Raw genomic sequence first — 144,179 nt, forward strand, 5'->3', positions numbered from 1 at the left:
AATTCCTGAGCACAGGCAAGGAAAATTTTTGCTTTGACATCTTTTTCTGCTCCCTGCATTGGCTCTATTTCTTTTCTTTTTTCTTCTTTCCTTTTTCCTCTGCCTCTCTCTGCCTTTTTCTATCTTTCTTTCTTTCTCCTGTTTGTTCATTTCAGGTTGTTTCATGTAAAGAGGTGTCTTCAAATATCTGGAGACCCTTGACTCCACCCATGTTTAAGAATGAGATGATTAAAAGTTGAAGAGAGTCTCTGCGGGTGGGACTAGGACTTGTCTACTGTCGGGCTTCACTGTAAAGAGGTGAAAAGCCACATTCTCCATTCTCCTCAATTATCAGTATTTGTGTGCCTTTTCTTGTGTACCAATTGGTTTTCCACCCAGAGGAAGCTTCTAATTCCCTGACAGGATCACAGCACAAATCTGAATTTGGAAAAGAAACTGGTGGGGGTGGGGTGATGGGAATATTTCTCCTAATTCAATATGCACAACTTCATTTAATTCTGCTTTTCTAAGGAGTGAGTCACCCCTGCCCTCAGCTCTGCCTGGTATCCAGAGGAGCTCTGAGTCAAACCCTCCAGAAAACAAACTTCCTGAATGCAGAGTTAAGGCAGCAGGGAGTGGAGATAGGGGCTGGGGGTAAGAAGGACCCCACTGTTCTTCACAATAATACATAATACAAAACTTTTATCATACATTCTCATTTTCAGGCCCACTCTACTGCTTTCAGAGGTGGGGGCAGCTCCAGTTTCAGAGCCTTTCCAGGGTCTGGGATATGAAAAGGTTCACCCTGGCTGGCTCAACCGCCTCCTGAAAGCTTAGGTACTAAATTTCTCAGTTTGGGTAAACTAGTTATCACTCATCCATCTCCTTCCATGTTCCTAAGTTTGTTGACATCCTTCTTCAGCAGGGATGTCTTTTCCTGTTTGCTTTGTCTTCATGGGTTTATACCTTTTTAAAAAAAAAAAATCCCTTCTCTTTCATTTTAATGAGGTATCTGTAGTGAGAAAAGAAAAATGTGTGATAATGAACCACGTTTAACCAGAAGTCTCCTTACCATTAACATCATAGATGTAGTGAACATCTTTTCTAAGTAGGAAAAGTCCAGGTGTGACTATAGGCAGTTCTGTAAGACGTAGATATAAGTACAATAATACACCTAAATTTTATTGAGTGCTTAATATGTGCTAAATGGTCCTTGAAAAAAAACATTTTGGCTGTGCTGTACAGTATGCAGGATCCTAGTTCCCTAACCAGGGGTCACATCTGTGCCCCCTGCATTGGAAGCATGGAGTCTTAACCACTGGACCACCAGGGAAGTCCCTAAACCATCTTTTAAATGCTTATTTTATTATATATATATATATATATATATATACATATTAATATTTTATCTTCACAATAACCCTGAGATGAATTCTGTGATTCAACACCTAGCAGTCTGACTCCAGAGCACCTATGCTATATAATGCGGTACATCATTCCTAAACTACAGGAAATCTTATTTTCTTTCTTTCTTTTTTATATTTATTTATTTATTTGGCTGCACCAGGTCTTAGCTGCAGCATGTGGGATCTAGTTCCCTGACCAGGGATCGAACCTGGGGCCCCTGCATTGGGAGCTCAGAGTCTTAACCACTGGGCCAGCAGGGAAGTCCCAGGAAATCTTATTTTCAACTTGTCAGGTCTCTAGTCAATCTGTACTTATTGGTAACTTAAGCTATAGCTGAGGTTTTTCCTCATAGATGTTGAGTATTTACAGCACATTATTTGTTGTGGCAAGGCTAGCATCACTTTTGAAGTGTCTATTTGAAGATACATGTTGGAGGTAGAAGAGAGTAATTTATGACAAATTCTAAAGCAGAGTCATTTAAACTGGGAATCCTGGCATGTGTTTGTTTTATAATACAGACAGATGGGCCTTTCCTGTTAAAGAAAGCAGTTACCGTCTGTAATCTGAGGGGTCAAAGAGAAGCAATTACAAATCCCACGTTAGTAACACAACACTAAAACGCTTGGGTAAACGAAACATAACTGCCAGAGTTTAGTATCTAAAAGCACTGATGGCCTTGAACACCCTTACTCAGAGAATTCAGCTCTTCATTCTCTGTAGATTTTAGGACAAGGTTCACTATCATTCTCTCCAAGGCCACTCATACTCCAACTCCACTGTTACTTCGCAGATAATTCTTTGCAAGACACAGATAAATCTTTCAATCCTTCTGCCTCTCAAGTCCTCGACCTCTCTTGGAATGATCTTTGCCCTCTCCTATCTTAGGTACCCACTCTTATGGTCATTCCCTATGCCTTGTCATTACTTCTAATTTTAATTTCAAGCCAACTACTCTCCAACCCATCTCTTCTTTTTTCAGGTCATTCTCTACAGTACCTAAACTCCAGCAATTCTTCAACCTGATGAGAAACACATTCCACACACTCTCCCACCTTTTCACAGTTCCCCACTGCTCTCAGTTCTCCACCTTTACCTCTCAAAGCCTTACTTCTTACCATGTCTGAAATTGGAATGCCTCCTTTGCATCTACCTTCAACCACCCTTTGCCCATTTCTCCCCATCATACTTGCCTGACCAAATCTCAGGCCTGGGTAATCGGACTGCCTACTCAGTACCTGCACATGAGCAACCAAATCTGGCTGGAGAAAAATGTGTGATCATACTGACTTATTTCATGACTGTAGCCCACCAGGCTCCTCTGTCCATGGAATTCTCCAGGCAAGAATACTGGATTGGTAGCCATTCCCTTCTCCGGGGTATCTTCCGGACCCAGGGATCAACCCTGGGTCTCCTGCACTATAGGCAGATTCTTTACTGTCTAAGTTACCAGGAGAGCCTTCACTATACTGGCTGATCTCATTATAAATTCATGTGGGCCCTTAGTAGTGCCTGGAAACCTTACCATGTTTCTCTCAATTCCCTCTCCCACACTCACAAACTAGTATTTCACCTCTCTTCCTCCCCCCTCCCCCACTAACCCCCCTCACTACTTTCAGTTAATAACTACACGAACCAAAGTAAGCTAAACTGCTGTAACAAAAATGTTATAGCTCCCACTCAACAGAAATTTGTATCTTGCTCACATAATAATCCAGAGTGGGTATTCCAGGTCAGTGGGCAACTCTCCTTCATCTCTACACCTTCTTTCTTACTGTCTGCCAATCCCAAGGTCTTGTAGTTATCTGCATAATCTAGCTGGCAGGAAGGAAAAAATGAATGAAGGAGGCATAGTGGCCTGGAAGTAGCCCACATCATCTCTGCTCACATTCCAGTAGCAATAACTTCACATTTGACCATACCCAACTGAAAGAAAGCCTGAGAAAAATATTCTCTGTGCCCAGGAAGAATGAGAGAATAATACACTGTGATGGACAAATAGCAGTCCCCTAAAATGATGTTGTTTCTTATTTCACTGAGAAAATAGAAGCAACTAGAAAAGAACGTCTACTTTGTCCTGCTATCAGATCCACAAGCCTACTTCAGGATGTCCCATACATATGGAGACTGGAGGGATTATATTTCCAGGCTGTTCCCTAAGGGGCAGTGTCCAAGCTTTCAGTTAGAACAACATGGTCATAATGACCACATCACCTAATTACAAGTTCAAACATACCTTCTTTCCTGGTGCTTTTTTGACCTCTGTGGTTTTGGATATTGCGATCAACTCTCCTTCCTGCCCCTGTCTTTGTGAAACTCCAATGTATCTTGGTTTGGTGATTCTGTGTAACTCTGGTTCTCCTCCCACTTCCTCCTCTCCTTTGTTGACTTCTCTATCTAGATGAAATCCCTTCTTTATTTGTTGGCTTTTCTTGTCTAGGTCTGAGCTTCTTAAACTTCAAGGTGATACAATCACTTGGGGTTCCTGTTAAAGACCCGATTCAGCAGATCTGAGATTCCACCTTTCCAACAAACCTCCTGGTGATGCCAGTGCTGCTGGGCCATTGACCACAAGGTTCTAAAGATGATGTTCTCCAAGATTCTGTCCTTTGTTTTCTTCTCTTCTCTCACATGTTATCACTGCTAGGCTGAACTTCCCAAACTATCTTCTAGTTCAACCCTCTTTCCCTTACTTCAAAACCTTTACATCTAACTTCTTAGTTGTCCACCTCTATTTGACTGACTCAACAACCTTTCAGACCTTTAAATGTCCAAGTCTAAACTAATCTCTCGAATTCCCTTGTGGTTCAGACAGTAAAGTGTCTGCCTACAATGTGGGAGACCTGGGTTCAATCCCTGGGTTGGGAAGATCCCCTGGAGAAGGAAATGGCAACCCACTCCAGTATTCTTGCCTGGAAAACCCCATGGACAGAGGAGCCTGGTAGGCTACAGTCCATAGGATCACAAAGAGTCAGACACGACTGAGCGACTTCACTTTCAAACTGATCTCTCAAAAAGTAGTTCCTGTTCCTACTGATAACTGTCTTTTTTCTATCTTCTATAATTATCTCCAAACTCAAACTCTCCAATACCTTTTACTTTTCTCTTCCTCCTTCATGTGTGTTATGCTATCCCCTCTTACTGGAAAACCAATGACTCAGTTGCCAAATTCTGTAGATTCTGCTTCCACATTACCTTTCAGCCAAACTCTTTAAAATTTCTCCTGCCTTTACCTTTTAGTCCAGATTTATCAATACCTTTTATCTGGCCTATTGCAAGTTTATCTGACCATTTTCCCACCTCTAATTTCTGTATCCAGTTACAAAGAGGTGAAATAAAAGCAAAGCTTTTAAACCTCCAATTTTTTATTTTTTATCTTTAACTTATTTTGTATTGGGGTATAGCCAATTAACAATGTTGTGATACTTTCAGGTAAAGAAGGAAGGGATTCAGCCATACATATACATGGATCCACTCTTTCCCAAACCCAGCACCCCTCCAGGCTGTCAGGTGACATCAAGTAGTTTCATGTGCTACACAGTAGGTCCCTGTTGTAAACCTCCAATCTTTTAAACCACGAAAAATAATGTTTTAAATACAAATTCTTCCACTTAGCATTCCAGGCCCCATTCTCCTCGCTGTCTGCCACTTCTCAACATGCCCTAGAGTGTTACCATTTGCTTTTCCTTAGCACGACTTTCACTGATTCGCCTTCATACCTGTTCTCATGTTATCTCATCCCTATCTCCTTCAAGGTCAATCCCAAACGCCTTCTCCTCCTTACTGCCTTTCTTTCCTCATTCCCCGGACTGGTCTGAGAAGTTTCCTGATATTCTGCAGTACTCTATTTTTCACGTGGCACCTCTCATGATTTATCTTTTATTATAAGTGTTTTATCCCTTATTCTGAAGGCAAGGTAACATCTTCAACTTCCCTCAGTAACCCTGCAGCGTCTTACCTATGGGGGCGTCTACTATTAGTTGAAATCAAAGTGATTTAGGAAGATAACGTGATGCAACGGTAAGCAGCAGAGAATCCGAAGTCAGGACAGTTGGGTTCCTGCCCTGCCATTTATTAGACGTGAGGCTTTGGCTAAGTCGCTTAACTTGGCTTGGGCAACGGGAATCCTACTACTTGATGGAACACTAAGGGAGAGAACTCTACAGAGAACTAACTAATCGATGTTCGTTATTTTCCTTGCAGAGAGCTGGTGCAGCCTTTCTATTCAAATCTCGTTTGCAGGACCATCGCTACTTAACCGACCGGAGGTCGGGCCCCCAAACGGCTGGGAATTCGGGCCCCCACGTTCCCCGGGCCTCTTTCCACGGCAGGGCTCTCTGTTCTCCGCGAAGCAGGTGAAGCCGCCGACCTGCGGGGGAATGGCCTGGATTCCTATTCTCTCGGGAGACCTCCCTCCTCCCACTCACTCCGGGAAAGCTCTCCCCTTCCCGGTAACCCAGAAGACCGCGGCGCCGCCGCCTACGTGAGACGTTTGGACCCTGCCCGGCCCCCGTAGCTCCCCTTCTCCAGCAGGTGGTTCTGGTCCTTTCCCCCAACTCTGGGCGCTCACGTCACCGGCGAACCTCTACCCACGCGCCAGCGCCGCAACCAACCGAGAAAATAAACAAACCCCAGCGCGCGGCGGCGGGCGCGCCAGGCCCCTCCCCCGCCCCGCCCCGCGGCTCTCACGCCGCCCCCTCAGCCGGGACTTCCCTCCCGCCCTCGGCTCACGGCCGCGCTCTCTCCGCCCCTCAGCGCGGCCCGCAGCCGCGCTCCCCGCCGCGGTCCGCCCGGCCCGACGCCCCGGGGCCCGTTAGTGCCCGGCGCCCGCTCGCGGGGCCGCCGCGCGACCCCTGCCCGGTGCGAGCCCGCCCTGCCCCCCGACACTTGACCCAGCGCAGTCCCAACGCCCAGTGCGGCCGCCCCGGGAGCCGCGGAGCGGCGGCGGCGGCGGCGGGGGGGAGGAGGGAGAGGAGGGCCGAGCCGGCGGCCGGGGAGGCCCGGTGAGTACGCGGAGGGCGGGCCGCCTCGCGGGGGGTCAGCTCCGGCGCCCCTGAGGCAGTGGTGGCGGCCCGGCCGCGCCACTCAGGGCGCCCCGGGCTCGGCAGTTGGGGACTCGGCCTGAGGCGACGGGCCCCGCTGGCCGGAGCCACTGGGCAGAGTGCGCGGGAGGGCCGCTCCTCAGGAAGGCCCTCGGCGCCCAGCTCGGGGGCGGCGGAGAGGGACCCGCGCCGACCCCAGGCCCGGGCGCACCGGCGGTGCCTGCGCCTCCCGAGATCCCGCGGGGGCCGGGCCAGGGGGCGACCGCGGTCGCCGGGCCGCCGAGTGACAGGTGCCGCCGCCCCCTCCCCGCCGCGGGCATCGCTCTCTCTCCCGGGAAGCCAGGCGCTCGGAAATTTCTGGAGCAACTAACCCGACTCGCTGTTTTTCTCCTTTGCAGGTTTTGAAACCGCTTCTTTGCCAGAGTTCGGTCTCTCCCAGCCCTGTTTCTTTCTCGTGTGTACTTTGCGCGAGTAAGTTTGGGAGCATCGGTTAACAGCCTATGGGTGATATTTGGCTTTCGTTCGTGCATGAGGTATAGTGAATTACTTCTTGAATAAAGTGCTCCTCCTCCTCCCGCTGGCTATTGAAAAAAGAGAAGGGTTTTGAATTTTTTTTTTTTTTTTGGCAGTTATTGTTTGTAATAAGCAGTCTTCCAGAAATTTTGTCATCTCTAACACTTAGGGATCTTGGTCGATATTGAACAGTAAAGTAAAATGGCTTATTAAAAAAGTAAAAATGGCATTTATTAAGTTGTATTTTCTCTCCACCTTCTTTTAGATTTTTCATTTTTAACTTTAGCTAGAGTCTCCAATTGAGTAAGTGCTATGGCTTTCATTAGACGCACTAATGAGAAAAATCGTCTTTCCTCTTCTGGACAGCCACTGAAATATTCGCTACACTTTTCATTATTGCCTGCTTCTTTACATAGTAAACGTGCTTGTAAGTGTAACCTGAATCGTCAATTTGGTAAATTTGACTTGCTAGCTATAAGAATATTAAACTTCGTGGCAATTAAAAACAAAAAATCTGTAGAAATAACAGATTTTTTCTCAACAAGTTCATAACACATAAGTTTGCATTAGTCAGATCCTGATGAACGGAAGATGATGTCATACTTGTTAACAACACACTTAGCTAGAAGATATCAATAAGGTGGCTTCACTCTTTATAAAGAGTGAAGAATTCAGAAGTTAAACAGGAAGAGATCATTGGGACTAATGAAGATACGTGTGCTTTATTCATGGGAGAATCCCTTAGTTCCTCACTCAGTACCTGCTTGTACTGTTTGCTTAGGTTTTTCAATCCACACAAATTTAGATGCTGCAGGTTAGAGATGGGAGACAGTATTGAACTATGAAGGAAAAAAATGTTTGTATGTATTAAGTTCGTTGATAGCAAAGTTTGGGTATGTTCCTGGCACTTACTGGTTGTGAACCTTAGTTTATAAGACGCCAAAGTGAAAGATATTGTGTAGTTGTGTAATTTGAGGAACAACATGAAAGAAATACAATGAAATTTTCACCAGATATTAAGTCACTCATACGCAGTGCCATTTCATTTTATGGCTTTTGTTTTTTAAAATCTAAGCTACTTTTCAGTGAGACCACACTGTATTCATTTCTTTTTTCACCAGGCTTACTGGTTGATTATGTTAGTGGAAGATCACTATTGTTTTTATAAAAAGGGATATATTTGGTGGTTCTTGATTGAGGAGCTTATATATATGTCAGTTGTCAAGTGCCCTAATTATGGTTCCCTGGACTGAGGGATGGCTACTGCTACCATCTTTCTTGACCCTAGGATGATCATAGTCGAGAAGAATGATATCATAGTGGCACTTTTTCTCAGAACTTCGGTAGAGGAACCCAAGAGGCTCAGGCATTTATAAAACCTGCTTCTTGCAGTTTAGGCTATTCATTTAGTAAACGTATTTACTTAACCTCCTGATGTATTCTAGTTCTTTTAAATTAATGTTTTAAAACCAGTTCTGTTTCCTAAACAAATATACCTTCTAAATGATATTAGTTGTGGTGATGATGAGTTAGTAGAATGGCACTTAACAATGAAGCAACTTTGAACTGCTAATAACCACTATTAACTCACATCTGCATTTTGGGAATTGAGGATTATCTCTAGTGCACTTTGCATTTTGCTACATTCTCTTTTAGAGCAGGTCTTTGAATGAGTAGATAGTTGTGTACTTGGGAAATATAAATATTTTTTAAAAAACCAAATTCAATAAATGTATATTTTGTGTGCCAGGTCCTGTGATTTTGTTGGGGGTGGAAAGAAGAGGCCCTTGCCTTTCAGGATGTTGAAATCAGGATTATAAAGAGCTGGGCACAATAGTAAACATAATTTTAATTAAATCTGTCCAGTAATAAAAGTAAATATAAAGTACAGAAATATTGCAGAGGAGGAAATGATTAAACAGGCAGGTTAGAAGAAGCATTTTAGAGATGCTAGCACCTGATCAAGATTTTGAGGAACAATTACTGGGTAGGCCAAAAAGTTCCTTTAGCTTTTTCTGTAAGATCTTATGGAAAAACCACAAAAAAAAAAAACACTTTGTGGCCAACCCAATACAGGTTGTAAGTGGAAGAGATATAGGGCATTTTAGGCAAAAGGCATAGTAAAAGCTATAAACAAGTAAAAGTAAATGTGTGGTCAGGAAGTTTTAAGTAGTTTTTTTGTTTGTTTATTTGTGGCTATGCTGGGCCTTCACTGTTGTGCACAGGCTTTCTCTGGTTGTGGTGAGCGCCGGCTACTCCCTAGTTGCAGTGCAGAGGCTTCCCATTGTGGTGGCTTGTTTTGTCATGGCGCACGGGCTCTAGGTGCTCCGGCTTAGCAGTTGTGGTGCACGGGCTTAGCTGCTGTGTGGCATGCGGAATCTTCCCAGGCCAGGGATTGAACCTGTGTGTCCTGCGTTGGCAGATTCTTACCTACTGTGCCACCAAGGAAGTCCTAAGTAATTGTTTTGGTGGAGTACAATGTCTGAGGAAGGACAGTTGCTTTTGAAAATCCTAACATATGTTCTGATATTAAGTAATTTCTATTCTAGTACTGAGTATAAAGTGGAGACTTTCCTGTAATTTGATATTACTTACTAATGGTGTTCGTTAAGAAAGTATAAAATATTGCACTTCATATGATGAGTTGCCTGCATATTTATATTTGTAAACTTATTGTGCATTTGTTTTTAAGTTATCTTGTGAACTTTTGTCTTCCTTCAACTACTTAAATTAACCTTTAAATTATTTTTTAAAAAAAGACTTAGCAGGAAGAGGGATAAACAGAAAATGATATTACATTTCTGGACCAAAAAAACTGATTTGTGTAGTATTTTAGTAATGTGTATCTGTTTAACATAGAACACTAGCCATTACAGTCATAGACTGACCAATGTAAGTAACTTAGTGGATGTCTACTATATTTTTGTGTACCTTAATTATCTCCATGTTGTTTAAGTGTATGTATATAAATGTCTGAGCATTTGAGTACCTGGATTTTAAAGACCATATGATAAAGAAAGAACGGGAAAATGGGGGAGGGAGAAGAGCTCCATTTGCATCTGTTTACCTAAGTATCTCTTTGATATGACTATAGGTGGAGATGCAGAAGTGTAGGACACAAGATCTCTAACCCTACCCTTACAAGAATATTGACCCTAGCCCTTTCCCTGAAATAGTATCTTTAAAAGTCTAATGTTAAAAAAAAAAAAAAAAAAAAGTCTAATGTTTTTGTGGTCTGCTTATTTGTCTCTTTTTCTCTTTAAGATTTTTTTAGAAGTTTAGAAGTTTCAAATGAATTCCTGGATTATATGACTTTTTTTTTTGTAAATTCAGAAAAATTTGTTAATGAAGGCAGTGTTCTCTTAAAAACATGCAACACAATCAGTCTTTAACAATTGCTTTCTGTCATTTGTCTTCTCAGTCACTAACATAAGGGACCTGAGTCATGTCATTGTTAATTCTGACCTGTAGTTGCCCTTTCTAAGTTTTGACACAGGGCAGAAAAATCAATATTGCATTGATTATATTATGTTTTCTTTTTTGATTTTGGGTATAGATAGCCATTTTCGCTTTTCAAGATGAGATTTTTTTTTTTCTTTAGAAGGTCATTATAGACTATTTGGAGAAATAATGAAAACTATAGAAGGGAAGATAGGCATCATGGGTAGCCCCATACATCTCATTCTTTTTGGTATGTAAACAAATAGCATGTTTACAAACTGGGGATTATTTTTATTCCCTTCTTTCATTTAAAGTTTACATTTCACTCCGCTTCCCACTTGTGAAGTGTTGGTTAGTGTATGGTATATACATTTTTGATATATAGATTCCTCTCATGACTAATGAGGGAGTTGATGTGTTGTCTATCACTTTTTTTTAAAAGATACAGTGTTATCTTAAAAAAAAAAAAAAAAAAAAAATAAAAGTAGAACATATGATATAGTTGATGAGCCCTTCCAGTTGTCCCATCTCTTTACTCCCTCAGCTGCTAAGTAGAGCTAATTTTTGCCTTTAATTTTACTATTATATAAAGTCTAGTACAGGTGGCTACCACTCTTCTATTCTTCTGACTAGACAAGGGATCATTGCCGGTGAACATTTCCCCCTTTCCATCTACCTTTCATTAGTTAAGCACATGGATTGCTAAGGTGTAGCATAGCTAGCTGCCTCATCAGAAAAAATTATTTTGAGTGTTTATCACTAATTCTTTTCTCAGTTAACACAATGTATTCTATTGCTTTCTTTTCACTTTTATTATTCTCATTCATTCAGGAAACATTGGTTGCTTGTCACGTGTGTCCACTATTTAAGACATAGTCACTACTGTGATTCTTGGGTTTCAGGTAGATTGGTGTTTTCCTCATGCAGTATGTTAGATAAAATCTTTAGGTCTTTGACTCTTTCCAGTGGCTCAACCGCAGATTCTCAAGGCCAAAAACTTTTTTTCTTTTCATTTCAAAGAAAAAAAATTTCTGTGAGCTTTTAAGAGATGTTTAGAATGTCTGTGAACATTTCACTCATGCAGGACAATCCAGATATGAAATTCAGTTTTGGTATCAGTCCTAAATTGGAGAGGAAGTATATTTGTGTAAGCTGTTAGTGATGATAAGGTTAGATAATACTGCAGTGACAACCTGAAAAGCTCAGCAGCTTAATGCAGCAAAGTTGCTTTCCTTCTCAAGCTACATATCCATTACAGGTTAGTAAGGAGATTTTTTTCATTGTAGTTTCAGACTCCATCAGACTTGACTGATGGAGACTTCTTCTCAGTATATGCTTCTGCAATAACAGAAGCAGAGGAAAAACATGGCTCACCATGCTCTGGCTTTTAAAGCTTACATTTCACTGGTAAGTCACACTGGCCATGTCTGCATTCAACATGAGAGTGATACATAATTCTTTTTCAGGGAGGGGCAGTGAATATTTTTGAATAGCTATCATATGCAATTTATAGTTGCAACAGTTAAAATTAAATACAGTAGTTGTAGAACAACTGTGTAGGATTAGTGTGCCTAAAGTGGTCAGAACTACTAAAACTTAACAGGATTTTAACATGGCATGTTGAAATGGAAGCAGAATTAATGTTTTCCATAATATTTTTGAGTCTGAAAATTTCTTTTCATTTTGTAGTATTTTCTCCCTTTCAATAACTTACAAAGCCTTAATTCTCATGTTTGTGGTAAAGAGTTAAGCCTCAAAATATGTCTTAATTTTATTGGTGTAATGTCATCTCTGTATGTTGTGGTATTTTATCTTAATTCATTTATTTCTCGGCATAGGAACAATAGGTATTAATATGATATTATAATAAAAATACTTTGATTTTGTAACTATTAGATGGCATCTTCAAATATCAGCTCTTCTTTTGGTTTTCCCTCATTGTTGAGCAAAAAACTGAAAAATTTCTAAATAATTTTCTGGATTGTTAGGTTAAGATAGAACATTGAATATATGCTTCTCATTTTTGTTTCCTCCTGGGGGGTAAAAACATGATAACCATAGTGTGTGGTTAGCTTTCAAAATGTACCTTAATGATCCTTACCTCCTGGTAGTCACACTTTTAAACAGTCTCCTTCTGCAGTGTATAAATAGGGTGTCCTGGGTAAGCAGTAGGATATTGTGGAAATAATAGTAGCTTGTTTAGGTGTGAGCACTGTGGCTCAAGGCAGACATGATAAAACTATAAAGAAAAACAAAGGAATAAGTAACACACAAATCAGGATAATAAATTATCTTTGAACAGGTTGGGTGTTAGGGGGATGCTATTTGGGAGAACCATAGGTTGGGTTAACATTTCATTAATCTCAGTGCTGGGTACTTGGAGTGTTCCTTTAGTTTTTTAAACTTAATATTTTATTCAGTTTTGTATTCAATACATTTCAAAGTAAAACATTTATGAATTTCACAATTAAGAAGATCTGTTTCTTTTGAACTGAGAATACTTAAGTCTTCTAGTAGTTACAAGGCTTCTTAGAACCTGCAGAGTGTAAGCAAATCTAATTTCTGGTCCCGACGTTGACAGTCACTTGCAGAATGGCTTAACCAGTCTAAGTACCAGTTGTCTCATCTGTAAAGCCAAAGGATTTGGGTTAGATATTACTAGAGGACCTTTTTAAAAACAATTTTTATTGTATAGTTGATTTACAGTGTTGTGTTAATTTCTAGTGTAAATAAAATGATTCAACTTTATATACTTTTATTAGAGGACCTTTGATATCATGAGTTTAAAAATTTCTTTAAAAGCTGAAAGATACCAATAAGGGATTAATTTCTAAAATATATAAAGAGCTCATACAGTTTGATATCAAAAAGACAACCCAATCAGAAAATAGGCAGAAGACCTAAATGGACATTTCTTCAAAGACAACATACAGATGGCCTACAGGCACATGAAAAGATGTTCATTATGCCCAGTTATTAGGGAAATGCAGATCAAAACTGCAATGAGGTATCATCTCACACCAGTCAGAATGACTGTCATTTTAAAAAAATCTACACATAAATGCTGAAGAAGGTGTGGAGAAAAAGAACCCTTTTATACTGTTGGTGGGAATATGAATTGGTGCAACCACTGTGGAGAACAGTACGGAGGCTCCTTAAAAAACTAAAAACAGAGTTACTACTATATGATTCAGCAATCCCACTCCTGGGCGTTTACCCAGAGAAAACTTTAATTCAAAAAGATATGTGTACCCGTGTTAATTTGTTGTTGTGTTCAGTTGCTGAGTCATGTCTGATTCTTTGCAACCTCATGGACTGCAGCAAGCCAGGCTCCTTTGTCTTCCACTGTCTTGCAGAGTTTGCTCAAACGCATGTCCATTGAGTCAGTGATGCTGTCTAACCATATCATCCTCTGCCACCCCCTTCCCCTTTTGCCTTCAGTCTTTCCCAGCATCAGGGTTTTTCCAGAGTCAGCTCTTCACATTGGGTGGCCACAGTATTGGAGTTTCAGCTTCAGCAGGAGTCTTTCAAAGGAATATTCAGGGTTGGTATCCTTTAGGATTGACTAATTTGATCTCCTTGCTGTCCAAGGGACTCTCAAGAGTCTTCTCCAGCACCACAATTCAAACGTATCAATTCTTTGGCACTCAACCTTCTTTATGATCCAGTCTCACATCCATACGTGACTATTGGAAAAACCATATCTTTGATGAGACAGTCTTTTGTCAGCAAAGTGGTGTCTGTTTTTTTAATACACTGTGTAGATTTGTCATAGCTTTCCTTCCAAGTAGCAAGCGTCTTTTAATTTCATGGCTGCAGTCACTGTCCACAGTGATTTGGGAGCCCAAGAAAATAAAATCTGTCACTACTCCCAGTTTTTCTGCTTCTGTTTGCCATGAAGTTATGAGACTGGATTTCATGATCTTAGTTTTTTGAATGTAGAGTTTCAAGTCACCTTTTTCACTCTCCTCTTTCACTCTCATAAGGAGGCTCTTTAATTCCTCTTCATTTTCTTCCATTAGAGTGGTATCATCTGCATATGTGAGTTTGTTGATATTTCTCCCGGCAATCTTGATTCCAGCTTCTGATTCATCCAGCCTGTCATATCACATGATGTGCTTCACATATAAGTTAAATAAGCAGGATGACAACATACAGCCTTGTACTCCTTTCCCAATTTGGAACCAGTCAGCTTTTTCCATGGCTGGTTCTAACTGTTTCTTCTTGATGTGTATATAGGTTTCTCAGGAGTCAAGTAAGTAGTCTTGTATTCTCGTCTCTTAAAGAATTTTCCAGTTTGTTGTGATCCACACAGTTAAAGGCTTTAGTGTAGTTAGTGAAGCAAAGGCAGATGTTTTCCTGGAATTCTCTTACATTTTCTATGATCCATCAGATCTTGGCAATTTGATCTCTGGTTCCTCAGCCTTTTTTAAATCCAGCTTGAACATCTGGAAGTTCTCGGTTCATGTACTGTTGAAGCCTGGCTTGGAGAATTTTGAGCATTACTTTGCTACCATGTGAAATGAGTGCAACTGTGTGGTAGTTTGAACATTCTTTGGCACTGCCTTTCTTTGGGATTGGAATGAAAACTGACCTTTTCCAGTCCTGTGGCCACTGCTGAGTTTTCCAAATTTGCTGGCATATTGAGTGTAGCACTTGCATAGCATCATCTTTTAGGATTTGAAAAGGTTCAGGTGGAATTCCATCACCTCCACTAGCTTTGTTGGTTGTGATGCTTTCTAATGCCCACTTGACTTCACACTCCAAAATGTCTAGCTCTGGGTGAGTGATCACACCGTTGTGGTTATCTGGCTCATGAAGATCTTTTTTGTATAGTTCTTCTGTGTATTGTTGCCACTTCTTAATATCTTCTGCTTCTGTTAGGTCCATACCATTTCTGTCCTTTATTGTGCCTATCTTGGCATGAAATGTTCCCTTGATATATTCAATTTTCTTGAAGAGAAAGAAGGGATTTTCTTGATATCTCTTTCCCTTCTATTGTTTTCCTCTGTTTCTTTGCATTGTTCACTTAGGAAGGTCTTCTTACCTTTCCTTGTTGTTCTCTATAACTCTGCATTCATTTGGATATCTTCCCCTTCCTCCCTTGCTTTTTGCTTCTCCTCTTTCCTCAGTCATTTGTAAGGCCTCCTGAGACAACCACCCTAGCTTCGTGCATTTCATTTTGTTTGGGATGGTTTTGGTCACTGCTTCCTGAACCTCTGTCCATTGTTCTTCAGTCACTTTACCAAATCTAATTCCTTGAGTCTGTTCATCACCTCCATTGTATCATTATAAGGGATTTGATTTAGGTCATACTTGAATGGTCTGGTGGTTTTCCCTACTTTCTTCATTTTAAGCCTGAAATTTGATCTGAGCCACAGCCAGCTCCAGGTCTTGTTTTCACTGACTGTATAGAGCTTTTCCATCTTTGGCTGCAAAGAAAACATAATCAGTCTGTTTTTCATTATTTACTATCTGGTGATGTCCATGTGAAGAGACATCCCTTGGGTTGGAAAAGGGGGGTTGCTGTGACCAGCATCTTCTCTTAACAAAACTGTTAGCCTTTGCCCTGCTTCATTTTGTACTCCAAGACCAAACTTGACTGTTACTCTGGCTATCTGTTGACTTCCTACTTTGCCTTCTGATCCCAATGATGAAAAGGACATCTTTCATCTTTTTTGGTGTTAATTCTAGAAGATCTTGTAGGTCTTCATAGAACTGGTCAACTTCAACTTCTTTGGCATCAGTGATTGGGGCATAGACTTGGATTACTGTGATGTTGAATGGTTTGCCTTGGAAATGATTTGAGATCGCTCTGTCATTTTTAAGGTTGCACCCAAGTACTGCATTTCAGATTCTTTTGTTGATGATGAGAAATACTCCTTTTCTTCTAAGGGATTCTTGCCCACAGTAGTAGATGTAGTGGTTATCTGAATTAAATTTGCCCATTCCCATCCATTTTAGTTCACTGATTTCCTAAGATGTCGATGCTCACTCTTGCCATCTCCTGCTTGACCATGTCCAGTTTACCTTTCTTCATGGCCCTAACATTCCAGGTTCCTGTGCAGTGGCGTTCTTTACAGTGTCAGACTTTACTTTCATCACCAGATTCGTCCACAGCTGAGCATTGTTTCCACTTGGACCCAGCTGCTTCATTCTTTCTGGAGCTGTTAGTAATTGCCCTCCGCTCTTCCCCAGGAGTGTATTGGACACTTTCTGGCCTAGGGGGCTCATCTTCTGGTGTCACATATTTTTGCCTTTTCATACTGTTAATGGGCTTCTTGAGTCAGTAATGATTTGCCATATCCTCCTCCAGTGGACCGCATTTGTCAGAAATCTTCACTATGACCCTTCTGTCTCGGGCAGCCCCGCACAGCATGGCTCGTAGCTTCATTGAGTTATGCGAGCCCCTGTGCCACAACAGAGCTGTGATCCATGAAGGCACTCGGTTTTCATAGCAGCCTTGTTTACAGATTGAATATAGTTCCCTCTGCTATACAGTAGGTGCTTTTATATATCATAGTGTGAATATGTTAATCCCAAACTAATTTAATCTTCCCCTCACCCCTTCTATCACCTGTGGTAAGTATGAGTTCATTTTCTATGTCTATGAGGCTATTTCTGTTTTGTAAATAAATTCATTTGTATTATTTTTTTTTTAGATTCCACATATAAGTGATATTATATGATATTTGTCTTTCTCATGTTTACTTCACTTAATATGATCATATGTAGGTCCATGTTGTTACAAGTGTCATTATTTCATTCTTTTTTATGGATGAGTATTATTCCATTGTGTTTGTATATCACAAACAGATGACTTGGATTACACAAGTCACACATGCATCCTCTTTATCCATTCATCTCTTGATGGTCATTTAGGTTGTTTCCATGTCTTGGCTATTGTTAATAGCGCTGCTGTGAACATTGGGCACTGTTTACAATATTTCCCAGGCAAGAAAACTGGAGTGGGTTGCCATTTCCTTCTCCAGGGGATCTTCCTGACATGGGGATTGGACCAGCATCTCCTGCATTGGCAGGTGGATTCTTTAGCACTGAGCCACCAGGAAGCCCCATAAATAATATGTATATATATATTTAAATAATTGAGTAAAAATATATACATGTATATAAATAACTGAGTCATTTCCCTGTACACTTGAAATTAACACAGCATTGTAAATTAGCTACAATAAAATAAAAAAAAACTGAAAGACATAGGGTGCACTGAGATTAGTTAACTAAAAGATAACGGTAGAAGGTGATTTTGAAAAGTTTCCTTTGGTTGAGAGAATTTAAGTTCTCTTTTTTTAACTATTGAGGTAACACATGTATATTATTTTTACATAAATAAAAATATTTTTACATGTATATTATAAAAACATATGCTATTATTTTTGTTATAGAATGTTTTTATATTATATATAATTTCTATATTATATAGTTTTTCTTAGATATAAGTTATATATATAATAATTTTTGTTATAATAGTCATGCTTTAGGGACATTTATATAGAAGAAAATTTTATGAACTTAATCAATGTAGTTTCTGTTTCCAGTATTCTTCTGTCTATTGTGAAGAGCCACATTTCTATCTGGGATGATTTTCCCTGTAACGTAAAGAACCTCCTTCAGTAATTCTTGATGTGTGGTTCTGCTGGTCATGAATATTTTCAGGTTTTGCATGTGTGGTGGTGGCATTGGTTTAATCGCTAAGTTGTGTCTGACTGATTTCTTGCGACCCCATGGACTGTAGCCTGCCAGGCTCCTCTGCCCATGGGATTTCCCAGGCAAGATACTGGAGTGGGTTGCCATTTCCTTCTCCAGGGTAAGTTCTCTATTTTGCCGTCACTCTAGAATCAAACTTAAGGCAGAATTTGTATATAAGAATGTTCTTCCTTTCCTACTCCTTTTTCCCTGTCTTCAAAGTTAAGGATAAGCAGGTAGTAGGACCAGTGGTGGGAGAAGGAAATGGCAGCCCACTCTAGTACTCTTGCCTGGAGAATCCCATGGATGGAGGAGCCTGGTGGGCTGCAGTCCATGGGATCACTCAGGATTGGATACGACTGAGCGACTTCACTTTCGCTTTTCACTTTCATGCATTGGAGAGGAAAATGGCAACCCACTCCAGTGTTCTTGCCTGGAGAATCTCAGGGACGGGGGAGCCTGGTGGGCTGCCGTCTATGGGGTTGCACAGAGTCAGACACAACTGAAGCGACTTAGCAGCAGCAGGACCAGTGGTCTCTAGTGCAGTGAAATGATATACATATTTTTTAATTTTATTAATAAACTATTGATTTAGGATGTTTTCCATAAATATATGTCTGTATTATGGCAGACTTGGGATGTTCTTCATAGATATATGGTGGCATATTTATTTATTTATTTATTTTTGATAGGTAAGAAGTGATGTTTTAGACTAGGACCTTTGTGAGGTTGACAAGTGGTCAGGTGAGAAATGTCACACCCCTGAGAACTTACTGGGCTTCTGTTTTATGTGTGTGTTAGTTGTTCAGTTGTGTCCTACTCTTTGGGATCCCATGGAGTGTAGCTATGGTGGCGTATTTAAAAGAAAGAGGAAAGTCACTAATTTTTGGAAACTGAATGGAAAAATAATTATATTGGTGGTAGCCTAGTAATAATTGTGAAATCTCACTATATAATTTTTTGTTTTATATTATGCAATTTTATGTTGTTTACTTAAGTTTAAAAAGTATGTCATTGCCAGTAGGACTGTGGGTATGAATCCAAATGTTACTAAATCCAGTGTCAGGAGAAGTGTGTGTGTGTTTCTGTTTGTTCTGAAATATAAAACAGTAAAATCTAGAAACAGATTTTACTGTGTTTACTTATCTGCCTCCTTTCTCCCTTCCCACAGGAATTCTTGACAGAAGTATTTTGAAAGAAAAATCTTTACAATGGCCTCAGCAGTACTTAGTTCTGTTCCCACTACTGCCTCTCGTTTTGCCTTGTTGCAAGTGGATAGTGGCAGTGGTTCTGATTCTGAGCCTGGAAAAGGCAAAGGTCGAAATACTGGAAAGTCTCAAACAAATAAATCGACTACAAATGAGAAAAAAAGAGAGAAAAGAAGAAAAAAGAAGGAACAGCAGCAGAGTGAAGCAAATGAGGTAGCAATTATATTTCATGTCTGCTTTCTCAGTAGATTGTAAGCATGAAGAGGACAGTTACTATCTTGTTGATCCATGTATCCACAGTTCCTGGTCCATAGGTACTTGGTAATTATGACTATAATACATATAAATATATGAATTTGTGTGTATTTGAAGTCAAATGTAATGAACATATGGAATGCCTTTCTTTTCCTTGTCTATGGAAGCTTATGTGCTTCTTCCAGAAAGTTCCTGAAAAACATAGGCAGTCTTAAAATGAAACAAAGATCATTTGTGAATATAAAATAAAAAATATAGAAAAAGAAACAGATCAATTGTGAATATAAAATAAAAATATTTATTCTCTAGTGACTATAACTAGAGATATAACAAATTAATATTTTGGTATGTGTGTTCTGTACACATATATATGTTTTTTGAATATATAGACATGTGCACACACATATATCTACATTCATATTTAACTTAAATGAAAATTAGATTATATAATAGACTTTTATAACTGGTTTTTTAAAAATTAGCATGAGCAGTTTTCCATGTGAGTAAATAAAAATCAACATTATTTTAAATGACTCCACATTATTTAAAAGTATGTGGCTTTGTCATAGTTTACTTAATCAGACTATTGTGATAAACATTTAGGTTTCCCATTTTTTTAATGATAGATAATAATCCTATGACTAGCCTTGAAATGTATACATTTTTATGCATTTGTTTGTCAAATGTTTCTTAAGGGTAGTAAGTACATGGCAGATCCTTCTCACCTAAATACTCCTCAGTTCAGTTCAGTTGCTCAGTCTTGTCCGACTCTTCGCTACCCCATCAATTGCAGCACGCCAGGCCTCCCTGTCCATCACCAACTCCCAGAGTTTACTCAAACTCATGTCCATCGAGTCGGGGATGCCATCCAGCCATCTCATCCTCTGTCGTCCCCTTCTCCTCCTGCCCCCAACCCCTCCCAGCATCAGGGTCTTTTCCAATGAGTCAGCTCTTTGCATCAGGTGGCCAAAGTATTGGAGTTTTCAGCTTCAGCATCAGTCCTTCCAATGAACACCCAGGGCTGATCTCCTTTAGGATGGACTGGTTGGATCTCCTTGCAGTCCAAGGGACTCTCCAGAGTCTTCTCCAACACCACAGTTCAAAAGCATCAATTTTTCTGTGCTCAGCTTTCTTCACAGGTCAACTCTGACATCCATACATGACCACTGGAATAACCATAGCCTTGACTAGACAGACCTTTGTTGGCAAAGTAATGTCTCTGCTTTTTAATATGCTATCTAGGTTGGTCATAACTTTCCTTCCAAGGAGTAAGCGTCTTTTAATTTCATGGCTGCAGTCACCATCTGCAGTGATTTTGGAGCCCCCAAAAATGAAGTCTGACACTGCTTCCACTGTTTCCCCATCTATTTGCCATGAAGTGATGGGACCGGATGCCATGATCTTAGTTTTCTGAATGTTGAGCTTTAAGCCAACTTTTTCACTCTTCTCTTTCACTTTCATCAAGAGGGTTTTTAGTTCCTCTTCACTTTCTGCCGTAAGGATGGTGTTATCTGCATATCTGAGGTTATTGATATTTCTCCCGACAATCTTGATTCCAGCTTGTGCTTCTTCCAGCCCAGCGTTTCTCATGATGTACTCTGCATAGAAGTTAAATAAGCAGGCTGACAATATACAGCCTTGTCATACTCCTTTTCCTGTTTGGAACCAGTCTGTTGGTAAATACTCCTAGCTTGAGTTATATGACCAACATGTAATGTGCCCATTTATTTTTAAAAGAAATACTGAAAAACATCTCTAGGCTGTGTTTGTCTTTTAATAGAGCAGTAGGTATATAAGGACCTTTCTCTATCACTGAATAAGAGAAGTAGTAAAAGTGTTTTTTTCTCCCTATATTCATTTTATAATATCCCAAGACTGCGGAAAAGCCTTTTCAATTTGTTAATTTCCATCACCATTGCTTTCTGAGTATCTCTTTAAAATTTTGCCACACAGGGTCACTTTTTTAAAAGACATTTTTCTCACTATATAACCTTTCAGAAGTCCAGTCTTTTGATTGCCTACCATTTCTTTTGGGAATTAAAGATGATTTGGGGTAACAGAAAATAAGGTAATAGTGGGGTTTACATTTGCATTACTGAGAATGAGCCTGAGGATCCTCCCTTCCCACTTGCGCAGGTATAGTTCTGTCAGTCTATTTTCTGTAATAAATAAGCACTGAACCTGCCATGGCTTCATCTCTAGCAGCATCTCCTCTTCTGGCTTTCCCACAGCAGAAACCACTTACTTAAAGCAGTGTTTGTATCTCATCACTCCCTCCTGCAGAATGGTCTGTTGATTATCAGTTAAATTGTTGATCCTTGATTTAAAGCCTCTTTATTGGTTTTTTAGGACTTTGTAACAAAATACCACAAGCTGGGTGACTTAAAACAACAGAAATGTATTCTCTTAACAGTTCTAGAGGCTGGAAGCTCTAACCAGGGTGTTAATAGGACCAGGCTCTTTCTGAGTAGAATCCTCCTTTTCCTCTCCTCTTCCTAGCTTCTTATGGTAGCTGTCAGTCCTCAGTGTTCCTTGGCTTCATATATCTTTGTCTATACCTTTCATTCACTAAGGCCCAGCCTAGTTCACTTTAACCTTAACTTGATTATATTTGCAAAGATCCTTTTTCTAAATGAGGTTATATTCACAGACAGCAAGAGTTAGGCCTACAACATATTTTTTGAGGGAATACAATTTAATCCATAATAGCCTCTCAGTGCCTTTCTCCCTGTTTCAACCTCTGTGTCTCAGGTTATTCTTACTGTTAGGAGTGGCTTGGCCAGTACAGTTTTAATTCATTATGTTACTTTGTGGGCTAGGCCCTGTATTTTTTAAAAAACTTATCCATTGCTTTTATTGGAAAAATCTTTAAAGCTATTAGATTACAAGTTTTGTTTTTTTCCCTTTTAGAGATACAGAGGAAACTGCTACAGTCTTTACAATATAAGAGGAACAAAATTAGCATCTGTTCTCACTGGAACTTTTTACCTTGCTAACATTGTTAGGGTAGACGCTAATGTCTGCTGCATTAGAAACTCATTATTCTACATTAAATGTAAACAGCAGACATCTATAATGAAATAATCATGGGGCATGAATGTTTGAACTGCTCTGTCTCTTGTCATCATATTTTAAAGTTCCTCAAACTTACTAATGCCTGTAGAGCAATCTGTATTACCTAAGACAGACTGATTTGATTTGTCCTCTTTCCCCACTGGACTGTTGTAACCATTTAAAGTATTTTCCTAACCATATATTGCTAGTTGTAGGCTCTGTATTTTTCAGGACTAGCAAAGTAGTTGCTAGAGTTCCTTAAGCTATCTGCTCCCACTATTTAAACTTTTAAATTTATAAGCCATTAAAATTTAATCTTATTGAACCTTATTCTTTTGGATTTTAAAAGCACACTTGTTAAATCCATGGCTGATTCATGTCAATGTATGACAAAAACCACTACAATATTGTAAAGTAACTAGCCTCCAACTAATAAAAATAAATGAAAAAAAAAATAAAAAGCACACTTGTTATCCTGTTCTCTATTCCTATAAACCCTTTAGTAAACCAGGATCATTAAATTGGTTCAGATGGTGGTATAATAGAGTATAATCCATTTTTACTTATTAATCATTTCATCTAGAAATCCACCAAAATTTTCTTCAATGCTGGTGAAATTCTACAAAGATTACAAAAGTTCACATAGTGACTTTGTGAGTTAGCATAATGAGTATTTAGAAGTATGAAAATATTGATTTCTTAACTTCCAAAAAATCATTAGTATCCCAGTATTGGTAAACGGAATTTAATTTTTTTTGTTGTTTTTTTCCATAGCTCAGGAATCTTGCTTTTAAGAAAATTCCACAGAAATCCTCCCATGCCATTTGTAATGCTCAACATGAGCTTTCGTTATCAAACCCAGTACAGAAGGATTCACGAGAAGAAAATTGGCAAGAGTGGAGACAAAGAGATGAGCAGGTACAGCTAAGTAAATCAAGTTGTTTTGCTTTAGTTTTCAGTGAATTTTTGCATTTTTTAGATAGCATTGCATCCAACTATGATGCTGCTGTTCTGAGGAGCATTTTATATTGGATTAACTCACATGTGTATGCTACTTTTAATAAGAGGTTCTGGTTTTTATCTAACTAGGAAAGCAGATAGACACATTTATTATTTTTGTTAGTTTGTTAGTTTCAAACAGTTATTTTCTGAGTTTTTACTTCATCTGCCTTTTTACAAATGAGGTAGAGATAGGGAAGGTAGAAAAACAGGATTAAATTATTTAAAGTAAAGAAAATCATATTTATAAGAACAATACTAACTGGAAATACTCAGTGACAGTTTTGTTTAAAGAAGAAAGACTTTGCGGGGAAACTTTTCCTTTTCAGTCTTGTTGTAAAATAGTTTGTGACATTTGTTTTTTTAAACCTATTTATGCAGTGTTTTCTTCTTTTATGCCTCTATTAAATAACTGTCATTAATAACCAAATCAAAGAGATAATTTAATAAAACCAATCAGCTTTTTGTGTTTGTGGTATTCAGGAAAATAAACTAAATTTGGAATGTACTCTAGGAGATGCTGTATGTATGAAAAATGAATAGTTATTTTCTTATCTATTAAACTGTCATTTGATCTATTGAAATATTATTTTAGCAGATGTTTGGCTTAATGGAGTGGCTATACCTATTGTGCTTGAGTTTCAGTTTTAAAAGAATTTAACTGTACTAAACCATGCTCTTAACATAAGCTATGTTAATTATAACATTTTCTACAGAAATTTGTAATGCCTCAGGCTCATCATTACAAGCATTTGTTATTACACTAGAGCTGTGCAAAAAGGATATTTCCAGGTACTGGTAAACTGAATAAATTGTCTTATTTTAGGGGGATTATTTGACTCTTTTTTTCCTTTTACAGCATTCATTATGACAGATTTTATTCTGGTTTACAAGTATTATTAGTGATACACTTGTTTAGACAGTAATAGAATTTTCCAGTGTCTTCACCAGAGAGAATTTCTCCCAGTGGCCCAAGGGACACTGGAAAATTAATAAAGGAAAACTGCTCAATTCTGCATCAAAATAAATTCCATGTAATATGGGAACTTAAGAACAGATATTTATTGCCTTTGTTCCTGCCCCCATTGATTATTGCTAAAATGACCAGGTAATTAGGAGGAAGAAATAGTTAACTTGGCCCTAACACTATATAAAAATGTCATCCAAGGCTGAGGAACTTTGAGGAATTTCTACTAGATATACTATTGATGGGTCACTTAGGAAAACCTGTTACCTTATTTGGAAGTCTGACTTGTAGGAAAATAATCAAGGTCCTGGGAAGTAGTTCCTGGGATAATTACACTGATAAGTAAAGAAGAGATAAGGCAAGCTCTGGAGCTGATAGACAGTATACCACTTGGAATCTATTTTACTGTGTGGAATAATAGATTTTAAAAGGGACCAGACTGACTATAGTAGGCAGAAGGCATTCAGTTGTGGTGGGTATTCTTCACACAGGGCAACAGCACTGTAAGAAACTCCACCTATGTCTTTACAACAAATGGTTTTGGGGAAACTGGATATCCACTGCCAAAAGAATGACATTCAAACTGAGCCGATTGAAAAGCTGGATATAGAAATCTTGTCTGTTGTATGACTATTTTAAATACAGAAGAGTAATACCAAGACAAAGTTTCCTACTCCTAAATCGTCAAAGTGATAACATAAATTTACATCAACTAAGCCTCAACATAAAATCTGATAGCTGCATTAAACAGCAACAAGAAAGACAGTAAAGAAGCATCCATTACATATACTTAGGAGCAAGCACTGGATCTTAGTTAATCTCATGTCAACGGAAGAAAAGTTTCTGCCACATAAAAGGAGAACATTGTACTTAATGTCTAAAATGAAAGTATACTTTGAAAGAAATTTGTTATGGGAACAGAAATTTTAGACAGCACCTATTTTTTGTTTTATTAAAAACCAAGGAGCTAGAACATTTTATAAAAGTCGAGGTGGCAATTAACGTTATATGGAATACAGTCCATAGAGCCTCCCAGTCTGTCATGACTGAAGTGACTTAGCATACACAGTACTGATTCCAGTGTTACCTTTTTAAAATTTTACATCATGGCCCCAAAATAATAGAAAAGTCTCTTCTAGTGGATGTTGAATGAAAAATAGATCAGATTCTGTGTATTTCTTTCTCCTGTTGTATTGATTCAGACCCCACATATCACTGGTTTTATCCAACTCTGAAGTGGAATGTCTCCTAGCATGTGCATAGTTAATTGTTTTCTCACATTGTATCCTCTAGTTCATGTGATAAAGGCATTTTGCCAATAGCTTGTTCTGTTTTTTGTTTGTGAAAGTGATATTTCTCATTAACCTTGTGGCTGGTGTAATAAGTCTCTTGGTGATAGTTTGACTTGCATTTGATTTCACTATAAAGAGTGCTCTTTGTGTTTTTTTTTTTAACTTTTTCTTTAGCAACAAAATTCATCACTTTTGTTCTCCAAAGCATTACTTGGTACTTGTTTTGGAAAAACTCATACAGGTCACTGCACTTTAAAGTGAAACAAAAACTATGTCTTTAGGTCTGACCATATTTCATAGCAGAAAACTAGGAACAAATAGACTGATGATTCAGTAAATTGAAATTTCAAGTAGTTGGTGTCTTTGTTGTCATTCAGTTGCTAAGCCGTGTCTGACTCTTTGCAGCCCCATGGACTTCAACATGCCAGGCTTCCCTGTCCTTCAGTGTCTCCCAGAGTTTGCACAAACTCATGTTCATTGAGTTGGTGATACCATCCAACCATCTCATCCTCTGTTGCCGTCTTCTTCTGCTGTCAGCCTTTCTCAGCATCAGGGTCTTTTCCAGTGAGTTAGCCCTTCTCATCAGTGGCCAAAGTATTGGAGCTTCAGCTTCAGCATCTGTCCTTCCAGTGAATATTCAGGGTTGATTTCCTTTAGGATTGACTGGTTTGATCTCTGTGCTGTCCAAGGGACTCTCAAGAGGCTTCTCCAACACCACAGTTCAAAAGCATCAATTCTTTGGTGCTCAGCCTTCTTTATGATCCAACTCTCACATCCATACATGACTACTAGAAAAACCATAGCTTTGACTATACGGACCTTTGTTGGCAAAGTGATGTCTCTGCTTTTTAATATGCTGTCTAGGTTGGTTATAGCATTTCTTCCAAGGAGCAAATGTCTTTTCGTTTCGTGGCTGCAGTCACCATCTGCAGTGATTGTGGCAGTCAAGAAAATAAAATCTGTCACTGTTTCCATGTTTTCTCTGTTTGCCTTGAAGTGATGGGACTGGATGCCATGGTCTCAGTTTTTTGAATGTTGAGTTTCAAGCCAGCTTTTTCACTCTCCTCTTTCACCTTCATCAAGAGGCTCTTAATTTTGGTATTTTAATTTTCTATTATTTTCCTTTTTAGCTGCTTATATGATATCACTTTTGTCCTGAAACAAATTTACATTCTGTATTCACTGTATTAGAGTCCTGTTCATTTTTTAAATTAATGCTATTTTTATAAGTTGTATTATTTACTACTTTCATTGCTACTTTTAATCCTTCCATGAATCAGTGAACTATTTTTATTACTTTGATATATAATTAAAGCATTCAACTTAGTAAATGTCAACAGCACTCAAAAGATATGAAGATGTGTTAGCTGACTTGAATGGAACATGATCATTAGTATGAACACATTTGTAGAATATTGACAGCTTTTAAAATGTTAGTTCAATAAGATTATTTAAAGTTTTCTGGGAAATGATTCTGCTTTCTACACTTTGAAAATCATTGAGTTAAAGGAGCAGAGGGCACTGCTGCTACTGTGGCTAAACATTTGGTTGCAGGTGTTAAATGGTATCAGAATTATGTCCTGTGCTCTGCAGTAACCCTGTTCCCACGATGCCTATGAGAACTGGAAATTAACTCTTCCCTTGGAATTGTTTTGCTTGGATTTAAAGTAGGTAAAATATTTATGGTACTTTGATTTGCAAATTATTTAAAATGTAGTCCTAAAATATTTACTGCCCTCATTTTTCATCAGTTTTTCATACTCTTTAACTGATAATAAACCCTTGAGCCCATAGATTTATTTAAATACAAAAAAAATGTTTTACTACTGGATGGGGATAGGAGACATGAAGGAAGCCAAGAAGAAGGGAGTCTGAAGTACTCCATCTTGGACACATGTAAGTATCTTCTCCAATCCTGTAGGCATTTTAGGGTCATTTCCTCTTTTTCTTCCTTTCCTCCTCTTTCCATCGGTACAAAGAAAATGATGAGCAGCTCTCAACTTGCAAACTTACATATAAGGTACTTTTTAAGAATCATGGTTTTATTTGCATTTTCTTATCCAGTACCTGTCTTTCAGGCCCAAACTTTTTCCCCTCTCAGTTCTACCTCTACGTGTACTGATAATTAATTACATTGAAAACTACATTTATAGAAGTCTTAGGATTAATTCTCTAATTTAGACAACTTTAGGGAATTTGGAATCATGTTTTCTTTCTTTTTCCTGGTATTGTAGCTTTGTGCTACCTTTCTCCCTGTTATATGGAATCAAAAGTCTTATTTTTGATTCATCCTTCTTTCATTCTTCATATTTAATCAGTGTTCTAAAACTTGGTCATTCTTTGCTGAGAAATAGTGTTCTCTGTTTCCCGCATTGCTATGGTCAGGTCCAGCTTTCTGTATGCTGGGACTGCAGTAGTTTAGCCAGACCTGTTGATTCTAAGTTCTCATTCTCCTAATATGCCAGTTTATGTCTTTAAAATCACTTTTACCAGTGCCCCTCTTTCATCTATCCTGAATCCCTAGTTTTTAGGGAGTTTCTGGAACCCAATTTTACCTACCTAAGCAATCTAATTTTCTACTATTCTCCAAAATAGAGAAGTGAAATTCTAATTTACTGTGTGCAACTCTTGGGCAAGGTAGGCACTGTACTAGGTACTTTACGTATATTATAGCTTTAAATTTTTAAAAATACCCTGCAAGGTAGGTATTTCAATTATCTTTTTATGTATAAAGAAACTTGAGATTCACAGAAGTACATAACTTGCTGCGTGTCACAGCTAGCATGGGTAGAAGAGAAATTTAAATCATCCACCTGTGTGATCTCCCAAAGCCTGTGTTTTTTCACATTCCTCTTGTATTTCATAGAATTCATCTTTTATCATGTATCCCATAATGTGTCTGTTCTTAATATCATACTTTTGTTCATATGACTCTTTCCTCCTAAAATACTTTCATTCCTTTTCTACCTATCCAAATGATATCTATCCTTTAAGGACCAACTTAATAGTTTCTTTGTGTATGCTTCTTTGTTCTTGTTTACCTTTTTTCCGTCAACTTTTGTAGCACTTTTAATATCTTATTCTGTTTTCTGTGTGTCATGTGTTTAAGTTTTCTGTTCCCAACTGGGATAGAAATGCTTTGAGGGCAAAAGCCAAATTTATGCTTCTTCTTTAAGGTCTACAGGCAAAGCACATAGAAGGTTCTCTATGAATCCTTATAAACTGATTGACCATATAGTGACATTTTATAGAAGTTTTTTGTAGTTTTCATAAAGCTAAACTGAAATTTAAATCATTTTATCCTAATTGTATTTCCTTGTATACAAGTTTTTGTTAATAATTAGAAGGTAAGTGTAAGCTCTAAACTGCTATATTTAGAATCAAATGTTGGGGAGAGCCATATTTTTTACTTTTAGAAGTTCCATTTCATTCATTTTTATCACGCTCTTAGAATCAGCTACCTATATACTTAAGTTATATGAGATAATATGAAAAAGAATAATGACATCTTGCAAGACTTCCAACTTCATCACCTCCTCTCTTGCCCAGGGATTTATTTTTGGAATATTAGTCAGGATATGTGACAAATTGGAAATAATCCTAAATGCCTTTTCTGTAAATTTTAAATGTCATTAATATGGATTAATAGCGTGGTGGTAAATGGAAACAACTTTGCTCAGAATAAATTTAAGTAGTTTTGTTATTTTCTATGGGGTTACTTTTGCTATGCTCTATATTGAAATATTTTGTGCTGTTTGCTTTGTGTTTTGGTGGAAAGATTGATATAAATTTCCTTTTTTTGTGTGATATTAACATGAATCCATGTCATTAACATGGAAGTAAGATTGCTGGGAGAAATAGCAACAACTTCAGATATGCAGATGATACCACTCTAATGGCAGAAAGTGAAGAGGAACTAAAGAGCCTCTTGATGAAGGTGAAAGAGGAGAGTGAAAAATCTGGCTTGAAACTCAGCATTCAAAAAACTAAGATCATAGCATCCAGTCCCATCACTTCATGACAAATAGAAGGGGAAAAAATGGAAACAGTGACAGGTTTTATTTTCTTGAGCTCCAAAATCACTGCAGACGGTGACTGCAGCCTTGAAATGAAACGACACTTGCTCCGTGGAAGAAAAGCTATGACAAACCTAGACAGCGTATTAAAAAGCAGAGACATCACTTTGCCAACAAAGGTCTGCATAGTCAAAGCTATGGTTTTTCCAATAGTCACGTTAAGAGTGTGAGAGTTGGATCATAAAGATGGCTGAGTGCCTAAGATTTGATGCTTTCGAACTGTAGTGCTGGAGAAGACTCTCGAGAGTCCCTTGGACAGCACAGGGATCAAACCAGTCAATCTTAAAGGTAATCAACCCTGAATATTCACCGAAGGACTGATACTGAAGCTGATGAAACTCCAATAGTTTGGCCACTGATGTGAAGAGCCAACTGCATTGGAAAAGACCCTGATGCTGGGAAAGACTGAAGGCAGGAGAAGAGGGCAACTGAATGAGATAGTTGGATGGCATCACCGACTCAATGAATATGAGTTTGAACAAACTCTGGGAGATAGTGAAGAACAGGGAAGCCTGGCATGCTGCTATTCATGGGTTGGACACGGCTTAGTGACTGGACAACTACAACAACAACATGAATCCAATTTCTTTTTACCTTTTAAAGATATTGTTCTTAACAATACCTTTAAAGGTATTGTATTGTTCTTTAAATACACATTTATATAATAAAGTATAAAAAATTAACCTTTGAGAAAGATTACTTTTTTCTGATTATTATTCATTTGGATTGAAGTAATTCTTCAGTTCTTTTCAGTTACTCCTTACCTTAGAAAAAGTATGTACAATTCACTTGGGAATTAACGACAATTTCTGTATGCCCTTATTTACGATTATAGTTGTAATTGTATTTTTCTCTGAGTTAGATCAATTTTTTGTGAAAACATAGTTTTCCCCCTCTTTTTGTTATCTTAGTATAGGGTTGGATGAGATACTTTCAAAGGGATAACATTGATTAGAAATAAATGATTTATCAGTTCCTGATGTCCAGTGTTAACAGTTTTCTAATTTTCAAGGTATTCCTTTGAAACAGATTACTCCTTTTAGGAACTGATTTCTGTTTTAGTTCAGTTTTTTAAAATCATTAAACAGCAGAAACAATTCTGAGTAACTTTGGCAAAAAATAATTTGGTAAATGATACTAATTAACAGATTTAAATTAAAAACTAAACAATGAGACCTTGGGAAAGATGAAAACTAAGGAATTCTGGGTGCTCTTAGGCATGAACTAGTAGAGCTGGTATACTCACTTTTAGAGGCTATAATCAGCTGATTGAACTCTTCTTACTTTGTGTTTGTTCTCAAAATTTAATTCCCAAGAGAACAAAAAATAGCTCCGTCCTTTGGTCCCATCCTGTTGGTGGTTGCAATGGCAGCTGAGATGTTTGTGTGGGTATGCTAGCAAGTGGTATAAAGAATCAGGTGGTGACTGTCTTGCCAGAATCCTAGGACACTGGATTGAAGTGTTGTTATTCAGAGGAATAAAGGAAGGTATTGTGGGCAGATTAAAAGCAGTGCCCCCTGAAGTTATATTTTTATTATATGGTATGCATAAGTTGACACATACATGTAAACAAATCCAGGATAGTTTACTCTTATCCTATTGCAACTGTCCTATATTTAGCTGCAGACATACCTTACCCCCAAAGGTAGACAACCCAAAGTCTCCTTCAGCTACAGTACCAATTCTGTTGGACAGTTAGGAAAAGTAAGTCTTAGAGACTAATTTGATTGGAGGTGGCAGAAGCTGGATTGTCAGAGCTTAAGGTGAGACTGAGTGGTGAGAGAGAGGAACCAAAAGAGACAGATCACAAAGAATCATTTTATTATAGTAGTATTAGATGACTTTAAAGGTAGACCAGTCATACAAAAGGAATAAAAAGAAAACAGTAAAAAGATGCACTGTAATTTTTCTGTAACATCAGGCATATGCCAAAACAATTGGTCACCTTATTTAAAAGTTCTGTACCTGCAAATTAGTCTATATTAACGATATGGTATGTTTTATAATGCTTATTGAGTTTTTAGTATTCTTATTTGTTTTTAGTAACATTATATTTTCTGTGTCCAAAACTAGATACCATCTTTGACATCTGTTACAGTGTCAATTTCCTTGTAAGATTTTTTTATTAGAGTAAAAACATTGTGTTACACAACAGATAATTGACAATGAGGAAGTAAAAATATCAAAATTGTAAGTTTTTGCTTTGGTATCATCTATAAAACATGGAGTTCTCTACTTTGGTATGGATAGATAACTTTGGAGAACCCAGGTTTTAAAAGTATTTGTTTTCTTATTCTGTATATATTATCATGGTTATTTTGCTGGTGTCATATAATGCTATATCTGTTTATTGTGAAACTGTTTTTACTTTTAGCTGACATCTGAAATGTTTGAAGCAGATCTTGAGAAGGCATTGTTGCTGAGTAAATTAGAATATGAAGAACACAAAAAGGTATTTACACATTTATTGATTTAGATATTTTAAGACTTCAAAAGTTTGAACCAGCCTTCCCGAATTTTGTATAAAAGTTCTCCTTTAAAGTCTGTCGTAAAAATCCATCCTTGTATCAAAGTATTAACATAAAGTTTTTATGAGATTCTCCTCAAGTTTTGAGAGATACCACAAACACGTGGACTGAGCTTTGTCTGGTGATTTGGAATGTTTAGTTAAGAAATCTCTCCACCCACAATGAAAGGGAGAGAGGAAATGAATAGCAGATGATTTATTTTAACTTATTTTAAATGAACATAGAAAATAGTTAAGATTTAAAAATTTGAGTAACTCTGTGAACAGGGGCATCCATTAAAAGACCCTCTACTGAAGATACACTGTAGTTAATTAAAGTAAATGAGAGGACATTTCTGATAATTTGACCTTGTGAATTTAGCATTTATCACTAAGCTTTGATATTGGGTTATGTGTTGAAATGCATTATATAGCTTGTAACTGTAGGGATATTTAAGCAAAAAGTAGCGTTTGTTTCTATTTTCTGTATTTAAATTGAGCATTTATATTATCTCCATATTGGTTAACGTTTTAGTCTTTTGCACACATTGGTAATTTTTTTTTTTGGTCTGTAAAATTTATTCAACTTGTGGTTACTCAGTGGTTGATCATAAATGGCCTTTGGGCTTAAGGGCCTTTAGACTATATCACTGTACACTAACTCCTTCATTCAACATGAAGGGTGTAGAGGAGTGAACATTTACAGTAGATGATTTTGCTATTTATTTGTAGCTCAAGGGAAGAGGATGAAAGTTGCCATTAGACTGGACTTGGTACACTGTATGTGTTAGTTTCATTTTCCATGTCCCTATTTGTATTATCTGGAATAATCAAGAATAACTGTAATCATTACTGTTATTTGTTCATTTAGACACAAAGCTAGCAATTACAGCTAACTTTACTATCGTTTAATCATTTAAATGAACTTTTAGATTACACTGGAAAAATCCTCCTGACTTGCTCAGTTCAAAGATAAAATTTATCAAATAGAATATTATCATACAGTGATGATTTGTTGTAAAATATCTATCTACATTCTAAAGCTAAAAGGATTAGCTATACCTATAGAGGAGGAGTAGAGTAGATGGTATTGGTAAAATATGCTCCCAGTCAGTTTTTTTGCGGCAGTCATAGGCCGGCACCGAAAAGCGCAGGCTTTATCGGACTGTAGTGATTCTCAGGGAACGGTCAGACTCCTTCCCTGTGCGGTGGCGGCTGCCACTTAGTTGCTTCTGCTGCTGCTGCTAAGTCGCTTCAGTTGTGTCCGACCCTGTGCGACCCCATAGACGGCAGCCCACCAGGCTCCCCCGTCCCTGGGATTCTCCAGGCAAGAACACTGGAGTGGGTTGCCATTTCCTTCTCCAATGCATGAAAGTGAAAAGTGAAAGTGAAGTCGCTCAGTCGTGTCCGACTCTTAGCGACCCCATGGACTGCAGCCTACCAGGCTCCTCCATCCATGGGATTTTCCAGGCAAGAGTACTGGAGTGGGGTGCCACTGCCTTCTCCAATGCAATGGCTAGTTTGATGTAATTACACTGATGTAGATATTAAGTCAGTATTCCAATAAAATAACTGATTATTTTAGCCTAAAGGTTTTCATAATAGCTAAAGTGTGAGATGGCATTTTCTATCCTGTCACTTGTTCACCATATATTTTTTGAATAGTCAAAAGTTGCTAGGCATGCAGTACAAAGATAGAGACATGGCCCAAGCTATTGAATTTAGTAGAGGGAGTGAAGTAAGAGACACACATATACTCGTAGTGTATAGTATTGAGAGATTTTATGTTTTCATTGCAGTGGGAATTCAGTAAGATAGAATTTTCTGTGCTTTTGATGGGGGTGGATTTTAGGAAAGGATTCTTTTTTTATTTGATAAATCTGAAGTGTTACAGTATGTAAATATAAGATGTATAGTGTGTTAGTTTGATCTGTTTGTGTATTGTAGTATGATTGCCAGTGAAGCGATATTTATCATATGATAGTGTTGTAGTATATAGTATTATTGATTTTTATTCATTATACTGTGCATTGGATCTCTGTGGTTTATTTATTACTCATTATAAGTTTGTATACTTAAACACCGTTGGTCTCATTTTACCATCCCCTGGTAACTAATTTTACTCTTTTTTAATAGGTTTGCCTTTATTTTTTTAAAAAAGATTCCTCATATAAGTGAAATCATTCAGTACTTCTCTTTCTCTGTCTAACTTACTTCACTGAGCATAATGTTATCAAGGTCTATCCATGTTGTGACAGGATATCTTAGGATGGCAGGATATCTTAGGAAAAGGTTCTTAAAGAGGAGTCTTACTTGATATATTAAAGGTTCATCAGTAGGCAAGAGAAAGGCATTCTCAAGGAAGGAGAGGAGAGGATGTATCTTGTATGTATACATGTGAAAGAGTAGCATTTTGAAAAACTGTAATTAGTACCTAGAGTTGCTGGAGATACTGCCACCAGAATAGACTATAAACATTGTGTGCAGACTTAGGAGATTGACTTCTATACATTTGTTGGGAGAGAGCTGTTGAATATTTTTAACTTTTTAGATTTCAGGTTTTCATTTTAGAAACTCATGCTATAACAGTGTAGAAGATGAGTGGTGGGGCTAAAATTAGAGAATATTGTAATACCAAGTTAAAGAAGGCAAGGGAAATGACAAAATACGAAGTCCATGGGGTTGCAACGAGTCGGACATGACTGAGCGACTGAACTGAACTTCCCTGCTGGGGATGAATAAAAGAGAATAGATTTAAGAGCTCTTTAGGAGATAAACTCAACAAGACCTAATGACTAATTTGCACATAAAATATAAAAGAAGAATAGGCAAGGGTCACTGAGGTTTCTAGCCTAGACAGTGTGTAATGATGGTGACATTAAATAAGGTGCTCATTAGGAGTTCAACATGCTTAGTTTGCAGATATTTACTGAATATTCCATGTGAGTTGTCTGTACATACACAAGTCATCAGGTAGAACTTTAAATTTTGAGTTTGAGGAACAACAGGTATAAAGGATATGAAGATAGGTTAAGAATGGAATAATGGTGAACAGCAGCTGCATTTTAAAGAATATAGTTGGGAAAAGAGAAAGCAGTGAAGGAGAAATAAGCATAGTCAGAAGTGTGTTGAGAAAACTAAGAGATGCTTAAAAGTCTTTGGATTTAGCTTTGAAAAAGAAAACTTAAAGTGTGAGTTGGTCATTTGTGTTTGACTCTGCGACCCCATGGACTGTAGCCTCTGTCCATAGAATTCTCCAGGCAGGAATACTGGAGTGGATTGCTATTCCCTTCTCCAGGGAATCTTCCTGACCCAGAGATCAAACCTGAGTCTCCTGCATTGTAGGCAGATTCTTTACCGTCTGAGCCACCAGGAGGTTGACTTCTTTTTAGTGTCAGAAACTAGCAGAAGCCAGATTTCAGTTTGTTTGAGAAAGGAAATTGACCCTAGATTATTGTGTTAAGTTTGGTCCTGAAATGAAGAAGAGGATGAGCAACTCTTCTATAACTCTCAAGAGTTATAGATAAAGGTATAGCTTTTAATTTTTATTTTAGTGTTTAATAGGCAAAAGATTAAGTATATCTGTAAACAGGTTACTTTTTATACAGTTTGGCTAGCCTCTGTTTTGATTTTTTTATTTGCCTCTTATCTTTAAAAATATAACTTTAAGAAACATATTGCATATTGGTGAATTGATTTTACTGGTGTAAACCAAGCTTAATTATTGTTGGTAATTTTTTTTAGGAATATGAAAATGCTGAAAATGCATCGACTCAGTCAAAGGTTGTGAATAAAAAAGACAAAAGAAAGACTCATCAGGGAAAAGACAAACCTCTCACAATATCACTAAAAGAGTTTCAATCTGAAGGTAATATATGTACAAAATCTATTAAGCCAGAGAAACTATTCTGAGTCTTTGTATACTTAAGTTTAAGTACCTTTCTAATTTTTAAAATAAGATTGTTTTATTTATTTATTTTTTTTAAATTAATAATCATCAGCTTTCAAGTCTGCCTGTGGATTGATGCAGAATTGTCATCTTTTTTTTTTTTTTAATTTTTTTATTAGTTGGAGGCTAATTACTTCACAACATTTCAGTGGGTTTTGTCATACATTGATATGAATCAGCCATAGATTTACACGTATTCCCCATCCTGATCCCCCCTCCCACCTCCCTCTCCACCCGATTCCTCTGGGTCTTCCCAGTGCACCAGGCCCGAGCACTTGTCTCATGCATCCCACCTGGGCTAATAAGATTGTTTTATTAATATGTTACTTACAATGTAAAACATGTAAACCTGCTTGGAAATAAACTATTTGGGGGTTAAAGTGATTTAAACACAGTCATTAAAACCTCATAAAATTTCAGTAAGAATTTATCTTTCTGTATTTCTGAATTTGCCCCTTTTCTAAAATTCACTGAAAATAAGAATTGATATTTGTAGTTTTGAGTCATCTTGAAACATATTATTGTCCTTACACATAAAGTAATTTGACTTACACTAGACTAGAAATAGGGGGCTTCCCAGGTGGCACAGTGGAAAAGAATCTGCCTGACAGTGCAGGAGACATAGGAGACCTGGGTTCGATCCCTGGGTTGGAAAGATCCCCTGGAGAAGGAAATGGCACCCCACTCCTGTATTCTTGCCTGGAGAATCCCATGGACAGAAGAGTCTGGTGAGCTATAGTCCATGGGGTTGCAAAAGAGTTAGACATGACTTAGCAACTAAATAACAACAAGCCATGCTTACACCAGTCAAAACAGTTGCTGACCAGATAAACAGCAAGGTCCAACTGTATTGCAGGGAATTATATTCAAAGGAAAATAAGAGTAGTTGCTGACCAAATGAACAGCCATTTGTTCATTGATATTGAAGTCAGTTTGACTCGTATGAATTTAAACTTAATACATTGGTCACCTCGTGGACTATAGCCCACCAGGCTCCTCTGCCCATGGAATTCTGCAGGCAGAGAATACTGGCATGGGTTACCATTCTCTTCTCCAAGGGATCTTCCCAACCTGGGGATCGAACCCAGGTCTTCTGCATTGGAGGCAGATTCTTTACCATCTAAGCCATCAGGGAAGCCGTCCATGAGGATTAGTAAGACCATAACAGTAATATAAAAAAAAAATAATTCACTGGTTTTAGAAACAAGCCTGTCTGTGCATTCAGTTCAGTTCAGTCGCTCAGTTGTGTCCGACTTCTTGCAACCCCATGAACCACAGCACGTCAGGCCTCCCTGTCCATCACCAACTCCCGGAGTCCAACCAAACCCATGTCCATCGAGTCGGTGATGCCATCCAATCATCTCATCCTCTGTCGTCCCCTTCTCCTCTTGCTCTCAATCTTTCCCAGCATCAAGGTCTTTTCAGATGAGTCAGCTCTTCGCATGAGGTGGCCAAAGTATTGGAGTTTCAGCTTCAATATCAGTCCCTCCAATGAACATCCAGGGCTGATCTCCTTTAGGATGGCCTGGTTGGATCTCCTTGCAGTCCGTGAAGCTAGGAATAAATTTAGAGGATTGCATTGTTTACATTTAAGGATGAGGAAAGTTTTTCCTATAGCCGACTTTTCTGACTAAGTCATTTTGTTTTGGGGTTAAAAGAACAGATACATGTTAAATTTCCAATTTTAGTAGGAATGATTTTATATAAGAGTTATGTCATTATAAACTAGGCAAAGCTATGAAAAGAATGTTTTTTAAAACTTTATTTTTTGTATGTTTAAATACTATATAAATTTATTAGATGAGTTGAGAATGATATTAGTCTGATATTGTTAAAGGCAGGCTGCACAACTATTTCAAAACATGACAAACACAATTATGGTTCTTCCCTGGCTTCACATTGAATAATAAGTAGAAAATGCAAGAAGAATGACTGAGTAGCCTATCAGGATTTGGTAGTTTGACCTGAAATTTATGATTTTGAGATTTACTGGGTTTATGGACTCTATTGTGATCAGTGAATGCTTTAGAGAATTGGACCCAGGTTTTAGATTTGCAAATAGATTTCTCATAAGAAATTATGCTGTTAAATTACTTTTAGTCCTTGAGAGTGGAAAGTTTCTACTGTGCCTGAGAAGCATTGTTAAATATTAGATAACTTGATCATCTCCAAGTTAAATAAGAACACTTGCTACCTGTTAGTTTCAACCTTTTGTCTGTGTGGATTCCCTGTGTCTTCCTTGTAATCATTTCCCAGAAATACTGTGTTGTCACTAAGTCAATGGTTTGTTTAAGTTCGATATAGTTGTGTCAACATAAATATACATTAATTTTTAGGATTTTTTTCACAGTATTATCACATCACTATAATATGTAGTTTTAAAATTTAAAAAACCTAGCTAATAGTTAGGACACAAATCACTGTTCTACCTTTTATTCCACAAAGGCAGTGGTCTGTACAATCTTTACGCTAAGAGTACCTTGTGATTTTAGACATGTTTACTTCCCTTCAAGTGCTCCCGCCCAAAAAAAATGTATGTGAAACAACAAATTTAAACTATATGAAATTCAAATGTTTAGAATTTAATAGTACCCCTTGGTATGGGTGGCATTTAGTGAGATATGAGTCCTTAAGCTGAGCAAATTAGTAATTATATGGTAAATTTTAACATCTTATCCCTAGAAAAGTAAATCTGATGTGAGTCCGAGACAACCCCCAAATGACTTCTGTAACTCTTACTGTTGTTGTTCAGTCGCTAAGTTACATTCAGCTCTTTTGTGACTCCATGGACTGCAGCCCACCAGGCTTCTCTGTCCATGGAATTTCCCAGGCAAGAATACTGGAGTGAGTTGCCATTTCCTTCCCAAGGGGATCTTCTTGATTCAGGGATGCAGGCGGATTCTTTACTGCTGAGCCACCAGGGAAGCCTGGTGTAACTCTTATAATTTTGAAATTCTTTTCAATAACTTAGTTTAAATATTTTGTACATATTGAAATATTTTATATGTTAATATCCTTCAATGAAGTCTCACCATTTTTTTTTTTTCGTTTACAGATCACATTAGTAAAAAGACTGAGGTAAGTGTTACTGTAACCATCTTTATTCTAGAAAACATTTGTTGGTTTTAAGAGTAGTACTTTAGTGTTTGTCTATAAGTTTTTTTGAGATATAGCCATTTAAAGGATAGCCCATGTTTGTCATGAATAATTAAACTCAATCCTTTGTCTTGCAATTAATATAAAGTACAATACAGTAGAATAAAAATACTATTTGCATGAAATATAGTATCATTTGACTTTAGCATTCTAATTATTGTGTGTCTAAAGGTTACCACATGTAAGCTTAAAATTTTAGGGAAAAGTGGTATAATACTTCAAACTTTATTTAAAAAAAAAATCCTGAAACCATGGCTCAGGATATTTTGGAATTATAGAAATTGTGAGGTAAGCTGTGATTTTATTGTTTATACCTGTGGATAACCTGGTCATATATTTCTCTTATCATTTGCCATTAGAGGGTAGAGCAGCCTAAACATACTTTTCTAGTGTTATTGGTCACTTTTTTCTGTTAAGACTAATACAGTCTCTATAAACCTTTTAGCATTGGCAGATATTTCTGTAAAATACTTTCTAATATTGAGGAAGGTACTAATAAAATGTTCTTTTGACTTCTTTAGGTAATAATCTAAGGTTTCATTATTTTTGTGTCATGTGTGTTTTCTTGTTAGTAATTCCATTAATTGATTTTTTCAATAGTCAGATGTTCCTTGATTTCACCGTAGAATACATACATAGTTTTGACTATTTTTGTTGTTTCAGATGTCTTCTTGACAGGTCAGGGAAATGAAATCCGTTTCTAAGAATACCACATCTATATAACTCTGTAACTATATTAGTAATATAGTCCTCAGCTGTGCACACAAACACAAAACTCATTTATTGTTAAAACAGATGATTGAAATTCTTTTAACATTATTTACAAACCACTATCACTGTTTTTAGATTAAAATTTAGATGACTGCAAATACAGACTGAGTATTATATATATTAGAAGATCCCGTGAAGAAGGGAATGGCTACCTACTCCAGTATTCTTGCTTGGAGAATTCCATGAACAGAGGTGCCTGGTGGGCTACAGTCCATGGGATCACAAAGGGTCGGACACGACTGAGTGATAACACACACACACACACACACATTAATTATGTGTTTTAAAGTGGAAAATGTGCACTTTTGGACTGATGTCATTTTTTTTTTGTCCATTGATTTATTGGGAGGGTAGTTTTATGCAAATGATAAAGCAGATAACACGTATTCTTCAGATAGTACTGGCAACTGTTAGTGGAGGGAAAGATAATTTTTATGAACTATTTATGCTTGCTCTTTTTCTTCACTGACATGAAAGGAAAAAAAAAAGCAGACTGACAGGATCTATTTAATATATTTAACCCAAGTGGTATTTAAACAAACATGTGACATAACATATGTTTTGTATTTCATATATAACATATGTTATAGTTTTAGGGCTGTATTGATCTATTTTTTTTATCTATTTTTAAATAATTTGATATGTAATAAAATTCACTGTGAGTAATCTTGATGATTAAGATGTAAACATCTGTAAATGCAGTCTAATTATAATTTATTTCCTACATAAATATTTTAAGAAATTGGTCACAAAAATATGTATCTCACATTATTCTATGATATGTAGTAAAAATGTATGAAAGTTATGTTCTGCTGCTATTGGATGTATTACTAATTTTCTGGGGACTTGGATATTTAAACTGAAGAAATTGAAGAAAGTATGGAAATTGAAGAAATTAGGGAAATTCTTAAATTGAAGAAAGTAGGGAAAACCACTAGACCATTCAGGGATGACCCAAATCAAATCTGTTACGATTATACAGTGGAAGTGACAAATAGATTCAAGGGATTAGATTTCAGTGCCTGAAGAACTATGGATGGAGGTTCGTGACATTGAACAGGAGGCAGTGATCAAGACCATCCCTAAGAAAAAGAAATGCAAAAAGGCAAAATTGTTGTCTAAGGAGGCCTTTCAAATAGCTGAGAAAAGAAGAGAAGCTAAAGGCAAAAGAGAAAAGGAAAGATATACCCATTTGAATGCAGAGTTCCAAAGAAGAGCAAGGAGAGATAAGAAAGCCTTCCTCAGTGATCATTGCAAAGAAATAGAGGACAACAAAAGAATGGGAAAAACCAGAGATCTCTTCAAGAAAATTAGAGATACCAAGGGAACATTTGTGCAACGATGGGCACAATAAAGGACAGAAATGGCATGGACCTAACAGAAACAGAAGATATTAAGAAGAGGTGGCAAGAATACACAGAAGAACTATACAAAAAAATCTTCATGACCCATGTAAAACCATGATGGAGTGATCACTCACCTAGAGCCAGACATCCTGGAATGCAAAGTCAAGTGGGCCTTAGGAAGCATCACAACGAACAAAGTTAGTGGAGGTGAATTCCAGCTGAACTATCTCAAATCCTCGAAGATGATGCTGTGAAAGTGCTGCATTCAATATGCCAGCAAATTTGGAAAACTCAGCAGTGGCCACAGGACTGGAAAAGGTCAGTGTTCATTCCAATCCCAAAGAAAGGCAGTGCCAAAAAATGTTCAAACTACTGCACAATCACACTCATCTCACACACTAGCAAAATAATGCTCAAAATTCTCCACGCCAGGTTTCAACAGTACATGAACCGAGAACTTCCAGATGTTCAAGCTGGATTTAGAAAAGGCAGAGGAACCAGAGATCAAATTGCCAACATCCATTGGATCATAGAAAATGCAAGAGTATTACAGAAAAACATCTGCTTTTGCTTAACTCTCTCCACTTCCCTTGAGTGTGGGATGTATTTAATAACTTGCTTCCAAAGGTAGACTGCAGAAAATGAGGGAAAGTAACTACACTGGAGAAACCTGGCAAACACAGCCTTGACCAGGTGATAAATGTTAATATTAGTGTTAAATCATGTTGGTAGTATGTGTCCTTGATGTGATGAGAACGGCCTAATCCTCTGTGGTTTTTTCCCCTAAAACACATGTCTAGTTTTGAGAAAAACATAAATGCATATCCAGGACCATTCTACAAAATAACTGACCATTGTACCTGTATGACTTGAAAATATAAAGGTCATAAAAAACAAAGTCTGAGAAAATGTCATGGCTCAGAGAAGGCTAAGGAGACAGGATAACTAAATGTAATATATCCTGGATGGGATCTTGGAACAGAAAAAGAACATTAGAGAAAACTAGTTCTAGGGAAATCCAGATAAAGTGTGGAGTCTAATTATAGTAATATGGCAATAATGGTTCCTTAGTTGTAAGAAGTGTACCACAATAATGTAAGAAGTTATCAACAAGGGACACTGGGTGAGAGATGTGTATGGAAATTTTCTATTTTCTGAAACTTCACTGTAAATCGAAGACTTTTCTGCATTTAAAGGTTTATTTTCAAAATTGATCAGTAGGTTCAAGTGTTGTGAGTCAATATAAAGTTAGGGTTAAGGCTAGTAGCTATTAAAAATTATTTCTTTGATTCATTATTTCTTTAGAGCTGTTATTTAACTTTTTGTTTCAGGAATACATGCATATAGTAATAATTGTAGAATTTATAAAATCAGTGGTATCTCAACTATTGTCATTCTCTTACTACATATTAAAATCCTCCTCATGTTTCAAGATTGACTCTGGGTCAAGCTGTGCAAGCGTGCTTAGAGTTTTTCGGAACATGCTATACTTTCTCATCTTGCCTCCCATGTATTCTTTCCTTCCATCTTTCTCAGTGGTGTTTTGTCTATGAGTAGTTGTTCTTATAAGAGAGTGTGAAATCAGGAACAACGTATGTCACCATCTTGATGATGTCACACGCCTCCATCTTTCTTTATTTGGCTAACTATGCTTTAGAACTTGGCCAAAGAGTCACTTTCTTTTTCTGGAAAAGTTACCTCATCATGGTCTGTCTTAGATGCTCAAACATCCTGTGTATACTTGATAGCACTCAACATCCTGTTTTATCACTGTTTTGCTTCTTCACTAAAATTTGGTTTTTTGGAAGTCTGAGACCATATCTTACTGCCTTAATTTCTCTGGTAGTCCTCACTCCTTTCATAGTGTGTGTTTGTGCACATATGTGCACTAACTCCTTTCATACTGTGTGTGTGTGCGCTCGTGCACTCCTTTCATTGTGTGTGTGTGTGCGCGCGCATGTGCACTAACTCCTTTCATACTGTGTGTGTGTGTGTGTGTGCTTGCCTACATGTGCATATGCTAAGTCGTGTCTTGACTCTTGGTGACCCCATGGGCACATGAATGTTGATTGATGAATGAATGTTCTACCTTCTTACTAAAACTTTCTCTAGCCTTTTTGGACTGCTTCTCCTGTGTATTTTTATCACACTGTAACAGTGAACAATTGCCCTGCCAGTTCAAGCACATTGTTAGGGTCTTCATGGAGCTCAATATTAAGAAGAATTCTGAGACTGCATCCTTGCTCAGCAAGAAAAAGTGCCACTATCAGTTAATTATGTTTGCCATTAATGAAAGAGGAAGAAGTGGCTTCATGCTTTACTGGTATTTTTCATCTCTGACATGTTCAGAACAGTGCTTAATTATTATGTTTATTATTATATCGTGTGATAATTTCTGTCTTTCTCAGTAAATTGTGAGTTCCAAAAGAGTAGCTAATATGTAGCATAGTGCTAATTGCATAGTAAAGGTTTAACAAATAATTATCTCAAGTTATATTCAAAACTTGAGTCTGTCAGGGTCTGTTCTAGGGGAGAGAAGATAGACTTATCCCATTAATTTTTAATATTATGCTTATAGATAGAACACCATTATTTAGATTTTTTAATTGGAATAAATTCAGAGCACCCAAGTGTGGAAAAGAGAAATAACATGCAGATGGAGCATTTTGAGGTTTGCATGTTACTGTATATTAAGGTATCTTAAAACTTTAAAGCTAGGAGGCTGTTCTAAAATTTGGCTTGGAGCGCTTAGAAATATGAAACAAATTGACAACAAGTGCATTTGTATTTGTCAGTTTATAAATGACACCTTCTTCAGATAGGAAACAGGTACTCAGTGGGAAACTAGATTTGTTTTTAATTGAAGTATAATTTGCACACAGTAGAATGCACCAGTCTTAAGTATGCAGCTTTGACACATATGTAAAGTTATATGACCTACATTTCTATTAAGATAAAGAACATTTTCATTACATCAAAAGATTCCCTTCTGTATCATCCCTGTCATTCCGCGTGCCCTACCCTGCTTCCTACAGGCAAGGTTTTTTTGTGGTTTCTACTGTCATAGATTAGCCTTGCCTCTTTATTTAAAATAAAGCATACAGTATGTTATTCTGTGGTCTCAGCAAAATGTTTGAAGATTCATCCATGTTGTTGTGGGTCACTAGTTCTTTTCCTTTCCATTGTTAAATTATGTTCTGTGGTGTAAACATGTCACAGTGAGTTTATTCATTCCCCTGTTGGTGAACATTTGGTTTGTTTCCATTTTTTGCCAGTTATGAATGAGGCTGCTGTGATATTTTAAAGAACAGCTTTATCAAGGTATAATTTACAGGTTCTATAAACATTATCCATTTTAAATGTAACTTTTTTTTTAAGTGTACTGTTTTGTGAGTTTAATGTGACTGTTTACAGAGTCGTACAGTCATTACCATGATCTAAATTTGGTATATTACTGAAGAGTTTTCCAAAGTGGCTGTACCATTTTATACTTGTGGAAGTATAGGTAGGAATTTGTGAAATAAGGAAAGTTATTGTTGCATTGCTGGCAGGAAGGCTAATAAAAGGTTTTTTAATGATGCTAACTAACTTTAGTACTTGCACTCTTGTTCAGTTCAATTCAGTCGTTAAGTCGTGTCCGACTCTTTCCGACCACATGGACCGCAGAATGCCAGGCTTCCCCGTCCAGCACCAACTCCTGGAGCTTACGCAAACTCATGTCTATCAAGTCTGTGATGCCATCCAACCATCACATCCTCTGTCATCCCCTTCTTCTCCCTCCTTCAGTCTTTCCCAGGATCAGGGTCTTTTCCAGTGAGTCAGTTCTTCTTATCAGGTTGCCAGAGTATTGGAGTTTCAGTGTCAACATCAGTCCTTCCAATGAATATTCAGGACTGATTTCCTTTAGGATGGACTGGTCGGATCTCTTTGCAGTCTAAGGGACTCTCAAAGAGTCTTCTCCCAACAACACAGTTCAAAAGCATCAATTCTTCAGTGCTCAGTTTTCTTTATGGTCCAACACTCACATCCATACATGACTATTGGAAAAACCATAGCTTTGACTAGACAGACCTTTGTTGGCAAAGTAATGTCTCTGCTTTTTAATGTGCTGTCTAGGTTGGTCATAACCTTTCTTCCAAGGAGCAGGTATCTTTTAATTTCCTGGCTGCAGTCACCATCTGTAGTGATTTTGGAGCCCCCAAAAATAAAGTCTGTCACTGTTTCCATTGTTTCCCCATCTATTTGCCATGAAGTGATGGGACCAGATGTCATGATCTTAGTTTTCTGAATGTTGAGTTTTAAGCCAACTTTTTCACTCTCCTCTTTCACTTTCATCAAGGGGCTTTTTAGTTCTTCTTTGCTTTCTGCCGTAAGGGTGGTGTCATCTGCATATCTGAGGTTATTGATATTTCTCCTGGCAGTCTTGCTTCCAGCTTGTGCTTCATCCAGCCTGGCATTTCACATGATGTCCTGTGCATATAAGTTAAATAAGCAGGGTGACAGTATACAGCCTTGACTTACTCCTTTCCTATTTAGAACCAGTCTGTTGTTCCATGTCCAGTTCTAACTGTTGCTTCTTGACCTGCATACAGATTTCTCAGGAGGAAGGTCAGATGGTCTCGTATTCCCAATCTCTTTCAGAATTTTTCCAGTTTGTTGTGATCCACAGTGTCAAAGGCTTTGGTGTAGTCAATAAAACAGAAGTAGATGTTTTTCTGGAACTCTCTTGCTTTTTTGATGATCCAGAGGATGTTGGCAATTTGACCTCTGGTTCCTCTGCCTTTCCTTTTTTTTTTTTTGGTTTGGATTTTATTTATTTATTTTTTTTTATTTTATGATTTTTTTCATTTATTTTTATTAGTTGGAGGCTAATTACTTTACAATATTGTAGTGGTTTTTGACATACATTGACATGAATCAGCCATTGATTTACATGTGTTCCCCATCCTGAACCCCCCTCCCACCTCCCTCCCCATCCCATCCCTCTGGGTCATCCCAGTGCACCAGCCCTGAACACTTGTCTCATGCATCCAACCTGGAATGGCGATCTGTTTCACACTTGACAATATACATGTTTCGATGCTGTTCTCTCAGATCATCCCACCCTCGCCTTCTCCCATAGAGTCCAAAAGTCTGTTCTATACATCTGTGTCTCTTTTTCTGTCTTGCATATAGGGTTATCGTTACCATCTTTCTAAATTCCATATATATGTGTTAGTATACTGTATTGGTGTTTATCTTTCTGGCTTACTTCACTCTATATCATGGGCTCTGGTTTCATCCATCTCATTAGAACTGATTCAAATGTATTCTTTTTAATGGCTGAGTAATATTCCATTGTGTATATGTTCCACAGCTTTCTTATCCATTCGTCTGCTGATGGACATCTAGATTGCTTCCATGTCCTGGCTATTATAAACAGTGCTGCGATGAACCTTGGGGGTACACATGTCTCTTTCAGTTCTGGTTTCCTCGGTGTGTATGCCCAGGAGTGGGATTGCTGGGTCATATGGCAGTTCTATTTCCAGTTTTTTAAGGAATCTCCACACGGTTCTCCATAGTGGCTGTACTAGTTTGCATTCCCACCAACAGTGTAAGAGGGTTCCCTTTTCTCCACACCCTCTCCAGCATTTATTGCTTGTAGACTTTTGGATAGCAACCATCCTGACTGGTGTGTAATGGTACCTCATTGTGGTTTTGATTTGCATTTCTCTGATAATGAGTGATGTTGAGCATCTTTTCATGTGTTTGTTAGCCATCTGTATGTCTTCTTTGGAGAAATGTCTGTTTAGTTCTTTGGCCCATTTTTTGATTGGGTCATTTATTTTTCTGGAATTGAGCTGCAGGAGTTGCTTGTATATTTTTGAGGTTAATCCTTTGTCTGTTTCTTTGTTTGCTATTGTTTTCTCCCATTCTGAACGCTGTCTTTTTACCTTGCTTATAATTTCCTTTGTTGTGCAAAAGCTTTAAAGTTCAATTAGCTCCCATTTGTTTATTTTTGCTTTTATTTCCAATATTCTGGGAGGTGTGTCATAGAGGATCTTGCTGTGATTTATGTCGGAGAGTGTTTTGCCTATGTTCTCCTCTAGGAGTTTTATAGTTTCTGGTGTTACATTTAGATCTTTAGTCCATTTTGAGTTTATTTTTGTGTATGGTGTTAGAAAATGTTCTGGTTTCATTCTTTTACAAGTGGTTGACCAGTTTTCCCAGCACCACTTGTTAAAGAGGTTGTCTCTTTTCCATTGTATATTCTTGCCTCTTTTGGCAAAGATAAGGTGTCCATAGGTATGTGGATTTATCTCTGGACTTTCTGTTTTGTTCCATTGATCTATATTTCTGTCTTTGTGCCAGTACCATACTGTCTTGATGACTGTGGCTTTATAGTAGAGCCTGAAGTCAGGCAGGTTGATTCCTCCAGTTCCATTCTTCTTTCTCAAGATTGCTTTGGCTATTCGAGGTTTTTTGTATTTCCATACAAATTGTGAAATTATTTGTTCTCGTTCTGTGAAGAATACCGTTGGTAGCTTGATAGGGATTGCATTGACTCTATAGGTTGCTTTGGGTAGTATACTCATTTTCACAGTATTGATTCTTCCAATCCATGAACACGGTATATTTCTCCATCAATTTGTGTCCTCTTTGATTTCTTTCATCAGTGTTTTATAGTTTTCTATGTATAGGTCTTTTGTTTCTTTAGGTAGATATACTCCTAAGTATTTTATTCTTTTTGTTGCAGTGGTGAATGGTATTGTTTCCTTAATTTCTCTTTCTGTTTTTTCATTGTTAGTGTATAGGAATGCAAGGGATTTCTGTGTGTTAATTTTATATCCTGCAACTTTACTATATTCATTGATTAGCTCTAGTCATTTTCTGGAAGAGTCTTCAGGGTTTTCTATGTAGAGGATCATGTCATCTGCAAACAGTGAGAGTTTCACTTCTTTTCCTATCTGGATTCCTTTTACTTCTTTTCCTGCTCTGATTGCTGTGGCCAAAACTTCCAAAACTATGTTGAATAGTAGTGGTGAAAGTGGGCACCCTTGTCTTCTTCCTGATTTTAGGGGAAACGCTTTCAATTTTTCACCATTGAGGATCATGTTTGCTGTGGGTTTGTCATATATAGCTTTTGTTATGTTCAGGTATGTTCCTTCTGTTCCTGCTTTCTGGAGAGTTTTTGTCATAAATGGATGTTGAATTTTGTCAAAGGCTTTTTCTGCATCTATTGAGATAATCATATGGTTTTTGTCTTTCAATTTGTTAATGTGGTGTATTACATTGATTGATTTGTGGATATTAAGGAATCCTTGCATTCCTGGGATAAAGCCCACTTGGTCATGATGTATGATCTTTTTAATATGTTGTTGGATTCTGTTTGCTAGAATTTTGTTAAGGATTTTTGCATCTATGTTCGTCAGTGATATTGGCCTGTAGTTTTCTTTTTTTGTGGCATCTTTGTCTGGTTTTGGAATTAGGGTTATGGTGGCCTCATAGAATGAATTTGGAAGTTTATCTTCTTCTGCAATTTTCTGGAAGAGTTTGAGTAGGATAGGTGTTAGCTCTTCTCTAAATGTTTGGTAGAATTCAGCTGTGAAGCCATCTGGTCCTGGGCTTTTGTTTGCTGGAAGATATCTGATTACAGTTTCAATTTCCTTGCTTGTGATGGGTCTGTTAAGATCTTCTGTTTCTTCTTGGTTCAGTTTTGGAAAGTTATACTTTTCTAAGAATTTGTCCATTTCTTCCAAGTTGTCCATTTTATTGGCATAGAGCTGCTGGTGGTAGTCTCTTATGATCCTTTGTATTTCAGTGTTGTCTGTTGTGATCTGTCCATTTTCATTTCTAATTTTGTTGATTTGGTTCTCCTCCCTTTGTTTCTTAATGAGTCTGGCTAATGGTTTGTCAATTTTGTTTATCTTTTCAAAAAACCAGCTTTTAGCTTTGTTGATTTTTGCTATGGTCTCTTTTGTTTCTTTTGCATTTATTTCTGCCCTAATTTTTAAGATTTCTTTCCTTCTACTAACCATGAGGTTCTTCATTTCTTCCTTCTCTAGTTCCTTTAGGTGTAGAGTTAGGTTATTTATTTGACTTTTTTCTTGTTTCTTGAGGTAAGCCTGTATTGCTATGAACCTTCCCCTTAGCACTGCTTTTACAGTGTCCTGCTTTTACAGGTTTTGGGTTGTTGTGTTTTCATTTTCATTCGTTTCTATGCATATTTTGATTTCTTTTTTGATTTCTTCTATGATTTTTTCGTTATTCAGAAGCGTGTTATTTAGCCTCCATATGTTGTAATTTTTAATAGTTTTTTTTTCCTGTAATTGAGATCTAATCTTACTGCATTGTGGTCAGAAAAGATGACTGGAATGATTTCAATTTTTTTGAATTTACCAAGGTTAGATTTATGGCCCAGGATGTGATCTGTTCTGGAGAAGGTTCCGTGTGCACTTGAGAAAAAGGTGAAATTGATTGTTTTGGGGTGAAATGTCCTATAGATATCAATTAGGTCTAGCTGGTCCATTGTGTCATTTAAAGTTTGTGTTTCCTTGTTAATTTTCTGTTTAGTTGATCTATCCATAGGTGTGAGTGGGACCTCTGTCATATGTATACATGTAATACACCACATTATGTAATGTAATACACCACATTAACAAATTGAAAGACAAAAACCATATGATTATCTCAATAGATGCAGGAAAAGCCTTTGACAAAATTCAACATCCATTTATGATAAAAACTCTCCAGAAAGCAGGAACAGAAGGAACATACCTGAACATAACAAAATAACACACTATTATTGTGTTATTGTTAATTTCCCCTTTCATACTCGTTAGCATTTGCCTTACATATTGCGGTGCTCCTATGTTGGGTGCATATATATTTATAATTGTTATATCTTCTTCTTGGATTGATCCTTTGATCATTATGTAGTGTCCTTCTTTGTCTCTTTTCATAGCCTTTATTTTAAAGTCTATTTTATCTGATATGAGTATTGCGACTCCTGCTTTCTTTTGGTCTGTTTGCGTGAAATATCTTTTTCCAGCCCTTCATTTTCAGTCTGTATGTGTCCCTTGTTTTGAGGTGGGTCTCTTGTAGACAGCATAGATAGGGGTCTTGTTTTTGTATCCATTCAGCTAGTCTTTGTCTTTTGGTTGAGGCATTCAACCCATTTACATTTAAGGTAATTATTGATAGGTATGGTTCTGTTGCCATTTACTTTGTTGTTTTGGGTTTGCGTTTATACAACCTTTCTGTGTTTCCTGTCTAGAGAAGATCCTTTAGTATTTGTTGAAGAGCTGGTTTGGTGGTGCTGAATTCTGTCAGCCTTTGCTTGTCTGTAAAGCTTTTGAATTCTCCTTCATATTTGAATGAGATCCTTGCTGGGTACAGTAATCTGGATTGTAGGTTATTCTCTTTCATTACTTTAGGTATGTCCTGCCATTCCCTTCTGGCCTGAAGAGTTTCTATTGATAGATCAGCTGTTATCCTTATGGGAATCCCTCTGTGTGTGATTTGCTGTTTCTCCCTTGCTGCTTTTAATATTTGTTCTTTGTGTTTGATCTTTGTTAATTTGATTAATATGTGTCTTGGAGTGTTTTGCCTTGGGTCTGTCCTGTTTGGGACTCTCTGGGTTCCTTGGACTTGTGTGACTATTTCCTTCCCCGTTTTAGGGAAGTGTTCAGCTATTATCTCCTCGAGTATTTTCTCATGGCCTTTCTTTTTGTCTTCTTCTGGGACTCCTATGATTCTAATGTTGGGGCATTTCACATTGTCCCAGAGGTCCCTGAGGTTGTCCTCATTTCTTTTGATTCTTTTTTCTTCTCTGTTTCATTTATTTCCACCATTTTATCTTATACCTCACTTATCCTGTCTTCTGCTTCCGTTATTCTACTGTTGGTTCCCTCCAGTGTGTTTTGATCTCATTTATTGCATTATTCATTTTTAATTGACTTTTTTATTTCTTATAGGTCCTTGTTAAACATTTCTTGCATCTTCTCAATCCTTGTCTCCAGGCTGTTTATCTGTAACTCCATTTTGTTTTTGAGATTTTGGATCATTTTTATTATCATTATTCTAAATTCTTTTTCAAGTAGATTCCCTATCTCCTCCTCTTTTGTTTGGCTTGGTGGGCATTTTTCATGTTCCTTTACCTGCTGGGTATTTCTCTGCTTTTTCATCTTGTTTAGATTGCTGTGTTTGGGGTGGCCTTTCTCTATTCTGGTGTTCTGTGGTTCCTTTTTGTTGTGGAGGTTTCTCCCAGTGGGTGGGGTTGGCTTGTCAAGGTTTCCTGGTTAGGGAAGCTTGCATCAGTGTTCTGGTGCGTGGAGCTGGATTTCTTCTCTCTGGAGTGCAATGGAGTGTCCATTCGTGAGTTTTGAGATGGGTCTATGTGTTTGGTGTGACTTTGGGCAGCCTGTATGTTGACGTTCAGGGCTATGTTCCTGCGTTGCTGGAGAATTTGTATGGCATGTCTTGCTCTGGAACTTACTGGCTCTTGGGTGGTGGTTGGTTTCAGTGTAGGTATGGAGGCTTTTGGATGATCTCTTATCAATGTTCCCTGTAGTCAGGAGTTCTCTGGTGTTCTCAGGTTTGGGGCTTAAGTCTCCTGCCTCTGGATTTCAGTCTTATTCTTCCAGTAGCCTCAAGACTTCTCCAACTATACAGCACTGATAATAAAACTTCTAGGTTAATGGTGAAAAGATGCTCCACAGTGAGAGACACCCAGAGAGGTTCACAGAGTTACATGAAGAAGAGGAGAGGGAGGAAGGAGATAGAGATGAGCAGGAGGAGCAAAAGGGGGACTCAAGAGGAGAGAGACAGATGTACACATTACTCTGTTCCCTAAGTGTTCTCTGTAGCCCAGAACACCCACAGAGATTCACAGAATTGGATTGAGAAGAGAAGGGGGAGGGAGGAAATAGAGGTGATCTGGGGGAGAAAAAGGTGAGTCAAAAGGGGGAGAGAGTAATCATCACACTCCTGAGTAAAAATGGGTACTGAATATTGGATTCTTAAATGTCTAAAATTGATATCAAATACTGATAAACAAAGATTAAAAATCTAGACTAGAGGTTAGACTCTTAAAAATACAGTATTGAAAACAAAAAGACAAAAAATTTAAGAAATATATATGAAGTTTGCTTTAAAAATAGGGTCTTTTTTTTTTTACAAGGTTTTAGTGGGTTATTAAAATGAAAATTAAGGAGTTATAGAGGAGTAATAGCGGACTTTAAAAAAAATTTAAAGAAAAAAAGAAAAAAAAATTTTTAATTAAAAAAATAATAATAGTAAAAATATATCTAGGAATTTCTCTGGAGCTGTTGTGCACAGTGTGGGTTCGGTTCAGTTTCAGATAGCTCCTTGTTCCAGCTTACACTTCTCAGTATCTACACCTTCTGGTGTAGTTGGTGTTAACTACAGGGATTTTAATCTGTTGCACTGGTCACTTCTGAAGTGGTTCTCTTTGTTTATTTGGCTTCTGTTTGCAGGTCTCTTCAGTGTCTAAGTTCCGCCCTGACACAAGCGGGTGGAGGTGGTCTCTTGTTTAGGTTGCCTTGTTCAGTTGTGCTGTGGGGAGGGAGGGCACTGCAGACAAATATCACTGGCATGTGTGGGGAGTGCTCACAGTGCTCCGGCCCCACTGGGTTTGCCCCCACTCACTGCGTGTGTGCTTTCCCCGTCTACACTGCACAGGTTGCTCCACAGGGAGCGGGCCCTGAGTTGCCTGCACTTCCCAGGCCTAAGCCACTCAGGTTCCAGTTTTCGGGTACGCCACAAAAGCGCAGACTCGGTTGGGCCTGCGTTTTGTGCCTTCCCCGCCCCAGCAGCTCAGGCAGCCAGGAGCTTGACGAGCGCCTTATCCCCTCCGTGGTCCCAGCCTCAGTTTCTGCTCGCGCTGGTTCAGTGCACCTTGTGTCTGTTCTGGGGAGCTGGTCTCTAGCTGCAACCTTCCCGGTGGATGTCAACCATCCAGAATCTCAGGAAGTCTTTGGTTAGAAACTGGAAGCCTGTTTGCAGTTTGGTAGGGGATGCCGTCTCTGGGGCCGAGTTTGCCCCTTTCCCCTCCCCCCTGCCTCCTACCTCCGGCGGGGGATGGACCTGTCCGCAGTCGGCTAGCTCTTCTCCAGAATTGCTCAATCCTTTCTTTGTTTTGTGAACGGGCTGGCAGTGTCTTCGGTTAGGGCTTTTCGCAGGTTAATTTTCTCTCTCTCTCTTGCTATCCCACAGTTTAAGTTGCTCTCTCAGGTTAGCTCCCTCCGATTGCCCTCAGGGCATTCAGGCCCGGTCCTTGCCCTAAGCAATGCTGCCAGCTCCTCTCCGTTTAGAGGAGAGGAGCTTGCTGGTGGCGGATGTGAGCGTCTGGGGTACTTTTCTGCTGGGAGTTGCTTTTAGGCATGTAATCTGTGGGTTTTATTTATTTTTCCTCCTGGTTAGGTTACCCTCCGAGATTAGAAAACTTCCCCCAGACCCGCCAGTGAGAGGGTTTCCTGGTGTTTGGAAACTTCCTCTATTATGACTCCCTTCCTGGAAGGGTCTCCGTCTCTAACTCTTTTGTCTTTTTATCTTTTATATTTTGTCCTACCTCCTTTCAAAGACAATGGGCTGCTTTCCTGGGCACCTGATGTCCTCTGCTAGTGATCAGAAGTTGTTTTGTGGAGTTTGCTCAGCGTTCAAATGTTCTTTTGATGAATTTGTAAGGGAGAAAGTGGTCTCCCCGTCCTATTCTTCTGCCATCATAGCTCCTCCCCTCTGCCTTTTCTAAATCCAGCTTGAACATCTGGAAGTTCTTGGTTCACTTACTGTTGAAGCCTGGCTTGGAGAATTTTGAGCATTACTTTGCTAGTGTGTGGGATGAGTGCAGTTGTGCAGTAGTTTGAACATTCTTTGGCATTGCCTTTCTTTGGGTTTGGAATGAACACTGACCTGTTCCAATCCCGTACCCACTGCTGAGTTTTCCAAATTTGCTAGCATATTGAATGCAGCACTTCCATAGCATCATCTTTGAGGATTTGAAATAGCTCAACTGGAATTCCATCACATCCACTAACTTTGTTCATTGTGATGCTTCCTAAGGCCCACTTGGCTTCACATTCCAGGATGTCTGGCTCTAGGTGAATGATCACACCATCGTGGTTTTCTGGGTTGTGAAGATCTTTTTTGTATAGTTCTTCTGTGTATTCTTACTACCTCTTCTTAATATCTTCTGTTTCTGTTAGGTCCATGCTATTTCTGTCCTTTATTGTGCCCATCATTGCATGAACTGTTCCCTTGGTATCTCTAATTTTCTTGAAGAGATCTCTAGTCTTTCCCATTCTATTGTTTTCCTCTACTTCTTTCCACTGATCACTGAGGAAGGCTTTTTTATCTCTCCTTGCTCTTTTGGAACTATACATTCAAATGGGTGTATCTTTCCTTTTCTCCTTGCTTTTAGCTTCTCTTCTTTTCTCAGCTGTTTGAAAGGCCTCCTCAGACAACATTTTGCCTTTTGCATTTCTTTTCCTTGGAGATGGTCTTGTATTACTGCATCTTGATCACTGCCTTTAGTACAATACACTCTTGAACTAAACTTTAAATGAAGAAAGATTTTCAATTTTTATTTGTATTCCTTTATGCCAACAACAGCAGGAAGCGTAATTAAAAGCAAAATGCTTTTTAAAATAATAAGTTGTAATAATTCTTAGAAATCTAATAAATGATGTGTAAAACCTATATTGGGAAAATTATAAAACTATTGAAAGATAGTTAAGACTTAAATGGAGACAGTGTGTTCATGGATTGGCAGACTTACTATAAAGGGGTCATTTTTCCTCAAATTCATCTGTAAAATCAATGTAATCTCAATCAAAATCATAGTTTAGTTTTTAAACTAAAAATGAAATCACTTCTAAAATTAATGTGCAAGTGCAAAGAACCAAAAATAGCCAAAATATTCTTGAGGAAGAAAAAGATAGGTGGATTTGAACAATCAGAGATCCAAGATTTTTTTTGAGACTAATACAGTAAGGATTTGGCATAGTGATAGACAAATAGACCTTTAGAACAAAATGGCCCATAAACAAAACAGCCATGTATGTACCTTGATTCTAGTAAAGTGATGTGAATATTACTGGAAAAAGGATTTACTTTTTAGAGTAAGTGGTGGTTTGAAGACCAACTGAATATATGGAGGAAGAAAAGATGGGATTATTACTTTACATCAGTTCAGTTCAATCACTCAGTCGTGTTGGACTTTTTGTGACCCCATGGTCTGCAGGATGCCAGGCTTCCCTGTCCATCACCAACTCCCAGAGTATACTCAAACTCATGTCCATTTAGTTGGTGATGCCATCCAATCATCTCATCCTCTATCATTCCCTTCTCCTCCTGCCGTCAATATTTCCCAGCATCAGGCTCTTTTCAAATCAGTCAGTTCTTTGCATCAGGTGGCCAAAGTACTGGAATTTCAACTTCAGCATCAGTCCTTCCAATGGATAGTCAGGACTGATTTCCTTCAGGATGGACTGGTTGGATCTCCTTGCAGTCCAAGGGATTCTCAAGTCTTCTCCAACACCACAGTTCAAAAGCATTAATTCATCAGCGCTTAGCTTTCTTTATAGTCCAATTCTCACATCCATACATGACTACTTGAGAAACCATAGCTCTTTTGGCTTAAAACTCAACATTACTTCACCTCATAAACAAAAATTCATCCACAGTGGATCAAAGGCCTAAAAGTCAAAGGCAATGTTCCAAATAATTCAGGTGCAAATGCAGGAATAATATGTTCATGATTTTAGGATAAGAAAAACACATAACCCACTAACTTTAAATGTATACATTGAATCAAGGACTTTTTCCCATTGAAGTATGTTAGAAGAATGAAATAATGGTCTTCAGAGTAGGAAAAGATTTTTTCCAAAGAACTCAATTGAAAAATGGGTGGAAAAACAAGTACTTACGAAAGAGCATATTTACATGTGCTTAAAACATACAAAAAGATGTCCAGCCTCTTTCCTAATCAGGGACACATGCAAATTAAGACCACAGTGAGAATACTGTTTACCTTCTGTGTTGGCAGAAATCAGAATCTGATGATTTGAAGTGTTGCTGAGGATGTAGAATATGAATGTGTGTGCTAAGTCACTTCAGTTATGTCTGGTTCTGTGATCCTATGGACTGTAACCCCCCAGGCTCTTCTGTCCATGGGATTCTCTAAGCAAGAATACTGGAGTGGGTTGCCATGCCCTCCTCAGGGGATCTTCCTGACCTAGGAATCGAACCTATGTCTTTTGGCAGGCAGGTTCTTTACCACTGGTGCCACCTGGAAAGCCCCCAGGAATAAGGAATGCTTATGAAGAGGTAATCTGTTACAAATAGTTTGGTCCAACATAATATTGGAAATCCTGGTCAGGGCATTTAATTAGTCAAGAAGAAATAAAAGACATCCAAATCGGAAAGCAATTAGTAAAACTATCACTATTTGCAGATGACTATTTTCAGTTAACCCTTGACTAGTGCAGGGGTCAGGGGTGCCAACTCTCCATGTAGTCAAAAATCCATGTGTGATTTATAGTTGACTATCTGTATAGCCAGTTCCTCTGTATTAGAGGTTCCTCTGTGTTTGAAGTTTTGCATTCAAGGATTCAGCCAACCATAGACAGTGCAGTACTATAGTATCTACTATTGAAAAAATCCATATATAAGTGGACCCATGTGGTTCAGACTCTTGATTGTTCAAAGGTCAGTTCTAACATAGAAAACTATAAAGACTTTGCAAAAAACTATTATAACTAATGAGTGAACTTTGCAGGATACAAAACCAGTATATAGAAACCTCTGTCATTTCTATGTACTAATAGTGAACTATCAGAAAGAAAAATTAGGAAAACAATCCCATTTGCAATTGTATCAGAAAAATAAAATACCTAGGAATAAATTTAACCAAGGAGGTGAACACTGAAAACTGGTGTACTCTGAAAACTACAGGAATATCCTAGGAGATATTTCAGATACCCTAGGTTCAGTTCCAGACCACCACAATAAAGCAAATACAGCAGTAGAATGAGTCGCACAAATTTTTAGTTTCCCAGTTCCTATGTTTATAATATAATGTAGTCTATTAAGTGTACAATAGCATTATGTCCTTTAAAATGTTCATATAGTAGTTAAAATACTTTATTGATAGAAAATGCTAATCATATGACAACACAGGATTGCTGTAAACCCTCAGTTTGTAAAAAACTCAATAACTGTGAATCACAGTAAAGCAGAGCATAATAAAACAGGGTATACCTGTATTCTCATCCACTGGGCCATTTATTCCTGTGCTAATACTGCAATGTGGTCATCACATCATAATGTCTTATATATGAAAGAGTGAGGGGCAGTTGTTAGTCATATTAAGAAAATCAAATTGGATCTCTAACTTCCATCATACATTAAAATCTATTCCACATAGATTAAACAGTTACATATGAAAGAAATTATACCACCCTTCAGTTCAGTCGCTTAGTCATGTCCGACTCTTTGCAACCCCATGAATCGCAGCACGCCAGGCCTCCCTGTCCATCACCAACTCCGGGAGTTTACTCAAACTCATGTCCATCGAGTCAGTGATGCCATCCAGCCATCTCATCCTCTGTCGTCCCCTTCTCCTCCTGCCCCCAATCCCTCCCAGCAGCAGGGTCTTTTCCAATGAGTCAACTCTTCGCATGAGGTGGCCAAAGTATTGGAGTTTCAGCTTCAGCATCAGTCCTTCCAATGAACATCCAGGACTGATCTCCTTTAGGATGGACTGGTTAGATCTCCTTGCAGTCCAGGGGACTCTCAAGAGTCTTCTCCAACACCACAGTTCAAAAGCATCAATTTTTTGGCACTCAGCTTTCTTCACAGTCCAACTCTCACATCCATACATGACCACTGGAAAAACCATAGCCTTGACTAGATGGACCTTTGTTGGCAAAGTAATGTCTCTGCTTTTTAATATGCTCTCTAGGTTGGTGATAACCACCCTTAGAACTATAAAATATAGGAGAATATATTTCTCACAGGAGATAGGGAAAAACTTATCAAAAACATTATAAAATGAAAAGTTGATAAGTTGGATGCTGTTCAAAACAAGTAACCTGTTTTCCACAAAAATACTAAACAGAATTTTAAAGGACAAGGCACAAACTGAGAGAAGCTATTTTCAATATATAGAACTGATAGACAATTAGTGTCCAGATACGTAAAGAACTATCACATTGTTAAAAAAGAGATTGCTGTCTTATTTTCTTACTGGCTCATAGGATAAAAAATTTTAAAAATAGATAAGAGACATCAAGCATTTTACAAAACAGGGAAATATTAATAGCAAAAAAACATGAAAAAATGTTCAGCTTTGCTACTGTTGGGAGAAATGCAAATGATGACCTTACTGAGAGCTTTTTTTCCCCACTCAATACATAGGCAAAAATTATGAAGTTTGGAAATACCAAGGTTCAGAGGTTATAAGTCAAAGGAGTTATGGATTGGTTTACATTGGTGGAAATATAAATTAGTACAAATATTTTGCATAAGTTTGGTGTTCTTGGAAATTTGGACATACTTTATAACCTAGGAGTCAATAAACTTCGGTAAAGGAATAGGCAGCAAATATTTTAGGCTTTGGGACGTATCAGAATCTCTTTCACAAGTACTGAACTGTGCCACTGTGACATAAAAGCAGCCATAGGCACACATACATGAGCATGGATGTGTTCCAATAAAATTTTATTTACAGAAAACTGCGATAGGCCCCTTTTGGGCCGTATTTTGCTGATCCCTGATAAGACCTATCAGTTCTCATACAGATGTACGTGCCCTAGAGAAACTTCCCCATGTATCCTGTAAACTGTGTGCTTGAACGTTTATAAGTGTGTAACAGCCCAGCCAAAACAGAAAAAATCCAAATGTTAATCTTCAGTGGAATGGATAAATTTTAATTATAATCACACAATGGTTTATGCAGTAGTGAAAATTAATGTATAAATCTAGGCAACAAAATAGATGAATCCAAAAGGGAATGTTAGGCAACAAAATGGATGAATACAAAAGAGAATGTTAAGTGAAAAATTCTTAGAACCATATCAAAGTGATACCAATTTTTTAAAACATAAAATCAAGCAAAACTGAATACTCTTGCCAAAAATGTTTAAGCTACATATAAATCAAGGCCTAAGGTCTGATGGGCTTCCCTGATAGCTCAGTTGGTAAAGAATCCACCTGCAATGCAGGAGACCCTGATTCGATTCCTGTGTTGGGAAGATCCGCTGGAGAAGGACTTTCATGAAAGGACAGTCCATAGACTGTATAGTTTATGGGGTTGCAAAGAGTTGGACACGACTGAGCAACTTTCACTAAGGTCTGACTTCCATTTTACAGGATAAATAGGGATTAGAAGCACAAGTTAAATGATACCTAATAGAATCAATGAGGCATCTAGAAGATGGACACTTTGTCGGACAGTTGGCCTGGTCTCTTCAGTAAAGTGTTATGGAGAAGGAAAGGTGGAGTGTGGGGAGGGGATGTTCTGGATTAAAGGAGATGTGAGAAATGATCAGTAAAAGACAGTTTTATACAATTGAGGAGATTTAAATATGAGTAGGTATTATAATGTTTTTGTTAGGTGTGATGATGTTATAGTTAAATTATAAAATTTATTTTTTTGTAGTTCACTCCATGTGAAGTTTGAGATGAAATATCAATACTATAAAATAGCTAAGCGAAAAAGGGGATGCGATAAAGACCCAGAGGAATCAGGTGGAGAGGGAGGTGGGAGGGGGGATCGGGATGGGGAATACGTGTAAATCTATGGCTGATTCATATCAATGTATGACAAAACCCACTGAAATGTTGTGAAGTAATTAGCCTCCAACTAATAAAAAAGAAAAAAGAAAGAAAGAAAGTATAATGACTGTTAAAAGTAGTTGTAGAGTATACAGGTGAAAATCTTCATAATAAAAAGTAAAACAAGCAAAATGAAAATATATTGTTTTCTGATGCATCTATAAAATAATAGTAAAAGATGAAAATGATAAACTCTGAATTTGATACTCTTGTGGAGGGCACATAGTATAGGTAGTAGTCTAGTTTTTAAGTAAAATAGTGGAATCATGGGTGTCCTTTTAAAAAAAGCTTTACTCAGTTACAATTTAAATAGTGTAACATTCACCTATTTTAAGGATATAAGCCAATAATTTATAATTTAAAGAACTGTGCAGCCATAGCCATAGTTTAGATCTAAGACATTTCTGTCATCCCCCGAAGTTCCCTTATATCCATTTGTAGTGAGTCTCAACTCCGTCTTCAGCCCCTGGCAAGTTCTGATCTACTTTGTGTTCCTATAGATTTGCGTTTTCTGGTAATCTAATGTGAAGAACTGTACAAAAAGATCTTCACGACCCAGATAATCACAGTGGTGTGATCACTCACCTAGAGCCAGACATCCTGGAATGTGAAGTCACGTGAGCCTTAGAAAGCATCACTTCGAACAAAGCCAGTGGATGTGATGGAATTCCATTTGAGCTATTTCAAATTCTAAAAGATGATGCTGTGAAAGTGCTGCACTCAATATGCCAGCAAATTTGGAAAACTCAGCAGTGGTCACAGGACTGGAAAAGGTCAGTTTTCATTCCAATCCCAAAGAAAGGCAATCCCAAAGAATGCTCAAACTACCACATAGTTGCACTCATCTCACACGCTAGTAAAGGTAATGCTCAAAATTCTCCAAGCCAGGCTTCAGCAATAAGTGAATCGAGAACTTCCAGATGTTCAAGCTGGTTTTAGAAAAGGCAGAGGAACCAGAGATCAAATTGCCAGTATCCGCTGGATCATCGAAAAACAAGAGAGTTCCAGAAAAACATCTATTTCTGCTTTATTGACTACACCAAAGCCTTCTACTGTGTGGATCACAATAAACTGTGGAAAATTCTGAAGGAGATGGGAATACCAGACTACCTGACCTGCCTCCTGAGAAACCTGTATGCAGTTCAGGAAGCTACAGTTAGAACTGGACATGGAACAATAGACTGGTTCTAAATGGGAAAAGGAGTATGTCAAGACTGTATATTGTCACCCTGCTTATTTAACTTATATGCAGAGTACATCATGAGAAACGCTGGGCCGGAAGAAGCACAAGCTGGAATCAAGATTGTCAGGAGAAATATCAATAACCTCAGATATGCAGATGACACCATCCTTATGGCAGAAAGTAAAGATGAACTAAAAAGCCTCTTGATGAAAGTGAAAGAGGAGAGTGAAAAAGTTGGCTTAAAGCTTAACATTCAGAAAACTAAGATCATGGCATCTGGTCCCATCACCTCATGGGAAATAGATGGGGAGACAGTGGAAACAGTGTCAGACTATTTTTTTGGGCTCCAAAATCACTGCAGATGGTGACTGCAGCCAAGAAATTAAAAGACGCTTATTCTTTGGAAGGAAAGTTATGACCAACCTAGATAGCATATTAAAAAGCAGAGACATTACTTTGCCACCAAAGGTCCGTCTGGTCAAGGTTGTGGTTTTTCCAGTGGTCATGTATGGACGTGAGAGTTGGACTGTGAAGAAAGCTGAGCACCGAAAAATTGATGCTTTTGAACTGTGGTGTTGGAGAAGACTCTTGAGAGTCCCTTGGACTGCAAGGAGATCCAGCCAGTCCATCCTAAAGGAGATCAGTCCTGGGTGTTCATTGGAAGGACTGATGCTGAAGCTGAAACTCCAATACTTTGGCCACCTCATGCGAAGAGTTGACTCATTGGAAAAGACCCTGATGTTGGGAGGGATTGAGGGCAGGAGGAGAAGGGGACGACAGAGGATGAGGTGGTTGGATGGCATCACCGACTCAATGGACATGAGTTTGAGTAAACTCCGGGAGTTTGGATGGACAGGGAGGCCTGGCATGCTGTGATTCATGGGGTCGCAAAGAGTCAGACACGACTGAGCAACTGAACTGAACTCAATGTGATTGGCTTCCCAGGTGGCGCTAGTGGTAAATAATCTGCCAGCCAATGCAAGAGACACAAGAGACGTGGGTTCGATGCCTGGGTTGGGACTATTCCCTGGAGAAGGAAGTGGCAGCCCCTCCAGTATTCTTGCCTGGGAAATCCCATGTACAGAGGAGCCTGCTACAGTCCATGGGGTCACAAAAAGAGTCAGACACAGTTGAGCACATGCGTGCGTGCCGCACACACACAATGTGAATGGACTCATAATGTGTATTCTTTCATATCTGACTTCTTTCACTTAGCATAATGTTTATTTTTTTGTTTGCTTGGCTATGCCACATGGCATGTGGGATCTTAATTCCCCAGTTAGGGATTCATCCCACATCCTCTGCATTGGAAACCTAAATTCTTAAAACACTGGACTGTCGGGGAAGTCCCTAGCATAATGTTTTTGAGGTTTATCTATGTTATAGCATGTGTCAATAATTCATCTTACTTTATTGTTGAGTAGCATTCCATTGCATACATGTTGTTTATTCCCTAGTTGATGGACATTTGCTACCAACATCTGATGCTTGTCTTTGTGTGGAGGTGTTTTCATTTCTCTTAGGTGGATACTTAGGAGTGAAATGGCTGGATTATATGAAAATTTATGTTTGACTTTTATTTAAGTGTCTTGTCAAGCTGTTTCCCAAAGTGACTGTACTGTTTATCATTCCCACCAGCAATGTATGAGGGTCCCAGTTTCTCCACATCCCTGCTAACACTTGATATTGTCTCTTGTTTTGATTATAGCCAGTGGTTATATGAGTGGTTGTCTCATTTTAACTTGCATTTCCCTAATAATTAGTGATTTTTAACATCTTTTTATTTACTCATCGGCTATTGCATCTTATTTGGGGAAATATTTATTCATATCTTCTGCCCATTTTAAAGTGTGTTGTCTTATTATTGTTTTCTAAAGTTCCTTTAGATATTCTTGATACAGAACCTTTATTAAATATATGACTTGCAAATGTTCTCTCCTAGGCCATGACTTGCCTTCTTACGTTCTTAATGTTCTTTTGAAAAACAAAGAATGTTGCAGTCTAGTTTATCAATTTTTTCTTTTATAAGTCATGCTTTTGGTGTTCATTTAGTAACTCTTTACCTAACCCAAGGCCACAATAATTTATTTTATGGTTTTAATTCTTCCTTGAAAGTCTATAATCCATTTTTTTTCATTGTAGTAAAATACACATAAAACTTACCACTTTAGCCATTTTAAATTATACAGTTTAGTGGTATTAAGTATGTTCATGTTGTGTGCCCATCACCACCATTCGTCCCCATAGCTCTATTCATCTTATAAAATCTGTACCTATTAAACAATAACTCCTCATTCTCCCTGGCCAACACTGGCAGCCACCATTCTACTTTCTGATTTTGACGGCTCAATGTAGCCAATAGAAGTGGAATCATAAATAAATACTTGTCTTATTGTGACTGACTTATTTAACTTACTGTAATATCCTCAGGTTTTCATCTGTGTCATAGCATATTGCAGAATTTCCTTTGTTTTTAAGGTTAATAGTCCAGTTTATGTATATACCACATTTTGTTTATCCATTTGGTGCCCGTCACTTGGGTTGCTTCCATGTTTTAGCTGTTGGGAATAATGCTGCTGTGGACATAGGTGTACAAATACCTCTTTGATACTCTGCCTTCAGTTCCTTTGGGAATATGCCCTGAAGTAGAATTTCTGGATCATATGGTAATTCTCTTTTTAATTTTTTGAGGTATTTACTGCTTTTATACAGCAGCTATACCACCAACAGTGTGCAAGGGTTACAGTTTCTCCACTTCATTGCAAACTCTTGTCTTATTTTTTTCTGGCAATACCCATCCTAATGGGTGTGAGGTAGTATCTCATTGTAATTTTGATTAGCACTTCCCTAATGAAGTGATGTTGAAGATCTTTTCATGTGCTTATTGGCTATTCATTTATCTTCTTTGGGGACCTGTCTGTTGTAGTCGTTTGTCCATTTTTTTAATTTAGTTTCTCTTGATCCTCCCTCCTCTCCCCCCATCCCACCCCTGATTTAGTTCTTTAAATGGTATAATTCACCAGTGACACCATCTTGTCCAGGGCTTTTCTTTGCTGGGAGATTTTTGATTACTGATTCAGGCTCTTTACTGTAATAGTTACAGGTCTATTCCAATTTTCTACTACTTGTGATTTAGTCTTGAAAGGTTTTGTGTGTCTAGGAATTTTCCACTTCATCCAGGTTATCCAGTTTATTTCACATATATATGTTCATAATAACTCTCTTATAATCATTTCTGTGTAATGAGTAGTAATGTCCCTATTTTCATTTCTGATTTTAGTAATTTGAGTCTTCTCTCTTTTCTTTCTAAGCCCATCTAGCTGAAGATTTGTCAATTTTTAAAAATTTTTTGAAGAACCAACTCTTGGTTTCATTAATTTTTTTCCCCTCTATTTTTCTTTTCTCTACTTTGTACTAATCTTCATCGTTTCCTTCTGTTGACGAAAAAAGATGCACAATGTGAGAGTTGTGAGTTAAGTTTTCTTCCAGGGAAAAGGAGGACTGTAGTCTGGGAGACAGCACCTCAGATAGCTCTGAGAAACTGCTCCAAAGAGGAAGTAGAGGAAGGTCAACATATAAAATTGTGGTGAAGAGGGAGTTCAATGCAATCAGGTACTTATTTTACAAAAGATTTTCTGCTGATGTCATCTTGAAGGAATTTAGTGCTTTTCTAGATAGATGCAAGGATTAGGATCATGAAATCAGTTCCTGAAAATATCTGTCTAAAAACCTGCTCCACCAGTTTCCCTGGAGCACAGGGTGCCTCAGTCTCCACCCTGAATTCTTCTCAGGGCATGTCAGAGGTCAACAGCTACAGCAGCACAGGGCTCAAACTCTGCAGAGGCAGATGGCAAATGCCTTTTTTTTTTTTTTCCCATTTATTTTTATTAGTTGGAGGCTAATTACTTTACAATATTGTAGTGGTTTTTGCCATACATTGACATGAATCAGCCTTGGATTTACATGTGTTCCCCATCCTGATTCCCCCTCCCACCTCCCTCCCCATCCCATCCCTCTGGGTCTTCCCAGTGCACCAGCCCCGAGCACTTGTCTCATGCATACAACCTGGGCTGGTGATCTGTTTCACCCTTGATAGTATACTTGTTTCAATGCTATTCTCTCAAAACATCCCACCCTCGCCTTCTCCCACAGAGTCCCAAAGTCTGTTCTGTACATCTGTGTCTCTTTTTCTGTTTTGCATGTAGGGTTATCGTTACCATCTTTTTAAATTCCATATATATGCATTAGTATACTGTATTGGTCTTTATCTTTTTTTTTTTTTTTTTTTGGTCTTTATCTTTCTGGCTTACTTCACTCTGTATAATGGGCTCCAGTTTCATCCATCTCATTAGAACTGATTCAAATGTATTCTTTTTAATGGCTGAGTAATACTCCATTGTGTATATGTACCATAGCTTCCTTATCCATTCGTCTGCTGATGGGCATCTAGGTTGCTTCCATGTCCTGGCAATTATAAACAGTGCTGCGATGAACATTGGGGTGCCTGTGTCTCTTTCAGATCTAGTTTCCTCGGTGTGTATGCGCAAATGCTTTTGACAAGTGCCAATTTGTAGTTGACAGGGCCTCGTCATGGTTATAAATTTGACCATATTGGGAGCTGTGAGGGAAGCCCCAAGAAACTTAGTGTCCTTAAAATTCAGTTAAATTTTACATTAACATAGCATAACAGCAAAGAACTATTCAGGAAATGAGTCTTAGTAGATATAGACCTCCATTAACAAGGTCTTCCCTGATAGCTCATTTGATGAAGAGTCATCTGCCTGCAGTGCAGAAGACCCCGATTCGATTCCTGGGTAAGAAAGATCCGCTGAAGAAGGGATCGGCTACACACTCCAGTATTCTTGGGCTTCCCTTGTGGCTCTGCTGATAAAAATCTGTCTGCCGTGTGGGAGACCTGGGATCAGTCCCTGGGTTGGGAAGATCCCCTGGAGAAGGGAAAGGTCACCCACTCCAGTGTTCTGGCCTGGAGAATTCCATGGACTGTATAGTCCATGGGTCACAAAGAGTTGGACACAACTAAGCGACTTTCACTTTTCGACTAACAAACCAGCATTTAACATTCATCGAAACATCTTTTCTTCCCAAAATTACCCTCATTTTTACCAAATATAACCAAATTAAGACTAGTTTCTTTGCAGAATAAGTCTGGTTACAATAAACTTGGCCTGACAATCTGTATAACCATAATTGATCTTAGACATTTTAGCTTTGCTGAAAATTTTATGAGGAATCTTGGACTGAACTTCAGGGCTAGGAGAGTCATGCCAAAAGCTTATCACAGATTTCACCTAACAGATCTATGTGAATTCCTCCCTTGTTAAGGTCTCCAAAATTTCTTGAGATATCTGTATCTGTTAGTGAGATACTTCCTAAATTATCTGATAAAGCTACTGGAAACCTGAGAGTTTCCAATCTATGGAGGGATCAGATAGAAAAAGTAAATGTTTCAACTTTGCTTACAAAAGTATAATTTACCAAATTACTGTAAGTAATTAGTTTGAGGGAAAGGTTTTCCTTACACCTGGAAAACAGAGGCTCAAACCAGTAGTTTTTCAGATAGAAACCATGTAAGTTATAAACACATTCACCAGTTCTTTCAGTCCTTTTGTTAATCTTGGTAAAGCCATCAGGCTTCTCATTGGAATCTTTTCATTTCTTATCTAGTTCAGCATTATGGTCTGAAAATAAGAAACTTGTATTTATCCAAAAGTCCTTTCTATAAATCTTCTTGAAAAGGAAGTATTTTTGCAAAAGCATCAGAATAAAACGATAACTGCCTATAATGGTAAAAGACTTAAAAAGGCACTTTTAAAATCTGATTACAGTGCAGTTGACAAAGGAACTTGGTTATGGCTGTGACAACACTTTAAGAGAACTGATAACATTTATCAGAATTTTAGGCACTCCATTTAATTTCAGGATATCTATATTAGTAACATTTACCATACTGTATAACCTAAGGGGATTTATTATTTATTCAACAATACCACCCATGCAATTCAACATACCAAATGAACCTTATTAGTTCAATATCTGTCTCTAAGATGTTTGAGAAGCCTTCTAAAGCATCCCAAAGTTAGCTAGTGGTCAAAAGTGCTTCATTAGAATTTGATTTAGGAAGTTTTGTCAATAAATATCAAAGGGATTTAGGACACTCAGATAGGACCATAAGTCACTGTGAAATAGTAGTTACTTAGCCAAAGTAACAATTAAATACTTGAAGGGAAAATGTAGAACAGATCATTTAAGAGGTAAAGAAACTTGAAAACCAGTTATCAAAGGCAATTTAACATCTTCAGAAAACTTGTCTCTTTTTTAACAGAAAAGCCAAATTTAAGTTCTACACCAGCTTACTTTTAATTTACTCAACTAAACTTACCACCTAATTTATTTTAGCACAGTTTTAACTTTAAAGTTGTTGAATATCTGGAGAGATCCTAAAATATAATCATTTCTGAAAGTTCACCTAAAGCTCTTTATCTCATTTGTATTTTGTTTCCTTAAAATTTTTTCCACATTGAGTTAGTTTTCTTGTCAGCAGATTTGTAACAGATAGAATAAGGTCTTATTTGACCTCTAATAAACCTAGGTACAGGGCTTCCCTGGTGGCTCAGATGGTAAAGAATCTGCCTGCAATGCAGGAGACCCGGGTTTGACCCCTGGGTTGGGAAGATCCCCTGGAGAAGGGAAGGGCAAGCCACTCCAGTATTAAAGCCTGGAGAATTTCATGCACAGAGGAGCCTGGTGGGCTACAGTCCATGGAGTCATAAAGAGTCTGACATGACTGAACAGCTGTTACACACACAAACCTAGGTATAACAGAAATATTATACTTAACATTGATAAGCCTAGACATATCTATATTAATTAAACAAACAAGCTTAAGCCACCTTCAGTAACAGATATCAGTTCAGTACTGAGTATTTCTTAGATCATGGATCCTAAAATTTATCTTGGCCAGTTTTTTATATATTTAGATTTAATTTATAAGCTCTGTCTTTTTTTTTTTTAAGCTCTTACTTTCAAGTCAACTAAAGCAATTCATTTACAAGTTAACTTTTACACAGAGATTGAACCAGAAATCTCAGTTTTTTTCCACTTGAGTTCAAAAGGCTTTTTCCCCACTCCCCACTTTTTTTTTCCTGAGTTCCTGGGTACCGGGGACTGTGTCCCCACTCAGTTGTTTGTCATGAAGCATCCCAACCCTGTAGCCTACAGGCCAGGTCTTGGAGCTTGTGAGCTCAGATGTCAGCTTCAGCAATATTCACATCACTGAATTTTCCCCAGTATGTCTGTCACCAGTGTGTGTCCCCAGGGTGAACCGCATCCACCCCTCACCTTTGCAGGAAACCCTCTGAGACGAGCAGATAGATATAGTTCAGGTTTCTATCAAATTACTGCTTTTTCCCTTGCCCTGGTATATGTGAGATTTTGTGTTCAGCCTTTAAGAGTGAGATCGCTATTTCCCGCAGTCCTGTGGGGCTCCTGCAATTAAGTAAGCCCCACTAACCTTCAAAGCCAAATGCTCTGGTGGCTCATCTGCACCTGTGGGTTAGGGGGCCTGACTTGGGACTCAGAACTCTCATTCCTCTGGGAGAACCTCTGAAATATAATTACTCTCCAATTTGTGGGTCATGCACCTGGGGAGTTTGGGATTTGGGATTTGACTATATCATAAGTCCACCCCTTCCACTCATGTCTTTAGTTGTAGAAGATCTTTTCTGATAGGATCTAGTCTTCTTCATCGTTTTTTGTTTTTGTGTTTGTTTTTTTAAACATATTAGTCTCTTAAATCATGTAGAAAACAAAAAGTATAGTCACATGCCATAGTTACAATAGTACAGGCTTTTATAATTACCCATTTATTGTAATGTTTGTTTCCCCACGTGGCTTTGAGTTACTGTCTGATGTTCTTTTTACCTTCCCAGCACTATCTTAAGCATTTCTGGCAGGTCTGCTCCTGCTGCTGCTAAGTCACTTCAGTCGTGTCCGACTCTGTGTGACCCCATAGACTGCAGCCCCCATCCCTGGGATTCTCCAGGCAAGAACACTGGAGTGGGTTGCCATTTCCTTCTCCATCTGGCAGGTCTGGTGCTCACTAACTCCTTCAGATTTTGTTTTTCTGGGAATGTCTTGAGTTTTCACTCACTTTTGAAGGAGAGTTTTGCCGCTTACAAGATTCTTGGTTGAAAGTTTTTTTTATTCTTTTAGTATTTTTAGTATTTCAGCCGACCATCTTCTGGCCTTCCAAGTTTCTGCTCATGATCTTATTGAGGATCCTTGTATATGATGACTTGCTTCCTCTTGCTGCTTTTATGATTTTCCCTTTTGATAATTTATTATAATTGCTGTAAGTCTTTCTTGAATCCATCTTACTTGGAGTTCTTTAAGCTTCTTAGATGTTTATAGTCATATCTTTCATCAGATTTGGGAAGTTTTTAGTTATTATTTCTTCATACAGTCTGTCACTTTCTCTTTCTTTTCTCCCCCTAAGACTCCTACAATGTGTCTGTTGTCCTGCTTGATGGTGTCCCACAGGTCCCTTAGGCTCTGTTTGTATTTCTTTAATCTCTTTCTTTCTGTTTCTTAGCCTAGATAATTTCTGTTTCCGTGTCTTTAAGTTTATTGATTCTTTCTTCTGCATGCACAGCTCTGCCTTTCAGTCTCTCTAATGAATGTGGTGTTTCAGTTATTGTACTTTTTAGCTCCAGAATTTCTTTTTGGTATCTTTTAGGTTTTTTAATCTCTACTTATATCTCCATTTTGTTTACACATTATTTTAAAGTCTTTGTCTAATGTAACTGCCATAAATAAATCTTTTCCAGGAACAGTTTCTGTTGATTTTTTTTCCTTTCAATGGTTTATACTTTCCTATTTCTTTTATGCCTTGTAATTTTTTTTTGGTGGAATATGAATCTAGTGCTGAGTCTAACATTTGAGTGTAGTAATGTGGTAACTCTGGAAATCAGATTCTCCACCTTCTGGGGATTGGTATTTTCTTATTACTATTTTGGGGTTTTTTTAATTGTTATCAGCTGTCTGTTTCACAGACCAACATAACATGTAAGCTTAGTGTCTTAGATGTTTAATGAGCCTTTCCTTAGGCATTTGTAGTCACTTTCTAAATTTCCCCCTATAGGCAATTGTTTTTTAGTGGCCTGTTTTTTAATGTCTGGTTCTTAAAAATGGAAAAGCAAAAAATGAAGTGGGTGTGGGGAGAGGACTAGCCTTTTAAATCCACTGGAAGTCACTTCAGCTGGAGCGGGGGGGGGGGGGGGGGGGGGGGAGGGGGGGGGCGGGGCGGGGGGGCTTACAACAATGAGGGGGAAGTGCAGCAACAGTGGCTGCCTGTCTGTCTGTCTCTTGGTCTGCATCTCTGTGAAGAGAAACAATAATTAGTGACCAGAGCACAGGTCCCCACTATTTGGAGGAGAAGTTCCTTTCTGCCCACCCTGGCTCCCATATGTTGTGTCCAGGCTACTCCAGGAACATGCACACAGCTCTCTACCACATCACTAAGGGTGGTGGATGGGTAGTTGCTACTGTACTGAGATATAAAATTGACCAAACTTTACTGCAGTTTACCACCCAAGTGTTCCCTTGAAATTCGCAAGCCTTCAACAGACTTCAGAGTTCCAAAATAGTTGTTTCAAAATCAGATTCTGAAAAAAAAAAAAAAAAAATCAGATTCTGCCAGTGCAGTTATTGTCTATGTGAGGACTTGGGTTGCTGGTGCTTCCTACTCTGCCATCTTCACAGAATCTTCTCCATGATCTAATTTTAAGTTAATTTTTATGTGTAATGTAAAGAGTTCACATTCAGTTTTTGCATGTTTATATCCAGTTTTCCCAGAACGATTTGTTTAAAACAGTTTTATTTTAATGAAGTACCTTGACACTTTCATAAAAAATTAACCATAAATGTGAAGGTTTATGTCCTATCTCTCAATTTTGTTCCAATGATCTATACAGCTATACTTGCACAAATACCATACTGTCTTTTTAACTATATTCTTGAGACATAATAGGTGCTCAAAATTTTAGTTAAATTGAAATTGACTCTGCCAGGAAAATGTTGCAGGGAAGAGAACACTTACTCTGCTGCAGTGGGTGAATCACTGGAGTTACCTGGTAGCACTGAGGGTCCTCGGGGGTTGTGCGGCAGTCAAAAGTGTGGATGACAGAAGATTTATGTATATATACATATGCATATAGATGCAGGGATGTGTCCTGTGTGTATATACACATTAAAGGTTCTGACGTCCCTTTACATTTTTTATTCCATCTAAAACTTCTTTTAACCAAAAGAATTAAATTTCAGCTGATTCCTCAAGAGAAAGAGAAGGACTCCAAAGGGAAGAAACTACTCTACCTTATGTATATCACAAACAAACCAAAATATGACACTCTCATTTTCTTCTAAATCCTTGGATCATATCACTCTGAAACTATTGTAAACATTTAGTGGAAATTACCAGTGTTTATGCTTTTAACCTTAATTTCTGGATTCCAGCCTGTATATAAGTCTTTGTGAAGGAGGGGTAACTTTGACAATACAACTTTTAAATTTGCATATTCTGAGGTAAATCATGCAGTTTCTACTCAAAAATAACTTTTCCAGAGGTTTTGAACTTAAGTTATTCTCTTATTTTTTCTGTTTCTCATACATACATAACTCAGTTAACTGTCTTTTGTGGCTGGAATAGCTGTTTTCGTATTTTCTCTTCTGACTTACTGTTAGTGTTTAATAATTGGGGGCTTATAAAATTAAATGAAAAGTTCTAATTTTGATTATTTGGACAGAAAATTGACATTGAATTGCCTAGACTTATTAAAGAATATGTGTTCTTACACATGCTGCATTTTTGTCTTTTTTCTTTTGAGGTGTGCATGTTGTGAGAGGTGGGGTGGTATGTGGTTTATTTATTTTTGTTTCATTTCTCTAGTTTCCTATCAAGGTGTCTTTTGAGAACTTCTGTCCTTAGGCTGAAAAGAAAGTTTATGCCTCACTAAAGAAAAAACATCAAAGACAAAATTTAGGATAGGCATGCTGGTAAATGGTAGTAGCCATCAAAAAATAGAAGACAAAAAGACTGGAGTTGCAGTCTTTAAAGTAGTGAAATCCAGAGGCTGATTAGTTGCCATCATTATGCTATACCTGACTTTCCCAGTAGCTCAGCAGTAAAGAATCTGCCTGCAGTGTGGGAGAGGCAGGTTTGATCCTGGGTCAGGAGAAGATCCCGTGGAGTAGGAAATGGCAACTCACTCCAGTATTCTTGCCTGAAAATCCCATGGACAGAGGAGCCTGGTATGCTAAAGTCCATGGGGTCACAAAAAAGTTAGACATAACTTAGCAACTAAACAACAACAAATGCTGTACCTTCCATAGAAGCTCAGCGGTATTTTAAGCATTTTTGTATTCATTGCTTTGAAATGAAATGTTATCAGAATATACTGGAAGTATTTTATGAAGCAGATTTAGAGTTCTATCTATACCACTTAGCAGAAGAATCACTCATGGGTAAGTTAAACTTCTTGTGACCATGATTATTTTCTGGGGAAATTATTCTTGCTCTATCAGTTTCTTAATGATGTTAATGAGATTCAAATAAATGGATGTTTCTGTAAGTGTTTTGAAATATAAAGTGCTCTACAAGCATTTTAAATATCATTTGTGTATATTAAGCACTGATACATAAGTTTTTTTTCTTTCAAACTCTTTCTAAGATAATGTAAAAGGAAGTGGATGGACAGTCATAGAACTGTTGGGTCATTTGCTCACAAATACAATTGAAATGGGTAAAATAGGGAATATTAAAGCTCAAGAATGTGGGACATAGGGAAAACCTATAAGAGAGAAAGGAGCATTTTCTTCAGTCTGTCTTATGACAGGAAAGGAAATGATACTTTTCTTGGAGAACATATAAAATCTGTAATTTTACATAGTTGAGTAGATTGTGATAAAAGTATCTCTTTATCATTCATGTGTAAAATATGTGTAAAAATTATTTTCAAATATACTGTAAAACTTTGAGTAATACAAGGCTAGAGTAGTTAGGGCAGTGTAGTATGGCATAAGGGTAGATATGTAGGTGACAAAGTAAAGTTGAGTCTATAGAAAGAAGCTTTAATATTTATGTTGAATTAATTTTGAACAAGAATGTCAAGATAAGTTCAATGGGAAAATAATAATCTTCTTAACAAATAATGCTAGGTAGCCACATGCAAAAGAAAGAATTTGGACCCCTTCTACATATCATACACAAAAAATAACTCAGATTAGAAACTTAAATGTAAGAGCTAAAGTTATAAAATTCTTAGAAGAAAATATAGAAGTAAATCTTGGTGACCCTGAGTTAGGCAGTGATTTCTTGGATAAATTGGACTTTGTCAAAAGTAAAACTTTTATGATACCAAGGATACTTTTCACATCAAGAATGTGAAAAGACAAGCCACAGAATGGGAGAAAATATGTGCAAGTCATGTTGTTTTTAGAATATATAAAGAACTCCTACAACTCAGAAATAAAAAGTAACCCAATTAAAACTTGGGCAAAATATCTGAATAAACATTTTTCCAAAAAGTTATACAAATGTCCAGTAAGCACATGAAAAGATACATAGCACAATTAGCCATCAGAGAAATACAGTTCAGAACAACAATGAATCTCATTCACACACATTTCACAGTCACGGTAGTATTTATAATTTAAAGAGATGCATAATAACAGGTGTTGGTGAGAATGTGGTGAAATTAGAACCCTCATACATTAGTACATTGATAGGCTGTAAAATAGTACAGTCACTTTGGAAAACTATTTGGCAGTTTTTCAGATGGTTACACAGAGTTACCATATGTCCCAGAAAATCTACTTCTAGATATATACCTGGATATGTAAGAGATCTGAAAACATGTCCACACAAAAACTTGTTGCATGAATGTTTATAGCAGCAATATTCACAGTAGCCAAAAGAAGGAACAGTTCAAATGCCCATCAACTGATGAATGGAGAAATAAAATATGGTGTATCAATTAATGGGATATTATTTGGCAGTAAGGAATGAAGTGCTGATAGATGCTATCATATGGATGAACCTTAAAAACATTTTGCTAAGTGAAAGAAGTCAGTCACAAAAGACCTTATTCTATATGATTCCATTTATATCAGATATCCAGAATAGTCAAATATATACAGACAGAAAGTAGATCAGTGTTGCCTAGAGAACAACTGAAGAGGGCAGAGATTAGGAGAGAATGGGAGATGATGCTAGGAAATTGTGGGTTTCTTTTTGGGCTGATGAAACTTTTTGAATGAGTTATGGCTATACAACTCTATGAGTATATTTAAAAAAATGTGCTAATTAAATGAATAAATTGTATGGTACATGGATAAAAATAATTGAAAAATAAAGCAATACCCAACTCAAAAATGTAAAGAAAAGGACATTTGCATACGTGTTTCTGCTGATTATCACCTGAAGATAGAGAAGAATCAGATGGTTGATTGTCTCTTGATTATAATTTTTCTTTCATTCTCTATCCTTCTAGTGGCCAATTAGGTTTATTAAATGTGTGCACTTTTGTGTTGATTGATAGTGAATCTTAATTCATTTTTGACAGGAATTGAGTTCTTCTCAGACTTTGTCACATGATGGAGGATTCTTCAATAGACTGGAAGATGATGTTCATAAAATTCTTACTAGAGAAAAAAGAAGAGAACAGCTAACAGAATATAATGGAACAGATAATTACACAGCTCATGAGCACAACCAGGCATGTAAAATAGAAAATTCTCTTTAAATCACAGTGAATTTTTTTTTCATTTTTTAAAAATGTAAACAGTGGAATTCAATTATGATTGTATAGAACTATAGTTTTAGTGTATTATCTTAGTCATTATTACACATAGATATTTATATTAAAAAGTGTGAGGTACTTTATTAATTGGTTAATATTTATTGAGCATGTACTATAATGCTTGGTATTGTTCGGCATCAATATCGGGGAGTGGGAATATCAAGATGGTTAAGACCATCCTTGACTTGGACACTCAGGGTAGTTGGGGATAGGAGGAAGTAGACTGTAAAGAGAATGTCACTCAGCATGATGAAGGATTTAAGAGAGAGATGAACAATTTAAAAAAAAAGTTTTTAAATAGAAAAGGTAATAGACCACTCCTTGGGTAATTGGGAAAGGTATATAAAGAAGTAACATTTGCAATGGATTTTGAATGCAAATAACTGTATAAACTGAGAAATAGAGAAAAACCTAAGGGAACTGCAAGAGCAATGGCCCAGAGCTATGAAAAGCCTTTAGACTGAATATTCAGGAAATTGAAATATTATGCATCTAAGAAGTAAAGACTTAAGTGAGTGTGAGATAACATGATTAGAGAAATAGATTGGAATTAGGTTATAAGGGTCTTTTAATGTGAAAATAAGAAGTTAGAATTTTGTCCTGCAGACCAGGGGTTGCAAACTATATAGTTGGTCTGCAGGCTCACAAGCTAAGAATGGTACTCAATTTTAAAATACTGTTTGGAAAAATACAGAAAAAACCCAAAAGATATTATCACATAGAGACCTCTGAGTTTGCATTTATTTTTCCTACCATAAACCACGAGTCTTCTGTTTTACTTCCTCTTAAACTATGAATCTGTTTTTTACCTTCTGTTGACCTCTAGTCTATCAATAACTGTCCTCTCAGCCGGGAGCGTGTGATAAGTAATTTCAGTCATGTCCCCATGAGCGCTCCCCTGACTTCCTTGACTTTCTGGCATTCCCGTCATGTCAGTATGCAGCATTTGCTCTCACAGTACTGTCTGCCTGCGCTATTACAATTTAATTTTTGTTTAACCAGGTATTGCTGGACAATACTCCTTCCTGTTTATATTCTCTTCTGAAAATCAGTGCTGTGTAACTTCTGCCATATCCTCATTTCTACTTAATGGTGGTTTGATTCATTTTTTTTTTAACTTTAATAAATTCCTTCCAGTGGCTATTTCAAATTGAAAAGCCCATTTTCCATCCTTTTACTGTCTTCAATGGATGTTAGTTTTTTGTTTCCTCTGATAAATTCAGTCATTCAACAAATTAAACACTTAAACTGTGTTGTTATATAGGACACACAAACGGAGCCAGACTCTTAAGAATTTTTTATTCCAATGCAGCAATAATATCGCCTTATAAAAACACTATCACATGAAAATTTATTTTTGGCTTAGTATGGGACATCCTTGCCTGCCCTCAGATACTTGTGAGCTTCTTCCTTTCTAGCACTGAATTAAATTTGGTGTTTTCCTGAGTTGCCTTGACTGTCAAATTTTGTGTACAATGCAAGCAGACATGTTAACATTTATAGGTAGTGTATTTGTTTCCTCTTTTTACGTTGATTTTTATTTTCCCTTTTGTGGTTTATATCTTATTCTTTAAGCCATCTCAGATCATTGTAAGAATCATATTAATATACTCAAGCAAGTGATTAGGTGTTTCAGATCTTTTGTAGAGCAAAGCTGGGTACACATAAGTTAAATTATTAATTAATGTTAATGATATTTTAAAGTCAAAGTGATAATGCAGTGTAGTAGAAAGAGAATAATCTCAAATCAAACAAGCCTAATAACACAAAATATAGCACTGCAGTTTATCAGCTCTGTTATGTTGGAATGAAATTACCTGCCTTTCATGCACTGTTATTATGAAAGTTAGCAATTATGGTGTAAAATATTAGAGCATTTATACACAGCATATGCTTAATAGATCATTGTTTTTGTACACAGTAGGAGAAGTGGAAAGTCAAAAAAAAGGTAATTCATAGGAATGGAGATAAGAGATGGCTTTCTTAAGAGAAAATAATTTTTGAATTGGAATTTAAGAGAGTAGAATTTGAACATACGGAGGTGAGGGAGGAGAAGCTGGAATGCCATGAATAAAAGGATGGAAGCAGTAAAGTATAAACCAGTTTAATACAATATTCATTGAGGAGTATAGTGTAAGTTTGGCACAGTGGGTTTGGAAGGATTGTGGAGGACTTAAAAGCCTGATTTATGATTTTGTCAGGAGATAGAAAAGAATAATTTTTTAAAGTTTTTGAGCAGAAGACAAAGTTCTACATGGTAATATTAATTTCACTGCAGTGCCTAGGAATAACTGAAGGAAGGTGAAAACTAGAGATGGGAATCAGACAGTGGGCAGTATGGGGAGGATGTAGAAGAGCAGGAACAGGTGACTGGTAGTAATGTCACTTGGTGTAGCTGTTTTGGAGAACAATGTGGCATTAACTTCTACAGTTGAAGATGATGGGTAGACTGTGTTCTAGAAATTCTGCCTTAGAGTAAACCCTGGAGACATCTTCAAGAGGAATGATTCAAGCTCAGTTGTTTGTGACAACAAAGTCAGTAGAAGAAATGAATGAATTATAGCAATACATAACAGCATGGATGAATAACAAAAACATAATCTTTAATGAAATAAGCAAGTCACCAAATAGTAATAGTTTGATGCAGTTTATATAAATTCCAAAAAATAGAAAGTTTAACTGATTACTCAGGGATACATCTGTATGTTGTAAAAGACTATTAGTAAGGAAGAGAGTGACAAACACAAATTCATAATAGTGGATATTCTCAGGAATGGGGGGAAAGGATACGATTGGGGAGAGAAATGTGGGGGATGCCAAAATATTGGTAATGTTCACATAATTTGCATATTGGTTTATTTTTCTTTTTACTTGCCATGTCAATTTATATATTTTGCACATGTAAAATTTTCATAAGTAAAAAAGTTGAGTATTTTGTCATGTCATTGAGTGTAGTTGGGGAGAAAGGAATATTGAGGCCATTAAAAAATATTTTCTTTTTGTCTACCTCCTTCCTCTCCTCCTCACACTCCTTTTTCAGGGAAAACTTTTTTGCAAGTGTTAAAATCATTTTAAACTGTGTATTAGTGTACCAGAAATTTTTAAAGGTGAAAAATACATCCACACTAATTCATTCAGTCAGTCTTTAACATTTGGTTTCATTTTTGTATAGTACTTTTCCAGGAAAACATGCATAGGTATTTTTAAAATAACTAAGAATAAGAAATATAGTTTCTGTAGCCCCTTTTCTAAACTGTAGTTACATTCTGTCAAGTCAACATTCTGTAATTGTTCATTACTCAGTATTTTTTAAACTATTTTCTTAAAAAAAAAACTATTTTCTGTAAGTTTTTTTTAAGGTTTATTGTTTTATTTATTTTGGCTCTGCTGGGTCTTTGTTACTGCACATATGGGCTTTCTCTAGTTGCAATGAGCAGGGTTTATTTTTGTAACCCGTGATGCTCGGGGTTCTCATTGTGGTTTTCTTCTGCAGGGCACAGGCTCTAGGTACTTGGGCTTGGTAGTTGTGACTCCCGGGCCCTAGGGCACAGGCTCAATAGTTGTGGCACACTGGTTTGGTTGTTCCAAGGCATATGAGATCTTCCCGGACCAGAGATCAAACCCATGTCCCCTGCATTGGCAGGCAGATTCTTAATCACTGGACCAGCAGGGAAGCCCTATTACCCTATTATTGAACATCTAGGTTGTTTAGAATTGGTCACCTGGTATTCATTGAATATATTCATCTATTTACTTTTTTGATGAATTTGTCCTTTGAATAAATACATTCTTAAAAATAGTAATTGCATCAAAGCATGTAAACACCTGTATTGTTCTTGATATGTATCAACATTGTCTTCTGGCAGCAGGATATGAAGTTACTAACTTCTCCACAGCTTCACTGTGTGTGTGTGTGTGTGTGTGTGTGTGTGTGTCTGCGTGTGCGTGCGTGTGCGCACGTGCTCGAGCACGCATGCGTGCTGAGTCACTTCAGTCGTGTCTGACTTTGCTACCCCATGGACTGTAGCCCATCAGGCTCCTCTGTCCATGGGATTCTCCAGGCAAGAATACTGAGGTGGGTAGCCAATCCCTTCTCCAGGGGATCTCCCCGACCCAGGGGTTGAACCCAGGTCTCCTGCATTGCAGGCGGACTCTACCATCTGAGCCACCAGGGAAGCCCGCAGCTTCACTGGCATTCCCTCTAATGGTCTTTAGGGCTCTGTTTTATCAACTGCCTGTGTAGTGTATTTCACTCTCTTGTTCTATGAATACCTTAGGCTCACTATGCTGAAACTTGAGGTCATCATTGACTTTCCGAACCAAGCATTCAACTTGACTTCATCATTTCTGTTTGGGGTTTTGTCATTTTATCCAGATGTTCCGACTGTGAATCTCCCTTTTCACTTTTCTGTTTCTCAAAGTTTGGGAATTTTTAATCTCTGAAATAGTTCTCAGATATATCTTCTCTTCCACTTTAACATTTCTCTAATTTGGAATCTCATTATCTCTTACTGGTATTATTTCAGTAACCTAATAAGACTTCCTGCCTCCTGACTTCTAATTCTAGATAATTTATCTTATACACTGTTAATAGAGTACTTTTTAAAGAGTGAGACTTCCATCCTGCCACACTATGTCCTTAAGGTTCAGTGTCTGTTGAATCATTTACTAAAGCCCTCAAGCTTTTCAAATGAAGAGTCCCAATCCATTGAACCAGTCCTAAAATAAATTTAGTAGATTGCAACCAGCACTCTCAAAAAAAAGTTATCAGCATATATGACATCTTTTCATATTTTATGAAATTTGTTTCAGTGTATATATGTTTATATACATATATACATAAATGCAAATATATATACATATACTGACATGTTTATGTATTGAGTCATGATGCAAAACATTCCTTAATGTGGGTCACTGTCAAATAAGTTTGAAAGCATTGTTCTACAGTGTAGCTTCAGCCTAAATAACTTTAGTCATACTCTTTCCAGTTTTTTCTTCTAGCCAGACCAGAGCACTCCTTGTCACTATGCTGAATCATTCCCAGCTTTGCTCAGGGTTCATTTCACATGTCATATCTATCCTGATGCTTTCTCTCATTGCCCTGTTCCAGTCCCAAACATAGAAAACCTGGATATGATCTTTCCTTTTTTCTCTATACCCTGTAGCATTTTGGTTTTCTTATGGCACATTTCACACAGCACATTTTTATTTGTTGTTTGTAGATGACAAATCCCTTGTGGACATAGATTTATACACCTTTTTATTTTCATTTTAGTATAATATACTTAGAAGATAATTTTAAATTTTATTTAATGAAATGTAACACTTAATAAAAAATGAGTGTACCTTATAACAGTAAGGTTTTCTGTTTTAAAAAGTGCCATTTGTTGTAAAAATACTAGAAATAACTGCTAAGTGAAGAACTTATAATGCAAAAATAAATATTTGAGGGCTTAATATATATTTTCTAGATATTATATTAAGTACTTAAATTTATTATTTCATCTAATTCTCACAGTTAACTGTGAAGATAACAGGTATCTTTATGATCCCCAGTTTACAGAAAACAGTGGGAGAAAAATTGACCCTAATCTCATTCACCTGAAGAAAACTATCATTGATACTTTCTTGTGCTTCCACTTTTCTGTATGGGTTTATACTTTTTCCCCAATAATGTAGAAACTTAACATGAACCACTTTTCAGTTACATACAGAGGTGGTGAACATTTCAGATCATTAAGTAATACACTGACCCTTGAACAGTGTAGCTTTGAACTGCTTGTGTTTATTTACACATTGATTTTTTTTTCTGTTGAGGTTGGTTAAATCTGTGGATGCAGAGGGACCACATATACAGAGGGCCCGATGCTAAATGACTATATATGTGGACTTCTGATTTCACAGAGGGTTTGCGTCCCTAACCCCAGTGTTGTCCGAGGGTCAGCTGTAATATTTTTAGATGAAATAATTATGTTTACAGCTAAATTGTTTTCAGTTACCCACACTGAGAAAAAAAATTTAAATGTACCAGTTTTATGTAATATTGCTTACTACTGAAATTGTACACTTTTTCATTTTTAATTGGTCGTATGCCTGCCATGTGACTGTGACCATTTTTTCTAGTTTTTCATTTACCTTTTGATTTTCTTTCAGTTTTTTGGAGATTTTTCATCAAATTAAATATCAGTCTTTTCCTTTTTGTTTTCTCTCTTTTATATTATGTTTGGAAGGACTTTCTTTTTTTAATTAATTAATTTTTTAATTAATTTTAATTGTGGCTAATTACAATATTGTAGTGGTTTTTGCCATACATTGACACGAATCACCCATGGATGTACATGCCTCCCCCATCCTGAAGCCCCCTCCTACCTCCCTCCCATTTTATCCCTCAGGGTTGTCCCAGTGCACCGGCCCTGAGCGCCCTGCATCGAACCTGGACTGGCAATCTATTTTGCATACGGTAATATACATGGTTCACTGATACTCTGTCAAATCATCCCACCCTTGCCTTCTCCCACAGAGTCCAAAAGTATGTTCTTTACATCTGTGTCTCTTTTGCTGTCTTGCATATAGGATCATCGTTATCATCTTTCTAAATTCCATATATATGTGTTACTATACTGTATTGGCATTTTTCTTTCTGACTTACTTAACTCTGTATATTAGGCTCCAGTTTCATCCACCTCATTAGAACTGATTCAAATGCATTTTTTTAAATAGCTGAGTAATATTCCATTGTGTATATGTACCACAGCTTTCTTATCCATTCGTCTGCTGATGGACATCTAGGTTGCTTCCATGTCCTAGCTATTATAAACAGTGCTGTAATGAACACTGGGGTACACGTGTCTCTTTCAGTTCTGGTTTCCTCGGTGTGTATGCCCAGCAGTGGGATTGCTGGGTCATATGGCAGTTCTATGTCCAGTTTTTTAAGGAATCTCCACACTGTTCTTCATAGTGGCTGTACTAGTTTGCATTCCCACCATCAGTGTAAGAGTGTTCCCTTTTCTCCACACCCTCTCCGGCAGTTATTGTTTGTAATCTTTTTGATGGCAGCCATTCTGACCAGCGTGGGATGGTACCTCATTGTGGTTTTGATTTGCATTTCTCTGATAATGAGTGATGTTGAGCATGTTTTCATGTGCCTGTTAGCTATCTGCATGTCTTCTTTGGAGAAATGTCTGTTCAGTTCTTTGGCCAATTTTTTGATTGGATCATTTATTTTTCTGGAATTGAGCTGCATGAGCTGCTTGTATGTTTTTGAGATTGTCAGTTGCTTCATTTGCTATTATTTTCTCCCATTCTGAACGCTGTCTATTCACCTTGCTTATAGTTTCCTTTGTTGTGCAAAAGCTTTTGAGTTTAATTAGGTCCCATTTGTTTAGTTTTGCTTTTCTTTCCATTACTCTGGGAGGTGGGTCATAGAGAATCCATCTGTCATTTATGTCAGAGAGTGTTTTGCCCATGTTTTCCTCTAGGACTTTTATAGTTTCTGGTCTTACATTTAGATCTTTAATCTGTCTTGAGTTTATTTTTGTGTATGGTGTTGGAAAATGTTCTAGTTTCATTCTTTCACAAGTGGTTGAACAGTTTTCCCAACACTACTCGTTAAAGAGATTGTCTTTTCCCCATTGTATATTCTTGCCTCCTTTGTCAAAGATAAGGTATCCATAGGTGTGTGGATTTATCTGTGGGCTTTCTTATTTCTGGGCTTTGTTCCATTGATCTATATTTCTGTCTTTGTGCCAGTACATACTGTCTTAATGACAGTAGATTTGTAGTATAGTCTGAAGTCAGGCAGGTTGATTCCTCTGTTTCCATTGTTCTTTCTCAAGATTACTTTGACTATTTGAAGTATTTTGTATTTCCATACCAATTGTGGAATTAGTTGCTATAGTTCTCTGAAAAATACCCTTGGTAGCTTGATAGGGGTTGTATTGACTCTATAGATTGCTTTCGGTAGTATACTCATTTTCACTATATTGATTCTTCCGACCATGAACATGGTGTATTTCTCTGTCTATTTGTGTCATCTTTGATTTCTTTCATCAGTGTTTTATAGTTTTCTATATACAGGTCTTTTGTTTCTTTCACTTTAGTTCAGTTCAGTCAATAGTCGTGTCCGACTCTTCATGACCCCATGGACCGCAGCATGCCAGGCCTCCCTGTCTATCACCAACTCCCAGAGTTTACCCAAACTCATGTCCATTGAGTCAGTGATGCCATCCAACCGTCTCATCCTGTGTCGTCCCTTCTCCTCCTGCCTTCAATCTTTCCCAGCATTGGGGTCTTTTCAAACGAATCAGCTCTTTGCATCGGGTGACCAAAGTATTGGAGTTTCAGCATCAACATCAGTCCTTTCAGTGAACACTCAGGACTGATCTCCTTTAGGATGGACTGGTTGGATCTCCTTGCAGTCCAAGGGACCTCTCAAGAGTCTTCTCCAACACCACAATTCAAAAGCATCAATTCTTTGGCGCTCAGCTTTCTTCACAGTCCGACTCTCACATCCAACATGACTACTGGAAAAACCATAGCCTTGACTAGATGGATCTTTGTTCGCAAAGTAATGTTTCTACTTTTTAATATGCTGTCTAGGTTGGTCATAACTTTTCTTCCAAGGAGTAAGTGTCTTTTAATTTCATGGCTGCAGTCACCATCTGCAGTGATTTTGGAGCCCAAAAAAAAAAATAAAGTCTGACACTGTTTCCACTGTTTCCCCATCTATTTGCCATGAAGTGATGGGATTGGATGCCATGATCTTAGTTTTCTGCATGTTGAGCTTTAAGCCAACTCACTCTCCTCTTTTACTTTCATCAAGAGGCTCTTTAGTTCTTCTTCTCTTTCTGCCATAAGGGTGGTGTCATCTACATATCTGAGGTTATTGATATTTCTCCTGGCAATCTTGATTCCAGCTTGTGCTTCATCCAGCCCAGCATTTCTCATGATCTTCTCTGCATATAAGTTAAATAATCAGGGTGACAATATATAGCCTTGATGTACTACTTTTCCTATTTGGACCAGTCTGTTGTTTGATGACCAGTTCTAACTGTTGCTTCTGGACCTGCTTATAGATTTCTTAAGAGGCAGATCAGGTGGTCTGGTATTCCCATCTCTTTCAGAATTTTTCACAGTTATATTGTGATCCACACATTCAAAGGTTTTGGCATAGTCAATAAAGCAGAAGTAGATGTTTTTCTGGAACTCACTTCCTTTCTTGATGATCCAGCAGATATTGCCAATTTGATCTCTGGTTCCTCTGCCTTTTCTAAATCCAGCTTGAACATGTGGAAGTTCATGGTTTATGTACTGTTGAAACCTGGCTTGGAGAATTTTGAGCATTACTTTGCTAGCGTGTGAGATGAGTGCAATTGTGTAGTAGTTTGAACATTCTTTGGCATTGCCTTTCTTTGGGATTGGAATGAAAACGGACCGTTTCCAGTCCTGTGGCCACTGCTGAGTTTTCCAAATTTGCTGGCTTATTGAGTGCGGCACTTTCACAGCATCATCTTTTAGGATTTGAAATAGCTCAACTGGAATTCCATCACCTCCACTAGCTTTCTAAGGCCCACTTGACTTCGCATTCCAGGATGTCTGGCTCTAGGTAAGTGATCACACCATCGTGGTTATCTGGGTTGTGAAGATCTTTTTTGTATAGTTCTTCTGTGTATTCTTGCCACCTCTTCTTAATATCTTCTGCTTCTGTTAGGTCCATACCATTTCTGTCCTTCATTGAGCCCATCTTTGCGTGAAATGTTCCCTTAGTATCTCTAATTTTCTTGAAGACATCTCTAGTCTTTCCCATTCTATTGTTTTCCTCTGTTTCTTTGCACTGATCACTGAGGAAGGCTTTCTTATCTCTCCTTGCAACTCTTTGGAAGTCTGCATTCAAATGGGTATATCTTTCCTTTTTTCCTTTGCTTTTTGCCTCTCTTCTTTTCACAGCTATTTGTAAGACCTCCTCAGACAGCCATTTTGCTTTTTTGCATTTTTTTTCTTGGGGATGGTCTTGATCCCTGTCTCCTGTACAGTGTCATGAACTTCCGTCCATAGTTCATCAGGCACTCTATCAGATCTAGACCCTTAAATCTATTTCTCACTTCCATTGTATAATCATAAGGGATTTGATTTAGTTCATACCTGAATGGTCTAGTGGTTTTCCCTACTTTGTTCAATTTAAGTCTGAATTTGGCAATAAGGAGTTCATGATCTGAGCCATAGTCAGCTCCCATTCTTGTTTTTGCTGACTGTATAGAGCTTCTCCATCTTTGGCTACAAAGAATCACTCTGATTCAGTTGTGGCCAGCTGGTGATGTACATGTATAAGAGTCTTCTCTTGTGTTGTTGCAAGAGGGTGTTTGTTATGACCAGTGCATTCTCTTGGCAAAACTCTAGCCTTTGCCCTGCTTCATTCTGTACTCCAAGGTCAAATTGGCCTGTTACTTCAGGTGTTTCTTTTTCACATTCCAGTCCCCTATAATGAAAAGGGCATCTTTTGGGGGTGTTAGTTCTAAAAGGTCTTGCAGATCTTCATAGAACAGTTCAACTTCAGCTTCTTCAGTATTACTGTTTGTGGCATAGACTTGGATTACCGTGATATTGTATGGTTTGCCTTGGAAGTGAACAGAGATCATTCTGTCTTTTTTGAGATTGCATCCAACTACTGCCTTTCAGACTCTTTTGTTGACTATGATGGCTACTCCATTTCTTCTAAGGGGTTCTTGCTGACAGTAGTAGATATAATGGTCATCTGAGTTAAATTCACCCATTCCAGTCCATTTTAGTTCGCTGATTCCTAAAATGTCAGCGTTCACTCTTGCCATCTCCTGTTTGACCACTTCCAATTTGCCTTGATTCATGGACCTAACATTCCAGGTTCCTCTGATATTGCTCTTTACAGCATTGGACCTTCTATCACCAGTCACATCCACAACTGGGTGTTGCTTTTGCTTTGGCTCCATCTCTTCATTCTTTCTGGAGTTATTTCTCCACTGATCTCTAGTAGCATATTGGGCACCTACCGACCTGGGGAGTTCATCTTTCAGTGTCCTATCTTTTTGCCTTTTCGTACTGTTCATGGGGTTCTCAAGGCAAGAATACTGAGGTGGTTTGCCATTCCCTTCTCCAGTGGACCACATTTTGTCAGAACTCTCCACCATGACCTGTCTGTCTTGGGTGGCCCTACATGGCATGGCTCATAGTTTCATTGAATTAGACAAGGCTGTGGTCCATGTGATTAGATTGATTAGTTTTCTGTGATTGTGGTTTCAGTCTGTCTGCCCTCTGTTGCCCTCTTTCACCATCTACTGTCTGGAAACACTGAGAGTTTTACTTCTTCTTTCCAATCTGGATTCCTTTATTTTCTTTTTCTTCTCTGATTGCTGTGGCTAAAATTTCCAAATCTATGTTGAATAGTAGTGGTGAGAGTCGGCACCCTTGTCTTGTTCTTGACTTTAGGGGAAATGCCCTCAGTTTTTCACCATTGAGGATAATGTTTGCTGTGGGTTTATCATATATGACTTGTATTATGTTGAGGTATGTTCCTTTTATGCCTACTTTCTGGAGGGGTTTTATCATAAATGTATGTTGAATTTGTCAAAGGCTTTCTCTGCATCTATCATATGGGTTTTTTCTTTCAATTTGTTAATGTGGTGTACACATTAATTGATTTGCAAATATTGACAAATCCTTGCATCCCTGGAATAAAGCCCTCTTGGTCATGATGTATGATCTTTTTAATATGTTGTTGGATTCTGTTTGCTAGAATTTTGTTAAGGATTTTTGCATCTTTGTTCATCAGTGATATTGGCCTGTAGTTTTCTTTTTTTGTGGCATCTTTGTCTGGTTTTGGTATTAGGGTGATGGTGGCCTCAGAATGAGTTTGGCCGTTTACCTTCCTCTGCAATTTTCTGGAAGAGTTTGAGTAGGATAGGTGTTAGCTCTTCTTTAAATTTTTGGTAGAATTCACCTGTGAAGCAGAAGGGCTTTCTTATTCAAAGATGATAGCTATTCATATTATATAGAAAGTGAAAGTGAAGTCGCTCAGTTGTGTCCAACTCTTTGAGACCCCATGGACTGTAGCCTCCCAGGCTCCTCCGTCCATGGGATTTTCCAGGCAAGAATACTGGAATGGGTTGCCCTTTCCTTCTCCAGGAGATAGTCCCGACCCACGGATTGAACCCCGGTCTCCTGCATTGTAGGCAGACGCTTTACTGTCTGAGCCACCAGGGAAGTCCCATATTATATAGATTTCATGTTAATACTTAAGGGGTTTCATTTTTTTAATTAAAATAGTATTTTATGTTATTCAATGATTATATACTTAGTATAAAACAATTTTGATGAAACGAAATTTTTAAACAGTAAAGCGAAATCTTCCATAATCTCACATTCTAAGAGAGTGTTAAAAATGTTGATGTATACCCTTCTAGGATTTTTTCTTTGCATGTAGTATTATAACTTGGGGATCATAGGGCCATATTTTATGGTTCTGTATCATCATTTTTTGGCTTCCCTGGTGGCTCAGCCTTTGACTGTGTTGATCACAATAAACTGTGGAAAATTCTGAAAGAGATGGGAATACCAGACCACCTGACCTGCCTCTTGAGAAACCTGTACACAGGTCAGGAAGCAACAGTTAGAACTGGACATGGAACAACAGACTGGTTCCAAATAGGAAAAGGAGTATGTCAAGGCTGTATACTGTCACCCTGCTTATTTAACTTATATGTAGAGAAGATCATGAGAAATGCTGGGCTGGATGAAGCACAAGCTGGAATCAAGATTGCCGGGAGAAATATCAATAACCTCAGATATGCAAATGACACCACCATTATGGCAGAAAGTGAAGAACTAAAGAGCCTCTTGATGAAAGTGAAAGAGGAGAGTAAAAGAGTTGACTTAAAGCTCAACATTCAGAAAACTAAGATCATGGCATCTGGTCCCATCACTTCATGGCAAATAGATGGGGAAACAGTGACTGACTTTATTTTTCTGGGCTCCAAAATCACTGCAGATGGTGATTGCAGCCATGAAATTAAAAGACACTTACTCCTTGGAAGGAAAGTTATGACCAACCTAGGTAGCATATTAAAAAGCCAAGACATTACTTTGTCAACAAAGGTCCATCTAGGCAAGGCTATGGTTTTTCCAGTGGTCATGTATGGATGTGAGAGTTGGACTATAAAGAAAGCTGAGCGCCGAAGAATTGATGCTTTTGAACTGTGGTGTTGGAGAAGACTCTTGAGAGTCCCTTGAACTGTAAGGAGATCCAACCAGTCCATTCTAAAGGAGATCATTCCTGGGTGTTTATTGGAAGGACTGATGTTGAAGCTGAAAGTCCAGTACTTTGGCCATCTCATGCGAAGAGCTGACTCATTTGAAAAGACCCTGATGCTGGGAAAGATTGAGGGCAGTAGGAGAAGGGGACAGCAAAGGATGAGATGGTTGGATGGCATCACTGACTTAATGGACATGGGTTTGGGTGAACTCTGGGAGCTGGTGATGGACAGGGAGGCCTGGCGTGCTGCAGTTCATGGGGTCGCAAAGAGTCAGACATGACTGAGCAACTGAACTGAACTGGTGGCTCAGTGATATAGAATCCGCCTGCTATGCAGGAAACATGGGCTCGATCCCTGAGTCAGGAAGATCCCTTGGAGAAGGTAGTGACAACACACACCATTATTCTTGCCTAGGAAATCCCATGGACAGAGGTGCCTGGTGGGTACAGTTCATGGATTCACAGAAGAGTCGGACACAACTTTGCAACTAAATAACAGAACATCATAATTTTTGGTGATTTCCATTCTTATTGTTGGGCATTTAAATTGATGTCCAATTTTTTGTTGTAATCTTCAGTGAACACTTTCATAGATACTCCCCCCTCACTTATCTATCTAGATGAATTCATAGAAGTAAGATTCTTGGGCCTCGCTTATCTATTTAGATAAATTCCTAGAAATGAGTTTCCTGGGCCATTATGATAGTATGTATATTGCTAATTTTGATCCAGATTTTTTTTCCAAAATCATATTATACTATCATCTTTTTCTCTAGGCTTCAACAACGCTTGCCTCTTTACTAGCCTTCAAATGCTCTAGCTCTTTTCTGCCTCAGGGCCTTTATGTTAATACATGCTCTTCTTTCTACCTGGAGGGCTCTTACCTCCCTCCACTTCTTACTTAGGCAGTTCCAACCCAGTCACTCAAGGTTCATCTTGAAAGTGTCAGGACCTCAGAGAAAGCTGCTCTGATCCACTAGGAAATAACCCACATTATTCCCTTTATAGCACTATGTTTCTTTTCTTCATTGCTTAAACTCCATTTCTAATTGCAGCATTTCATAATGTAATCTCTGCCTTCTCCACCAGAGAAATCCCATGAGGGCAAGAATCTTTTCAGTTCTGTTCACTGTTGTACACCCAGCACCTAGCAGCTAGGTGCTCAATGAGCATTTTGTTTTAATTTATTTGTTAATTGAAGGATAATTGCTTTACAGAATCAGTGAGTATTTTTGGAATAAAATTATTGCCGTGTTACTCATTAGATAAAGAGAACCGATATATATTCTTAAGAAGTATGACTTTTGGTTGATTTTTTACATTTAAATTAAGATGGCAGGGATTTAACTTGATTTTTTCCCACTTAGCCATTTGTCCCATATCCTACCATTATTCTGTAATTCAGTGTTTTCTCACTTTAAAATATTATAGTTAGTTATAATAAATTCTTAAATCTCTTTCTGGACTTCCTTTTTGGGTACATTGCTTTGTCAACCTAGGCACCATGACATGCTATTTTAATCACTTTTGCTGTATAGTATATAATTACTTGATAGGCACATTCTACTGCATCAACTTTTGTTTTTATCCTGTGTTCTCCCAGATAAAATTTTGACTATGTTGCTAAGTTCCAAAGAAGAAAACTCGATTGAAATTTTATTGAATGTACAAAGTAATATTTAGTATTGCCATCTACAAACATGCTTTGTTCTATCCTTTTCAATATTTTATCATTCATTGATCCTGAAAATTACTAAATTTTATTCTTAGGGTTTTTTTTTATTGCTGTCAGGATAAAATGTTTTTTCTTATTATATCTTATATGTGTTAATTGATGATATAATGAAAAAACTAATTTGGGGTTTTGTATTATCATTTGTTTTGTACTTTTCTCATAAGTTTTCAGTTCTATTAGGTTTTTAAGATAAACTAATAACACCTTGTCACAAACCACTTTTAGTATGTTTATTCCAGGATGGAAATATTTCAAAGCTCTCATATTGTTCTAGGTTATATTTGTAGTTTGAGATTAGACATAAATATCTTATTTGCTTGTACTGTCCACAGTTACGGTTGTAAAATTGAATACAAGTGGAAATGTAGTTAACCGTTTAGGTTGCTCTAGAAAATGAATTAAAATTGGGATTTTTTCCCTCTTAAACCTTTCATAAAGGATATTGTAAATCAGACTTGACAAAACTATCTTAGTTCTAAAATGATGTTTTCCCTGTTTAGGAAGTAGTTCTAAAAGATGGAAGAATTGAAAGATTAAAGTTGGAACTTGAAAGAAAAGATGCTGAAATCCAGAAGCTGAAAAATGTGATTGCTCAGTGGGAGGTTTGTATATATTTAGTGTTGTAAACTAAAAAATTCTATAAATTTGTACATTTTCTGTTTTTATTATATGCAAATATGTTTAATATTTGATAGAAATAATATCTGCTATTTAGGTTTTCAGCTCATTGATTATATATAATCTAAATGATACCTTTTTATCATAGTAAAATAGATATAACATTAAATTTGCCATTTTGACCATTTTTAAGTGTATAATTCAGTGGCATTAAGTGTTGTATAACCATCACCACTATCTGTTTCCAGAAGGTTTTCATCATCCCAAACAGACACTCTGTACCCATTGAACTCCCTATTTCTCCTTGTACTGCAGTCCTTGACCTCTACTCTCTGTGAATTTGCCTGTTCTAGGTACTTCATATAAGTGGAATCATATGGTATTTGTCCTTTCGTGGTCTGACTTACTTCACCTGCCATAATGTTTTCAACATGTATATCCACGTTGTAGCATATAATGCAGAATGTCACTCCTTTTTATGGCTGAATAATAATACTCCACTGTGTGTTTATACCACTCTTTTTTATTCACCTGTTGAAGGACACTCATGTTGCTTCCATCTTTTGGCTATTGTGAATAATATAGCCATGAACATTGATGTCAAGTATCTTGAGTCCTGGCTTTCCTTTCTTTTGGTATATACCTAAGAGTGGAATTGTTGGATCATATGGTAGTTCTGTTTAACTTTTTTGAAATTTTTAAATGTTTTTAATTGGACTGTAATTGGTTTGCAGTGTTGTGTTAGTTTCTGCTGTACAGCAGTGTGAATCGGCTCCATGTGTGCATCCTTACCTCCCTCTGGAGCATGCCCCCGCCCCACCCTTCCGTCATCACAGAGCACCAGGCTGTGCTCGCTGTGCTGAGTAGCACTTCCCGCTAGCTGTCTGCTTTACACATGATAGTGTGTATAATGTCAGTGCTACTCTCAACTCATGTGGTAATTCTCTTTAACTTTTTACGGAACCGTCAGACTTTCCCATAGCAGTTGCACCATGTTACTTTTCCCCCAGCAGTGCATAAGGTTACCAGTTTCTTCATATCCTCACCAACACATGTTATTTATACAGTTTATTTTAACCACAAAACTATTACTCTTCTCCTTTGTCAGGCTTTAAAAAAAATCTCTTATTCATTTCAAGTAGCATTCTTTTTTTGAACTAATATTTATTCACTCAACGATTATTTGTTGAATGCCTATAATACGCCAAGTGCTTTTCTGGGCCCTATATATGTACTAATGAAGAAAAAAATGTCAGGTTCCAGCTCTAATGGTTCTTACATTTCCCTTCCTCCTGTACTCATGCCTTTAAGAATCATCCCTGTTAAAAACCCTCCTGAACTTCACCCACTTCTCCCTTTTCTTGTCATTTATATTTTATTTTGCTTTTGTTGAGCACTTAGCATGAGTTAGGCACAGTGAATGCAAAGGTGAATTAGTAAGAAGCTTGTAGTCTAATGGAGAAAATAAATCATGTAAATAATTGCAGTACAATGCAGAATTTGTGACAGATTTGACAGAGTGTTCTAGAAACAGGAATGAATCTGTTGCTGCTATTGAAAATTGCTAAGGATTTCACCCAAAAAAAAAGATAGTTTTCCCACATTGAACAGTGCATACAAAGGGAAGAGAATGGGAGGAAATGCATTGTTGCTGACATTTAGAGAAATGGGAAGTTGTAGGAGAGATTAGAGACGTTAGTTGAGGTGAGATTATTAAGGTATTTGCATTTTAGACAAGGAGAGGGCAGTAAAGGTTTTAGAAGGAAAATGACCCGAGAGTTGTTTTATGGAAGATGATGCACCTAGCTAAGACCTGGAATGAAGACAAATCTGGTTACATAATTAACAGGTATTGAGTGTTAAGAGGAAGAACACGTTTTTAACTGGTTTGGGAAATGGGAACTAACAGATTCCATGTTGAGTTGGACATGTTGAGTTTGAAATGGCTGTGGATGTGGGCATAGATGTTCGGGATGTTGAACATCTGTGTTGGACCCTGTGGAGTCACAACATACGTGTATTTAACTTTGTGTTCTCTTTTTCATGATGTTAAAAGTACTAATGAGGACACTATATTCCATATGTTGTTATAAATTGCATAGTACTAGGATTTTATACTTTTAGGTTTTCACAGATATTAATATATTTCCTGTTCAGGACTATATATGCAAAACTATGTTATTTTTATGAGCAGTATAAAGAATTTTCATGGATAATTTTGCTCATTTACAATCTTTCCTTTATGAACTGGCTAGACCTTGAAGAGTAACTAACGATATGCCTCCCTATATACCCTGATCGGAACCTTGGACAAAGGCTTGAGCTCAAGAAACAGTTTGATGAGATATTAACGTTGATCGAAGCCCTGAGAGAATTTTGTAATGGATACAGTTCTGTATTCCCAGTAGATACATTTCTGTATTCCTAATGAGTACAGTTGTAATTGACTGTGTATGTTTTCCCTTCATATTTTTGTGTTTCTGGGGACTTATCTCCCCCCTTCATTTCCTAGCTTCTCAAAATTCCACAAGTCCTACAACCTTTTATGTTCACTGTGCTTGCTGCTTCCATTCAGTGTGTTGTCTGCAGTATCACTGAATAACATTATTGCTTTATCCTCAGCAATTTACTGGACATAGTACCTAGTAAAACTCATCTGCTGGACTTAATTTAAAATACATCAAATTTGTTTTATAAGGAAGATTTTTGAATCTGGTAACTTCTGTACATATCTATGTACATGTTGAGAGAAGAAATGACAAGTTTCTTATATTGATCTATTTTCTTTGACCTCCTCTATTTCTATAATTATTAAATATATTGTTTTCTCTAATGTATTAATTTATTAAATATTTATAAATAGTTCAGTGTGTGCTATATGTTGAATAAAGGTACTATAGGGGGAAAATTATCTGGAATCTGGATGTTAATGTGGGAATACAATTCCTAAATTGTTTATAATGTATAATTGTGTCATTTGTGTAGTTTGAAAAGAAGCCATTTTTTAAAAGTTGAAAATAACTGAAAAATATTTCAGTAAATTACTCATTTCAGCCAAAAATTATTTTAACAGTATTTAGTTAATGAAATAACAAAAGATTAGTAAAGCCTTAACTGAGCAAATACAGAACTGTACTGTATAGTAACCACTACATGTGGTATAAAATTAATATGCTACATGAATTTTAAATAAAAATAAATTTTTAATTTGTATAAGTAAAGGTTAAATAAATTAAATTTTTAATTTAATAAAACTAAATACAATTAAAAGTCATTTTCTCAGTAACACTGGCTACATTTCTAGTAGTTAGCAGTCACATATTGAACAGTGGCAATTATAGAAAAGATAGAGTTCTAGTATAGTACTGTATAGAACTGTGCATCATTTTTCTTTTTGTTTTCATGTAATTATTTTGAATTGTATAAGGATTTTATTCAAGGAGGAAAAGTGACTCTTAAGAAAAATTTAGTTTTATTCTCTTTTCTCCACTTTTATTCTACTCTATTTATTCAGTCACCTGTAATATTGATATATATATATTATTATACTGGGGATTTAAATAATATTTCTGAATACATTTTCCTTCATCTTGTTTCTTTCAGAAGTAATTTATGTCTTTGAGCAAGTCTAGAATTCATAGTTCCATAAATTGTTAGTAAGGCATTTATCACATCATATACTTTTTAAAAAATTAAATCTTTTTATTTGATTATTAGGCAAAGTATAAAGAAGTAAAGGCAAGAAATGCACAGTTATTGAAAATGCTTCAGGAAGGTGAAAGTAAGTGATTTCTGTTTTTAGAATTAATCTTAAAAATATTTGAAGGTAACTTTCCAAGATGTATGATTTATTAACTCAACAAAATAAAAGGTTTCCCAAAATGGTAGAAACTGGATTGTTTTTGATAATTTTAGGATTGCAAAGTCTGTCTTACAGCACCTTAGTATTACCCAAGTTTACAACTATTGAAGTAAGAAACTCTTGAAATTTCAATTCTTATGAATTATTGGACCACATTTAGAGGGAAAACAGGAATAACATTTTCTTAAGATTCTATTTATTAGTAGAGGAGAAGGCCTATCATCATTTCAGCTTTTCCTTCTCCCCTGTCTCCCTGTCCCCACTCTTCATACTTTTGTGGCCACTCTAAACTTTAGGCTATAGATCACCAGTGGGAAGCCAAGGAACTCAGTCGAAAATGACTAGAGATAATACTGGAGAAGGAAATGGCAACCCACTCCAGTGTTCTTGCCTGGAGAATCCCAGGGACGGCGGAACCTCGTGGGCTGCTGTCTTTGGGGTCGCACAGAGTCGGCCACGACTGAAGCGACTTAGCAACAGCCGCAGAGATAATAACGTTAGTAAAGTTGGTGTTATATGAAACTCCCCTAATCAGCTGCATTTCTGATTATGTATACCAAATGGCATTGGTCTTGAAAGCTATGTGAAAAATTTACGTTAAGAACAAGTTTGTATTAAATTTGTAAAAGAAAATGATGAGCCATATAAGACATAAAGACATGAATAGATGAGAAAATCTTTTATATAGATGAAATTAAGTGTAACAAACAATTTCTCTTGTTAACAAATGTTAATGAAATCCCAAATATAGCTCCTGTGAGTACTGTATAGCACTTAAGAAATTAAGAATTTATGAACCACACCTTAAAAGATAAGTAAACAAGATACCTAAAATTGTTTCAGATATGAAGATAGTAGGAGTGGAATCGTCCAAGCAAAACTTAAACTATATTAAATAGCAGTTATTAAAACAATATGAGTAAAAACCAGAAATCCTGTCCAATTGAATAGAATAGATAGTCTTATAGTCAAACATTTTTTATAATTTTACTATTTTTATAATGTAACTTAACTGTTACACAGCTTAACTATGATAAAAATAGAAGTTAAATGATAATGGGAAATGACATTATTTGAAGTTAGACATCAGCATCCTGAGATGAATTTAGATTTATGCATGTCACTGAGCTCCATGTGGATCATTTCATGAATAACATTATGAAAATAAAATAATGTTTACAAGATACAGTTCTAATTGAAGAAATTAAGGGTATCATTGAATACTGGATGTATGATTTTTAAATATGTAAAAATAAAGTAATATTCCTTAGGGAAACAGTTGTGAAAAGTGAGAAAGTTAACTGATAAAAACTTATTATCAAAAATAGACTAAAATGGCTACCGTAAGTAATATCAGTGTCCATACTCCATACTATAAGTCGTCCAAGTAGAATAATTTTATATAGAACTATTACATGAAAAATATGGTACATTAGAGTATACAGATGTTAGCATTTATAATATAAATATAAATGTAAATATAGTCAGTTCTATTATAATACAATATGTGTTCCTAAAAATCACTAACCTTTACAAAATCATATAAAGACCACAAAATTTATAGAGGAAATGGAATTAGCATACAACATTTAAAGATTTCATCGGTGACATGAAAAAAAATGGGAACTTAATTAAAAAGTAACAGTTTTTTTCATGTTAAAATGGTTAAACACATAAGTACTATAATAAATATGGCACTTTACTTTGAAGACAACCTAAAGTTTGCTGTAGAAGTTGGTTTTAGAAGGGTTGCAACTTGTGTTGTTACTATTAAGTGATGGAAGGATGGACAGTAGGTGTGGTTCTTCACATAGTGAACTGAAATAGTTGGTAGGTAATTTCAGGTGTGTGCATGGCTGCAGTTTTCTGTATTCATGAAATTGTGCTTAAAACAAGTATACAATTCATGTTATGTTCAAGTTGTTCTCTGATGTATCAGTCTCTTTGAAACACAAAACAGCATTACAGAAAAACTGTAGTTAAAATATGACATAATTGTTAAAAATCACTTGTTTCTCAATGAGGGTGCATAATTCTGAGGATGAAGGAGTAGAAAGTATAATTTGTAAAAGTTCTCAGTTTGAGTCTTGAGAGAGTGTGATATGTTTCTTGACACAGCATCTCACCTTAGTGCATATCAAACTGGGAAAAATTTGAATGACACTGTTACATTGGAAGAGCTGTGGTGATAGAGATTTCTTGCTTTCCTAAAGAGGGAAAAACCTTTAGATAAGTGAATAGTTCTGAAACTATAGATGTTACATGATTAACTGTGCTCATATGAGCTACATTTATTTGATAGTGCTTTAATGGTATGAAAAGTCAGATGAAAATAATTTTTGTGGGCCTTAGAGTATGCACCATTGACAATTTTAACAACAAAAAAACCACGCTACGTTGTTTTTAAAATCTTGCTTTGACTAGTCTAGATAGTTAAAGTTTTTTTCCCTATGTGAAATGTTTTATTTACTCTGTCCTTATCCTTTTTAGTATAGATGGAAAAAATTAATCTTTTATCATATCTGTACAATTAATATTTTACCACCATGGAAAATGTAAATTTTCCAATGAAAACTGCTGTGGTGATAATAATGATCAGAATTTACCAGTGGAAATAAAGAGGTATATATAGGTTCAGGAATACAGTCATTAAGTATGAGGACAATTTAATCTTTGCCTGACTGCACTGCTGTCTTGGTTCACCAAAAAGTATTATTAAAGTATCTGAGTGATTGAAAAGATTATACTGCTATTTTTCCTTTTTTGTCAGTGAAAGATAAAGCAGAAATACTTCTGCAAGTTGATGAATCACAAAGTATCAAGAATGAGCTAACAATACAGGTAAGGAAAACTATTTATTCTTTTGTCCTGAATTAGGAAACTGACAGCCCTTCAGTACTGCAAAAACAATGTTTTAAACCATACTTCATTATCACTGTGCCGTGCTGTAGCAAATGAATGAAGATTCTATTTACTGTGCTAAGAGAGGTGTGTATGTCCTAAAGAATAGGGGAAGATAAGGTTGTATTTTAGTTGATGTGGACTATGAATATAGGGATAGAAAGGGCAGATAGAATTTCCCGTGTGGCTGTAGCAAATGAATGAAGATTCTATTTACTGTGCTAAGAGAGGTGTGTATGTCCTAAAGAATAGGGGAAGATACGGTTGTATTTTAGTTGATGTGGACTATGAATATAGGGATAGAAAGGGCAGATAGAATTTCCCGTGTTCACGTACTTGATTTTTTCCCCTTCCCATCCTTATCCTGTGATCTTGTCTTAGAACAGTGAACTTGTCCTGCCTATCTTTATAATATACAGCTGAGCAAAATGCCTAATTGAAATTGTATGTGGGGAGAGAGGTTCTCTTCTGATGCTCATTAATCTAGTAGTGAAAAATCATCATTGCAAATAAGTGTTAAGAAATAAAGAGTATTGATCAAAAAAGTCTCTTTTAATTGAATATTTGGTTATAGGTAACTTCACTTCATGCTGCATTAGAACAAGAAAGATCTAAAGTGAAAGTGTTACAAGCAGAATTAGCCAAATATCAGGTATGCTTTTGTAAGTGTTTTCATCACAAATAATACATTTAGAATAGATATATACGTGTGAGGATAAATGTATTATTTTATTCTTAGGCCACAGTTTATTCACCAAATTTGTTATTATTGGTTATGTAGTTTACATATTAGGAAATGTTTACTCTAGATATTGGTGTATACAGCAATAACTAAAGGAATTCAGCGTGGTCTTTGGTGCTACACAGATGATGTGGTGTATGTGCCAGTGCATCCTACTGAGGGAAGGTACATAGTGATGCTCCTCCCGTGACATTGTGAGTTTGATCACTGGGGTGCAGCAGTATCTTTTAGATATCTTACGGTAAAGATATCTCCCCCCTTTGTAATCAATAAATAATATGTGGTATTATAGTTTGAGATTGTGTGAATATTCTTTTTTACTCAATGGTTTTAGCATCCATTGATGATATTTGTAACAGTTATTATTTTGGTAGTTGCAAAAGAGTGATTTTTCTAATTCTGTCATTTCTTCTGCATTTACAAGCTGGCATTGAGTATTTTTTTCTGGATGAAGCCATAAATAATGTCATGGCTTTCTTTCAGTATATGTGTACATGTGTGAATATATACAAACACATATATATTTGTGTATACATATGTATATGTGTCTATGTCATGATATAAAATTAGTTAATTAATGTGGAGTCATAGTCAAAAAAGTTTGAAAGAGAACATAAAAGTTTTTTAGCTCTAGCTTTTGACATCTCATCAGTCCAGGAAGGAAGATTCCCTTTGGGAAGCTTTGAAAAGGATTGTTGGATTATTATTATTTTTAAAAAAACTCTTGTTTAGAAGCAAAGTAAGAGTTTTAAGCTGTATAACATTGGTAAATATGTATAGTGAGTATCTACCTTGTGGAAAGTTTTTTAGTAACTTTATTTTTTATCTCCCTTCTGTCAGGAAATAAATCTTGTTTTTAATACCTGTCATTATACATCTCAAGTTTTACATAACCTCTTCAGGTTTTTTCCCTCTGGATAAATCTTTTCAAAGCTTTTATTTGTTCAGGAGTGAATAATAGCATTCTTTATTTGATTTTTTTTTAAGAAGGTTGTTATAGTTATGTTTTTGAACTCTGAGAGGGAAGTTATAGGCAGAAAACGGATGGAACAAAGAGAAGCTGCCAACATTATTAAATGGGTCTGGGTTCCTTGTGCCCCTCATATAACCACCACTCTGAGAAATGTACTTTCACAGGCAAGTCATTCCCAAATTTGGCTGATCATCAGAATCTCTTGGGAACTTTTTGAATTACAGATTGTTTAGCCCACTCCTAATTATCATAAATAAATAGATTGGGACAAAGTCTGGGCATCAGAATTTTTAAAATATTACTACTTAGGTGATTCTAGTGATTAAGTTTAGGTATCTTTGCCATAGTTTATAAAAATGAAAGATTATTAAATTATTATAAATACCTTATACCATTAGTGTTAATCAGTCATGTCTGACTCTTTGTGAGCCCATGGACTGTAGCCTGCCGGGCTCCTCTGTCCATGGAATTCTCCAGGCAAGAATACTAGAGTGGGTAGCCATTCCCTTCTCTAGGGAGTCTTCCCAACCCAGGGATCAAACCCAGATCTCCCACATTCAGGCAGATTCTTTACCAACTGAGCCACCAGGGAAGCCCCGATCAAACCATTATTTATAGTTAAAATGGAGGGTAGAATAGTTATGGATGATTAAATTTTCTTTTTTGTACCTTTGTGCTTTTCATATTTTTAAAATAAATATTTGCTTTTTGAATCAGAGTAAGGCAGAAAATGTTACTTTAAAAGTAATTAATGAAAAATTACTTTCTGGCTTTTAAGCTCCCTTTCTCTTTCTTTGGCTCAAGTTAAATACCATTGATAGAGTTTCATTTGGGGCAAATTAAATATAGATTTTTATATGTCACTGAGCAATATGAAAAGTATAATATTCTTTTCAACCCATTGATGAACAAAATCAGATTTCTAATGCTTTCTTACATGAACAGAACTATACAACACTTGAATTGGAAATCAAATTACCCAAAGGGGTAGCAAAGCAATTCCCCAAATTTGCTGATCATATGGAGCAAGTTGTTTATTTTAGCATAGATCAAAATTTTTATTTTTTAAAAAGATCTGGGACAGTGCAGATGAGCTCTAAAAAATAAGATACGGGTAATCATAGTAAGTCCAGACTAATTCAGATAGATGGCTGTTTTCTACAACCTACTTTAACCATTGATAAAAGCCATGTAAAAATAATTTGGTTAATTCAAATTTGCAACAAACTCAAAAAGAAGTTCCTTCCTTTTCATAGTCAAAAATGCCTTTGATCTCATTTATTCTTAAAAGGAAACTTCCCTCCAAAATGTCACTTTTTAAATAATTTACCCTATTTCTCTTTGCAGGGTGGCAGAAAAGGGAAAAGAAACTCTGAATCCGACCAGTATAGGTGATTCCATTAGCCTTTGAGGTCAACACAAAAGGAAAACTTTCAGGGTTTTACAAAAATGTATATATTTAATGCTGTGCAACTGCTGAACTATGCAGTTTTTGTTGAAGAAATTTAAAATGATTAGCTCACTAACTGTATAATTTTATGTCCTTTTGGCTTAAAGTGAAAAGAAGAAAAACAGAATTCCAGCAGAACTCACTGATTATTGTATACTATTCATACTTCTTATCACTTTAGTTTTTCATCAGTCAATAAAATTAATTTACTCTTCCATTAATATGTTTGGTTTTTTAAATTTCAGAAACAATGTGAAAGTGTGGTTTTTGTTCATAGCGCAATCAGTTTCTTGGATTTCAGCTCACTGAATATTTACCTAGCACTTTGTCCATCCTGAACCTTATAGGACATACAATATATTGCCAAATGGCCTATGTTCAGGCAAAACAGAAGATGGGGGTAGGAATGATTACCAAAAATAATTACCATACATATTAGAGTGTGATTTCACCTTGTTTGGAAATTGAGAAAACTTGCATGAGATGGTTTTTGGAGGGTGGATACCTTTTCTGTAAATTTTTTGAGAAGCATCCCAGGCAGAATAAGCAAAATCTGGGCAGAAATATTTATGTAAAGAATAGTCTGACTTGAGGATCAAAATGTGACACTGAGGATAGGGTGTTGACTGGGGGGGGTGGGGGGAGTGAAGGTAGACTTTTCATTGGTATAATCATTAGTAGTTTATGGGATTGAGTTTTTTTTTTTAGTGTAGTCAGTGAAATACAAATATGATTCATTAAAATACAGAGAGTTTTTTTGTTTTATAACAGATAAACACGTAAATACTGGTACTGGCCTGCAAAACCAGCATTATAAGAAAGACTCCACTTCATGACAGTCTTCAGAAAAAATACTTTGTCATCATTACTTATATGTCTGGCTTCTTCCATAACTGTGACTTACTGTTCTCAATGTTTAGTTCTTTATGTGGATTTCAAAGTAGATGTTAAATAATTATTTGTTTAATTAATTGGTAAAGTAGTAAAGATTTTTAAGATAATTTCCCTCTAATTTACCTTTGATTAAGAGTAGGTACCCTCAGAACCTAATTAATTAATTATATTTGGTAATTCATGATACCATATTTTTCTACCCAGTGATGAACAAAATCAAATTTCTCATGTTGACTTATATAAACAAGCTATTCAATAGAACTTGTATAGTTTCCATTATAATTGAATTACCAGCGCCCATCATATTATCATCTGCTTTTGATTAGCTACCTGTACACTATCCATTTGGTACATTATCTAACATCTAGCACAGTGCTTGGCAAATATTTCAATAAATATGCTGTTTTCTACTAGTGTGAATATCAGGCTTCACCAGTCGCTCAACACTAAAGAATCCGCCTGCAACACAAGAGATGGGGGTTCAGTCCCTGGGTTGGGAAGGTGCCCTGGAGAAAGAAATGGCAACCCACTCCAGTATTCTTATCTGGAAGATTCCATGGTCAGAGGAGCCTGGCTACCATCCATGGGTTTGTAAAGAGCCGGACATGACTTGGTGACTAAATGACGACAGCTAGTGTGTATATAGTTTAAAATTACCTGGGCACATAGAAAATTTCATTGATTATTCTCTTTTGCCTTGAATATTTTCAGGAGTACTGCATTCATGACTTTGTTTTTCCCCCTGAATTTTTTTCCCTTTATTTATGTATCCACTCCTATGGATAATCTATTACTTCCAGGCCAATGTCTCAACAGAGAAGGCTTTAGTAAGAGATAGAAAAGACAGTCAGTGATCGGTTAATGAATTCTTCGGTTTGATTTGTCAGGCATTCTGTGTTATTAAATACCATTCCTCAGATTCTTTTCTGTTTCCTGAATGTTCAGTGAAATTATTGATAGCTTATTATGTACTAGACACTGTGCCAAGTACTTGAGATGTAAATATGTCCACAATCAATTAGAAGAAAATAGAAATATAGAGAAATATTCATAAAATATTCCAGTAAATAATGATATATTCAAATTGCTATTGGGGTACAGAAGAAAATACATGTTATTATTTTAAATATTTTAGATACCTTCTGTGGTATTTTTTACATTTTCTATAGTGTGTTAGTGATAGCCAGCACTTAAGAACTATGGCTATGTTCAAGCCCCAGTTCTAGTATAGCTGTGTGGCCTTGGCTCATGCTAAATATGCATGAAATCGCAGCATGAAATTTGGTATCAAATGAGAACAGCTAGTGAAAGTATTGGGTAAAAAACTGTGTAAGATGTCATTCTTAAGTTCAAATTATTTTCAGTCTAATATGAATAAAAGCATAGCACTTAAGTAACTAAAATTCAAGATAGAATACAGTAGATTCCATAACAATTATATGGAAGTAAGAGTATATTTGTTCAGTGTATTTTATATTCTTTTTAAAACAATAATGTTTTAATTGGTTAATAGGTAGCTTTCCCAGAGACTTTTAAAGGGCAGAAGGTTGTTTGATGAGAAAGGAAAATTTAAAAAGTGGGGTAAAGGAAAAGCAATGTATGAGTTCAGGGAATAGAAAGATAGCAAGGCATGTGTTGAGAAAATTGAGTGTCTTTATTTTTCCTGGAGCATAGGAAATTAATGAGATAGCCAGAAAGGTTGTTTGGGGATAGCTACCCTTCATCTGAAATTTTAGATTAAGAAATCTATGCATAATTTGGTAGGCATGTGGAAACCATTAAAAGTTTATATACAGAGAAGTGATGTAACCAAAGTTGTCCTTTAAAAAGATTTAAAGGCAATGATGTAATAGGAATTATTGAAGAATAAGTTTGAAAATATCAAGGAAGCTTTTATAATAGTAGAAACAGGAGGTAAAGAGGATCTGAACTGAGGATAACTATTCAATTTAACAACTAAAGAATCTGACCTTCAGAATAGCTTTTTCAATGGCACAGATCAAGGCATTGAGGGAAAAAACTCTTTAACACTTTTTGGCAGTTACAAGACAGGGGCTCCAAGGTGCTATGAAGGGACTACAGAATTGAGTGAGGGTTGGTCAGTTTTAAGACTGAGTAGACATTTACGACAATATGTTCATGAACCAAAAGGAGCCAGTTAAGAAAAGAATGAGACTAGGGGAATGGTGGGCTTGCTTCAGAGCTCATCAATTAAGTATTTACTTTGTTGTTGTTTAGTCGCTAAATCATGTCTGACTCTTTTGCATCCCGATACCCTGTAGCCTACCAGGCTCCTCTATCCATGAGATTTCCCAGGAAAGAATACTGAAGTGGGTTGCCATCTCCTTCTCCAGGGGATCTTTCCAACCCAAGGATACAACCCACGTCTCCTGCATTGCTGGTGGATTCTTTACCACTGAGCCACCAGAGAAGCCCTAATATCACCTGGGAGATTTATAAAAGAAAAAGTACCAACACCTGTGCCTCATCCACAACTAATTCATCAGAATCGGTGAAAAGTGGGGCCCAGAAATAAATATTTCTTAAACTTCCAAGGTGATGCTAATTGTGTAGCATCCAACTTGGATACTACCTACCACTTGAACAGATAAACTCAATACGTATGTCAAACAAATGCATTTTGGTTGTTTGAGTGGGACATTTTATAAGGTACACGGCAATTTGTCTTAAGACTTAACATTCTACCAAAATTTTTGCAGGATTACTATCAGTTATGGAGTGTTTCCATCATTAAATTTATCACAAGTGATAGTGTATACTTCTGTACTATTTTACATTAAATGTATTATTTTTGTAACTTTTAATAAAAGATAAAAACATTCAGTAATTACATTTTATAAGATAAATTTGCATTTCAGGCAGATCCTTTACCACTAAGCTACTTGGGAAGCCCTAGGTATTTACTTGCCATTGTGTAATTTGGTTTCCTTATCAACACTGATTCATAGTTTAATTCTAAATTAAGCTGCTTTCTATTAATGGAGTTATTGCCTTTTCCATATAACAGTTTAAGAATGTTTAAGCAGAACTCAAGGACTTAAAAAAGAAATATAAAATGATTTTGTGATCAGACATTAGTAAACTTCAATGAAATAATTCCTTAAGCAACAGACAGAAAGTGAACGAGCCTCCAAAGTCTGTAAATTACTGAGGGATTGTCCTGGGGTAAATTTTTAATTGAATTTAAAATGTTATTTACTTAAAGTTAATACTCACTTCTAGTATGGTTGTTCTGAAGTAGATACCCATATGTACTATTAGCAACCTTGTACTCAGATTTCTGCCTTTTGGAAAAGCATTATAGTAATACGTTTCAGGAGCCAGAAAAATGTTTATACCCACTGATTCCCAATATTGGATAATTTATCCTAAGACAACAGTTTGAGAGAAGAATAAACTTAAAAGATCTATACAAGTATAACAGTATAACAGGGAACCATGGAGTAACCCAGAGGTATAGTTGCAGTGCCTAATATAAATACCCAACTCAAATGATAACACATCAATGGGATTACTGTGTAGCCTTTTAAAAAGGTATAATTCGAATAACTGTAAAAACATTGAATATCTTGAACAAAGTTTAAATACAAAGACAAAAATTTGTACACTCATTATAGCTAATGTGAAAATGTATATATGGTATATATAAATTGGAAAGTAGTAATTCCCAGATAAAGTTGCTTGTGTTGGGATGGGGGAATATGGAAAAGTATGGATGGGTTTTCCCTCTAAATTTTATCGAACATACCATTTTTTTGTAATTAAAAAAAGGAAAAAATACTACTGCTTGGATTTGTGTTAAGTAATTTCCTGTTATGGAAGTAGGTTGTAGTAACTTATTTATTTTTTTGACACGTTCAACTGAATTGTGTTAATACACAACATCTCCTGGACATGAAGGTTTTGTTTTTTAATCTAGGACTCTTCACTTTAATAGAACTGAACCAGGGAAGGCGGCTTTATGAATCAAAATGACTATGAGACTGCAAGAAAACTTGTAAAATTGTAATCAATTTTGATGATTTTTCCCTGCTTGATGATTTCCTTTCCTTTTGATGATTTTCCTAGCTTGATGTTTCCCTTGTTATACTTCTCATTCAAAAAATTTCAGAACTTTAGAAGTTTTATTAGTGACATCTATTGAAAAATTTGTTTTTCAATATGCATATTACAAACTAAATTTTGAATTATTTTATTGTATAAATTATGGCATGCTCCCTACTCTGAACTGGTTAAGGAAGATGTAATTTTCTTCTTGATACCTCACTGTACATAATATGTAGTGATTATACCATTTTATATATAATTAATTTTTATAACTATTGAGATACAGTTAGCATACAACTGCACAGGATATATGGAATAAGTAAACATAATCTGATTTTAGTACTTTGAAATTTGTTAAGATATGGTTCATGCACCAATATATCATCTAACTAGTATATGTTATGTGTGGGCTGAAAAGAATATGTATTATGAAGTTGTTGGGTGCATTATTCTACAATGTACAATTAGATTGAGTTTCTTCAAGTCTACTATAGCCTTAATTATTCTCTGTGCTTTTTTCTGTCAGTTATTGAGAGACATATGTTCAAATCTGACAGTGATTGTGGATTTGTCTACTTTTTAAAAATGTTTGTCAGTTCTACTTTTGAGGTACATACAAATTTAAAATTGCTTTCTATTCTTGGTGATCTTATTTTTACAAAGTGACTGTCACTAGTATGTTTTTTTGCCTTAAAAGTATTTCATCCAATATTATATCCACATTAGTTTTTAAATAGATGCTTTTCTAAACAGCATAGTATGCTGTTTTTAAAAATCCCAGTCTGATAAACTTTATTTCGGATTATTTTTCTCATTTTCTTTGAGTGACTGACTTCCTGACCTCTTCCTTTGTTCAGCCTTCAGTGCTTTTAAGAAGTCCATCAACATTTTAGCTTTTCAAACAGAAAAGTTTATCTAAATAAGCTGGCTTATCATATCTCTGGAAAAGGAAAAATAAAAATTCTACTTTTTCTATTTCTTTTAATGGACTTATAATTACCGTTTAGAGTACAAAAAGTTGATTTCAGATACAGAGTTGACATTTAAAAATTTTTCTTTTTCCAATTTGTTAGTAAATTTTGTTCTTTAAAAAAATTTTTTTTAATTGGTGAAAAATTTCTTTCCAATTTTGTGTTGCTTTCTCCTGTACAGTGGGGCTGCCTGATTGCTCAGTATCCACTTGCTAATGCAGGAGTGTGAAGTGTGAAAGTTGCTAAGTTGTGTCTGACTCTTTGCCCGCCCCATGGACTCCATGGAATACTCCAGGTCAGAATAGTGGAGTGGATAGCCTTTCCCTTCTCCAGGAGATCTTCCCAACCCAGGGACTGAACCCAGGTCTCCCCCATTGCTTTTGAACTGTGGTGTTGGAGAAGACTCCTGAGAGTCCCTTGAACTGCAAGGAGATCCTGCCAGTCTATCCTAAAGCAGATCAGTCCTGGGTGTTCATTGGAAGGACTGATGTTGAAGCTGAAACTTCAATACTTTGGCTACCTGATGCAAAGAACTGACTCATTGGAAAAGACCCTAATGCTGGGAAAGATTGAGGGCAGGAGGAGAAGGGAACGACAGAGGATGAGATGGTTGGATGGCATTACTGATTCAATGGACATGGCTTTGGGTGGACTCTGGGAGTTGGTGATGGACAGGGAGGCCTGGCGTGCTGCAGTTCATGGGGTCGCAAAGAGTCAGACACGACTGAGCAACTGAACTGAACTCCCCCATTGCAGGCAGATTCTTTACCAGCTGAGCCACAAGGGAAGCACAAGAATCCTGGAGTGGGTAGCCTACCCCTTCTCCAGGTTATCTTTCCGTCCCAGGAATCAAACCAGGGTCTCTTGCATTGCAGGCAGATTCTTTAGCAGCTGAGCTATTAGGGAAGTGTGGGTTCAATCCCTGGGTCAGGAAGATCCCCTAGAGAAGGAAATGGAAACCCACTCCAATCTTCTTGCCTGGAATATCCCATGGACAGATGAGCTTGGTGGTCTACAGTCCATGTGGTTGCAAGGAATCAGACAGGACTGAGCATGCACACTGCTCTACAACACTAATCAGTCATATATATCCCTTACCTCCTGAGCCTCCTCCACTCCCCCCATCCCGTCCCTCTAGGTCATCACAGAGCACCAGGCTGGGCTCCCTGTGTTACTTAGCAACTTCTCAGTAGCTATTTTACACATGATAAGTGTATATGTGTCATTGCTACTTTCTCAATTTGTTCCATCCTCAGCTTCCCACACTGTTCACAAGTCTGTTCTCTACTAGATTCATCAGTACCATTTTTCTTGATTCCATATATATGGCTTAATACACGATACTTGTTTTCTTTTACTGACTGACTTCACTGTTTAAGAGGCTCTAGGTTCATCTACCTCACTACCACTGACTCAAATTCATTCCTTTTTATGGGTGAGTAATATTCCATTGTATAAATGTACCACAGCTTCTTTATCCATTCATCTGTTGATGGCATCTAGGTTGCTTCCATGTCCTGGCTATTATAAATATTGCTGCAGTGAACATTGGGGTACATGTGTCTTTCAGAATTGTGGTTTTTCTCAGTGTATGTGCTGAGTAGTGGGATTGCTGGGTCATCTGGTAGATTTATTCCTGGTTTTTAAAGGAATCTACATGTTGTTTTCCATAATGGCTATATCAGTTTACATTCCCACTAACAGTGCAGGAAGGTTCTCTTTTCTCTACATCCTCTCCAGCATTTATTGTTTGTATATTTTTTGATGATGGCCATTCTGATTGGTGTGAGATCATGCCTCACTGTAGTTTTGATTTGCATTTCTCTAATAATGAACAATGTTAAGCATCTCCTCATGTGTTTATTGACCACCTGTATGTGAGTTGACATTTTTAAATAACTCATTTAAAGCAGGTATTGCTGGAGAAAAAAATAGCCAACAAATAGAGTTGAGGTTACTCTTTAACAGTGTGGTTCATTTTGAGCCAGTGATTCTAATGTTACCAAACATAGTGTTGTCTAGTTGCCTGATATTGAGACACCTTTTTTGGTTTCTGTGAAGAACTGTGCTACTCATACTATTTAACGTCTAGACTTATGTAAGAGTAAAGGGATTTTTGTTAATATTTTTTGGTCAGAATAGCAGGTTTTTTTCCTGCTTATTTCTAAATGTTATAATATCAGCCTTTTATGCCTATATGATAAAAAACAATATTATCATGGGATATTATGGTGAGTCAATTCTCCAATGACTTAAAAACTGCAGCAAGTCATGTTCACTATTAGGCTAAAAAGCAAAACAAAAACAGACTTAGGGGAAGAGTGTGTGTGTGTATGTGTGTGTAATCATCACACACAAATATTCTTAACAGCCCCTCCCTTCCTCTAATTTGCCCATGAAGTCTGCTCTATATTCTATCAAGAAGTTGCATCTATAGTCTCCCAAGTCAAAAGAAATAGAAGTAAAAATTAAAAATGAGACCTAATCAAACATAAGATTTTACACAGCACATGCACACACACAAAAAAACCATAAGCAAAATTAAAAGATAACCTATAAACTGGGAGAAAATATTTGTGAATGATGTAGCCAACAAGGGGTTAATTTCAACATACGGACAGCTCATATAAGTTCAGTCACTCAGTCATATCCGACTCTTTGCGACCCCATGGACTGCAGCATGCCAGGCTTACCTGTCCATCACCAACTCCCGAAGCTTACTCAAACTCATGTCCATTGAGTTGGTGATGCCATCCAACCATCTCATCCTCTATCGTCCCCTTCTCCCACCATCAATCTTTCCCAGCATCAGGATCTTTTCCAATGAGTCAGTTCTTCGCATCAGATGGCCAAAGTATTGGAGTTTCAGCTTCAACATCAGTCCTTCCAATGAATATTTAGGACTGATTTCCTTTAGGATGGACTGGCTGGATCTCCTTGCAGTCCAAGGGACCCTTTCAAGAGTCTTCTCCAACACCACAGTTCAAAAGCATCAATTCTTCAGTGCTCAGATTTCTGTATAGTCCAACTCTCACATCCATACATGACTGGAAAAACCATAGCTTTGATTAGATGAACCTTTGTTGGCAAAGTAATGTCTCTGCTTTTTAATATGTTGTCTAGGTTGGTCATATCTTTTCTTCCAAGAAGCAAGCATCTTTTAATTTCATGGCGGCAGTCGCCATCTGCAATGATTTTGGAGCCCCCCAAAATAAAGTCTGTCACTATTTCCATTGTTTCCCCATCTATTTGCCATGAAGTGATGGGACTGGATGCCATAACCTTCGTTTTCTGAATGTTGAGTTTTAAGCCAACTTTTTCACTCTCCTCTTTCACTTTCATCAAGAGGCTTTTTAGTTCTTCACTTTCTGCCATAATGGTGGTGTCATCTGCATATCTGAGGTTATTGATATTTCTCCCGGCAATCTTGATTCCAGCTTGTGCTTCATCCAGTCCAGCATTTCTCATGATGTACTCTGCATATGTTAAATAAGGAGGGTGACAATATACAGTCTCGACATACTCCTTTTCCTATTTGGAACCAGTCTGTTGTTCCATGTCCAGTTCTAACTGTTGCTTCTTGACCTGCATACAGGTTTCTCAAGAGGCAGGTCAGGTGGTCTGGTATTCGCATCTCTAAGAACTTCCCACAGTGTGTTGTGATCCACACAGTCAAAGGCTTTGACATAGTCACTAAAGTAATAGTAGATGTTTTTCTGGAACTCTCTTGCTTTTTTGATGATTCAGTGAATGTTGGCAGTTTGATTGCTGGTTCGTCTACTTTTTCTAAATCCAGCTTGAACATCTGGAAGCTCACGGTGCATGTACTTTTGAAGCCTGGCTTGGATAATTTGAGCATTACTTCACTAGCATGTGAGATGAGTGCAATTGTGTAGTAGTTTGAACATTCTTTGGCATTGCCTTTCTTTGGGATTGGAATGAACACTGACCTTTTCCAGTCCTGTGGCCACTGCTGAGTTTTTCAAATTTGCTGGCATATTGAGTTCAGCACTTTCACAACATCATCTTTTAGGATTTGAAATAGCTCAACTGGAATTCCATCACCTCCACTAGCTTTGTTCGTAGTGATGCTTTCTAAGGCCCACTGACTTCACATTCCAGGATGTCTGGCTCTAGGTGAGTGATCACACTGTCGTGATTATCTGGGTCATGAAGATCTTTTTTGTATAGTTGTTCTGTGTATTCTTGCCACTTCTTCTTAATATCTCTTGCATCTGTTAGGTCCATACCATTTCTATCCTTTATTGTGCCCATCTTTGCATGAAATGTTCCCTTAGTATCTCTAATTTTCTTGAGGAGCTCTCTAGTCTTTTCCATTCTGTTGTTTTCCTCTATTTCTTTGCATTGATCCCTGAGGAAGCCTTTCTTATCTCTCCTTGCTGTTCTTTGGAAGTCTGCGTTCAAATGGGTATATCTTTCCTTTTCTCCTCTGCCTTTTGCATCTTTTCTTTTCTCAGATATTTGTAAGGCCTCCTCAAATAGCCATCTTGCCTTTTTCCATTTCTTTTTCTTGGGGATGGTCTTGATGGATGTTCTCCTTGATGAATGGTCTCCTGTACAATGTCACAAACTTTGGTCCATAGTCCTTCAGGCGCTCTATCAGATCTAATCCCTTAAATCTATTTCTCACTTCCACTGTATAATCGTAAGGGATTTGATTTAGGTCACATCTGAATGGTCTAGTGCTTTTTCCTACTTTGTTCAATTTAAGTCTGAATTTGGCAATAAGGTGTTCATGATATGAGCCACAGTCAGCTCCCAGTCTTGTTTTTGCTGACTGTATAGCGCTTCTCCATCTTTGGCTGCAAAGAATATAATCACTCTGATTTTGATATTGACCATCTGGTGATGTTCATGTGTAGAGTCTTCTCTTGTGTTGTTGGAAGAGGGTGTTTGTTATGACCAGTGCATTCTCTTGGCAAAACTCTTAGCCTTTGACCTGCTTTGTTTTGTATTACAAGGCCAAATTTGCCTGTAACTCCAGGTATCTCTTGACTTCCTACTTTTGCATTCCAGTCCCCTATAATGAAAAGGACATCTAGCTCAAACAAAAATGGGCAGAAGACCTAAATACATTTTCCCAAAGAAGACATACAGATGGCCACCAGGCACATGAAAAGATGTTCAACATCACTAATTGTTAGAGAATTGAAAATCAAAACTACAATGAGGTATTACCTCACACCTGTGACAAAGGGCCATCATAAAAAAGTCTACAAATAATAAATACTGGAAAAGGTATGGAGAAAAGGGAACCCTCTTACACTGTTGGTGGGAATGTAAGTTGGTGTAGCCATTATGGAGCACAGTATGGAGATTTCACAAGAAAACTAAAAATAGAGCTACTATATAGACCAACAATCTCAATCTTAGACACATACTCAGAAAAGGTGACAACTCTAACGTGAAATGGAACATGCACCCTGGTATTCATAGCAGCACTATTTATAATAGTCAAGACATGGAAGCAACTTGAAGTGTCATTCAACACATGAATGGCTAAAGATGTGTGGTGTACACACACACACACACACACCATGAACTATTACTCTGCCATAAAAAAAGAATGAAGTAATGCTATTTATAGTAACATGGGTGGACCCTTTATTGTTCAGTCTCTCAGTTGAGTCTTACTCTTTTTGGCCCCATGGACTACAGTACCTCAGGCTTCCCTGTCCTTCACTATCTCCTGGAGTTTACTCAAATTCTTAGAGTTGATGATGCTATCCAACCATCTCATCCTGTCACCCTCTTCTCCTGCCCTCAATCTTTTCTAGCATCAGGGTCTTTTCCAGTGGGTCAGCCCTTCACATCAGGTGGCCAAAGTATTCGAGTTTCAGCTTCAGCATCAGTCCTTCCAATGAACATTTAGGGTTGATTTCCTTTAGGATTGACTGGTTTGATCTTGCTATCCAAGGGACTCTCATGAGTCTTCTCCAGCACCACAGTTCAAAAAGAAACAATGTTCCAATACTCAAAAGTGCTTCAGCCCTACTTTCCATTTTGGCATCAACTGCTGACTTATAAAGAATCAATGAATGTCTTGAAATTGCAGTAACACTAAGGCTATAGTACTTTTTAAACCACTTTCTTAACCTGTGCTATATGGAAAAAACATTTCCCTAATTTAGGATGATGTTAAATTGCAAGATTCATGAATTCAGATAGTTAATATCTGGGTTTTTGTTGTTTAGAATTTTTTGAATTGTTGATTCTTTGGACTAGATGAACTTTCACTTTATTTCTACATGAATGACATTCATGACAGTTATAAATGTAACATTGAAAAAGAGGGCTACTTCTACATTGGGCAAGAAGATTTATGGCATAATATTGTTTTTATCTTTCAAATGCTGGTACAAGCCCATTTTTCCGCTATAGTACTTACTGTGATATAGATTTAGTATACATAAGCTACACTCTACCACAAACTTCTTATCTTACTTGAAGCCTGGATATCCCAAGAACATAGATAACCCTTGACATCTTGTTGAATGGCAGATATTTCGTCTGACACATTCCATGGATCTCAGAATTTAGAGGTGACTTTCTTATTCTTTGCTGCCCAAGCAATTTTTTTCTAACCTTTGTAAGCCAAAGCTCTTTTGAAGTTTATACCATAAACATAATTTTTCCAAAAATTAAAAAAAATTAAAACTCACTTATCTAAGAGCTCAACAAACCTCAAGCCCAAGAAAATGAAGGAAATTACACAAAGGCACATCATACTCAAGTTACTCTAATCTAGTGACAAAGAGAAAATTTTATAAGCAGCCAGAAAAAAAAAAAGACACATTGCTTACAGAGGAAATAAGATGAGGTTGAAAGCAGATGTCTCATTATAAACAAAAGAGGTAAGAAGACAGTAGAGCTACATCTTAACTGAAAGAACAAAATTGTCAATCTAGAATTCTATACTTAGCAAAAATTCCTCTTAAAACCAAAGAAAAAAGACATTTCAGAGAGAAAAAGGGTGAAACAATTCATCACTAGACATATACTATAAGAAATGCTGAAGGAAGTTCTTTTATGGAGAAAGAAAATAATAGCCAATGGAAATATGGATATATATATATATATATATATATATATATATATATATATATAAAGGAATTAAAAGCATAGATAGGGTAATAAACTCCATGGGTAAATATATCTGATTTTTTTCTTTTTTATATAAATCTCTATAAATGACATTTCATTGGTAAATAATTTGTGGAGCTTATATTATTAAAAAGTATGACAACAAAAGTTAGCAATGGATAAATGGAAATACACTTTTTAAAGTTTCTTATACTTTATTAAATTATATGAAATCATTTGAGGATAAACTGTGATAAATACTATAACCCCAAATCAACTAATAACAAAACAAGATGTGGCTAATACAATCAACACAAGAGATAAAATCCTAAAAATATTCAGTTAATCCAAAAGAAACAAAGGACAGATGGGACACATTTTTTTAAAAAATAGAAAAAGATGGCAGACTTAAACCTAACAATATAAGCAATCACATGCAAATGACCTAAATACCACAATGAAAAGACGGATCATATTTAATCCTTTCAAAAGGCAAAATCCAGCTATATGCTTCCTATAAGAAATGTACTTTAAAGATACAAAGAGAAATTGAACTACTTTGTACTAGCAGTGAACAAATGGAAATTAAACAATACAAACTCCATGGGGATTTTAACTCTACCTTCTATTACCTGCTTAGTGGCTTTTTAGTACAGATAACCTTTCTTTTTGAAACACTTTCTACTTATCAGAAATAACAGAGAAAACTGAAACCATTCTAGGATTTCAAAGAGAGATACAGGAATTGGGTACTTACAAAATCATTGGAATGATTAAAGAGTGGACTTCAGGGAGCTAGTGCTATACCTTCGGTTTTGAAAGCTACTACCTCAGGTCTCACAAAGCTACAGGAAATCCCTCCCAAAGTTACATCTGTTTCATAGCCCAAAAGTGAATCATACACTAACAAACACAATTGTAGGAAACATAGCCTGTGCCTTTCAAGCCTCCATGCAAGCCTTCTGAGTCTCACAATGGAGGAACCTAAATTATACCCAGAACCTTGTAAAAAGGGCCTCTTGAATACATGATCTCTAGTTTCCATCTTCTGAGTAACATATTTGAGCATAGAAGGGCTTGAGAAAAGATGCTGATCACAAACTGACAATATGCTGTAGCAGGTTGACTTGTGTCCTTCCTAAAGATATTTTCAAGTCCTAACCCCCAATACTTGTGAATGTGGCCTTATTTGGAGTAAGGATCTTTGCAGATGTTAATCAAATTAAAATGACTCATACTAGATTAGAGTGGGCCCTAAATCCAATGACTGATAACTTTATGAGAGAAAACAGAGGGAAATGAACATATAGGGAAGAAGGCCACATGACAATAGAGACAAGAGATTGGGATGATGCCAGGTATAAGCCAAGGAACACCAAGGATTGCCAGGAGAAAACCAGAACCTGGAAGAGGCAAAGGATTCTTCCCAAGAGCCTCCATGGAAGCATGACTCCGCCAACACTTTGATTTCAGATTTCTAGCATCCAGAACTCTAAGAGAATACATGTATGTTACTTTAAGCCACCAATTTTAGCAACTTGTTATGACAGCCTTAGGAAATTAATCCATCAGCTTCTATATCATCAAACTTTCCTAATTTTCTTCCTACTTTACTTGCTACTCCTGTGGTCTCCTTTGTAGGATCTTCCTCTCTGACCTGTAAATATTGTAGTGCTCCGTGACTTGGTTCTGGCTGTCTACCGCTCTCACTCTGCATTATCACCCTAGGTGAGTTCATCCACTGTTGTTGTTTAGTCAGTAAGTTGTGTCCAACTCTTTTGTGACCCCATGGATTGTAGCCTGCCAAGCGCCTCTGTTCATGGGATATTCCAGGCAAGAATACTGGAGTGGGTTGTCATTTCCTTCTCCAGGGGGTCTTCCTGACCCAGGGATTGAATCCATGTCTCCTGCATTGGCAGGTGGATTCTTTACCACTGAGTCACCTGGGAAGCCCCAAGTTAATCTATTACCATGCTTTAAATACTAGCAATATGTTGATAATCTCTCAAATTTATATTTCCAAACCCGATTTCCCCCAGGTTGGATATAGATTACATATCCAACTGCTTTATCCTCATTTGGATATTTAAGAGACATCTTAAACTCATTTTATTCCCTCCCCTCCCAACTTTTCCTCTCTCAATAAATGATACTAATATCCCCATGCAGCTGCTTAAGTAAAAAATCTATCATCATTGATCTTTCCCTCTCTGTCATTCCATCACTTAGGAAGTCCTCTCAGGTTTTCCTCCAAATATATCTCAGATTTGCTCGTCTCTCTCCAGCTCCACTGCCAACATCCTGTTCCAAGTCGTTTTTATCTCTATGTTGGACTAGTGCTCTCCTTCTAATTGGTCTTCTTGCTTTGGCTCGTGTACCCACACTGTTTATTTATATACAACCAGGGCAAATTTTTAAAAGAATATAAATCAGGCCATGTCACTCTGCATAAAGTCATTCATTGACTGTGCATTGCCTGGAAAATAAAATTCAAACCTACCTCTGTGGCATATAAGATCCTGTATGCGTGGGCTGCCCTGTGTCTACTTCTCCCATCTTCTTGGACTGTAATGCTCCAGCTATACTGGCTTTTTTTTTTTTTTTTTTTTGGATGCCTAAACACACTAAGCTCTTCTGTACTTCAGGCAAGCCTTTGCACTTTACCGTGGACTGAAAGTTTGTGTCTCTCCCATCCTGCCAGATTTATATTTTGTAAACCTAATCTGCAGTGTGATGGTATTTGGGGGTGGGACCTTTGGGTAGTGATTAGGTCATAAGGTTGGAGCCCTCATGGATAGGATTAGTGCCCTTAAAAGAGTCACAAGAGAGTTTGCTTCCCCTCTGTGCTGCCATGTAGGACACAGTGAGAAGCCTGCCTGTGAACCAGAAAGTCTTCACCAGATGCTGAATCTACCAGCACATTAATCTTGGACTTCTTAGTCTCTAGTACTATAAGAAATAAATTTCTGTTGTTTAAGTCACCCAATCTATGATATTTTTTCTCGTAACAGCCCAAATAGAATAAGATATACTTGATGCTTTCTCTCCTTACAATACTCTTTCCTCAGTTCTTAATAGATAACTCCTCATACTTCAGGTCTCAGTTCAAATGTCATCTCCTTCAAGGGGGCTTTTCTTCACTATTCTGTTTTAAGTAACTTATTAGTTACTCCCTACTACATCTTAACACTAAATAAATTTTGTCATTTATCTAAAATTACCTTATTTTTGTAGGTTCTTAATTGTGTTACTAGAATGTAAGTTCTATGAGAGCTAAGATCATGTCTTTTGGTAATGCTGTATCCACAGTACTTTGTGTGTGGCATGTTGTGGATTCTTAATGGAAATATCTTAATAAATGAGTGAATCCAGCAAATCTTTAGGTCATGAAACGTTCTAGATTCTAACAGTGAGAATGAGCAAACTTTGAGGCTAATTTAAAATCTTTGTCATTTAAAAAAGAAACCGTCATAGCCAAGTATTCATAGTCTAGCATCCAGTAGAACCAGAGAATATTAAAGGGTGAATAAATCTTAAGATTATATGCAATCTACTCAATTTACAGCTGAGGAAATTGAGACCCAAAATTATACCATGTGTATTGATATAAATATATGGAATACTCCCCCTTTGGAGGACCTCTTTCTGTGCAAACAAATGCCACTTTTAACAAAGACTATCTGTCCCTTTGGGCTTACCTGGTAACGCAGTGATAAAGAACCTGTCTGCCAATGCAGGAGATATAGGTTCCATTCCTGGGTCAGGAAGATCCCCTGGAGAAGGAAATGGCAATCCACTCCAGTATGCTTGCCTGGAAGAATCCCATGGACAGAGGAACATGGTAGGCTACAGTCTATGGGGTTGCAGAAGAGTTGGACATGACTTAGTGACCAAAAAACAGCAATTTGTTGCTTTGCTCACTATGTTAGCCCCCAAAATGCTGTATGTTTTAATAATTTAATAAGCAAGAAAATGCTAAATGCTCAAGTTAAAAGTGGTTTGAAGTCAGGAAAACATGCTGTCTTAGGTACATAAAAGTTTGAGTGGCCAACTACACAGACACAGTCAAGCCCATGAATATAGTGGTTCTCACTATGAGTTCCTAATACAGTACATCCAGTTAGCCTAAAATAGAGGAGTCTATGGCCCTCTTCTGGGCAACTTGAATTAACAAAGTCACATAGTTTGGTACATATTAAATATGCTCTAACTCAGTGATTGAACTGTCCCTCCCTGACTTCCTCAGATGCTCCTTCCTTACCCCTAGGTTGATGGAATATTACCCTTCCTCCAGCATATCCCACCATCAGAGTGTACTGTATCTGCCTAGAGTGGTGAGACCTTTCCTTCCCTTTACTCTGGGCTAGGGACCTTCATCTTGACTCCCCACTGAGAAGACAGAATACAAGTTTGTTGCTTATGGATAAGTTTATATTCTCTATGAAGTGACTCACTAGAAGAATGAAGAGGATCTGCTTCACCTGTGGAACCACAATATTATTAGTTTTTAATTAGAATAAACTGTAACTTACAGAAGATCTTTTAGTGACCAAATACTGGAGCTAGGTACTAGAATTCTCAATGCAGTTCCATTCCATTATATCTTTCTCAAACTGGTTTGCAGATCAACTGCATTAGACTTAATCGGTGGTACTTGTAAAATGTGTCATCTTGATCTTTACTCCAACCATGATGAACCAATACTTTCATGTCTCAGTATCTAAAAATTAAAAACTTCCTTGAGAAATGTGTATGCATGTTAAAATGTGATAATCACTACCCTACTACTGTTTTTTATGATATCTACATTAAAATAATAATTTCCATTGGCAGTTTTCAAAGTACTTCTCAAGTGTCATTAAGTTCACAAAACAATTTCCCCTGTAAAATTCACCTTGGTTTCTTTATCTTTAAATTAAAAGTTTTATTAGATAATGTTTTAAGTTCTAAAGTTAAATGTTGTTCTTCCCAGAACTCTTGAAACTACAGAATGCACATTTAGTATTCAAACAATGACTATCGAGATTTACTTATATTAAATGATTGGAAATGACCACTATCACATGATTGAAAGTCATGTCACAGTTTAAAGAATAAACTATTTACAAAGATTACCAGCTGTCTACAGATGTATCAGCTTCATATAACACTTCTTTGGATGAAGTAAACTACTGTCACAAATATTACCATTTGTTGTAACACCTCTGAAGTAATGAACTTCATGTAGAACCTATTTTAAAGGAGTCTCATTTGAGCTAGAACTGCTGTCAATGGGGCACTGTGAATAAGATGAACTCCAACTGAAGAACAACATTCCTAATATACAAAGGAGAAGAAAGATTTAAAATTATATAAAGGAAATATTTCAAAAATAAGTTATCACAAATACTGTCTTGTAATAACTGCCCTTTTTTTTTTTTTTTTTTGCTTTCAGAAACTGACCTGTTGTACCTTGTGGGAAAAAAGTGTCAAGTAGCTCTAGTCTGACTTCTTAAAAGTGATATTCATCACATAAAAATAAAGCACTTTACTAATGTCACTAAGATTATCTGAGAGAACATCGGGTGCTGAATTCCCAGCAGCCAAGGCAACTCAAAACAGAAAAGTGTGGTTGATCTAGATCAAAAGAGCAAAATGAAATTCAAGTGCAGGAGTATTTGTACTAATTTTCAAGCAAATTTAACCTCCTACAGTAAGGAGAACAAAGCTGGATATAATCTGTCAGTTCTTTTAAATGTCCTACAAACCTGTCAGTTTATTTAATGATAAATATATATTAGATCATGAAAATTTTTTCTTCTCACTTCTAAGTAACATTTGGAATTCAAAATTCATGTGAATTAATCAGCATTAACAACATCCAATATCTAATAAAAAATCACTAGTCATGCTTAGAAAGCAGCAAAATGTTACCCATAATTAAGTGGAAAATCAGTCAACAGAAGCAGATTCAGAATTGCAGAGTTAATGGCAACAAGGATGTTAAAAGAGCTATGATAAATAAGATAAAAGAGAAACATCTTAATAGTTGCAGGGTAAAAGAAATTACTTAACAGCTGAGTTAAGAATTTACACAGACTTCTTGTCAGATATATACAAACCAGAAGACAACAGCATGATATCTTTGAAATGTGAAAGGAGAAAAGAAACTGTCAATCCAGAATTCTACAACCAATGAAATATCATTCAAAGATAGTTGAGATACATGAACAAAAGCTCAGGTAATTCATCACCAACAGGTGTACTACAAAGTAATGTAAACAAAATCCCCTCTGCAGAAAGAAAATTCTACCAGATAGAAACCTAGAGCTACACAAAGGAATGATGAGCAGCACCAAAATGGAAATATTGGGTAAATAAAAAATATTTTTCTTCATGTTCTGATTTTTTTATAAAGATAATTGACTAAGCATAAATCTAATAAAGCATTGTTCAGTTCAGTTCAGTCGCTCAGTCGTGTCCAACTCTTTGCGACACCATGAACTGCAGCACACCAGGCCTCCCTGTCCATCACCAACTCCTGGAGTCCACCCAAACCCATGTCCATTGAGTCAGTGATGCCATCCAACCATCTCATCCTCTGTCATCCCCTTCTCCTCCTGCCCTCAATCTTTCCCAGCATCAGGGTCTTTTCAAATGAGTCAGCTCTTTGCATCAGGTGACCAAAGTATTGGAGTTTCAGCTTCAACATCTGTCCTTCCAATGAACACCCAGGAATGATCTCCTTTAGGATGGACTGGTTGGATCTCTTGCAGTCCAAGGGACTCTCAGGAGTCTTCTCCAACACCACAGTTCAAAAGCATCAATTCTTCAGTGCTCAGCTTTCTTTATAGTCCAACTCTCACATCCATCCATGACCACTGGAAAAACCATAGCCTTGACTGGACGGACCTTTGTTGACAAAGCAATGTCTCTGCTTTTTAATATGCTGTCTAAGTTGGTCATAACTTTCCTTCCAAGGAGTAAGCATTGTAGGGCTTATTATATATATATAATATAGAACAACATTGCCTTGCACAAAGGACAGGAGAGGGGAATGAAGTAAACACTCCCAAGATTCCTACATCCTCTATGAAGTGGCATGCTATTTGAAGTTAAACCGTGATAAATTAAAATTCAGGGTTTCTTAATCTTGGCACTACTTACTTTGGAGACTGGATAATCATTTCTTCTTGGGGGGGGCACTATCCCATGCACAGTAGGAGTTTCAGCAGCATCCTTGGTCTCTAATTATTAGCTGCTAATAGCAGCCCTACCCCCATCCACACCCCAGTTGTAATAACCAAAAATGTCTTTGGAAATTGCCCAAATGTCCCCTGAGGGGCAAAATCACCCCTGGAGTTGAAAAAACAATGCCTTATAGCAACCACAAAAAGAGGGGAAAATTATACATATATGAAACCAGTGGTGGAGATCAAATAGATACTAAAAAATACTCCAAAAGAAGGCAGGAAAAGAAGATAAAAGCGACAAAGAATAGATGAAACAAACAGAAAACAATATAAAATGGAAGATTTAAAACCTAAACCAACCAACCAAAAAAAAAAAAAAAAAAACACCAAAGCTCTAAACACATTGATAAGTACATTAAATGCAAATATTAAACAAATAACTCCAAATGACAGGCAGAGATTATCAGACTAGACTGAAAAAAGCAATAGCAATAGCATGTTTAAAAAAAAACATTCTAGCTACAAGAACTCTCACTTTAAAGACACAGGTAAACTAAAATAACAGAGTAAGATATAATATGTAAACAATCATCCTAATAAAGTTTAAATACCTAATAGAGCAACATAGATGATCCAGTCATATTCATTCCATCTACTCCTAGGTAGAAAAACATGCCAACACAAAGATATGTACATGAGTTCATAGCAGCTTTATTCAGAATAGCCACAGGCTGGAAGCTACATACATAAAAGTCCATGAAGAGTGGAATGGAAACACAAATTGGAGTATATCCATACGATGGAATACTGAAAGAAACCACTAATATGCACAATACAGAAGAACTATAAAATAAATTTCCTGAATAAAACAAACTAGACACAAAAGAATACATACTGATTCAATTTATATGAAACTCTAGAAAAGATTAATCTTAAATGACAATCAAGACATCAGTATTTTCCTGGGGCCATGGTTGGAGGTATGGATTGACTGGAAAATGATAAAAGAGAATTTTCAGACTGCTAGAATGCTTTATATCTTGATTGTGGTAGTGGTAACATAGATGAATACATTGTTAAGGTTCATGGAATTGTGCACTTAAAATAGAGTGTGCTTTATAGTGTGTAATTATATCTCCAAAATATGGATTTAGAAAATTCTTGCCACATATTTTGTTCAGTAAGTCATGTCCAACACTTTGCAATGCCATAGACTGCAGCATGCCAGGCTCTCAGTCCTCCATTACTGGAGTTTGCTCAAATTCATGTCCAATGAGTCAGTGATGCTATCTATCTCATCCTCTGCTGCCCCCTTCTCCTTTTGCCTTCAATCTGTCCCAGCATCAGGATCTTTTCCAATGAATTGGCTCTTCACATCAAATGGCCAAATTATTGGAGCTTCAGCTTCAGCATCAATCCTTCCAATGAATACTCACTGTTGATTTCCTTTAGGATTGACTGGTTTGACCTCCTTGATTCCAAGGGACTCTCAAGAGTCTTCTCCAGCATCACAATTTGAAAGTATCAGTTCTTCAGCACCCAGCCTTCTTTATGGCCCAACTCTCACATCTGTACATGACTACTGGAAAAACCATAGCTTTGACTACATGGACCTTTGTAAGCAAACTGATGTCTCTGCTTTTTTGACATGCTGTTTAGGTTTGTCATAGCTTTCCTTCCAAGGAGCAAGCATCTTTCAATTTCATGACTACAGTCGCCATCCACAGTGATTTTGGAGCCCAAGAAAATACAGTCTGTTCGTGCTTCCACTTTTTATCCTTCTATTTGCCATGAAGTGATGGGCTGGATGCCATGATCTTGGTTTTTTCATGTTGAATTTCAAACCATATTTTTTACTCTCCTTTTTGACCCTCATCAGGAGGCTCTTTACTTCCTCTTCATTTTCTGCCATTAGAGTGGTATCAGCTGTGTATCTGAGGTTGTTGATATTTCTCTTGGAAATCTTGATTCCAGCTTGTGATTTATCCAGCCCAGCGTTTTGCATGATGTACCTAGTCTGCAAAGAAAAACAAGCAGTGTGACAACATACAGCCTTGCCATACTCCTTTCCCAATTTAGAACCAATCAGTTGCTCCATGTCCAGTTCTAATTGTTGCTTCTTGACCCACATAGAAGTTTCTCAGGAGACAGGTAGGGTGGTCTGGTATTCTTTCTCTTTAAGAATTTTCCAGTTTATTGTGATCCACACAGTCAAAGACTTTAGTGTAGTCGATGAAGCAGAAATAGATATTTTTCTGGAACTCCCTTTCTTTCTCCTTCATCCAATCAATGTTGGCAATTTGATCTCTGGTTTCTCTGCCTTTTCTAAACACAGATTGTGCATCTGGTTCATGTATTGCTGAAGCCTAGGATTTTGAGTATAACCCTGCTAGCATGTGAAATGAGTGAAATTGTACGGTAGTTTGAACATTCTTTCGCATTGCTCTTCCATACATATTCCATGTTAAAAAAAGATCGAGTCAAGCAAAGAAAACAACTAAAAGTCATCTGTAGTCAAACATAAAACAATTTGTATTTTATTTTTATATATCCTATTAAATAATTAAAATTTAAAAGATAGCACATAACATAAAAACTTTAAAAATATCATTTAAGATAATATAGCACTAATCCCAAAACAGGTGTGCAATACTATTGTTAACGAGAAAAATATAAAAGTTTACTGAGAGACAGTAATGATCTAAATAGACAGATATGCAATGTTCCTGGAGTAGAAGGTCTAATGTTTTAAACATTTTAATTCTCTCAAATGGATTTATAGATTTAAAGCAACCTCAGTTATCCTCAACAGAATATTTACTTTGTTCTGTGGTACTTGACCAGCTGAAGGAAAGGGCCAAGAAAAGCCAAGACACTCTTGAAGATGAAAAATTATTTTGGAAGATTTGTTCTTCCAGCTACCGAGAACTCTTACAACATTACATTAACTATAACTATGACACTGCCTCAGAGGTAGACAAGTGAATTGATAGAATAAAAAGTTTATTTAGAGGACACTTGTATCAATATTCGGTTTAGGAGAAGAGTGGCACTACAGATCAGCTGGGAAAGGACTATCTTTTCAATATGTTGTCCTGGTACAATTGGACAAAAAATGTTTACCTCATACCATGCAAAAAAATTAATTACAGATAGACTGAAGAGCTATTTGTGAACAGCAAACCTTAAAAGTTTTAGGAAATAACGGTCATGAGTGGCATAGTGGCCCTCCAAAAGATATATTCATCTGAAACTCTACAATGTAAATTTACTTTGAAAAAGTCTTTTTGTAGATGTTTTTAAAATAAAGCTCTTGAGATGAGATTATCCTGGATTAGGTGGGTGTGAAATCCAGTGATGAGTGTCTTCATAACAGAAAAAAAAACAACAAACAAGACACACAGGAGAAATAGAGAAGGCCGTGTGACTAGAGGCCGAGACTGAGTCATGACCTACCGCCCAGGAAGGCCCAGAGCTGCTGGCAGCCAGCAGAGCTCTCAGCAGGAGAGGCAGAGCCTCCAGAAGGAAGTGATACTCCTGATACCTCCATTTCAGACTGCTGACCCCAGGAATGGTAGCGGAATACATTTCTGTTGTTTTAAGCCATGAGGTCTGTGGTAATTTGTTGTGGCAACTCTAGGAACTAATAACATAAGAGAATATCTTCCTGAAAAAGCACTAACTATAAAGGGAAAGATTAACTATCTTAAATTAAAACTGAAAGAACCTCTTTTTATGAACATATTCTATGAAAGAATAAAAAGGCAAGCAATGGAGGGGGGAAAGCTATTTGAATATATAGCTGACAAAAGAACAAAGTTGAAAAATGGGCAAAAATCTTGAACAGACACTTTACAAAGGAGTAAATCCAAATGGCTGGTAAACATAAATAAAGGTGATCAGCTTTGTTAATAAAGGAAATAAAAATTGAAACCAAAACAAAATACCATTACACACCCAGCAGACTGTTAAAATCAGACAGAAACTCCCATATCAGGCTCTTTACAAAAAGAAATCCAAATGGCCAATGAAAATATGAAAATGGGTTTAGTCTCATTTAAATTCAAACCACAATGAGAAACTATTTATCCCTGTAACCAAAATAGCAAAAATTTAAAGATCTAATAAGACCGAAAGTTGGTAAAATTTTGTGTTAATCAAAATTCTCTTACAGAACTGATGGGGTATAAATTGTTACAACCATTTTGGAAAACATTTTAGCATTATCTTGCAAAGCTTTGGCATTTGGACATTTCTCTTTGTCCTGGTACCCTCAAACTGTTTAATAAAGCCCCCTAAAAGTTTATTGCTCTTGTACTAACCAGAGAGTGAGAAGTATCATTTATTCAGCCTTTCCACTAGATGGAAAACAGTAACTTTTCTAAGGTGAGATGTAGATACTGGTGAGACGCAGCACCGTTCAGTAAGCAAGTGTCTAATAAGAAGGCACCTGTGATGAGAACCAAGAAAACCCAGACTCTGTCTGTACTGACCATTTAGCTGATGATAATCGTTTAAGTGTTCATTGCCTTAGTCTCTCCTTTCTAAGTCTTAGATTTTAAATATTGGTCATATGATTCATAAGAGTTGGAATTTATCCTTTGTAGTATTCTGGAATAAAGGCAATGTTGAAAAATAAAGTGGTAAAACAGATGTAATAGTCCAACTGTAAACAAAAAGAATACCTTTTAGTTTTCAGTGAAGGCTATATTCTCTTCCTTTTTACTTCAATTATAACCCATTTCTTTTTTTGTGCAGTTAGTACACTAGATCCAATAGACTCAGTTTCTACTTTGAAGAGAAGCTACTCCTTTTGAAATACAAGTTTCTTCCCCCCATAGCCAGCAGCTTACAAGGGTTCCCCTGGTGGCTCAGACGGTAAGGAATCTGCCTGCAATGCAGGAGACCTGGGTTTGATCCCTGGGTTGGGAAGATTCCCTGGAGGAGGGCATGGCAACCCACTACAGTATTCCTGCCTGAAAAATCCCCATGTAAATCCATGGCTGATTCATGTCAAAGTATGACAAAACCCACTACAATATCGTAAAGTAATTAGCCCCCAACTAATAAAAATAAAGAAAAAAAAAAAAAGAATCCCCATGGACAGAAGAGCCTGGTGGGCTACAGTCCATGGGTCGCAAAGAGTTGGACATGACTGAGCGACTAAACACGGCGCGCACAGCAGCCTACAAAGCGTGCTCCCCTCCTCCCTCTCTCTCTCTCTCTCCTTCCGTACCCTCTCCCTCCACTCTCTCTTTCCCTCTCTCTCCCTTTACCTCTCCTTCCCCTTCCTCTCCCTCTCTCTAATGCTTTCTCCCTCCTAGTACTAGCTTGTATAGGTGATTTTAAAGTTATAGCGTTCTAGGCCATCATTTTAAAAACTCTGCAAATAACAAATGCTGGACAGTGTGTGGAGAAAAGGGAACCCTCCTACACTGTTGGTGGGAAAGTTAATTGGAGAAACCACTATGGAAAACAGTATGGAGACTCCTCAAAAAAATAAAAATAGAGTTGCCATATGATCCAGCAATCCCATTCCTGGGCATGTATCTGGACAAAACTATAATTTGAAAAGATACATGTACACTTATATTCATAGTAGCACTATTCACAACAGCCAAGACATGGAAAAAAAACTAAATGTCCATCAATAAATGAATGGATAAAAAAGATGTGGCATATATATACAATGGAATACACATACATTGTACATTGTATACAACTGTATGTGAATTGTAAAATTGTATACAATCACATATGAATACATTGTATATAATGTGAATTCATCACATATGAATACATTGTGTATATATATATATATATACACACACACAATAGAATGAAATAATGCCATTTGCAGCAACATAGTTGGACCTAGAAATTATCATATCAAGTGAAGTAAGTCAAAAAGAGAAAGACAAATATCACATGAATCACTTATATGTGGAATCTAAAATATAACACGGATGACCTTAGCTACAAAACAGAAATAAACTCACAGAGAACAGACTTGTGGTTACCAGTGGAAGGGTGGGAGAGGAGGATTGGGAGTTTGGGATTAACAGAGGCAAACTATTATATATATGATGGACAAACAACAAGGTCCTACTGCATAGCACAGGCAACTATATTCAGTATCCTGTGATAAACCATAATGGAAAAGAATGTGGAAAAGAACATATTATATATGTATAACTGAATCACTTTGATGTATAGCATAAATTAACACAACATTGTAAATCAGCTATACTTCAATAAAATAAAATTTTAAAATAAACATAGCATCCTCAAAAGCAGCCAGGTATTACATATTTTATAGACTCTAAACTCCTATAAAAATAGGTGTAGATTCAATCTACCTATCCTGTAAAGTTTTCATTATCAAATTCAGCTTGTATGTACAATAAAAATCTAATTACATTGTTCCTTTAGATATATGTTTACACTGTCTTTCTTTTTCTTAATCACAAAAACTTCCAGATACTAGGAATAGATACTACACAGACACTAGGGCACAACTTAGCCTCTTTGGAAGTTGAAAAACAATATTTGTACTGAAAATTCTTGGCTGTTTTTTCCTCCACTGAATTTTAGTATATGTGCTAAAGCGAGCACGCTCCACTGAATTTTAAAGTGAGAAGTATATTACTGTGCCTGGTTACCTAGCCCAGCCAAAGCAGGAATCCTTCTGTAACATCTGTGACACCAGATTTTCTCTTGCCCTCAACATGAACATTCACAAGTCAATTTTGGTCAACTCTAAGCACCTCTAATTATTGAAGACTCTTCCTTTAGGATACTGAATCCGCCTCCTTTTCATTTCTCCTTACTGGTCTTAATTTTGTGCACAGACCACATGACTACTTAACATCTATTTGAAAACAACTACCATGTTCACACTGAAACTTTTTTCTCACCCAAGTAGAACTTTCCCAGGGTTTTCAAGGTTTTTATACATGTATCTATTATATATTTTCAAACTCTCCTTCACCTGTCACTGCAGAAATTTATAATGATTCTGTCATTCATTATATTGCTAGTCTCCTAAGTATTATCTTCTGTACATTCACTAAAGATGACTCTTATCTCCCATGATGACAAATATGTTGAACAGAATAGGACAAAGTATAAAGTCCTGTGGACTTCCCAGGTTGCTTAGTGGTAAAGAATCCGCCTCCAATGCAGTAGACAAAAGAGATACAGGTTCAATCCCTGGGTTGGGAAGATCCCCTGGAGTAGAAAATGGCAACTCACTCCAGTATTCTTGCCTGGAAAATTCCACAGACAGAGGAGCCTGTAGACTACAGTCCATGGAATTGCAAAGAGCCAGACATGACTGAGAACATGAGCCACAATCCTGTGGCATGCTGCTAGAAACTTTCTTTCAGGTGGACATTTTTTTAAGGCATTTTTTTGGTATAAATATTAGACAAGCTTTGAAGCCACCTAACTTTTCTATTTTCCAGCACACATTCCCCCATTTTATTTACAGAGATGTTGTTTAAGGTTTTTGTCAAAATATCTTGCTGAAATTAGGGTTATTATGCCTGATTATCAGCCCAGAAATGCTATCAAAACCTATCAATAAAGTTACTCTGGCACAATCTTCTCACCAAAACTCATTTTGTCTTCTGGTGCATGCCTGCTCAGTTGTTTTAGTCATGTCCAACTCTTTGTGACCCTATGTAGCCCACCACGCTCCTCTGTCCATGGGATTCTCCAGGCAAGAATACTGGACTGGGTTGCCATCCCCTTCTCCAGGGGATCTTCCCAACCCAGGGATCAAACCTGTCTCCTGTATCTCCTGCATTGCAGGTGGATTCTTTACCACTGAGCCACTTGCACACTATTTAATTTTGTCTAATTTTAATGGTTAAAAAATTTTGGAGGGAAAAGTTACAACCTAATATATAAACTATACATACAAAAAGATTTCTTTGCCCATGATCATTTGTTTTGTAAAAGCAAGAACAGTATCTTATATAACCACAATACAACCATCAGAATAATGAAATCAACACTGCTATATTACTACCATTCAATTCTTAGCCCCCATTCAGGTTTCTGAAACTGACCAAACAATATCCTCTATAGCAAAAGCACTCAGCTCAGAACCATAGGTTGCATTTTGTTGGCCTGTCTTCTTCCTCGTCTCCGTGTGGAACAGTTTCATAGCTCTGCTTGATTTTGATAACTTTGACACTTTTTGAGTATTACAGGCCAGTTATTTCATAAAATATCTCTCAATTTGGGTTTGCATATTTCCTCATGATTTTAGACTGGAAAATCACAGAAGTGGGGCCGTATTTCTCTCAATGTATCCTGTCAAATGACGCATGATACAGGTTTGTCCCATTTCTGAAGACATTTCCTTTGATTGCTGAATTGAGAGGGTCTTCTAGATTTACCCAGTATAAAGTTACTCTTCTCCCCTCTATAATTAATAATTTATATTTGTTGGGGGGAGGTACTTTAAGTTATGTAAATGTACTAATCTTTATCAAAATTTCAATTTATTCATTCACTTATGTCTTATGGACTTGTGGTTTCCTAAGTGGCACTAGTGGTGAGGAACCTACCTGCCAATGCAAGAGACATAAGAGACAATGGTTTTGATCCCTGGGTCGGGAAGATTCCCTGGAGCGGGAAATGGCAACCAACTCCATTATTCTTGCCTGGAGAATCCCATGGACAGAGAGCCTGGTGGGCTACAGTCCACGGGGTCCCAAAGAGTCAGGCACAACTGAAGTGACTTAGCATGCATGCATTCTCTGCAGTGAGTTGTAATCATTTTGTTCTCAAAGTGTCCCCAACTTAGTTATAGGGAGCCTCTTCAAGCTGACTTTTGTGTACTTTGAGTGTGTACCTGTTTGTGTACTTTTGACACATCCGATCATTCTTAGCAGAATTTTTTGATTGCTCTCTGGGAGAAAAAAATGTACCTTTCCTACTACAGCCCTCTGAGTCAGGTATTTTCCAGGGAACTGGAAGGTGACTCAGTACCTTCTGAAGGGGGAAGCCAAGATCTGTCTGTTTGGTGTGCTGTCTTCCTGCAAGAGTCCTAACGTTACCAGGTGAGTACAAAAGTAGGGAGAAGAGGCTAGGTGGGAGGTACTCACCTAATAACCTTAGGACTCTTTCAGGAAGACAGAGAGGAAGGAGACTAGTTTGTTTTAAAGGGTTTAAAAACATCTAAGTTAATGAGGTATATCAGAGGTACAAAGATCAGAGAAAGATGCAACAAATATTTGTGTATCAATGTGCTTAAAGAATAAAACAATACAGATAAAAGGAAGCACCTCCCCCCATCCTTCCCCAAGGCCATCCCTTTCCCTACGACCCTGAGGTCAATACTACCCTGATGCTTTTGTTGTTGTTTCTGCACACACTTCAACATTGTTTTGAATGTTTAAAACTTGACATAAATGATAAACTATAGATCATGATGTGCAACTTGCAGTGTTTGGTCAATGTTTTTATTCCACAGCAGGTTAAATGAGAAAGCCAGAGATATATGTATCAATTCAAGATGTTTTTAAGATTAAATTTGTATTTTCCATATAAACTAATGAAGTTTAGCATTTCCATTTGAGTCAAATGTCCATTCTTTTTAGGTATCTGTTTCTTATCCATATATAGGCATTTTTATATTTTCTGGATACTACTTCTTTATTGGTTATAATTTTCCCATATTTATTTTTTAGCAGATAACTTGTCTTTTCATTTTGTTTTGAAAAAGTTTTTGATGAACATAAATTTTTTATTTTAATATAATTAACTATGTCAGGGTTTTCTTTATGATTTGTGCTTTTCTGTGTGTGTGGTTTTTTTTTTTTAAAAGAAATCCTTTCTTAACTGTTCAAAGCTATGAAGTTTTGCTTTCCACATTTGGGTCACCAATTCCATACAACTTCCTCCCTACCCAACTCAAACTATGATACCATCTGCTGACATGCATATTAATACAATCATGCTCTTCAGGGATTACACCTTGGCTATCCACAATTGAAACTGAGTCTTTAATCTTCTTAAAAAGCTAAAACTTTATCTTGTAAAGCATTTCCCCTTAACTTTATTGAAGAATATTAGGAAGGTCTTATATAACTAGTTAATATAACTAATGCAGCCTATATATGTTATGTACTATATATTACAATATATAAGGTCTTATATAAATAATCAGTTAACATAAGTAATTAAAATAATCATATAATACATGGTTCTTCAGAGACACAGAAGCAATCAGTGTGTGTGTGTGTGTGTGTGTATAATATATCTAGAGAATCAGCTCATGCAATTAAAGAGGCTAAGGAGTTCCACAGTCCATCATCTGCAGGCGGGAATCCAGGAAAGTCATCAGTGGAGTTCTGAGAACTGTAGGGCCAGTGGTGCAAGTCCTAGTTGAGAGCAGTCTACGTGACTGTTTGAGCTGATGTCTCAGTTTGAATAGTCAGGCAGGGAGAGAGAATTCAACCCTCCTCTGCCCTTTCATTCTAATCAAACCCTCAAAGGACTGGATGATGCCCACTCACCTTGGGGAAGACTGTCTACTTTATTGAGCCTACTAATTCAAACGCTAACCTCATCCAGGCACATCCTCATAGATACACCCAGAAATGATGTTTGATCCGGGCACCATGTGTCCTAGTCAAGTTGACACAGAAATTTAACCATCACATCCTACAATTAGCAGTTTTATAAGCCTTGGTACTTAAGTGGTTTTATTTTTCTGTAACTGTAAATTCTCCTGACTTGGAGAACAGAGAGTCAGAAAGAAATAAATGAAAAAATGTTGCCATCTCCTAACTGAATTCATGCTGATTTATAAGAATCTTATTCTTTAAAGAATCCTGGACCAATTCTGGCCTGCAGCTCATTTTTCTACCTATTTTTCTATAGCCCAAGAATTAATAACTGTTTTTACATTTTTAAAGGTTAAAAATCAAAAGGGGATATATCTCATGACCTATAAAATTACATAAAATTTAAATTTCAACATCTATAAATGAAATTGTATTGTAACACTTGATTTATTATTGTCTATGGCTGCTAAATGCTTTAACAGCAGTGTAGTTGCAATAGAGATTGCATGGCATGCAAACTTTATAATCTTTACCACCTGGTCTTTTACAGAAAAAGTGTTTTGACCTCTGTCTGACAGTCTCTTCTCAGATATGTCTTTAAGGATGGAGAGGACTAGAATAGAAATAATCTCGAGAACTTTCTAATGCTACAGAGTTTCAGGCAAATATAAATTGTTATAAGACTATGTTGGAAGACAATTCTCCATTGGTCTCCTGAATTTCTGCATGTCAGGTGAGAAGAGGCACTGACCACTTTTGTTGAAGACTGTTAGGTAGTTAGAATAGGGAAAAGGAGTCCAAAATGGTGGTGGCTAAAAGACAAGGAAGGGAAAAACCCGCAAAAATAGAACAAAGGAAGGTCCAAGACCGGAGTGAGGACTTCAGGTAGAACAGCACTCCTGACTAAGCCCAATTTGCATAGGGCAGGCCCAGGGGAAGAAAAAAACATATAGAAAGAGGAGCCAAAGGGCTCTCTCTTTCTCCCATGTATGTGTGCACTCGTTCTCTCTCTCTCTCTCGCCTTGAAGATGGATTTTCCTGCTATCTTCTAAATAAAATAGAGCTGTAACACTGAGCTGTAACACTGATTTCTCTAGGAGCTATAACACGATCGGTTGGAGACCTGAGAGCTATAACACGGTCTGTCCAAGACCTGAGAGCCATGTCACGCCGAGGGGGGCTTTAATGTCCGTCACTCCGAATCTTTGTCGTGACGAGACAAGAACCGAGGAGCAAACATTCGCCTGACAAAGACCATCTCTTCAATAATGCTTATATAGTGGACAACAGCCTTGGAAGATATAGTGTCTGGCTCCTTCTGGAGCAAAGGATATGTGTGTTTACAGCTCTGGAACATAGTGTTCCACTCCAGAAAAAGGTGGTTTACTGCCTATTATGAGAGATTTGGGTTCTCCAAGCTCAGAGAATCCTCTTGTGTAACACAACCCATAGCAAGTACAGAAGATACTGGTCCTCCTTGCCTTGTCCCGTGGGAACTGCGCTCTGGGGAAATGGTACATGACAATGCTGATACTCTGCCTTGGATGCTGCTGCTATGGTTGCGAGTAATAAAGTCCTTTGTCTATGACCTTGGAGCCTTGTGTCTTCAGTCCACATCCACAAAGCTGGCAGCCTAACTCATCAGCTTGCAAGTAGGGCAAGTAAAAGTTGACACTAGTTCAGCCTCAGCCTTATCCCATTGTAACAACTAGTACTCTGTTTCACCCTCTTTCTGACCACAGTGACAGAGATGTGCACTACATTGAACACGAGAGGGAAATCTGCAACTGCTATGGCAGAATCCAAGCTAATTTTTACAACTCTGACTGGTTGGCTGGGGATACAATGCTTGTTAAGAACGGCAACAGTTACACTGTTCTTCACCTCCGCCCTTCCTTCAAGACTATCATGCTAGTCTTAGATCTAACCAGAGATGACAGTGAAAGGTCTCACAGGTTTTTCTTTTTAAAACACATCCAAACTGCTATAAGAAGACTTGGTCCCCTCAGATTTTCCTGAGGCAGACTCATTCCTGTGGGAAGCTGCAAACCAACCCTTTAGATCAAGGCTCTTACTGCCCCAGATTGGGTTTACAATGCTGGTGAAGTAACCCACTGAAGATTGAGAAACAGACCCAAAGAAATACAAATAACTTCTTTCAATCATCCCTGACATCATGGAAACGCCCACTAGCATTTATATTGAATTTAAGAGATCTTATTTTGATAAGGGGGCAACAGATGGCTCAGATTAAGGTGGACTCCTCCAGAAAGGTTGTCAATTGAAGGACACAAACTCTGGGCAAAGCTGGGAAACATGACTGTGGCTGCCAGAGAGCCTAAGACTGCAACAGTGTGGGCAAATGTTGACACTGCTATCTAGTGCAGGGTTTTGAGTGGACTGAAACATTGACATTTGGTTTCCTTACCAAACCAAACAAAAGCTGAGGTCAGCCGCTGCACTGCTTGAAACAAAGTCAGCGCACCTTGTTTTCCACACAGTCATGCTCTCCTTCCTTTTCTCTTGCTCCCTCCCTCCTCTTCACAACAATCACAGCCACTTTAAGGGAATGATGGCTGGGGGAGGGGCCAAGGTGTCAATGTCAACAAGAGGGACCAGAGCTCTATGCTGGCATGCTGGGGAACTTTGGGGAGGGGATGAAGTCAAACTTGTGTTGCTCTGCTGGATACAGGGGTCCTAGTCTCCATTCTACCAGCCCCATACAGGAAATGGCTCTTGGATTCAGCTAATGATGCTCAAGCAGGGCTCACCTAGGGAAGAGCTGACATGATCTTGTGGGTTGGGCTCTCCAAGCCAACTCAACATATAGTTGCTGCTACTTTTATTATCTAAATGTACAGTAGGAATCAATGTGTTACATACTTGTGTTTTGTCATCCTCTTCGTACCAGAAGAGATTCTTCTGATGGGAACAGCTGCATGTAGAGAAGCATTAGCACTCTTGAGGCTCCATAATTTCAGCTACAAGTCTATGGGACTGATGATTTTGCCCACTGGACACCCTGACAAGGCGAGGCAACTTCCATCTATAGGTGCCCCTTGGGGTTTTGACTCATAGCTTCCTAACAGGGCTGCCACATACACCCCTGAGCTCTTGTTGAAGCCAGAAGCCCGACTGATAAAGGCCTTTCCACTCAGCCTAATACTCCCATCTTGGGGTGGGTTGACTTGGGCTGAAGAACACCAAGGAGAAGGGCTCAACAAGTCTTGCTCATCAATGGAAATGGTATGTTCACGCATACCACTGTTTGGGCCCTGGTGGCATTTTGGCATTATATGAGAAAGCAGCAGCTATCTCCCAGGAGCAAAATTATTCTTTGTCTTCTCCTCCCTCAGGCTTTTCTGCTCTAAACAAAGCCACTGGTTCAAAGGGACCCTCAAATCAGTTTCCTCTAAATGCCTGGGCTTGGTTCACAAACTACTGGTTTGACTAGCCTGAGACCTGACAGGAGTTCTTGGAGCTGTTATAGCTGTTCAATCCCAGTGTTAATATGTACAACCAAAAGTGCACAAGATCACTTCACTCAGTGGGCAGAATTCAAGGCCACTCTCTTATCTCTTACCAACAGTCCTCTTGATGAACCTTGTTATTTTATTTGCACCGACTGTTGGGCTGTTGCCAACAGCCCAGCTCTTTGGTCTGTACTTCGAAAACTACAGATTGGCAGATTCAGTACACTCTTCTCTGGGGATATGAACTGTGGAAGCAAACCACAGCTGCTGACCCAACCACTTGGATCTCTCATGTAGAGATCTATGGTAGTGGCCATCCTGAGGAGATCAACTGGAGTCAAGCTGCTGACAGAGCATTGCACTGCCTTTCCTGCCATTGTTCGTCATTGTACTGGACATGATCCACACCCATCCTCATAAACTGGGCAAAGTAGAAGAGTCTGTTTCTGATGCAAGGGCTACCACTGCATGTCAGACTTGGACTGCTGACAAAAGGTGACGCATTCATTTCACAGGGAATGAGGATACATTGTGTGAGTGTTGTCACCACCTACTCCTGGCAATTTGATTACATTGGACTTCTGACCCTGTCTCGGGGCTGTTGGTAGTGGCACACTGCTCCTGACACTTTTTCAGCTTTGGTGTTATTGGTCTAGTCCAATCAACTGACTCTAACCACACCACTGTGGCCCCTGAAAACTAATCTGTGTCATGTTTTTAGCTTTCTGGACCATTTACAGTCTAACAAAGGTACACTTTTGGGCTACTGGCTAAGGTACTTAGAGGACTTTTCCATGCTGTTATCCATAGACCTCTGGAATTGTTGAGTGTTGGAACGGTCACCTCAAAAATCAACTCAAAAAGACCTCTTCTTCTATATCCCTCACCTCCTCCTAGTTCACATGTTTTAATACTAGGTATTTTGGTCACTGAATGGTCTCCAGAAAGGAATCATCTCCTTTTGCCCACTTCCTAGGTAATGATAAGAACAAAGGGGATAGGAGTTTATAAACCTACTTTGAAAATTCTGAAGTCTAGCAGGGGCATGACACTTCTTTCTTTCCCCTACTGACAACTACTGGCTGGCTGGATTGGTACCAGGTTGGTACACGCTCTTGGTGGCAGCCCAGCCAAATGGAGCCTATGGAATTTGAATTTAAATCTGGTTCAGCTACTTGGATTCTCTTATTGGATGAATATGGTCCTAGATTATAAGGATGATGATTACATAGTGGAATACTTGCTCCCTGAGTCCCCTAACATGTTCCATAAGGGCCAAAATGGGAGACATAATGAGTGCCTATATGTTTTAGAAAAATGTTCCTGTGCCTTTTGCACCTACCCTTCTGAAACAGGAGGGAAGGGGGCAGGGCACATCCTTTGAAAGAATGACATAGCCCGAGGACACAACATAAATCAATTGGAATCAAATGGCTCCAAGATGGCAGACAAGTCAACTTTGACTAGACCTTGATCTTCAATCAGCAAGCTAAATGACACTCCGAGAGGCACTATGACAGTTCCAAGTCACTATCAAAAGACCAAAAAGTGAGCGGTGGCTCAATTTTTGGAAATCTCCACCTCTTCTCCAAAACTGTTGCAACAATCCTCCCACTCATTAGCCTATGAGATTACCCAGCCCATAAAAACTAACCATGCCACATTTTGAAGCTGCACTTGCCCTCTGCAATGGCTCACACTCTGTCTGTGGAGTATGTTTCTCTCTGAATAAAACCACTTCTTACCTATCATTTTGTCTCTCACTGAATTCTTCCTGCAAAATCATCAAGAACCTTCATTAGGTCCTGAAACCAGGTCTGTGATCTCAGTTGAAAGACCACGGATTTTGGCTGGGTTCGAGTCCCAGCCACGAGTTCAAGTCCCAAGCACGGATTTGAATGGGTTCGAGTCCTAGCACATAGGTTCAAGTCCCAATCTGAGATAAATTGTTTCCCTTCTAGATAAGAAGTCTTGGTGTGAGTAGGTGGTGACTGGGGAAAAGGTGAAGTTACTGTTTCTGGAATGGGATACACTGGTATTTTTGGTGGGGGGTAGGGAACAATCCTAGCACTAGGAGAAGGAACATCTTGGGCCTTGACAAGCACTGGAAGAGGTGGGGCATTTGTGATCTTCTGTCTTTTAGAGAGATCCCTGGGTCTTTACTCAGGAAGAAAAACACTTAGGTGAGGCTCTCCTGAACTAGCAAACACTAAATTTAACTCACTGCTAGGTCCGCCATACCTCACAGGATAACTCTGATCACAACTGCCATTCTCCTTAACTTTAATAAGAAGCCAATTGAAAATGACAGGGAATGACTGGGTCTCTGCACCTCCCATGTAAAACATGTGTCAATACCTCTGGATATCTTTCCCATTGCCATCCTTGTAGCCCTTACTAGTCAACAGCAGGTGGCATAGATAAACAGGACAGTTTGGACTGCTAGCCTCTAGGCAGTCCCTCCATTAACAAGGACTAGACTCAATTATTCAAACTGAACCAGGAACCCTAAGGTCTACCAACCAGCTACCAATCATATTTAAGGGGTTTCAATAATTATCAACAACATTTTCTTTCCAGGTACACCATGTGCACTCCCAGGACTGTACTTCTTTTGTGGAAGTTAGGCATTAGCTTGCCTTCTCTTGAAATCACAGCAGCTTGCACCTTAAGGGAGGTCATAAGAGACCTTTAAGAAACACTGTAGATCACACAGCCCTCAGATTACTGGGAGAACTATCTAGAATGCAGCTGCCCTTGATTACTCGCAGGGGTTTCTCAGTGGCCTTACTTACTTGTTTGCTATCTGTATGCAACCTGTGGGCAGTTAATTCTTACAATGAGAACCACTGAATTAGAAGAGGTAGGACAAAGTTCCGTCCAGACTTCAGCTGAAGATCGATGACAATCACATCAGCCTGGAAGGCATTCAAGCCAACCTCAGCTCACTGCTCAGGGTTGTTATGATCAGTAATAATTGCCCTGGATTTCTCCCTTGCAGTCCATGGCAAAATATGTGCAACTGCTAAGACATCCTGCTGTAACTAGATAAATGCCTTGGGCCAAGGGGAAAAGTCAATACAGAAGCAATATCTAGGAAGCAGCCAAAGTAGATTCTGATGGTTTATGGGATTTGTTCAGCTGATTGGGTCTGAACCACTGGGGAGCATGGTTAGTAATACTGCAAGTTGGCCTCATTCTGCTTTGAGTCTACTGATAGCAGTTTATTAAATGTTATATGAAACTAATTTTATGGATTTGGTCCCAGTCTCTGGTGGTCAGATTAATCAGAATGACAAACAACTGCAGAAACAAGGAGTGGATATTACTGGGAGAAAATTCTTTTATGGTCTCTCAAAATTCTGCACATCTTATAAATACGGGCACTGACTGCCTCTGATGTGCAAAATCATGGCTCCCCAAAGGTGTCCATATCTTAATTCCCAGAACCTATCTATCACTTTACATGCCACAGGGACTCTGTAGATGTGATCAAGGATCCTACTATCTGGGAGGGCCCAACATCATCTTTATAAAATCTTTATAAGGGAAAGAGGGAGGCAGGAAAGTCACAGGAAATTGATAATGGAAGCAGATGGTCAAGTGATTTGGCCACAAGCCAAGGAATGTGGGCAGTCTGTTGTTGTTCAGTTGCTAAGTTGTATCCAAATCTTTGTGATCCCACACTGGCCTCCACTATCTCACTGGCAGTCTTTAAAAGCTGGGAAAAGCAAGAAATGAATCCTCCCCTAGAGTCTCCAGAGGAACATAGCCTTTTATGCTTAACCCTCTAAGATCAATTTTGGACTTCTGACCTCCAGAGTTGCAAGAAAAATATGTGTTGCTTTAAGCGACTAAAGTATGGTTGTTATGGCAGCAATAGGAAATTTATACAATGTCTTTGTTCTAAGCTATTTTTTCAAGGATATTTGTATAATGGTTTTTGAAAACATAGTATCTCCTTCCAGAGCAAAAGGCTACAAGTTTACTGCACATTTAAAAGATCTGGGCTCCTCACACTTGAGATTACTCTTATAATGCAACCCACTGCATGTACAGGTGCAAGAAACTGCTAACACACTGGCCACTGCTACTGCTGTAACAAAGTCTTAAAAGTCATGTGTCTTCAGCCAGTATTCCACAAAACTCTTAGCTTGTAAATAGGGGAAAATCTCAAACCTTTCACAGTTCTCGTTAGATTATAGAACTCAGATAAGCTATCATATTATCATCTACCTTTCAAATCATTTGAGGACCAAAGTTTTAAGAATTATTTGGATGAAACCAAAGGACTAGATGACTGATTTTTCTTTAACACTTCTCAGCTTCCTTTGTAAAATACATCAATAAATTGCACCCCCCCCCCCCTTTATTTTGGACTGTGCTGTGCTTCTTGTGGGATCTTAGTTCCCTAACCAGGGATTGAAACATGGCCCTTGGCTGTGAAAGCATACAGTCCTAATCACAGACTGTCAGGGAAATTCCTTGAAATTGCCTTTTTGTGTGTTACAAAATTCCCCAGCAGCCAGAAACAATTTTCCCTCCCAGAAGCATTATTATTCTCTGAAATTCCTAGATGACTTCTTTATAGATTTTGTACGATTTAACTTCCTTCCCTCTGCCTTCAGGAACACCTAAAATTTCCCCATGGCTCATTTGGTTAGTTTATACAAGATGGCAGACTCTTCACACAAGCTAACCTCTTCTAAGGTCAGGAAACACATTCCAAATATATGTGTTCTGAATAAATTTCTCCTCTGAAAAGAAATCATAAGGCTTGGAGTTTTACACAGAATAAAACCAAGTTTGAATCTAATTATAAAAATATTTATCCTTGCAACTGTATGTTTCCAGGAGAACCAGTCTTACCACTTATGTAAGATATTCAGTGCTTGCCCCAGGGGCTGTATCTCATGTTATCTGTAGTAACCTGTTCATAGGACAGGTCAAAAGAGTATAGCCTATGAATATTTTTAGGCATTCTCTTAAGGCCTGAATAAATTCAGACTCCTGATAAGAGATGAGCAGATGAAATGTAATAATAGATTAAAAGCAAGTTTATAATGGAATCCTGGCAATACTTACCTATACTGGAGAAAATCCACAGTAAATTTCATCATGAGTAATATAATCAATTCAGAATTAAATAAACTTGGCAGTAAAATGTGATTCTTTGATAACTGATAACACTTGCTATTCCAATTTGTGATAGAGAAAGAGGAAAAATGTAGGTGGTAGGACCCCATCTGCTCTCTGTATAGCTTGTTTCCCAAGGGACATTTGGCAATTTTGACAAACAGTTGTGATTGTGTTAACAGTGGAGGGGTGGTAGTACTACCTGCATCTACTGAGGAGAGGTCAGTTTCTCTGGTGGTTCCGATGGTAGAGAATCTGCCTGCAATGCAGGAGACTCGGGTTCAAGCCCTGGGTTGGGCAGTTCCCCTGGAGAAGGAAATAAGAACCCACTCCAGTGTTCTTGCCTAGGAAATCCCAAGGACAGAGGAAACTGGTGGGCTACAGTCTATGGGGTCACAAGAGTTGGACAGGACTTAGCTACTAAACCACCACCAGTATTTCCACTGGCTGTTCTCTGTACTGCCTGCATCTACTAAGCAGAGGTCAGGGATGCTGCTAAAAATCCTATAATGCACAGCACCTCCCCATTGCTTTAAACAAAGAATGCTGTGGTCTCAACTGTCAGTAGCGTCAAGATTGAGAACCCCTTCTGTATAGGAATGACAAAAAATGGTGAGACTGATGATGGAATAGTTCTGTACCCTGGCATCTAGTTATGGTTACATGAATTTATACACAAGATAAAATTGGACAGATACACACACATGCACAAATCAATGAAGTTTTAAAAATATGGTAAAAATGGAATAAGGCTTATAGCCCAGTTAACATGTCAATTTCCTAGTTTAATATTATGCAGCCAAAATTTAAGATGTCACCATAGAGGGAAATTAGGTGAAGGGTACATAGGACTCTTTGGAGTACTGTTTTTGCTGCTTCCATGTGAGTCTATAATTATTTCAAAATAAAAACTAAAAAAAAAAAAAGGTGAGACTGAAACAAAGTAAGAACCACAGGTGTTTTCTTCAGAGAGGCTTGCTATAACTCCTTCCCTCGGGCCACTGCTGGCCCTCTTCTTGCTTCGTATGTTATCCACTGGCTGGCACAGCTATGGGAACTGACTGAGCAACTTGCATTCAAAGTGTGTAGTGGCTGTAGATCTATTTGTAAATCCTACCCAGTGGTCTAGAGTTTTAGTTGATAAATTAATAAACAACCCCCCTCACCATAAACACTTCTCCAGGGTTAAGGCTCAGAAACTTATTGAACATTTCACCCTTTTTCCTTTGATTTGCAAGTAGCCCTAGAGATACTAATGGACTGTTCCTAGGTTGTGGACCACAGTTTAAGATCAGTGCCCTAACAGAGTTTCTATTTCTCATCACTGCCTCTTTCTCATGAAGTTGCCCCTTTCAACACACTTAACCAAATCACATCCATTCCTTTACATGTGACTCAAATTCCTTTCACTTTACTTCACTTTAAAATCCTTCTTTGACTTTCCTTCCTTCCCCTGCACCAAGCAGGAGGTGAAATAACATGTCCTTTCTCTGAAACTATTGCAAAGCAAATAAGGTTCAAGTTAAGTATTGTATGTATGTATCGATATCTATCTATCACTGCGACATAAACCTTGCAGGAGACAAAGGAGTATAAAATATGATTTACTGATTTAAATGAATTTCTTCTCTAGTGGTAAAACGGACAGTTCAATAATTCATTAACTTTAGCAGAAAATGCTATCATGCCAAGAAATCAGCTTAGGCATTGTGTGGTACATATGATGATCAAGACTTGACCCTGTTTTCAAGGACCTTGTCTAATAAAACAAATGTGCACATGACTAAGAATGACACAAGGCCAAATGGGTAAGTGACACCAGAAGGGTAATAAAGTCATATGGGAATATACAGTATTTAGAAAATATGTCTGATCAAAGAAACATTATCAGGGAAAAACTGTTAGGGAAAGTCCCATTTCAGCTAAGTCTTGAAGGATGGGTAAAACAATGAAGTCAAAATGAGAGATAAGAATTTCAATTTGCAGTGAAAATGTGTTGAAGCCTAGAGGCAGGAAAGCATAAGACAAGCTTGGAATGCTTAGTGGACTCACTTGATTTAGGGTTAAGATAGGAATGAGATATTATTTTGAAACTCTGTCGAGAGCTAATGACAATTATCTGGGTGTCATAATGAAAGTTTAGTTCTACAGGGATAACATATGGCACCAATAATAAATAGTTTTGAGGATGGTGACTTCAGACTGGAAGCAAGGGAATCTGGAGGTTATTGTTGCAATCTAGGCCAGAATTAATGAGGGTGTGAACTGGACTGGTAACAGGAGAAATAGCTTTAGATAATAGAAGGTATGTTACAAGTGATGAATTGTCAGGTGATGTGTACAAATAATTATGGTGGAGGTCAGAGAAAAAAATGATTCTGCTTGCTATTTTCTATTAGGGAAGCAGCAGTAATAATTGGCATGTGGGGGAGGGGGGGTGTATTGACTTGAAGGAGTGACCCTAGGTGAGAAAAATACAATGCACAAGCATTTCTAGAGATGAGAATAAACCTGTTTGACTGCAGCAGATCGTTTCTATAGAGTAATGGGAGTGAAGCTTGAGAGACTAGGAGTTAGTTGTGGAGGGCCTTGTACCTAGCTTGGGCTTCATTTTTGAGAAAATGGAAGCATGATCAATGCCTGTTATTTATACCACTTTTGGACATATGTACCATCTTGTGTTACTATGTAAGTTCCTGGACACGGGATTAATTTGCTCAATAAATTCTTGTTGATTGATTGAATCTGTTGACTCATTTTGTCAAGGAAGAATTCTTCTACCATTTGAATAATAGCCTCTTATTATTATAGTTGAATTTTGAATATTGAGACTTAAAAAATGGGATCTATCCACTTACAGCTGGCTCATATTCACTTATGAAAACTTAATGATAAAATGTCAGGAACTCTGTGAGCCAGGACCTCAAGCTGATAGCTTGAGATTGGCCATTTTGCAAGTATTTACATCAAGGGGATTGGGAAATGCTAAAAAAAAAAAAATCAAAGCTTCTTTTCTGGAGAGTTGGTTATTAAACCCATATCAGCATGGCACTGCTTATCTCCGCCTCCTTCCATTTCTTACCCCTCATCCAACTTGCTTCTAAGTTTTTTGAGGGCAGACTGAATCTTATTCCTTGGTATCTTCAACATTAATGTACTCAATCAATGTTTATAGAATGAATAAAGTATGCTTTTGTAATTTTTTTCTAGACTATTAATAAGGAGAAGGAAATGGCAACCCACTCCAGTACTCTTGCCTGGAAAATCCCATGGATGGAGGAGCATGGTAGGCTACAGTCCATGGGGTCACAAAGAGTCGGACACGGCTGAGTGACTTCACATTAATAAACAAAATATATTAAAAAGAAAATGCCTCAAATAAACATTTAGGCCTCTTGGGCCAAATTGTTTTTTTTTTTTTGTAAGTAGTTTTACCAGGACATAATCAGGCTTAGTCTTATATGTATTGACTATGGTTGCTTTGCGATATTAGGGCAGAGCTGAGTATTTGAGACAGAGAACGCACGGCCCACATAGCCCAACATACCTAGGATCTAGTCTCTGAAAGTTTGCTAATCCCTGATCTAAACCCACATCTTAGTGGTTTCTTAGAGGGTAGGGCTGTTTCTAAAAAGGTCCATAATGAATTACTA

At 37.4% G+C, this 144,179-nt stretch overlaps 1 protein-coding gene and 1 non-coding gene across 4 annotated transcripts; one reads left to right on the forward strand and one right to left on the reverse strand.

The window, feature by feature from the left end:
* The first annotated feature begins 6,315 nt into the window (after positions 1-6,315).
* GKAP1 (G kinase anchoring protein 1) lies at positions 6,316-101,342 on the forward strand. Of its 3 annotated transcripts, none has more exons than XM_061163759.1 (13): positions 6,316-6,386; positions 6,824-6,958; positions 19,258-19,507; positions 23,378-23,521; positions 32,312-32,389; positions 36,188-36,311; positions 39,448-39,470; positions 75,326-75,482; positions 91,084-91,181; positions 94,915-94,978; positions 97,830-97,900; positions 98,535-98,612; positions 101,023-101,342. In XM_061163759.1, the coding sequence occupies exons 3-13, from the start codon at positions 19,298-19,300 to the stop codon at positions 101,068-101,070; spliced, it is 1,095 nt and encodes a 364-aa protein (XP_061019742.1). In that variant the 5' UTR covers positions 6,316-6,386; positions 6,824-6,958; positions 19,258-19,297; the 3' UTR covers positions 101,071-101,342. The 3 variants fall into 3 exon arrangements, with proteins under 3 accessions (XP_061019742.1, XP_061019743.1, XP_061019744.1); XM_061163760.1 differs by having other exon boundaries at positions 6,371-6,386; positions 6,824-6,896; XM_061163761.1 differs by lacking the exon at positions 6,316-6,386 and having other exon boundaries at positions 98,535-98,622.
* TRNAW-CCA (transfer RNA tryptophan (anticodon CCA)) lies at positions 37,456-37,527 on the reverse strand. The gene has a single exon. It is a non-coding gene; the product is annotated as a tRNA-Trp (tRNA).
* Positions 101,343-144,179: the final 42,837 nt, after the last annotated feature.

This window comes from Dama dama, chromosome 16, assembly GCF_033118175.1.
Source record: "Dama dama isolate Ldn47 chromosome 16, ASM3311817v1, whole genome shotgun sequence".
NCBI classification, from domain to species: domain Eukaryota; kingdom Metazoa; phylum Chordata; class Mammalia; order Artiodactyla; family Cervidae; genus Dama; species Dama dama.

Excerpts from the sequence above, each read along its gene's own strand:
- GKAP1 (XM_061163759.1), top strand. The coding sequence starts at position 19,298 with ATGGCCTCAGCAGTACTTAGTTCTGTTCCCACTACTGCCTCTCGTTTT. Across the intron at positions 23,522-32,311 it reads GGAGACAAAGAGATGAGCAG|CTGACATCTGAAATGTTTGA; the intron begins GTACAGCTAAGT and ends TTTTACTTTTAG. Across the intron at positions 39,471-75,325 it reads ACATTAGTAAAAAGACTGAG|GAATTGAGTTCTTCTCAGAC; the intron begins GTAAGTGTTACT and ends CATTTTTGACAG.